The sequence below is a fragment of the Rhineura floridana genome, chromosome 7 (assembly GCF_030035675.1).
Source record: "Rhineura floridana isolate rRhiFlo1 chromosome 7, rRhiFlo1.hap2, whole genome shotgun sequence".
Lineage (NCBI taxonomy): Eukaryota > Metazoa > Chordata > Lepidosauria > Squamata > Rhineuridae > Rhineura > Rhineura floridana.
In genome coordinates this window covers 37,857,779-38,001,957 of record NC_084486.1, presented here as the reverse complement: position 1 = coordinate 38,001,957, position 144,179 = coordinate 37,857,779, and the positions used below count along the sequence as shown (strand labels likewise).

Genomic DNA, 144,179 nt, shown 5'->3' with positions numbered 1-144,179 from the left:
CTAACAATTGTAAATAGGCAAACCATTGAGAACTATATCCTTCCTTTATTAGTTGTTCTCTCTCTTTCATTATATATTCACCATGCACATTTTCTAATAGTTCTTGGTAAGTTAACCATTTCTCTTTTCCAGCCATTTCTCTTCTATAAAATGCTTCTTGACTTGAAACACATAGAGGTATTTTAGAAAAAAACCTTGTTTTGTATTTATTCCATATATTCAACAAAGGACGTCTTATAAAATGATTATTAAAATCCACATTAACTTTTACTTTATCATACCATAGATATCCATGCCATCCCCACTTCAGGTTGTGACCCTCCAAATCCAATAATCTTTTATTCCTCAATAGAATCCATTCCTTTATCCAGACTAAGCAACAAGCAGCAAAATAAAGTCTCAAATTTGGTAATCCCAGCCCTCCTCTTTCTTTGGCATCTTGTAATAATTTAAATTTAACTCTTGGTTTTTTCCCCTGCCAAACAAATTTAGAAATATCTTTTTGCCATTGTTTGAAAGGTAGATCAGAGGATATGACAGGTATTGTTTGAAATAGAAACATCATTCTCGGCAATACATTCATTTTTATTACAGATATTCTACCCATTAATGACAACTGTAATTTGTCCCATCTTAACAAATCTTTCTTAATCTCTGTCCATAGTTTTTCATAATTATTATGAAACAACTTTGAATTTTTATTTGTCATAATAATACCTAAATATTTCACCTTTTCTTCTATTTTAAAATCTATCTTCTCCATTAACTCTTTTTGATCTCTTAAAGATAAATTTTTCACCAGCATCTTTGTTTTTTGATTATTGATCTTAAATCCTGCTAATGGTCCAAATTCTTCTAATTTATCCATCAATACTTTGATTCCTTCAAAGGGATTTTCTAATACAATTATCAAGTCATCAGCAAATGCTCTCAATTTATATTCCTCTTTTTTTATCTTTATTCCCGAAATCCTTTTGTCTTGCCTTATGTCTCTAAGCAGCACTTCTAAAACCAGAATAAATAGAAGGGGGGACAATGGACGTCCCTGTCTTGTACCCTTTTGTATTTCACATGAGTCCATTAAATCCCCATTGACAATTATCTGTGCCTTCTGTGATGTATAAATCGATCTGATCCATTTTATAAAATTATCTCCAAAGTCCATTTGCTCTAGAACCTTAAACATAAATTTCCAATTCAAATTATCAAATGCTTTCTCAGCATCCAAGAAAATCAAAGCAGCTTGTATGTCATTTCGTTGTTCTAGATATTCCAACACATTCAAAACATTCCTGATGTTATCACGTAATTGTCTTTTAGGTAAAAACCCCGCTTGATCTTCCTGAATAAATTGTTGCAATATTATTTTCATTCTTTCAGCCAAAATCATTGTAAAATTTTTATAGTCATTATTCAGTAAAGATATTGGCCGATAATTTTTTGTTTTAGTTAAATCCTGCTCCTCTTTAGGTATTAATGTTATATTGGCATTTTTCCAACTATTCGGTATCTTCCCCTCTTGCAAAATAGAATTCATTGTATACTGTAAAGGTAGTAAAAGTTCCTCCTCCAAGCATTTATAATACATTGCTGATAGTCCATCCGGTCCTGGCGCCTTTCCTAATTTAATTTTACTTATAGCCTCAGATATTTCTCTTGATGTAATAGGGCCATTAATAGCTTGTCTCTGAAGATCTGTAATTTTGGGCAAATTCTGTTTGGATATATACTCTTCTATTTTTTCTGAGGGAATTTCCTGACACTTGTACAAAGTTGAATAATATTGATGGAAAACCCTTTGGATTTTTAAATTGTCTGTCAACATCTCATCTCCTTCTTGTATCTTTAAAATAAGATTTTTTTGTCGTTCTTTTCTTAATTTATATGCTAGCGATTTCCCCGGTTTATTTGCAAATTCAAAAGTCCTTTGTTTAGCAAAATTTAATTTCTTTTCAATTTCTCTAACTGTCAACATTGACACTTGTTTCTGTAACATTTTAATTTGATTTACAGTAGAAGCTTTAGTTGGATTCTTTTTCAATTCTTCCTCTTTTTGTTTTATTTCTTCCAAGATCAATTGCATTTTCTGTTGTTTCTTCTTTTTTAATTCAGAATTACATTTAATAAAATATCCCCTCATAAATGCTTTACTTGTATCCCAAACAATGTTTTCATCTGTTCCTTTATGTAAATTGTGTTCAAAAAACTTTTAATTTCTTCTTACATTCCTGCACTATTTTATCATTCTGTAATAAAGATTCATTTAGTCTCCATCTAAATCCAAGTTTTTTTTTTTTTAAAGTCAGTATCACTGGATTATGATCCGAAAAGGTTTTTGGTAACACATCCATCTTGGAAATATCTTTCACTAAATTTTTAGACATCCAAATCATATCAATCCTCGAAAATGTTTTATGTCTTTCTGAAAAGTAAGTAAATTCCTTTGCATTATCATTTATATATCTCCAAGCATCCACCAATTCTAAATTTTCCATCAATTCGAAACAGATCTTCGGCAATTTGCCCTGTGTCTCTTTAATATTTTTCTCAGAAAGTCTATCCATTTTTGGTGAAATTACCCCATTCCAATCACCCATGACACACCAATGATCATATGCAAACTCAGATAGTTTTTCCATAAGTCCAATATAAAACCTTGTTTTATCTTCATTAGGAGCATAAATGCCCACTATCAACATTTTTGTACCCTGAATGGTGATTTCAACTCCCACAAATCTGCCACTATCATCCAATAATATCAATTTAGGAGAAGATGTGAATTAATATAAAGAACCACACTATTTTTTTTTGAATCCTGCCGAAATAAATTCTTCACCCAAATTTTTACAAATTAAATATTTAGAATCTTTCTTCTTAATATGAGTTTCTTGTAAACAAATTATATCCAATTTTAATTTTTTCAAATAATGAAATACTTTCTCTTCTGCGATGAATTAGCTCCATTTATATTCCAAGTTAGATATTTGTAATCCATTTTTAAGCATGTATTTTAGAAAAGTCTGTGCCTGTTGCTCCCTTTGATCCATCATCATCCTTTTCTTCCTCTACCTGTTTCTGTTGACTTTGTTTCCCAGGAATTATATCCATGTCTTTGAGTTTATCTTCTTCCTGTCTTTTGAAGCTTTTCTCAAGAAATCCCTTGCTTTTTGAACAGTATTTAATCGATACTTCTGTTGTCTAAATGTAAAAATCATTCCCTCTGGAACATCCCATCTAAATTGAATTTTACATTGTTTAAGTTTTTCTGTGAAGAAAGCGTAATCTTTTCTCTTACGTAGAAGCCTAACAGGAATTTCCTTCATCACCTGTATTTCTTTACCGTCAATTTTGAAGACATTGTTAAAATGATGTTGCAAAACCATATCTCTGGTCCTCTTTTTTAAAAAATAAACAAGCACATCTCTTGGGATTTTTTTAATTGTTGCATATCTGGAATTAATTCTATAAACTTTGTCTATTTCAAATTCCATCCGATCTTCGTTCCTGTCGAAGGATTTTGCCAAAACATTAACAATTTTCTCTCTGATATCTTCTCCTGTTTCCTCAGGAATTGCACGGAATCTCAAGCAATGTTCTTTATCTCTAAGTTCCATAACAGCAATATAGTCCAATTTTTTTTCCAATTCCATATTTGTAATATCTATTCTATTCTCTAAGGTTTGCACCTTATCTTTAACATTTTTCACATCCTGTGTTAATTGCCCAATGTTATTTTTAATCTCACCCACTTCTGTTTTAATATGATCTTGTAAATCTTTAAAATCCTTTTCCATATTGCAAAATTCATCTTTAATTTGTTGTCTGTCCTGTTTCATCTCTTGTTTCAACTCTTGTTTAAAATCACTAAATCCCTCCATAATTTTCTGGAACATGTCCATCCCTTCCTGTGCATCAATTGAAACTCTTCGCTCCAAAACTTTGGCTGTTTTCCTAGTTGTCATTCTTGAAAGAAAAAAAAAACCTTTTCTATTATTAGCCAATGTAGAGGCAAACAGTTTCTTTTCTCCCAGCAACAAAAAAGTTAATATTCCAGGCCTGTTTAACCAACACAGTTCTTATCTCCAGCACATTCAAGAATGTAAAACAAATCCAGTTCTCAGCATCCAGCAGTTAGTAAGATACACGAACAGCAGATTCGTTAAAAAAAAAAATTAATCCAAAATAAAAAAAAATATTCTCAGATATATTTCCTTCAAATAATCAAATCATCTTATCTAATAAGTTGCCTCTTATCTGTTTAATCTTTGTAATTCCAGCTTTAAGCCAGCTTTTTGTCATAAAAAATAAAGCAGGTTCTTTGAATTGCTCCCTTCTTCCTTAGCTTTGTATAATACGAAAAAAGTGTGAGTCACCCAAGTTTCTGAGTTGCCGATTCGTAAACAAGTCTCTTTTACGATAGTAATTTAAGTTAGTTGATAAGATTTAGACAGAAGGAGGCTAGCTCGTTAAAAACGTTTTTAAAAGAGAAAGAAAAAAACGTCTCGCTTACTTTCAGCACAGCTTGTTGGAAATCCAGACTCAGTCTTCCGCTGCTAGAAAAGCCTTCTTATCTCAGGGGGATTCCTGATCAAATCTAGCAATCTACAGCTCGACGGAGTTCTGTGGTAAATCTCTTCGGTTCCCCTTTTATCTTGGAGAACATTTACGCCAGTCAAAAATTCCTCTTGACTGGCTTTTAACTGAAATAAGCTTCCTCTGAGATAGAGCTCACTCAGAGACAATCACCAGCCAGCACTCCTTCCGGGAAGTCCCACAAAACTTTTTGTTTTTAAAAAATGATTTAGGGACATTTTTCTCTTAGTTTTTTTTTCCGACATGAGCATCAAATATACCCTTTTCTGCCATCACCCCTTCAGACTGTTTTTATTCTGCTACTGAGCTGGGTTTTCAACATGTGGTTTTAAAAACACCTAATCCATGGGCATGGCTAAGAGACAGTGCTGGAGTGGATCCAAGTAGGGTTTGTGGAATCAGAAGGTGGAACCTCACAGGTTTAGATAGAACCTAAAGGGTCAGGTGGAGTCAAAAGGGGAGAAAAATTAAGATACACAACTTCATTCAAAATACCAAGTTAATTGAACAAAATGCATAACATTGAAGCAGAGGACAAAATGCTAAATAGGCAGGTAAAATATATAGCCAGGGGTGTAGTTGTCTGGGATCTCAGGAGGTCTTAGACCCCTTTTTGGGGAGCAGGGTACTAACAGGGTCCCTATGTCTCTAGCATCTTACCAGCCAATCAGCATGCAAGGGGAGTGTGTTAGCTACTGAGAAGAGGCTTCTAACATGCTTCCTTGTCCTTTCCTTCTGACTGGAGCCAATCAGAGTGAAAGGAGGTGAGTCAGCCACTGAGAAGATTATTATCAATAGCTAACACTCACTCCTTTCATGCTTATTGGCTCCTAGGGATGTCTGTTGTTGCAGGAGAAGGCATTAACAAGGATCTCATTCTCAAGTTCCAGCAGCAAAAAAGGGGGGAGGGTGTGTGGCTGTGACTATGACTATGACTATCATGAAGGGGCCCTGCACTTCTGAATTTGCCATTATAATAATAATAATAATAACAACATTTTATTTTTAGGCCGCCTATCTGGCCGAATGAACGGCCACTCTAGGCGGCGTACATAGATTAAAATAAGATACAACATATAAATACAATTCCAACATCAGTCTTCAAATAATCAACCCACCCACATCTGTACGTTATAAACTAAAATTACCTAGGAATCCTGTATGCCTGCTGAAACAGCCACGTTTTTAATCCTTGGCGAAAACCTACCAGGGAGGGGGCATGGCGAAGATCACATGGGAGAGAGTTCCAGAGGGTGGGGGCCACAATCGAGAATGCCCTCTCTCTGGTCCGCACCAGCCTAGCTGCTTTCACTAGTGGGACCGAGAGAAGGTCTTGTGAGGCTGATCTCATCAGGCGGCATATTTGCTGATGCTGGAGGCGCTCCTTTAGATAGACTGGACCGAAACCGTATAGGGCTTTAAAGGTTAACACCAACACCTTGAATTGGGCTCGGTAGACAACTGGTAACCAGTGTAGTTCTTCTAGCACTGGCGTGATATGATCCCGGCGGCGGCCATTCTTAATCAGCCGTGCCGCCGCATTCTGTACCAGTTGTCATTTCCGAACCATCTTCAAGGGTAGCCCAATGTAGAGCGCATTACAGTAGTCTAAGCGAGAGGAGACCAGGGCATGCACTACCCGTGGGAGCAGATGGACCGGAAGATAGGGTCGCAGCCTCTGTATCAGATGTAATTGATACCAAGCTGCCCGGCTCACTGCTGACACCTGAGCCTCCATGGACAGCTGGGAGTCAAGAATGACCCCGAGGCTGCAAACCTGGTCCTTTAGGGGCAATCTTACCCCATTCAACACCAGGTCAATATCTCCTAATCTTCTCTTGTCTCCCACAAGCAGTACCTCGGTCTTGTCAGGGTTCAGTTTCAGCCTGTTTCCTCCCATCCATTCACTTACGGACTCCAGGCACTTGGAAATAGTATCCACAGCCAACTCCGGTGAGGACTTAAATGAGAGATAGAGATAGAGTGTCATCCGCATATTGGTGGCACTGCAACCCAAATCTCCTGATGATGGCCCCCAGCGGCTTTACATAGATGTTAAATAGCTTGGGAGAGAGGATAGAACCCTGTGGCACACCACAATTAAGAGGCCAAGGGTCTGAATCCTCCTCTCCCGATGCCACCCGTTGGTGCCTGTCAGAGAGATAGGAACGGAACCACCGTAGAACAGTGCCTCCAATTCCCATTCCCTCCAGGCAGCCCAGGAGGATACCGTGGTCGACGGTATCAAAAGCCGCTGAGAGATCTAGGAGGACGAGGAATGAGTGTTCTCCCCTATCCAACGCCCTCCACAAATCATCCACCAGAGCGACCAAGGCTGTTTCAGTTCCATGACCAGTCCTGAAGCCCGATTGGAATGGATCTAAATAATCTGCTTCCTCCAAGTGTGTCTGTAACTGTTTGGCCACCACGTGTTCGATCACCTTGCCCAAAAATGGTAGATTAGAGACTGGGCAAAAGTTGTTCAAATCTTGGGGATCCAAGGAGGGCTTTTTCAAGATGGGCTTTATTACCGCCTCCTTGAGGGCAGATGTCAATGCACCCTCTTCCAAGGAAGCATTTACCACCGCCTTGATCCCATCGCTCAGTCTCTCTTTGCAGCCCACAATGAGCCATGTGGGGCAAGGGTCAAACAAACAGGTGGTCAGTCTCACAGTAGAGAGCACCTTGTCCACTTCCTCAGAGGGAAGAGGCTGAAACCGATCCCACCAGACCGGATAGCAACTGGCCGTCTCTGGCCTGCTTCCTGTATCCACGGTGTACGGAATAGAGCTCTTCAGGTAATCGATTTTATCAGCAAAATGTTTTGCAAATGTGTCACAGGAGGCTTTAGAGTGCTCCATGGGCTCCTGTGCAACTGGACCGACCAGGCTACAGACCACTTGGAACAACCTCCTGGGACAACATTCTGCGGATGCAATAGAGGCAGCAAAAAAATCTCTTTGCTGTCTTTGTTGCCACTTGGTAGGCCGCTATTGCTGCTCTAACCAGTGTCCGATCATCTTCGGAGTGAGATTTCCGCCACCGGCGTTCTAGTCGTCTCACCTCCTGCCTCAGACCCCTCAGACATGGTGTATACCAAGGTGCGGTTTGAGTTCTATTCAGGGGGAGAGGACGCTTCGGAGCCACCCGGTCTATCGCCCTGGTGATCTCCCTATTCCACTCTGTCACCAGGGTTTCGACCGGGCGACCTTCAGACAGCTCCAAATCTCCCAGCACCGTCAGGAATCCTTCTGGCTCCATCAGGCATCTGGGGCGGACCATCCTAATAGGTCCCTGTCCCCTGCGGAGGGTGTGCGGCAATAAGAGGTCCATATTCACCAGATAGTGATCTGACCATGACACGGGGTTCGAAGAAATAGCCCCCATTTTCAGAGCACTGCCTCCCCCTCCCGAGACAAATACAAGGTCGAGAGCATGACCGGCTACATGGGTGGGCCCAAAATTACTAAGGTGCAGTTCCCAGGAAGTCATGGTTTCCATGAAATCCCGAGGGGCTCCTATGAGATCCGTCTCGGCATGCAGGTTAAAGTCCCCCAAAACCAAAAGGTTAGGAGAGAAGACCCGCACGTCCGAGACAACCTCGAGCACCTTGGTCAGGGAGTCAGCTGTGCAGCGGGGTGGGCGGTACACAAGGAGAATCCCTAAACTGCCCTTAGGGCCCAACCTCCAGTACATGCAATCAACAAACTTGGTCTCGTGGAGAGGGGGTCTGGTAAAAATCAAGGACCCACGATAGATAACTGCCACTCCCCCTCCCCGCCTGCCAATCCTCGGCTGCTGTGCATACTGGAAACCGGCTGGACACATGGCCTCAAGCACAGGAGCTGAGGCCTCATCCAGCCAGGTCTCCATAATGCACATCAGGTCTGCATTCTCATCCACGATCATGTCGTGGATGAGGGATGTTTTCTGTACTACAGACCTGGCATTACACAACAGCAGTCGAAGATTGGTTGGAGCTGTACATCCCCCAGTTATCTTCTGGTGGTGGGCAGGCCCGGAACAGGGGATAGATATTATGCATCTATCCCTTTTTCCCCGATACTGGCCTGGCCTGCCTCTCACACCTCTCTGGCATCTGCCGCCTACCCTCTTAATGTCGTGGCTTCCTACCCTCCCTGCATGGACCCTCTCCGCTCTGCACATGTCCCCCTTCCACCTGGGCCTCAACAGAATCCCTCACCCCCCCCAACAATCCACACAAGTTATCAAAATCTGTTATTGACCACCTCCCTGCACGGTCCAGTTCTTCCAAGGCAGTCAGAGCTGGTGTATTAATGGCACTCTTTCCCTTTCCCTTGAGTACAAGCCACAAGGGGGCAGGCAGGCAGCACCCTGATCTATCACTCCACGTTCTTGCTCCACCACCTCAACCACTCCAGGAACACCAACGCCACAGCAACCCGGCGACGGAGAACACTCGCAGCCACCTGGAGGCACAGGCCCGGGTCCCCACCAGGCCCAAAATGCCTCAACGCGATCCCCCTCGTCAACATAGGGCCACGCCCACACCTCGGCCGCTCTCCACGGCGTTCCTTCGTCTCTGCCGGGTCAACTCTCTACACCAAGGCAGGGAGACAGGTCACACCCAACCTCCAGCCACCCTCCACGGCACTCCCCAGCCACCGCTGGTCCGGCTGGTACTGGTATTACTACTGGTAATAGCTCATCAAGGCCCCTTTGATTACATCCATCCATCTCTGTTACACAACTGGCATGCAATATCTCTCTCATTTTATACGCTGTCACGTTCATTTTCAGTGTCAGCCTCATGTCAAGCAACTGGCCTGTATTCAGGTTTACCTATGCAAGTTGACTTCGAAGTAACTGTGCTCAGTAGGCCTTACTCCTAGGTAGGATTTTTAAAAGGAAAATGTACAATTGCCTTGTGGTATGTAATCATAATCTATGTGCAAACCGTGCACAACTGTGCATTTTTCTTGCATGCGCATATATCCTTTCCTGCCTACAACCACACTCCACGGCATATAGGAGCCCACACAGAGCGGGAGAAAATCTTCAGAACTGGAAATGTGACAGCACTAATGCAGGAGAGTGTTATAGTCAAACTCCACTCATGAACTACAGGGAGTATCTTTGGCAGTGGGAGAAGAAATGGGTATGTTCGATCAGGATCTGGGGTTTTAGGGAAGCCTGAAGGAGTTGATTTACTTTTTACACTGTTCTCAGTCCCTTTTTACATCACCTAACATAATATAACTTTTGCATGACTTGAATTCTTGAACTGCCCAAATGTCCTTTTTGAAAGCCCATCCCCCCCCTGCAGCTGCCCAGTTTGAGTCTGGCTGTCCATTAAAAGAGCCCTGGTAGGGTGTGCGCAGGATTACAGTCTTAACCTTTGTCCTTGCTCCTGCCTCTGCTCAAGATATTTAAATTCATGTACACTTTCCCCAGTGATATATTCCCTTTTTCTTAAAAAAACAATGTGGACAGAACATAAAAAATTATGACTATTCTCCAACACTTGTACAACAGACTATATGTCCTAGAATATATTTTTAGTGTCAAACTCCTATAAGACCAGAGAAGTGAACTTGGGCTTTTACCACTATGGAAGAAGGCCAGGATAGAAACATTAATGTAACAGATTGTAAGGCTGCCTTAAGGGGCCTTAGGAACACATGTAGGTAGTGTCCCACCAAAAGAGGGACTTCACCCCTGGATAGCATCTACACCCCCAGAGGTTTGCCATTAGAAAACTCCAGGGACCTAGATGTACCACCAGTAGTGAGGTGGAAGGTGGGGACAGGGACAGCCTTGGATCTACAGGATCCAAAGCCCCCTCATTCCCCCAACATGCCCTAAAGGAAAGTCAGCAGAAACACCAACTGGTGAAGTTAATTTCCCCCCACTGGTGACAACAGGAGGGACAATTTTTAAAATAGGGGAAAGCAAGGAAGAAAGAAAGGGCTGATCCCCGCACCTGCCATCCTGGTTGCAATGAACCAACAGGGCAAAGAAAATGGCAGGGATTCTGTCAGATTCCCACCATCACAACCACCACTACAGAATTGCTCTGTAAATCAGTCTAACAAATTGTTGTCATTATGAAGTGATAGTAACCTGGAAATGATTTTTTAAAAATAGAAATTGAGGATAGGAATGGCAGAAAATTTTGCAGCAGCTACAACATTCTGGGTTGGATATTGATATTCTGTTTTGAGCGGTGCCCTGCCTAAAATAAAGCCATGACTAGTATCCAAAGGGGCTCTGCAGGGTTCAAGTCGTTGCCTTTGCTATGTATGCTCAGAGACCTCTAGCACGTCAAGGGGTTGATGGTGTCATTGATGCCCACATCTTCCGGGAAGCTCAAAGCCCATTGATGTCTAAGGACATGCCCTGAACCTAGGATAGACTGCAGAATCCAGAATTTTATAACTTTTTTTTTTAAAAAAGAGAGTCCTGCATTTTAAATGGACTTTTAACATTAAAAAAATCCACTTGCACTTTTTGTCACAGCACTTACCATATCTTGATGCAGCTAGAAGATGCTGGGGAAGAAAGGCTTGTGCAGAAATGAGCATCCCAGCATACCATTGGACCACTAAGCTGAGCAAACTGGAGCCACAAAGGGTGGCTGAATCTTTTTGGCCTGAGGGCTGCATTCACTCTTGGTCAATCCTTTGGGGGCTGCATGACCGCAGTGGGTGTAGCCGCCCCACACTGTCTTGCACGCACGCACTCACATGCATACACACACAGATATATAGGCAGGCATATAGCCCCCCTTTAGCTGACATATGCAGCTTGGGGGGGGAGGGGTATTATCCCTCCTTGCTCATCAAATGATCAGTCTTATAACCAGGAAGGAAGTGCTTTGCATCCCCAATAGCAAAGGATGGACAAATCTATCAATTTCAGTTTCTCACTTTCTTACTCCTCCAGTCTTAAATTCAGTGCTCTACATTTCGCTATCAGTTTGTGAATTTCTCCTAATATGCCCATATGTATATTCAATATTGCCTAATATCCACATTTTTGTAAAGCAATTTCCCCTAATATAATGCAGTTTAATGTCATTTTCACGAATATATGCATTTTAATGTATACTTTCGTATAGGTATTTTGGCTGCAGAAGTGCATTGCAAAACTCAGAGAAGTGCGAATGTCAAAGGATGGCTATGTTTCAGTTTGCATACTGTTTTGGAAAGTTTGAGAAAGGATTGGCTTGAAATGCTGACTGAATCAAATTTCTTCCTCATGCCTACAAACAGGGTGGAGCATTTTATTTATTTTTGCCACCGTCATCAAAATTGGTGGGGTCTTGGGGGGCCAGAAAAAATGGTTGATATGTTGCAACATGAAGCACTCGTGCAGCTCTATATGTTTTGATAATAATTAACATTTCTAAAGCACCTTATAGTGATCAAAGTGCTACCCCTTATGTCAGTAATGACCCCTGCAAAGGAGACCAATATTTTTATCTCTGTATTACAGATGAATAGCTGAGACTGACAGTGGCTTGCCTACGTTTATGGTGAGTTGAGTGAGTGAGTTACGCTTGGTGAGTTTATGGCCAAGGGGAGAGTTGAATCGGGACTTCCTGGTTCACAGCTCAGTCTCTTAGCCATTAGGCAATGCCAGTAAGTTCCATAGGTATCATATGGTTTTCTGCCTCATGCACCATTACTAATTGAGATGCAAAACTGTTTATAAATATTTATTACTTCAGTTAGGGAGCAACTAATCCTAACTCCTGGCTAGGCAGCAGCATGACTGCAGCGAAGCTACCACTGCTTGTCCTGGCCAGGGTGGAAGGTGAGCTGGGAGCAGTCTTTTTCTTGTTTTTTGCTGTACCATCTCTGGTGCAGCAGAGAGGCCCCCAAAAGACCCCTTTCAAGTTGCTGGATTGGCCCGGCTCCACTCCACCTCCATCCGTCCCCATTTCACCGCCCTTCGGGCCCTTACACCTGTTATTGCTCTACTACCTTCCTCTTTCAACAAGCCTTTTAAGTTGAAATCCCACTCTGCGTCTATGTTGGAATTGCTTTTTAATATGTTTTAAAACCTTTTTTTTAAAAAAAGTTTTTAAACCTCTTTTTAAAAAAATGTTTTTAAAGATGTTTTAATATATTTTAAAGTCTGTTTTATGATGTTTTAAAGTGTTTCTCATGCTTTTGTTTGCCACCCTGGGCTCCTACTGGGAGAAAGGTCAGGATATAAATCAAATAATTAATAAATAATAAACAAATTAAAGACTGCTGTCAAAAACATTGCTGAGCAGTAGCCTGTCAACAGATACAGTGGCCCCAACCGGCCAGGGCAGCTTAGTAGAGCCAGATGGAGAGATACCTCCATTGCATCTTCAAACACACCATGGATTGTGAGTTAGGATTGCTCTCTGCCCATTGCATTTTGGGAAGCAGGGGGAACCCAAATTTGTCCTGAAAGCTAAATCCTGATGTACATGGTTTCCCAATCCATTTGAGTCATTCTTCTCAAGTGAATGATCCTAAGTCCTCCGTTGACTTTGGCAAAGAAACACAAGAAGATGGAGCCTTGCACGGGGATAATTAATACTTGTTAATAATTCATCCCTGTTTATCTGGCTCTTTAGTCAGTGCACAGGTTGCCACAAATCCACTAAATCCAAAACACTAAACAAGGCTTTTAATTAAACCTTTTTGTCTGCAACAGAAGCAGTGTTATAAATACTGACAGAGTTGGATGAGCCTGCAGCAAGCAAGACTGTAGTCATGCCATCAGAGCCCGGCAGAGTAGAGACAGCTCTTGTAGACAAGTTGGAGAGAGCTCTGCAGGCACCTTTGCCACCCAAGCTATCACTTAATCCTGCTGGCTTTGAAATTGCTATTCTTAGCTTGATTATTCAAAATGTCCTCAAGTGAAATTATGCACATGCACACATGCCAATACTATTATTTGAAATCGCAAAGTCACTTTAATTACATTTCTCATAATTAAGCAATCTCGCCTTTCGCTGACATCTCCCTCCGTCCCCCCCTATCCCCTACTAAGGGAGCTCAAAGGATAACTAAAGTACAATCTCTTTGTATCCACAACTACTGTAAAAAAAATTGGGGTGGGGGAGTGGTTGAAAGCTCTCTCAAGGATTACCTCTCCCCCAATCCTGTGATTCTTGTTGAAAAACGTGACTGCTAAAAGAGGTCAAATCTGTTGCAAATGGCCACCACTCAGTGGCAAAGTATCCAAGGTCCCAGGTTCAATCCCCAACATCTCCTGGTCAGAGTGGAAATGACTCCTGTCTGAAACCCTAGAAGTCTGTTGCCAGCCAGTGTACTGAGCTAGAAAAGGCAATAGTGATGATTTTATAACAATTTTATAATGTTCAGCAGTAGCAGATTGCCTTTCTACAATAATATAGTAGGAAATCTAGAACTGAAGATCACAGCAGGATCTTGGTAGGCATGTACACACAGATAACAATTTTGGTTATGATTATAATAAAAGTGTACATGCAGGGTTTTTTAATTACTTGCAAAAAGAGCATATTATACATTTTATCTTTCAAATAATTTTTGAACAGCAATTTGAAAAAGTGTACATGCTGCAGCATATGATGCCATTACAATGTGTTATACTTTTCTAATTATAAGGAGTCAAACAAGTTTAAATTTCCCTGGGATGTTGAAGAGAGCAGTTTACTTAATTCATAGCCTGTTTTGAAAACCTTCCCAATATGAAGGTTTAATCCTGTATTCACTTTTCTGAGAGTAAAGCTGTAATGCTAATCCCACATACCTGGGAGTAAACCTCACTGAATTCAGTAGAACTTATTTTTGAGTAGACATGGTTAGGATTGTGCTGTAAATCAATGGGACTTTTGAGTGCACATAGCAAAGGATTGATTGATTACTTTTATTACAGTCATAGACCAATCCATACAAAATTGTACCACAAGTGTGAAATATAAAAAAGTAAAATAATGCAACTCTTGTACATAATAAAACCAAGCAAACCACAATAGGAGATTTCCTTACGAAGCATAAAAGTATTAAAGATTAAAATTACAAAAATATGCTCTCCGACAAGCTATAGAAGCTGCAAGGAAGCTGGCCACTTTCCTTTTGACTCAGGAGTTCTGGTCAGAGAACAAGTATTCCAGATAAAATAAATCAGATCTGCCAGGAATTTCTGTTAATAGCGGAGTAATAAAAATAGCTCTAAAATCATGATAAAAAGAACAACAGAGTAACACATGGGCAATTGTCTCCACCTCTCCTGAACCACAATGGCACAGATGCTCTCGATAGGGTATTCTCTTATATCTCTCTTCCAGGAAAGCAGAAGGTAGAACACTGAGCTTGGCTAGCATAAAAGCTTTCCTATATTTAGGGATAGTCAGTTTTATTAAATAATTTGTGGGGGCAAATGCTGCCATATTATCCCTAAAGCCTTGGTAAAGTGTGGCCAGCCCTAAGTGTTCTTGGAATTCAATGACCCTAATACGCTGCTTTATAACTGTTTTGGCTTTAGTGTATCCTAAAGCCAATATAGCACCGGGAGAAAAAACCAGCTTTTGTCATTTCAGTGTTAGCGTCTTCCTCCATTTTGATTGGAAGATGTCAATGAGCGTCTATGAGGCTAAACCCACTGGACAAAACAACAACTTCAGCCAGTAATTCATCCTGAGAATCCACACACAGGCCTCTATAGAAATTTCCCCACCTCTAAATGAAGAATTACATTAGGTACGCAGCACGGGACTCTCAGGATAGCTCTCAGGAATTTGGTTTGTATTACTTCAAATGGAGCAAATTTGCTATAAACACATAACTGTGAGCCGTATAACATCTGGGCTATGATCATAGCTACAAACAGCTGAATAGCTGGGGGTACATGTTGACCCCTTCTGGTAAAAAAGGAGAGGAGTGCCTTTGCACTCCTCTGTGCATTCATAATGGCATTATTTATTTGAGCATTCCAGGAGCCTGATGAATGAAAGGTTACTCCCAAGTACCTATAGGATGTAACCTTTTCAATTGTATGTTCATTTATCTGCCATCTGTGCTTAATTACCAGCACCTTGGTCTTAGTATAGTTGATAGACAACAGTTTGTTTCTCCAATAGGAGTCTAAGGCTCTTAAAAGATGCCTCAGCACTATGCACATCAAAGACAGAAGGACCACATCATCTGCATAGAGCAGAATTGACACAGGTCTAGATGCCAATTTAGGGGGGTGAAGATTGACATCTGCTACTTTTTTGACCAAGGAATTAATGTAGAAGTTAAATAGGATAGGGGCCAGGATACAACTCTGTTTAACTCCCTTGAAAGTTGGAATGGGACCAGACAGTCATATTTTACCTGCAAACAAGTGTTTTCGTAGGGAATATGAGTAAGTGTTAGTAGTCACCTATCAATAGTGAAAGCCTCAATTTTTTCCCATAATTTCCCATAATTTCCCCTAATTTTTCCCTTGGGATCAGATCAAGAGCCTATTTAAAATCTATAAAGGCTGCATAAAGGGTTCATCCAGATGATGATGTATATTTTTCAGCCAAATGTTGAAGTGTGAGACTCTGGTTGACTGTAGAACACCCTGCACTAAAGCCAGCCTGTTCATCAAGTATGTTTTCCTGCTCCATCCAATTTAGTAACCTCTCATGAAGATGACTGGCATATAACTTGCAGATGATATTCAGCAAATTAATTGGTCTATAATTGGCAGAGTTTTATTTTTTCCCTTTTTTATATATTGGAATAATTATAGCCATCCCCCAATCCTCAAGGATGCATGCTGAATGGTCGATACAAATGAATAAAGCCACTAACACTGGAGCCCACCATTCTACATTTGACTTCATTTCAGCAGAGATATTATCAGCCCTGGCGGCTTTAACTGATTTAAGTTTGGTAATAATAATAGTAATTTCAGAAATAGAGACAGGAGGCTGTAATATGCTTGGGTTCAATATATAGAGCCAATAGTTAACAAGGTACCCCCTGTAGGATGCACACCTTAATGTGGTGAGGGGGTTTGAGAGTGTTGAAGAAGCTGAGAGCAATGCCGTCAGGAGTCTAGACCAAGAGGCTAGACTTCTAGCAGGGGCACCCAAGGAGGAATGGTCAAAGCTGAAACACCAGACTAACATGCATCCAAACTCAGAGGAAGGCAATGGTAAACCACCTTTGAATATCTCTTACCACGAAAACACTGTGAACAGAGTATCCAAAATGCAACACAAGATAGTGCTGGAACATGAGACCCACAGGTCAGAAGGCACTCACCAAGCTACTGGGGAAGAACAAAGGACAAGTACGAGTAGCGCTGTGACTAATGATGCAGCTGGGTCAAAGCCGAAAGGAAGCCCAGAGGCTGATGCTCACAGATGCGAAAGGAGAGTCCGGAGTTGTACGACGCACACCATAGGAACATGGAATGTGAGAAGCATGGACCAGGGAAAGTTAGAAATTGTCAAGAAAAAAATGGAATGTATCAACATTACAATACTTGGCATGAGTGAATTAAAATTGACAGGAATGAGACATTTTCAATCAGGCAACTACAAAATATTTTATGCAGGAAATGATAAATTAAGAAGAAACGGGGTTACTTTAATAGTGAGAAGTGATGTAGCAAAAGCAATTAGGAGCTACAACGCAAGGTCTGAGTGAGTGATGTCAATGAGATTAAACGGGAAACCTATTAATATAACCATCATCCAAGTCTACGCTCCAACGTCAAACGCAGAAGAAGAGGAATTGGAGAGATTTTACGCAGAAATACAATTGCATTGATTTTACGCAGAAATACAGGAAAAAATTGGAGGGAGAAATATCAATAATTTAAGATATGCAGACGATACCATACTACTAGTAGAAACCAGTAATGATTTAAGACGAATGCTGATGACAGTTAAAGAGGAAAGCACAAAAGCAGGACTACAGCTGAACGTTAAAAAGACTAAAGTAATGACAACAGAAGATTTATGCAACTTTAAAGTTGACAACGAGGACATTGAACTTGTCAAGGATGATCAATACCTTGGCACAGTAATTAACCAAAATCGGGAAAATAGTCAAGAAATCAGAAGAAGGCTAGGACTGGGGCGGGCATCTGTGAGAGAACTAGAAAAGGTCCTCAAGTACAACGATGTATCACTGAACACTAAAGTCAGGATCATTCAGACCATGGTATTTCCAATCTCTATGTATGGATGTGAAAGTTGGACAGTGAAAAAGGCGGATAAGAGAAAAATCAACTCATTTGAAATGTGGTGTTGGAGGAGAGCTCTGCGCATACCATGGACAGCAAAAAAGACAAATAACTGGGTGTTAGAACAAATTAAACCAGAACTATCACTAGAAGCTAAAATGATGAAACTGAGGTTATCATACTTTGGACACATAATGAGAAGACATGATTCATTAGAAAAGATAATAATGCATGAAAAAACAGAAGGGAATAGAAAAAGAGGAAGGCCAAGGAAGCGATGGATTGATTCCATCAAGGAAGCCACAGACCTGAACTTACAAGAACTGAACAGGGTGGTTCACGACAGACGCTGTTGGAAATCGCTGATTCACGGGGTCGCCATAAGCCGTGGTTGACTTGAAGGCACATAACAACAACAGCAAAGTTAACAAGGTAGTTTTCTTAAGTAGTAGTTACAACAACACTGTGTTTTCTCCTCAAGCTCCTTCAGTCAGCCAGGCTCCACCCCCTCACCCCATTCTTCAAGGATCATCTCTAAACTCCCATCCCAATGTTTCTTGTAAGGAAATGTCTCTACATTACTACAATCACTACATCTCCCCTTTTCTCAATGAAAGTAACAAAGACCAACAGAAAAACAAGAATTAATTCTGTAGAGGAGAGGTTACTAGCACATCACTCTAGGGTGAGTCTTTACCACTCACGTTCCTTCTTTATCCCAGGCTTCTCAGCAAATTTCTATAAGTCTGTGGAGCTTTCACCTTCCTTTCTGACCTCATATTCCTTCACCTTATCTTCCATAATGACATTCTGGGAAACAACTTGTTTTTCTTTCTGCCCCTGTGAACATACAAGAGGTGTTGATATAGAGTCTGCCCCATTTCCACCTGCTAGAACATCTGGATCACTCTTTGGGAGTGCTCGGAAATCCCGACAATTATGTCGAAAAGTCTCTCCTTGAGCTGTCTGAACTAAATATGATCGTGGGTGCACTAGCTGTTGGACTGTGCCCCTCTGATCCCAGAGACTGGAGCTGTAATTTCTCAAGCACACTTTGTCACCTGGTTTCAGTCCAGGTAGCTCCTTTGCTCTTTTGTCAAAATACTGCTTTTGTTTTTGCTTCAGAGCTTGTTTATTGTTTCAAACTTCTATATGGTTATATTCCTCCATAAGTAATTCCTCAGTAATGGGTAGTGTAGAGCATATTCTTCTTCCTATGAGTAACTGTGCTGGATATCAGCCATAGTGCATTGGTGTACTGCGGTAAGCCAAGAATGCCTTTCATAAATCTCCTCTACTGTCAGCTGCCTTTTTCATCAGGTTTTTAACTGTTTGGATGGACTTTTCCACAAGGCCATTGGATTGGGGGTAATGGGGACTGGATGTACTGTGACAGAAGTCCCAATCCTTTGCAAACTGCTTAAACTCTGAACTGGAAAACTGAGGTGCATTGTAACTAAAAAGTTCACATGGGATTCCATGCCTTGCAAACACCACCTTCAGGCTGCCTATTACTGAGGCACTGCTTGTACCATTCAGATTGCAGATATCTGGATACAGGGAGTAATAATCAGTAACTATCAAGTATGCTCGTGAATTCCACATAAAGATATCAGTGCTTACCTTCTCTTTTTTTTTTTACAATAATTTTTATTCAAATTTTCATAAAACATACAAAACAAAATCATAAAACATTCAAAGACAAAAAACAAAACAAAACAAAAATGATTAAACAAAAAAAATAAAATATTGACTTCCCATTTGTCACAGATCAAATCAGTTATAGGTCTACAATATATAACAATCCTGTCTCTTAAATCATATTATAAAATCACTTTCCTCCAGTAGTTATCTTAATTAATCATCAAATCTCATAAACATTACTTTATTCTTTCCACAAAAAGTCAAAGAGAGGTTTCAATTCTTTAAGAAATATATCTATCAATTTTTCTCCAAATAAACATGTCGATTAATCCATCTCGTTAATAATTATAATAATCTTATTGTCATAACCATAATCCAAATAAACATTTCGATTAATCCATCTCATCAAAATCTGTTAGGTTCAATAATTTCAATAGCCATTATTCCATTATCCCTATTAGTTCCATCTTCCATCTCCAATAGTCCTGTTAAGTCCAGTAATTTCAGTGTCCAATCTTCCATTATCAGTATTCCATAATAATCTTGCTGTCGTAGCCATAGTCATATAAAAAGAGTCTGATGGGAATTTCCTCTATCCCAAATATTTTCTTGCCATCCATTCTGAATAAGTTGCTGAAATGCTGTTGTAAAGTCATATCTCTGTTCTTCTTTTTTACAAAATGCACTGGCTCATCTCTTGAGAGTTTTTCCATTGTCACATGGCTGCAGTTAATTCCATAGATTTTCACTATATCAAACTCCATCACGTCATTCCAGTCCAGAAGATTATCCAAGCCATTGATAACTTTATCTCTAATATCTTCATTAATTTCTTCAGAGATAACGTTAAATTCCAAACAGTAGATTTTATTTCTAAAATCCATAAACTCCAGATCTTTTTCCAATTCCACATTTGTTCCAATCTCCAGGGCTTGTATCTTCCCTTTATTTTTTCTTTTCTCATCTCTGATCTCATTCTCCTCTCTCACAGGATCCCCTATTTCTTTAAGCTCCTGCGTCATTTTGCTCAGTTCAATTTTCAGCTCCTTACTACCCTGTCGCAGGGTTTGTTTCGTTATCTCAATCTCATCCATTATTTTCTGAAACATAGTTACTTCCAGATTCTCAGCCACTTTCTTGATTGCCATTTTTAAAACCACGAAAACAAAGCAAAACAAAAATAAAGAAGAACCACTTCTTATTTCAGCAACAATTGGGTTAATATTCCAGGCTTGATGACATCACAGTATAAACAGAGCAGCCTGCCTTATCTCTCTATGTTCAAGAATGCAAAACAAATTTAGTTCCCAGCTTCAAAACAGTTAGTGGCGTCGTGAAGAAGCAGATTCGTCAAAATAAAATAGACCAAAAAGAGAATAGTCCCAGACAATATAATATTCCTCGGAATAGAAATCAGGAATAGAAATCCCTCTTCTGTTTATATCTTTAGAATGCACTTCCAGGACAGCTTTTTGCGACAGAAACAGAGATAGGCTGTTAATTTCGTGAATAACAGAGAAGAGTTATAGCTCACCCAGAAGTTGTCCAAAGCCGATCAATCTGACAAATCTCCTTTTGCTGCAACAATTTAGACCAAGTAAAAAAATAATAGAAAGAAGGGTGCTTGCCTGTTAGTCCGTTCTCTCTTTAAAGAAAAGATAAACGTATCACTTAAATAGATAGAGCTTGTTCGGAAGTCCGTCCGGCATTGTTGGCTGGACCTTATCTCATAAATTAATGAAATCCAGTCCTCCCAACAAAAACAGGCTTTTGAGGTTGATCTCTACATTTCTCCCTGCCTGGGAGAAATTTCATCAGTCAAAAAAAAAAGTTCTGACTGATTTATATTTGAATAAGCTTCTTTTGAGGCGGGAGCCCGTCCCAAAAGCAGGCACAAGCGAAGTCACCCTTCCCGGAAGTCAGTGCTTACCTTCTCATATGCTCCCTGTGGTACAGGGTGCGGATACAGAGGTTCCACCTGCTGGGATGGCTGGAACTTTAAACAAGTGAAACAGTTTGCTACTGTGTTAGCAATATCCCGATTGATCCGTGGCCAATATTTTACCTCCCGTGCCCACTTCTTACATTTTTCAATGCCAAGATGACCTTCATGGATCTTTTTGAGCATTTCATGTTGGTCCTTGGAATCACTACTTTGCTGCCTTTGAAAATCAGCCCACCTATCACTGAGAGGCCATGCAGTTCCAGAACTCCCATAGGCTTGGATCACAGCTGCTACAGTCCTGTGGCCATGCTTTAAGTATACTTTTTTCAGGAGGCACATGGCATCATTGTTCTCTGTTTCTGCTAAAATTTGCTGTGGTTTTCTATCAACTATTGGAAGTGACTGTACTATTAGGTCTACATATGCCTGCACCTCCATATCCGAAATATGCTGTTGAAGGTTGTGTGGCCCTGGACAGTGCACCTGCTGTAAACATCAATTTGCCTGGTGTATAGGACCCAAGTCCATTCATTTTTTTGTAATTTGAGCATCATCCTTGGATTCTCAAAGTACAATCATATAATGGCTTTTCAAACAATGGGGGCCCTGTCTCTCTCCAGCTACAAAAGCAGCAACTGCTGAAGGGGCCAGAGACCATCTACCTGTGTGAGTTTCTGCAAGACCTGCTCCCTGCATTTCTGGCTGATTTCCACCTGGCCTGGAAGGGTGGGGCCCTGTCTCTCTCCAGCTACAAAAGCAGCAACTGCTGAAGGGGCCAGAGACCATCTACCTGTGTGAGTTTCTGCAAGACCTGCTCCCTGCATTTCTGGCTAATTTCCACCTGGCCTGGAGGGGTGGGGCCCTGTTCCTCTCCAGCTACAAAAGCAGCAACTGCTGAAGGGGCCAGAGACCATCTACCTGTGTGAGTTTCTGCAAGACCTGCTCCCTGCATTTCTGGCTAATTTCCACCTGGCCTGGAGGGGTGGGGCCCTGTTCCTCTCCAGCTACAAAAGCAGCAACTGCTGAAGGGGCCAAAGACCATCTACCTGTGTGAGTTTCTGCAAGACCTGCTCCATGCATTTCTGGCTAATTTCCACCTGGCCTGGAAGGGTGGGGCCCTGTCTCTCTCCAGCTACAAAAACAGCAACTGCTGAAGGGGCCAGAGACCGTGTGTGTGTGTATGTGCATGTGCGTATGAACCTGCTGCTCGGGATGTCTATAGACTACTGGGGTTAGTTGTTTTTTAGTTGTTTTTGGGGTCAAGATTTAATTTTGGAGATTCATTTTTGCTGTTATTTGGACTACAGCATATTTTTGTTAGACACTGTTGTGAAGTGTGTGGGGATTGCTTAATTGTATATTTATTGAGATGTTTTCATTAGTTTGTTGTTTATTATTATTGTTTGGCTACTTATATACTGTGTATATTTATATTTCTTTGTTGTATTATTTTTCTGTTGTACACCGCCCAGAGAGCTATGCTAGTCGGGCGGTATAGAAATTTAACAAATAATAAATAAATAAAAAATCAGAGGTTTATGGTCAGTTTCTATTTGCACATTTTGTCCATAGATACTGGTGGAATCTCTGGCAAGCAAACAGGATACCTAGCAGCTCTTTTTCAATCTGTGCATACCTGGTTTCTGCCGCCTCAGTCAATACCTTAGATGCATACGCCACTGGTTGCCAGTTACCACCATGGTTCTGCATAATCACTGCACCCAGCCCAGACTCTGAGGCATCCAAAGAAATCTTGAGTGACTTACCAGGATCACAGAACTTTAACACAGGGGCTCTGCTAAGTCCCTTTTTGAAGATGGTCCATTCTTCCTCCTGTGGTGCATCCCAGTACCACTTGTGTTTGCATTCAAGAAGTACCCAGAGGGGTGTTGCTTTAGATGACAAATTCGGTGTAAATTTCCCAAGGTAATTAACCATCCCTAGGAATCATTGCACATCTTTCTTGGATTGGGACCATGGCATCATTTCAATAGCCTCAACCTTTCTCTTGTCAGGTTTTACTCCCTCTGTAGAGATCACATCTCCCAAAAATGTCAGTTCAGTGACCCCAAATACACATTTTTATTTACTTTCAGATTTGCTGCTCTTGTTGCATCTAAGACCTTCTGGAGCCACAGATCATGTTCAGCTTTGGTAGAACCCCATACAATGATATCCATTGAGGTGTCAACTCCATCAATGTGCGCATATATGGTTTTATGGTACACTTTGGGTGCTGAAGCCACACCAAATGAGAGCCGTAGAAAGCGATACCTCCCAAAGGGGGTATTGAATGTGCAGAACTTTGAACTGTCCTCTGTGAGTTTTAACTGCCAAAAGCCAGAAGAGGCATCAAGGTTGCTGAAAAGCCAAGCATTTGCAGGTTGTGCCATGATTTCTTCCCTAGTGGGAAGTTTGAAATGCTTCTTCTTGATAGCTTTGTTAAGGCTTCTGGGATCAAGACAAACCTGTAACTTGCCATTAGGCTTCTCTACAATAACTAGAGAGCTCACCCATTCTGTGGGTTTCTCAATCTTCTCAATGACCTGTAAAGCCTCCATCCTTCTGTGAGTTTGCCACGAAGTGCAAAAGGCACTTTTCTGCATGGATGGATCACTGGGGAAACTGGTTTATTTATTTGGATTGTATGTTCACCTGGCAAACAGCCAAGTCCTTCAAATATATTGTGATAAATCAAAATTAAATGTCTCATATTCCTGTTCCCCTTTGGCTTGCATGGCCAGTACCCATTTAATCAGATGAAGCTTCTCACATGCTGCCAAACCCAGAATTGGAGTCAACTGTTTAGGAACTATAATAAATACCAGGTTGTACACACTGTCTTCGTATCTGATGCTGGCAATAAAGTGTCCCTTTACCGGTATCTTCACTCCAGAATACCCAGTTAGTTGAATACTAGTTGGATGTATTTTTGGCCTGACTTGGAGTCTTCCATAATCCTCTTCGGGCAACACATTAACCTGAGTACCTGTATCAAGCTTAAAGGACACCATTGTTCCTTGCACTTCCACTGGAAGATTCCAGTCCTTCCCCTTCTCTCCGTCTGATTCCACTACATCCACAAAAAACTGCTCCTCTTGCATCTGCTCAACAACATGCTCTTCGGCTTTCAGTACTTGTGACCTGCAACATTTTGCAAAGTGGTTGTGCTTGCCGCAGTTGTGACAGACCTTCCCAAATGCAGCACACTGTTTCTGACCATGCTGCCTGCCACAGTTTCTGGAAGCTTGGCTCAAACTCATTTCCTTTCCCATGAGCTTTGTTAGGTCTGGCTGCTGCACTCTGTGATCTGGCTTCTGCTGTCCCTGTTGTTGCTTGCTTAGTACACACACAGCCTTTTCAGCTGGCCTCAGTTCTTTTGCTTGGACTTTCACTACCTCTGCTGCTCTACATATTTTGAGTTTTTTCTAGTGTGAGATCTCTTCATGCAACAACCTTTCCCTTATTGCATTCTCTCTAATGTCACAAATAATCCTTTCTATGATCAGAGAGTCTGTTAGGCTCTCAAAAGCACAGGTCTTGCTAAGGGTTTTTAGCTGTGTCGCATATTGCTCTATACTTTCATCCATTTTCTGCATGCACGTAAAGAATCTATGCCTTTCAAAGGTTTCATTCTTTCTGGGTATACAATACTCCTCAAATTTTGCCATTACTGCACTGAACTTTCTGTTTCCTCCCTCTGAAAACTGGAAGTTTTTGTAAATCTCCAATGCTTCCTCCCTCACATGTAACAGTATTGATGATTTTATTATTATATCAGGTTTCCCTTCAGCCCCTGTGGCTGCCAGATAAGAGTTCAAATCTTTGCTTGAATTTTCTCCAGTTTTCTGCAATATTCCCAGACATTTTCAGGCTTGATGGAGGTTGTAAAAGTTCCATAATTACCTTTGTGCTGAGAAAGCTAGTGGTTCTTCTGCTGTTAAATTTAGACCAGGCCTCAGGCCTCTGGGTTGGATCCTTCTTTCCTACAGCACTCAGCTGCCCCAAGACAGAAGAAAGCTATACAGTAGGGCCCCGCTTACCGGCGCTTCGCTTCCTGGCATTCCGCTAATGCGGCGGCTTTTGTTTTCTATTTTAAAGCTGATTTTTGCTCTTTTGTGACGTTTTTGCGTCATTTTCGCACGACGGCCCCATTATGGTCTATGGGTTCCACTTTACGGTGATTTCCGCTTTACGGCGGGGGCCTGATCCCTAACCCGCCGTATAAGCGGGGCCCTACTGTACACCACTTCAGAAGCCTTGGAGCCTCGACTTCTGACACCATGTAATATGTTTGGGTTCGATATATAGAGCCAACAGTTAACAAGGTAGTTTTATTAAGTAGTAGATACAGCAACACCGGGTTTTCCCCTCAAACTCCTTCAGTAAGCCAGGCTCCTCACCCCATTCTTCAGGGATCATCTCTAAACTCCCATCCCAATGTTTCTTGTAAGGAAATGTCTCTAAATTACTACAATCACTATAGAGGCCACTCTGGGAAGTTATTTATATTATCCCTTGTGGAATGTTGACAGGTTTGTTTTTGTACATATATGTTAATGAAATATGATTCCCAGATATAAGCATATATAAGCAGATATACAGGCATACCCCGCTTAAAGTTGTCCTGCTTAATGTTGCCTCGCTATAACGTACATGCTCCATTTGTCCCTATACCCCGCTTAACGTTTGCGCACTTTGCAATAATGTATACTTTATTGGCATGACGCCGCTGCCATCTAGTGGTGATTGTGTGCAGACAACTGCTTCACTTAAAGGTTATTTTCACTTAAAGTATACTCTCGGGTCCCATTGCATACGTTAAAGCTGGGTATGCCTGTATAATAATTCAGACTAATGATTGAATTAGGCCAGCCCCTTGAAACCACTCTCCAAAATGTTACTGAGTCATTTGCCCTGGAGGCCTTAATTAGGCTTTGCCATATCTCTCTTTGAGCCTGCTTCTTTTTTTCTTTCATTAGAGTTTTATATCTCCTCTTTAATGTGAACCATTCTGAAGGGAAAGTTGGCAGATTCAGTTCCCTATGTGATCTATATTTTTCAGTTAGGGTGTTTTTCATGGCCAAGTTTCAAACCAATGTTTGGACTTGGATGTCTGGCCATGATCTTATTTTTCAAGAAATTTTGTATGGACATAAACAATATGTGGTATAAATCTAAAACTGATCCAGGAGAAATAGCTGATAGCACAGCATTATAGCAGCCCCGGTGCTCCCCTTCCGTGATTCGCGGCAGGATTGCTGCCACAGATCGCATGGCAAGAGCTTCAGAGCCCCCACCATTCCCTTGTGTCAACCTACCTTTCTTGGCTGTTGTGCGGTTGCATGCGCAGCGTTGCCCTTAGTCAAGATGGTGGCCAAGGTTTCCCTAAGGGGCTGAAGCCTCTGCCGCCATCTTTGCTCGTGTAATACTTGGGTCTCAATGTAACTGAGAAGATTTACATAAACTATGGAACAGTAATGTGGTGAAGAAATACTAATCTCTTCAGCATGGTACAAGTGTCCCAGCATATCTTTACTAACTATATATAGCCTATTCCCATTGCCAAATTCATGTACACACAGAACTCCCATCATATTTCTTTCAACATTAATTTTGATTTGTAAAAGATCTATTTTAGCAAACTGCTGACAAACGGCAGCTGAAGGAAAACATATATTATTGAAAAGTTATCTGACAACATAATGAAGTGCTTTTCTCATTCAGCATTGCTCTTAGAATGATTGCTCTGACCACAAGAACTCAGTCTAATGAACAAAGAATATGTAATAATGTATTAGTTTACAGGCATCTCTATTAGTGAGCAGAAGAAACAGAAATAAAATGTGTACAATCACAACAGCAGCAGCCAAGGAATACCTCCAGTGAGTGCTACAAGAAGTGGTGCCAGTGATTCAGAGTTATGGATCCCCTAGGACTCATATAAGCAAGTGAATATCACTGGAATAAGGGAATTGCTAGATCTGCTATTAACAATCAGGGAGGGGGCACCCTGGAAATCAGGCTAAATATTGTGGTTGTGCCACTTCTGACTCCTGATCTGCACGGTCCGACAGCCATTCCAAAATCTGTCATGCTTTTGATGAATCTGCATCTTATTTATTCTTATAATAGCTGCATTCTTGTGAACTTTCAACCTTCTCATGGCAACCCATCTGCCTTCTTAGATGACTATGTTTTCTGTGCCAGACCTGTGAGTGAAATATGCAGGTATGAAAATGACTTCTCATTGGTATTCTTACTTGAGTCTTATTTCTATTGAAGTGCATACTCAAATACTGCTGACGGACTCAATTCAAACCACACATTATCTTTAACACTGCACTATAAAGAACTGCATGCTTTTAAAGAAAAGCCAGAGAAAGGAACTTGCAGTGCAATTCTAAGAGATGTGTGGGAATCTTAAGGCAGTCCTACCACCTTATCCAACACCCCACTGAGTGGAAGAATGGCAAAGGATCACTTTACATTCCTGTGTCCTTTTTTCATCTTTACATTTATTTCAACAAGCTAAATATCTCCCTAGATTGGGTGTGGGTCAGGGGTTGAGGAGGGCTTTGGATCCTTCTGATCTAAGCCATATCCTGCAACATCCCATTTTTGGTCCTACAGAGTCAGCTTCAAAGTCAGATGGTCCAGAACAGTGGGGAGGGAGGCTTCAACACTGGATCTCCCTTGCAAAGGTCAGAGCTCTGATGTCAAAAGTGTAGATCCGATATATGTTATGGCCCCTAGAACCATAGGATCACATATTTAGTATATACTAACCTTTAAATCTATTCTTGCATTTGTCTCAGTTATCTAACAATGAAAATGGAATCAACTGCTTTACATTTTATACTTTTTTGAAACAAAATTAAAAACAAGCTAGGCAGCAGACTGCCTTCATTTGTAATAACACTTGACAATCTGTAGGAGACCATACAGTATTTCGGGAGCAGTACTTACTCTTTCAGCTCTTAATTTGCAAATGTTTCTGGTGAGTGCAGTTTATGCTTAACAAAATTAAACTACTATAGAAAAGTTAGCCCAACAATGTAAAAAAAGTACACGTTTTTCTGCCCTAGAAAAAATTTATTTTAAAGCTGAAATTGTATACATGATGTATGATAATAAACATGGATTATGCATTCGAAATAAAGTAGTACCTATGCAGTATCCTACAGAATTTTTTTTAAAAAAAGTGTTAATGCAAACAAGTGTTGACTTCCTGAGTTAATTACAAAACCCAACTCAGTTCTTGCAGAAACTTGCAGAAACGGACAAGAGGTTCATTCCACTCTAAAACATAATCAAAACTACTTGAACACATTTCTGGTGAATTATGCATAAGGATGTGATGTCAAATGTTTCTTAAATAACACAAGGTTATGGAAACTGCACCTATCAACCTGGTGAAAGACACAGTAGTAAGTTATTATCAGTTTCATACAAGTTCAAGTTGTATGCAAAGCATCCAAGTTACTTTGGACTTGCTACATTTAAAATTAAAATAGAAAGAAGGCTATTAAACCATTATTCCCAGAATTCACAATAGTGAAAAGTGAGCATGTCCAGCTGAACACATCAAGCCACAAAAGATTCTGTCATAATGGCTGAAAACAATGCATTTCACAAATCTATAGCTCTGTAACACACCTTGTACTTCCTTCAAAGGAAGCACTGATACTAAGCAGGAGGTAATAAATCCTTTTATGTGAAAGGCTCAGTGCAGTACTTAGTGCTATATCAAAATTGCTCAAGACCTGACTGAAAACTGTTTCCACCTTCATTTCTTCAAGCTTTGGAAGAGAAGTTAATGATACCCCCTTTGCCTCAGCTTCACACAGGAATTATAGCTGCTTTCTAAAAGCAAACCGAAGCATGCAGTAGCATCAGAATGCAAGTAAGACCACTCCTCCTAGCCAATACTTTGCCATACCACTCTTATGAAATCCTGTTCTATCTATAAATAGGATAGACAGTAGAACACTGAGAGTGGAGTGTTATACCTGTGGCTAATTTGCCACTTAAGTTGTTTTCAGTGCAGTACCATAAAGGAGTTGGTCATCTGTTGGCTGACAGTCTTCTGCCCCCTTCCTGGGCTTCCCAGGGAGCATGTTATCAGCTTTACCGCTTTTTAAAAACATGCCTTACAGTCAACACTGCACAAACAAAGTAGGTGGCATCCACTACTGTAAGATCATTCTGCACTATTACAATTTAAAAAGATAGCATTAGTGCTCCACATCTTAAAAGTTCTCAACAAATTACAGATCCATAAAAGATAACAACTTTAGGTATCTCTGGACTTCTCAAAATCTGAGCTTGGCCCCTAGGAATTGCAAAGAGCTTCCTAACCGTGCCGAGAGTGGAGTATCTGAAGCCAGAGCAAAGCCTTCACTCCATAATAACCATTTTGCCCTTAAAGCCCTTCCACAGATATGCATGACTCAATAGGGCTTTGAGTGGTACTGTAAAAACATTCCACGGAAAGAGAAAAGTAGCAAGATTGCACCATGGTGGACATCGGGAATGAACAGAATTAAGTACCTTACATCACCTTCCTCCTAACGTATCAGCTTGGGATGTAGCGCAAATTGCCATACAGTGATCTGAAAAACACAAATTTCTCTTCTGTCCTTCCCCTCCTATTCTTATCCGAAGTTTGGGGAGGGGCAGTAATATCCAAACTTTTCCCAGTGGCTCACTATTCAGCACAAACAAAAAGCCAAGCAGGAGAAAGGATGGATAGATTTTGAATACCTGTGTATAAGGCATGGTGGAATGGACCAACAGTGGCCACAAATATGGCCATTCCGTTGAAGACTAGTAGCAGCAGGGAGCAAGTGTGAAGGAATACAGAGCGTCAGTATTAAAAAAACTCGCTAGCTATGAAAACTCACAGATGCATACACATAAACAAAATGGGGAACAGAGCTAATGCTTATAAAAAGAGAGAGACGTGATTAAAAGCAGGTATCAAACTGCTATGTGAACCTGCCTGAGGACCAACTTCCAAATGATATCCTCTTTCCCTACAATTCTTCAGAATACCATCCGGCAGTTGAAAGGCACAAATTACTGCAAAGTCAATGGTGGGCTGGAGATCAATTTGTGTGTGCTTCAGCTGAGTGAGGCGTGTCTGTGCTGTACAGGCAGCCCAAGTAACCATCAGCAATCTCTGAAACTATGCTCCTGTCAGGAACCATTTGTGCCATGCCATAGATAGCACCCTATAAAAGTCAGACAAAAACAGAGATCAGTAAATGTGAACACGCTTTGCTACAAACAAAGGACATTCCACTTGAAAATCAATCCAAAGTACCCGCTTGGAACTCAAGGGTCACCTTACCAGGCCAGTGGTTTTTTCTTGGGGGAGCGTCATGATCTCATGGACACACTCCTTGATATCCTTCACTAGTAGTTCTGCCACCCCAGGCTTTGTTTGCAATTGTGTTATGGAAAAATGAATACTAGGAAAGAGGAGGAGGGAAATAAAACATTAGTTTTGTTCCCAATAGTACCTTTTCTGTTTCAAGGGCATACATACTGTTTCCTTTAGTTCTAGAAAATTGCTGGAAAATCTGAAGAGTATCTTTTTTGTGCACACCTCAAGCCTGCATATGGAGAATGCCCACTGGGTTGGTTTCAAAGACAGACTGGTGCTGACTGTTGATGCAACAGGAAGCCCTGCTTGTCTGGGCTGCCTGTCCCTGACAGTTCATCAAAAGCCACTCCAAGAAACAAGTTACTCGTTATGAGCTTTCCCACCTACCATCATCCATAGAACACCCACACTTTTTTCTCACTCTGCTATTGAAATATAGAAGGCATCTGTATGACACTTTTTCTGTAAAAATCATAGCTTGTGCATCATAGTATCATTTCAGACTTTGGGCAAGCATGTATCCTACATTTCACTTTATTGTTTCTAGCAACAAGTCTCAACGATCTAAAAGCCAATACTGTACTCCACAAGGAATTCTGTTAATACCTACAAGAGGCAGCATAAAATCCGTCAAACAACTTTCTGTGATGTGTCACCCTCTCTTGTCAGAGGCCTTACACGGCAACCTTCATTCTTGTTCCGTTGGCTTGGCCAGAGGCTGCCATTACATGGGAGCCACAACAATGCTTTCTTGTCCCTCTAGCAGTTTTGTGGTTCTGCTTTTTTTTAATGCCCAGACCATGCTGTACCGCAACACTTGGAAAATATTTCCTGCCCGCAGCATTAATAGAAGCAAAGTTGTTTATTGTTATTATATTATATTTATATCCCATCCTTCCTTCCAGTAGGCACCCATACTAATTACCTACAGACTAATACATACACCACAACCTCTTACTGAAAGCTCCTCAAATAGTCTTCTGCAGAAGTTCAGAACCCTGTTCATAAGTTGCATTTTTGAACATCAGTTACAAAATAAATGATCATAAATATCTGCAACCTCAATTAATGCTCATGCATCAGGAATAGTCTTAAAACACTGCTTTTTCTGACTGTAAAACAGTCACTGAATCATGTTGAATTAAGTCATATTGATTCTAGGAGAACTTGTCTTCCTTGTAATGGCTTTTTCTTTATTCCTAAGCAGACTTCTTTTGTACTCTCCCATGTGATACAGCTGGGAGAGATTTCCTAAAGTCTATCCTGACAGCCAGAGAGAAGCAGTGTGGTCTAGAACAAGGATCACCAACTTCTGTACCACATCTCTTGATGTAGTTCAAGAGCAGAAATTAATAGTGCCATACACTCTGACCCCCTCACAGCTAAGTCAGGAGGTATAATAAAGTTGGCATCATTTAGCTATAAGATATAAAATGGCCTGCACATGCTTGGGTCACATGAGGTCACTGACATATGAAGGACTGTGGGCTACTCAAAAAGATGCCTACAGAAGGGGGGTTGGCAACAGTTCTCAGCCTTTCCGTGATGTCCTTCAGATGGCAGCATAAACAGATTTAAATGAGTAATGTACATTCCTTCCCAAAGGATCCATCACGGTAATACTTACTAAATCCCCGAGAGAGAGAAAGGATCAGTGCATTTTCTCTCTTTCAGATAAATCTCTTTTAATTACATGGATAAACTGTAAAGCCTCATCTTCATTCATATTTGATGGGGTTGCTGGAGACCAATTAAAAGTTGCTTGGGGACTGGTTCCAGCTGGCTGTTCCTGATCTAGAGAATTGGTACACATCTTCTGAATGCTTTTCATGACTGACACTCCGGGCTTATCCACACGGAAGCCTAACTTCCTACTAAAGATGCTGCTTTTACCATCATAACAGATTTTCAAGGTCCACACTTCTTGCTCAATGGTAGCTTCCAATCCGCTATTTTTCATTCACACAAGTAGGATCCTCTGGGAAGGATGTTGCTGGTCCTACCCTCTAATTTTACACGTTTACTCCCCCTGGTTGTTCGGGCTTCAAGGCTGAACCAGGCAGAGCACCTCAGCATGCAATTGCCAAGAAACAATGAAACTGACTAGATCCCCCCTCCCCTTCTCCCAATGAAAGCATCCCAGGGAAAAGGCTAGGGGAGAAAGGGGGATTAGATACTCTGGAAATGGAGCCCATTGCTGGTTAAAAGGAGTGAAGGAAGGAAGTCTTACTGGGGGAGAAAGTGGGGAAAGAAAGGGATGTAGCAAACTCCTATGGGGAGGATAGAGCAGTCAGTTGGAAGTCGCTGGTTAAGCCGCCAGAAACAAAATGGAATTAATGGTAGAGTTACAGTGGGCGGAGAAAGGGGAACAGATCAAAGTGATGATTCACCTGCCCACTAAAAAGCATTGAAGCAAAGCACCTACACAGAGGATCACAGCTCAGCTGAGACTGTTTTTTCTTCCCTTTTTGCATTATCAGCAGATTGTGTTAATACGGATTTAAAGGGGAAAACTGCGTGACAGCTTCTGCTTGCCTGCAATGTCATGTGAACCATGCAAATTAAAAGGGGGTGCAAGTAGCTTCAAACACACCCTAAATCACCATGTGGATGAGCCCTCCCTCTTACTGTATACACCTGAAGGCTGCCAAGTTGTAAAGTAGGGATAGAAAATCTGATGTTGTTGAACTCCAACTCAAATCATTCCCAAAGAGCATGGCTAATGGTCAGGGATGATGGAGGTTGTAGTCCAACAATGTCTGGAGGATCACAGGTTCAACATTCCTGTTAAAATAAACTATAGCAAGGTAAGCATAGGAAAGGCATTCCTTGACCACTGCTCATTCTCCTACCTCCCAGAAGCTGATCATCAAAAGAACCCAGAACTCACAGTGAACTCACCTTCGAGGGAACTGCAGAATATTAAGATTCCATCCTCTAGATATTAACAAGTTTGACAATCGATATATATCAAATTTGTCAGACCCAAAAGCCAAGGCAGATACCTCCGGTTTTCCTAAGATGAAGATGTTGTCAATTTTCCGCAACCTTAAAAAGATACAAGTTTTAAAAGTATGTTTCCGATCGTCTTTTGATACAGACACAAAATATGATGTACATACACCCTAATTACACTTAATTTTCATAATAATATTCTTTAAAAGCTAGCATTAGATTTTTATTACATACATGGCTAGCTTCTCTCCCTCCCTAAGTCAGGCACTCTCAATCTTGCCTTCAAAGAACACACAACTAGAGGAAAGGAGGTATACATGGGTGGCAGACTTCTTCCCCTCCAGCATGATCGCAAAGAGGTGTTTCCATTTTTGTTTAAACATGGTTTCAAGTTGTCTCATTTCAAACAAACAATATTAACTACTGCTTGTTGGTTCAAACAAACAAGCTGTGGTTTAGCAAAAATGGGAGCAAAAGCTTCTATCTAGCCTCCTTGCAGCTGCGCTGGAGAAGAAACATGTGAGCCAGAGGCTTGCCTACATCATCCATGTCACATAAACTGTGGTTTATCTCAAAGGTGGGGAACCTCTGGTCAATGGTCAGAGATGACAGGAGCTGTAGTTCATCAATATCTGGAGGATCACGGGTTCCCCACCCCAGGACTGTAGCACCCATCTTCCCTGACCAGTGGGAATTCAGGCTGGGGCTGAGGGGAAGTGGAGTTCAACCACATCAGGAAGACCATACCTTCCCCATCCCTGGTTTAGCATAACATCTAAAGGCAACCAGTGTCTAAGTTTTCATAGAATAAGAGTGGGTGGGAGAGAAGCCTTGTAAGTCTCTCCTTTCAAGGAGCTGCCACCACCTTCTACCCTATCCTAACCACTGTGCTGCTGGTGGTGAGGAGAAATAAGGCCCCTTAGATCAGCCCAAACAGTCGTCTCCAGCAGAGGAGTTTGAATGTTCAGCTGGGCCACTCAAGGGGGACCCACCACTGAGAAAGAACTGAAGCCACCACAAAGCAGTGGGGCTTATTGGCCCCAATCCAGCTAGATTGCCTAGAAGGATACCATGGCTAGTCATTACCTAAAATTGCTAAGAGCTTCAGGAGAATCAACAGGGTTGCAAATCTCCTGTTCATCTCTCCCAGTTTCTCTCCCCAAACCAGGCTGAAAATCAGACTGGAGAGAATCAAAGTAATGTGAAAAGTAATCGATAGAAAAATGACTAAAATAGTCAGAACCTATAGCGCCGACCAGAACTGGCTCGGAAATCATTGTTACACCTAAAGCAGAGTGGATGCCCATCAATTCTACCTGCAGTACAAGAAATACAGTGCATGTGTATTTGCAAGCAAAAGAAAGAAAAAAGTTGTCTCTTGGCCAAGGCACTTATTAGCAGGCCCATTTTGTGAACTGAAATTGGAATCTCAATCACACGTTTGGCAAATCGACTCAGCAGCTCCACTAGGGTGACGCGTTTTTCGAGGCAAGAGACAGGAGGACAAATAATTAAATTGGGAAGGGGGGGGATGGAGGAGAGTGTGCTAAATTCTTACATTTGAGGCAATTTATTGCCTACATGGCTTATATCAATTCTGCATGTGAACAGATGTCATGTTATTCTTTCCAGCAGATCTACAGACTGCTTCACTGCCAGTGCTTGCCGTGAAACAAGCTCCTCGGGCGCCAGACAGGCAGTCACAAGTCACAGAGCTGCAGTCATTTATGAAAGACAGGAGGACAGAGCAGGAAAAATTCATTTGGTGGGGGGGGCAGGAGAGGTCACTTTCTTCTCTTTCCTAGGGGAAATGTACCAGTAGGATCTAGGAGGAGTCAAGTCTAGTGCACAGATTTAGAATGGCTCCATTTGTTCCTAGAGGAATCAAGTTCTTGGGATGGGAACAATGGTGTTTTGTCAAATTCTGAAGTCATGCTGTTCTAGTGTGCACTGCAGCACATGTGCAACCCTGCTCAAAGGTGTGGTCTTATCTCTAGCCTACTGAGTTGGGGAGCCGGCAGCAGGTCAAGCCAGGTGTGACGCATAGTCCTGCTGCTCTTGCCATTTCTGACCCCTCTGCTGCAGGCTATACATGTCCTAATTGCTTATGGTGGGGAAGCAGCTGCAATTCTGACTAGGCTGTTGTCTCTGAATCTTCACTTTGGAGACCTTCGGTCTATACTGTTCTGGATAATAAGCACCTAGGCCCAAAGGGGAAGGTGGGTGGGAGAAAGCATTAGTCCAGGAGGAGCTACTCACCATGTAACTCACAGTGGTCCAGCTGAGGAGACCTCATTCCACCCCCAAATGGCACCACAGGGCTACTGAAGAACCATCTTGCTCTAAAGGGAGGTGGCTACACCCCTTCTCATTGGTACTCCCAACCCAAATCTGTGAAATGCTCTCTCTAGGGAAATGTGCCTAGCACCATCATTATTGGTTTTTAGGCACCAGGTTAAAACCTTTTCATTCCCTTAGGCCTTTGGTAACTAAAGCTGGCCTCTATGGCAGTTCTCATCTTCTAGAGAGATGGCTAGGACTTGTCCTTATTATGTTATTAGATGGGCATTTTAGGCATTTTGTATTATACATTGGGTTGTATTCACCTAACGCCTATTCAGAGTAAACCCACTGAATTTAATTCCTCTTAAGTTAGTCATGTCTATTAACTTCAGTGTGTCTACTCTGAGTAGAACTAGCACTGAATACCACCCATTGTTTTAATATTTGCTGGTTTTAGTTGTTTTTACCTGTTGTATTTTATCTTGTTAGGCCACGTTCAGAGTTGTTTTTGCAAAAAGCAAGTAACTAATAAACAATAATACACAAACACACACAGAGCCATGAAGTTCATTGGGTGACTTTGGGACTGTGTCTCAGACTAAACTCACTCTCAAGGCTATTGTGAGAATAAAATGGGGAGGGGGAGATGTGTGTGCACCACCCTGAACTCCTTGGAGGAAAGGTGGAATGTAAAATGTAATAACGAATAAAAACAACTTCAGTCACACACACACTCACACACCGGTTTCATTTTTTAAAAAATATAGCTTGCTCTGAGGTTCACCTGAGCAGCTTATTTGACAATTGAAAAGGGGAGAGGTAAACCTTTTCAGACCTGCGGCCCACCTTTGGCCTGAACATTTTTTTTACCATATATTTGTGTGGTGGGAGTGCTGCTGCTGTGAGCCACCTTGAATGAGGTCAGGGGTTGCCTACCTGTTGTGCAGAGTCATTCAGAGGCACTTTGAGGAGCTAGCCCAGAATCTGAGCTTTCATTAAAAAAGGTGGAAAGTCTCTAGCCCTCCTAGAAAGAATGTTATGAAGCAAAATGTGCAGGTACCCTTCGAAGCCATTTCTGTTAAATGAGCCAGCCTGGCTGCTTCTGCCTCTCAGCATTATTAGCCAACAAGCAACATCAGAGCTGTAATTGGTAAGTGAGTTGTTTGGACACCAAGCAATAGGAATCCTAGGATCCTAAAGAGTGGCTGTTTTGCCCTCCCTTTTAGTGCACTTTTCCTGTTTCTGTCTTTTTCCTCATCCTTTGAATCTCCATAGGTTGCCTTTCCTTTTTCACTAGCAACGTTCCTGCGCTGGGTTCACCTGAGATCAGGTAATGCCTAGAAATTATTTCCTGTGAATACTTCTGCCCAATAATTGTTTGGGAATGTTAAAAAATCCCCATCCCCCCAAAAAGGCAAATGTGAAAACTTTGCAGAGAGGTATAGGTATGTCACTTGCTCTGCAAGAGCTAAAGACCAAGGACTCCTTAAAAATTCACTGTAAGGTTAACCTACAGTACAGTTATATACATGTCTACTCATAAGTAAGTCTCTTTGCATTTAATAGAACTTATTTCCAGTTAAGTGATTACAGGATGAAGGCCTTGGCTTTGGTTTAAGGTTGGTTTCGGGGGGAAACTAGGATTTTTGTACCTTTAACAGCTGTATGGCAGGCAGAAAGTAAACAGGTCAAGCCTTTTCTAGTATACAAATACATCAATGGAAAAAGCTTCACCATGACTACTCTCTAATTCTGTGTTATGCCCCATGCCCAATAGCAGCCACTTTGTGTTGTGCCATGTCCCCAAGGGATTCATTTTGTGACTGCTGCCTCTAACATACTCTCAAAAGTTGACATCTGCCCTCTTTTCCGAAAAGGTTGGTGACCCCTGGATTATGCCATGACCCAGTAGCAGGTCCTGACTCACCAGCTGAAGACCAATGATCTAAAACAACTAAAGGAGGCTATTAAAGGGACACAATTAAAACCACCCTCGTACTCTGATTCAACGAAGCGTGCAGTTGAAATTATCTTCCTTGTGGCCTCCACATAACCATCTTCTCCTAAGTGTACCATCGTTGCCCAGCAACCTGCAATGAGGCCACCCGGCCTGGAACCAGCCATGGTGGGGGAGGCATAGATCCCGCCCTGCCAGTCAGGAGCAACAAAAAACTGCCATTTCCGATATTCTTCATTTCTGTACATTATCAGAGAGGAGCCCTTTGGTGCATAGCCATACTGTAAAGGAGAAGATAGGAGTTTGAGTTGCAAAATAAAAGAAAGAGTTTACACAAATTCCACTACACATGAAGACTGAATTCTACTTACAGGTTCAATGTTCTTCTACTGAGAGCCACAGGGTAGAACAAATTCATAACAGTCAAATTCATAATTTCATGTAGACTTAAGTACTAGAATGTTGTATGGGTTTGTTTTGTTTTTATAAAATCTTCCTGCTGCTGACAAGTCTTATTAAGTGGTAGGAGCCCTACTAGATCAGGCTAAACTACTAGATCTAGTTCAGCATCCTGCTCTCACATTGTGCAACCAGATGCCTATGGGAAACCCGCAAGCTTTTTAGTTTTTTTTCTTTCAAGGAGAGGCTGTATCAAAGAGGCAGATGCCAGCTTGCTAAAAAGATGGAGGTCTCATTTGAACCCACTTCCAAACATTCTGAAGATGAATACATTGACAGTTCTATTCATTTCCATTCATTTCCTGTTGTGTGGAAATTCTACTGCTGTGTGCATATCTGCCTTTGTGCTTTTGAACCCTGAGTCTAAATATATTGATTCAGAAGTACAATGAAATTTTCTTCCAAGTACCTAGGTTTAGGATTGTAGTTTTAGTCAAATTCCAATGGCATAGCTAACAGCATAATTATGAAATCTTTCCATACAAAAGATCTCATTTGGAAGCAGGATTAGAGGAAACATATCTAATCCAGTTGAGAGAGCAGATAATTAACGGAAGTTAGAATCCCAAATAGACCTGCTTTCACTTGCCTTGTGGGTATCTGCAGAAATGCTGGTGACGCCATTCACTCGGAAATCAAAAAGATGTTGCAGCGGGAACCCTGCCTTCTCCATAAAGACAATGAGAAAGCCTCCTAGACAAGCATCCACGTGCAAGGGAATCTTGTATTTCACTGCAAGCTGTGCCAAATAAATAAACTGGCTTAGTTTCTTCAACCAAACCAAAGCAATAGTTGTAAACATCGTGCAAAGTTTGAATCGGAGAATTCAAATATATTTTGGACTTCATATTTGGAATAAAGACTAAGCATCAGCCCTTCCCTTAAGGTACAGCCCAACTCGTATGCCCACCCCCAAGGCAGGACTTATCTGGGATTTGAACCATAAATGGGATGTATAAATTTGCACATCGAAATGTACATCTACACTGTATGGTGTGTGTTCTAATCAACAGCCATAACCAATACGCATACCACAATATCCAGCACTCTTTCTCCTGTATTGAGCATATACAGGTATCCACTCAAGTGATTCAAATGTTGTGCTGTGGCTGGTGACACTTGGTGAAAACTTGACGCAGCAAAAATGAGCAGCTGCAATGCACAAGCCCACAACACTTGCAACTGTTTTCCAAAGATGTGGAGTAGCATTCAGCTTCATCAAGATCTGCCACCACAGCACTCTTGGTTTGCAGTTGCTTGCATGTCCTCATTAATGCCAAATATTTTGTATTTATAGGAACATGCTGCACATATAGGAGACCAGATCTACACATGCACCTGGGTTTTCCTTTCATCAGCTATGGAGAAGGGAGGAAATTTTGTGTGATTAAAAGATTTGTCTCTTCTGTAGCAAGCAATGGAGATCTCAAGTGAATATAATAATCAGGATTGCAAGCACTCTGTTTATGCTTTCTTTTCAGTGAAGAGCTACAGCAACTTAGTGTGAAAGTCATACAAAGAAAGTTACCTCTGCTACCTCCTCAATGGGGTCTATGCACCCATGAGGAAACTGGGGTGCAGAGCAGACCAACATGGCTGTATTCTTGGAAATAGCTCTCTTCATTGCCTGAAAAATTAAGAGGAAATGATTAGGTAGTCAAAATACTCTACTATATACCAATGTTCAAAATGCCAAGGAATTAAATGGCACACCACTCAAAAGCTTAATTCCAAATTTATTTTTTAAAGCACTTCTTTCCTTATTTCAAAAATGATGTTCATTATTTTATCTGGTCACTATCAACTATTGACAGAGGTCTGAGAACATCAGAGCAATACCTTAACATCCACTTGCATCATCTTGGTCACCGGAATGTGCACAATCTTCATCCCAAAATAATGAGCTGCTTTATCAAACGCTGCATGAGCACTCTTCGGAACCAGCCTGGGAAAAAAAAGAGAGCAATATGTTTCAGAAAATGCCTGTAGCTGCCCACAATTCATGCCTTTCTTGTAACACCCCTTTCTTGCATGCACAAAATAAAATACATGAAGCAGAGAATGGGGAGGGGGACCTAAAGAGATATGTTCACCCAATGGACCATCTGATGCTGGTTTATTGTTTATTGAGACAAGATGAACGATCCCTTTCCACCCTTCCTTTAACAGAAACAACTAAGGCCACAGTTTGGAAAACTACACAACTCACTCTAGCTGCCCAGCAGAGATTTTAACTTGCCCCATACAACAGTCACCACCCTTTGCATGTCAAGTAGCTTTTGAAATGGAGGGGCTGCTGTTCATGGAACAATAAACTAACTCCGAGGCATTTCTGGATATGCAGATGTCTTTGAGTGCATTTAGAAGAAGTTTCTAAAGTGCTTTTTAAATCCTTGCCACTTTTGCAATGATTTTGAATTGAGGGGGGGGGGAATCCACAAAATTAGGATGATTTGCAAAGGGAAATTTTCATTCTGCATTAGAAAATTTTCTGATGCTCTAAAGAGTGATCTAATGTAGCACCTTTATTTTATTTGTAGTTAGTAAACAACGCTAAACACTTTGAAGCCTGCCCAATGTTGTATTTTCATTGTTACTAATGTTCTTATGAAACAGAAAACTTTCTACCCCACATCACCTCCACTCTGTATTGATTTGTTAGAAATATATTATCAGCTTTGTTACAGTCAACAGACCAAAATAAGCATGCAAAACTACACCCAAAATGATAAATCTCCTTAAAAACTAGGGAGCAAAAGAAATACGCAATTAAATAAAACTCTTTATAAATATAAAAAAGAAATACATGCAGCTATAAAATAGTACAAAATACAACACTTAAAACAGATAATAGCAGAGAATTCAGAAATGCTTCAAGTTGTCATACCAAGACAAGCAAAGAGAAAATCCTCCAGCCCACCAACTTTTTCCTAGTTCTCTGCTAATGCTAAAAATTTGCAACAGGCAAAGAGATTTGTCGGCTGTTATCCATAAGGATATATCTCATGTAATAACTGATTTAACAGGTCAGGAAGTCAGCAGGGGCTAATTATATGTTTGTGATTTGCTTAAAAGACACGGAGGAAAATCTGCCACAATGACTGAAACAACCAAAAATAAAAAACAAGCAATGCCACCTCAAATTTACCACTGATCTGTGTCTCTTTTCAATTTTTTTTTTAAAAAACAGTAATAGATAACATGTAACTTATAAAATAACCAATAGATGGCAGTGGCTGAAGTCTAATTCAAACATACTATTTTTCATAAGTGCTTTGTGTCTCTAAGCAAAACAGTGTTAAAAATATTAGAAGAGCCAGCATTCTTAAAACATTTGCAACAAAATCTTCCTAGATCAATGCTTCTCCTTTTAGCAATGTATCAATGAAAAGTGTATGTTTCCTACATTAAGTATACACATACATTAATTATACACAGCATAATGAAAACCAATAGGTGCGAGACCTACCGTTGCTACATATCAGTGGCTGCTAGTCATGAGGGCAATGTTCTGCCTCCATTGTTGGAGACAGTAGACACAAAAATACCAGTTGCTGGAAATCACAAGTGGAGAGAGTGATGTTTCACTCAGATCCTGCTTGCAGGCTTCCCATAGGCATCTGGCTGGCCAATGTGAGAACAGGATGCTGGACTAGATACAGCTTTGGCCTGCTGGGCTGCTCTTATGTGTGTTAGATGTAAAACCTACCATTGCTATTTTACTGAGATTACGAAACTAAGAATAAGACTTGCTGGTGGGTGGAAGAGGTGTCACCAGCTTCTTACCATTCACTTGAGAAAATCCAACCCTGTGCAGAGCACAAGAGTGTCCACAGTTTCTCTTTAGGAAAGGACAGAAACTAACACAGCCTGGGTATATTATAGGCTATTTTCGGTAAGATCAATGGTAACAGAAAGTGAGGCATACAACATGGGTAAAATAGTACCTACAGGATTTAAGACTTCAAGCCTCGCAAGCCAATACTTCAAGGTACACGCGAAACAGGAGTGAAAGGGTGCTCCATGATGCACTAATTGCAATTCATTTGAATGGATTTTATATAGTGTGTTCACTGAAGGAGGACTTTCAAGTCCATATAACCCTCTCCCCCATGCCCTTCTTCAAAATCTGCTCCAGTGGGCTGGGGGACCTTTTGGAACAGCATGAGAGGTGGCACATGAGAGGTGGCCTCACTCCTTGTTATGCTGTTGGAAGCCTCCGTTGGATCCAAATCTCTTTCATCAGCAGATAGACACCACTGGATGCAAAGCTTGTTTTTTTTTATCATTAATTTTTATTCAAATTTTCAAAGACAAAAAACAAAACAAAACAAAAACAATTAAACAATAAAATAAAATGTTGACTTCCGATTTGTCGCAGATCAGTTATAGGTCTACAATATATAACAATCCTGTCTCTAAAATTATATTATAAAATCACTTTCCTCCAGTAGTTATCTTAATTAATCATCAAATCTCATAAACATTACTTTATTCTTTCCACAAAAAGTCAAAGAGAGGTTTCAATTCCTTGAGAGATATATCTTTCAATTTTTCTCCAAATAAACATGTCGCTTAATCCATCTGATTCAAATCTGTTAGGCCCAATAATTTCAATAGCCATTCTTCCATTATCTGTATTAATTCCATCTTCCATCTTCAATAATCCTGTTAAGTCCAGTAATTTCAGTAGCCATTCTTCCATTATCAGTATCCCATAATAATCTTGTTGTCATAGCCATAGTCCAAATAAACATATTGATTAATCCATCTCGTCAAATCTGTTAGGTCCAATAATTTCCATAACCATTCTTCCATTATCAATATTAATTCCATCTTCCATCTTCAATAGTCCTGTTAAATCCAGTGGTTTCAGTATCCATTCATCCATTATCAGTATCCCATGATGATCTTGCTGTCATAGCCATAGTCATATAACAAGAGTCTGATGGGAATTTCCCCCATCACAAATATGTCCTTGCCATCAATTCTGAATATGTTGCTGAAATATTGTTGTAAAGTCACATCTCTGCTCTTCTTTTTTACAAAATGCACCGGCTCATCTCTTAAAAGTTTTCCCATTGTCACATATTTGTAGTTAATTCCATAATTTTTTTCTATGTCAAGCCCCATCACATCATTCCAGTCAAGAATTCTGAATATGTTGCTGAAATATTGCTGCAAAGTCATATCTCTGTTCTTCTTTTTTACAAAATGCACTGGCTCATCTCTTAAGAGTTTCTCCACTGTCACATATCTGTAGCCAACTCCATAGATTTTTTCTATGTCAAGCTCCATCACATCATTCCAGTCCAGAAAATTATCCATTGATAACTTTACCACCAAAATCTTCATTAATTTCTTCAGAGACAATGTTGAATTCCAAACAGTAAACTTTATTTCTAACATCCATAAACTCCAAATCTTTTTCCAATTTCACATTTGTTCCAATCTCCAGGGCTTGTAGCTTCCCTTTAATTTTTCTTTTCTCATCTCTAATCTCATCAAACACCTCTCTCACAGAATCTCCTATTTCTTTAAGCTCCTGCGTCATTTTGTTAAATTCAATTTTCATCTCCTGTCTACCCTGTCTCAGGGTTTGTTTCGTTATCTCAATCTCACCCATTATTTTCTGAAACATAATTTCTTCCATGGTCTCAATCACTTTCCTGGTTGTCATTCTTAAAACCACAGAAACAAAAATTATTTCAGCCACAATTGGGTTAATATTACAGGCTTGCTGACATCAGTGTAGACAATACAGCCTGCCTTATCTTTTATGTGTTCAGGAATACAAAACAAACTTAGTTCCCAACATCAAAACAATTAGTGGCGTCATGAACAAGCAGATTCGTCAAAATGAAATAGACTCAAAAAATAATAATTTTTTTTCCCCCTCCTCGAAATAGAAATCCCTCTTCCGTTGGTATCTTTAGAATGCACCTCCAGGACAGCTTTTTGCAATAAAAACAAATATAAGCTTTTTCGATTTCTTTCCTCCTTAATTTCGTGAGTGAAAGAGAAAAGCCATAACTCACCCAGAAGTTCTTCACAGCTGATTCATTGACAAATCTCTTTTTTGCTGCAACAATTTAAACCAAGTGAAAAAGGAAAATAGAAAGAAGGATGCTTATCTGCCTGTTAGAGTCCGTTTTTCTTTGAAGAAAAGATAAACGTGTCGCTGTAATCAGCTAGAGCTTGATGAAAGTCCGTCCGGCATTGCAGTTTGAACCTTCTCTCATAAATAAATGAAATCCAGTCCTCCCCACAAAAACAGGCTTTGTGGTTAATCTCTACGTTTCTCCCTGTCCGGGAGAAAATCTTTACCAGTCAAAAAGAACGTTTTGACTGATTTTAAAGCTGAAAAAGCTTCTTCTGAGACGAGAGCTTGACTCAGAGGCAGCACAGGCAAAGCAACCCTTCCCGGAAGTCTCGATGCAAAGCTTGTTTTAACAATTTCTTTATAGCAGGGTTACCCAACGTGGTGCTCTTCAGTTGTTGCTGGACTATAACCAGGGCTGTGGAGTCGGTACGCCAAACCTTCGACTCCGACTTCTCTATTTTTCTACTGTCCGACTCCACCCAAAATTGCTTCCAACTCCACAGCCCTGGAAAGGGCTGTAAATGTCTTTTTAAATAAGCTCTCATAGGAGCATTTTTATCACTGCCTGAATATGCGCTGATCTTGGCATCACAGCATTTGTCTTCATCTGGGTCCTGTGTCGTACACTGACACACAAAATGATTTCCATCTTGAGTTATGGTGAAATGCTCAACTACAGCTGACCTCATGAGAAGCTTCTTTGACATTTTGAATTTATATTTTAAAAAATTTGTCAATCAAAATTTATTTTGAAGCTGGAGTCGGTACATTTCTACCGACTCTGACTCCACCCAAAATTGCTTCTGACTCCAACTCCACAGCCCTGACTATAACCCCATCATCCCTGACCAACTGGATATGCTTCCTAGGGCTAGGGGGAGTCCAAGTCCCAATAACATCTGGAGGGCACCTGCCATATCATTTTTGATCCTGTTTCCTTCAGTATAAAAACGTTAGTCAGGATCTGAAAAGCTAAAGTAGAGGCTGGACAAAAAAGATGACTGACAAAAGTAATTTGCCCCATATTAGGAGTGTTATTAATTACTTTTTTGAGGGGGGAAGTAAACACAGCCACCTACCTATACACATACACATTCATACAGGAAATGAGGGAGAGAAAGAGCTACTTACATTTCTGGGTTTTTGATTCCTTTTTTATAAGCCAAATCTCTGTACGCTTTACAGGCCATGAGGATGCTCTCAGTCCCACCAGAGGTCATCTGTTCAGAAGGAATTAAAAAACAATTGAATGACCACATACAAATGGAAGTATAACACTTGTGATTCCCAGCAACTGGCATTCCAAGTGCAATCTTATACTAGAAAGAGTTTTATTTCCTAGTTCTGAGATATCTCTGAGAACTACATACATGTACACAGATACACACCCAAGTCAGGGGAGATATTCCTGAGTTGAAGTGCAACAGCAATCCCAAAATAAATCTAGGGAGATGCCATGTCCTGTCCTAACACAGGAAGAGTTCCACTACAGATTTAGGCCACGCATGTGCCACACTACAGAATGAAAGGCCTCTCCACTGGACCATCATCACGTAACTATAAAACCTCCTGTAATCGCCAGCTTTTTCAGACTATTGATAGCATACAGTTTTGCGACAACAAAAAATCTTTCTAGTAAAGAAAGATGGTACACAGAAACACAAAGGCACATATTGAAGTAAACTGAGAGAGACCAGGGTAAATATTTCTTTAGATAGTTGAATGAGAAATTTCCTTAAATACTTTTTTTTTGGTGGTGCTGTGAGATCTATCTTCCAAGTCACTGTTTTTTTCTTTGTGCAAAAATGATTCCAAACATTCCAGCTACCTGGTTTAGATCTAAAGAGCACTGCAGGAAAGGGCAGCGTTATGCATTTTGAAGATGTGACCTCTCGTCTTGAGACAGCCCAAAAATGGTTAAGTGGCAGAAAAGTATTTGTGAGTCTACGTAAAAATGATCCCATTTAAGATGTCCCCCTACAAGTGCTACTTTTTGGGCCAGGTCAATTGCTGGGTGATGTTGTGAGCACAGTTTTGAACAAAGCAAACTGCAGAACTGCCACGTCTGAATTCAATCTCTTTCTAACCTCTTCTTAAAAGCGCTGAGCACAACTTTAGCTTATATAGCACTGGTTGGCTACCTTCTAGTAGAGACTATTATCTCCTTGAGACTGTATGAATCACTGTCACAGGACATTTCCTGTAGTTTTTGCGGTATATTGGGCAGCTTGCCAACGCCAGTTGACTCAGCAACAGCTGATGGCCTTTTCAGACATGTATGTCTGTTCCCTTCAACTAATACAAGAGGGAAGCTCAGAATGTGATAAGCAAAAAACAGACAGGCACCGTTTGGGGATATCATTCTAATGCTGTGTGCCAAGGAAAAGCTGAATGTATTTTAAGGAAAAAGAAGTGAGATATGGGTTATCTGTTATAAAGAAAAAATGCTAGAGCTCAAGACGCTTCCTTACCAGGCTTCCGGTTGCACTGTACATTTTTAGCAGAAGAAGCCTGACAGCTGTGAAAACACTGACAGGGAACCCTATGTTGCTTAGCAAAACTCTTATCTCAATGCTGATGTTCTCCCAAGTGGAATTTGAGTAAAGCACTGACTATTTTCAGCAGTGCATGTGCCTGGAAAGAAAAGGCTGGGTTTATTTGTGGGGGGAGGGAACAAGGTGTCCCCCACCCAAGACAAGTTTAGCATTTCCTATGTAGTAAACTCTTTTTCTGTCCTGTTCCATGTAAGGAAACTACTTGATAGGAAACCTTTATATCAGCCTTCCAGATGTTTTGGACGACAACTTCCATCAGGCCCTGCCTGCACAGCTGTGTTGGCTGGAGATTATGGGAGCTGTAGTCCAAAACATCTGGAGAACGCCAGGTTGGGGAAGATTGCTTTATACCAAACCAGAGGTGGGGGTGGGGAGAGAAGAGTTTTGCTCCCAGTACAGATTAGTTAGTCTATATCAGGTTATTAAAGCTCAGGAACAGCTTAGCAAAAAAACTGGCCTTATTCATTTTTTATCCCACATTGTTCCTTGCTGAAATTATTCTGAATTTTGTCTGCTTGAGAAGATTCTTAGCTGGGAACAGCTGGTGGCTTTTATGGTGTGCATTTCTGAAGTCTGCACAAGACAGAGAGGGCGTGTGAAAGAGAAAGAGGAGAGTAAGTTGGTTCTGGGAGAAGAGATGGTGGATATTTTCTCTGTAAACTGGAAGCAAACTAGAAGTGGCAAGTTATAATGAAAGACAGCAGCCAGAAAGCAAGCCGCCATGTTTCACAATGCACAACAAGCAGAGACACTGACCAGTATAGTAAATATGGCATAAGATTTCTTGGCCATGCAATAATAATATTGTGATGGTTCTCAAGCCGGGACATTTAATGTATTTGTTTGGCTAACAAGCTAAAGACGTTTCTTCAGTAGGTAATAATAGATGCTTGGCTCAATGGCTTTTGACAACTGGTGGATACCAGCTAGATTCTTTTCCATGCACATGGCAAGACAACACAGATTTGCAAGATTAGTTTCAGGAAATTAATTTCAAGGGATTGGGATCATCGTGCAGTTCTGTTCTTTAAACTCTTGTGCCGACACCCTCTTAAGATCATCCCATGCTAAAATTTGTGGCGTGCCTTATCTCTTTAGATGGAGAGAATCAGGAGCAAGTGCAGCTCTGAGTGTAAGCTGTTTTGGTGGAACTGATGTAGGTTTCGCACATCCCAAGGAGGGATATTAGTCAAAGGTTGTTATGTAAACTTGCTGTAAAATGAAACTATGTGGGCTTTAAACGTTTCTGAAGCGTCCACAGAGGAAGTGGCAAGCAGGTTGCACCACATACATCAAAAGGAGGATCTGAGTTAATTGCATTCTAGCTCCAATATTATATTTTCATGCATCAGGCATAGTTATTAAGCCTCAGAATACACCTATACCATGCCCAACTATTGAGAGGCACTGCCTTGAAACTAATTAATTCTATATTGTGAAAAACTAAAGCAACTCATTCCAAAAAAGAAAATAAAAAGGTAGCTCTACCTCCATGTATCATTGGTCTACTTTTATCTAAACAAAACAAGAGGACACTCAGAATTTCAAATGGATGTTTTAGCTGCAAGAAATGTACAGCAAGAATAAAGTAGGAGGAAGACATATTGATAGGGATGGAAATGTTCAATTCACAAATACTGTAACCATTTAAAAAATAATTGTAATGGTGCGTAAGCCTTCGCCGCACCCCCCACTCCCTGTACAAAAGGATCCAGGCTGCCATTCTACATTGCCAAAAGTCAAACAGAATAACTCAGCATTGTTGAACTCAGCAAGTAAAGGCTGCACATATTCAGTTAAATTTTAAGTTTGTGCAAAATGGAATTGTCGCTCTGAAGAGCTAATGAGACAGTGGTTAAGAGAATGAGCTGTGATGTGATGTGCCCAGCAGGTTGCCTCACCACTGCCCCTCCCAAAAAATATGAAATATAGAGATGAGACTGGTCTGCCTTATAGAATATATGTGAAGTACTTTAAACTTTGAGGGGAAATATTAATTGCTAACTACCAACAAAGATGTGGCTATTCAGATCACTGGAGAAGTTATCTTACGCCACAAAGACAGACTGCTCAAAGCACAGCCTGTCACATTTTCTACTCAAAGTCTGTTAACCTCTAGCCATACCTCCAAGTCCTTTTAACTGTTATTCACTAATAGGCAAAAAACTTTGCAGTTTAAGAATGTACCTATAGCCTACAGATATTTCTATCAAACTTTAAAAAGCAGGGAAATTGGGCAGCTATAGTGAATGCACCAGGGGAGCAGGAGACCTGACCTCCTCTCTGAGATATTGGACTGCCCTACAAATTTGTCAAAATACAAACACAATTTGGCTTGGTCTTTCACAGTCCAATCCACTTCCTGTGTAGCTTGGAAGAATTTGGTAACATGTGCCTCTGAGCATATGGCGAGTGGTGGCAACACCTGCAATCAGCCCAAATAATAGAAACAAAACATATGCTGCGCTGATCTTGTTTTAGCAAGGAGGAAGCAACATTATTAAGACAGTTGACAGTTCAGATAGTCTCTTTAAAGGGAGGGGAGAGGGGAGCAGAAGGAGGGGGAGGGGCAAAGTTGTGCTGGAGCAACAGAAGCTGGCGGAAAGTTCCACCGCATCCAACTCCTATTCAGGAGCCTCTGGACTGGTTGAATGCCAGCTTAGCCGGGAGCCGTGCACAGGGACCAGAAAGTAAAAGCCTGCTCTCCCAAATACCCCTACTGGGCAGTAAACCTTCTCCATTGACTTCTACTGCAATTATTTTCTTAGACCAACCTTTTTCCTGGTGTAACCTTTGCCTGGATTGGGACCTGCATGAGTGCTCTGAACACAAGTTGGATGCGGCCTAAGTCCCCTCACCTCAGCCCCTCCCCTGACACACTCCCAACACACCCCTTTTTTGGGCCTTACACAGGCTTACGCCAGCTCCACTTGTGCTGGTTTTGGCTGAGCTGGGTTGGCCCAGCTGAGCTCCGGGCTTACACTGGTGTAGCCCGGTTGAGCCAGGGCCCAGCTGGCTCAGCTAGAGATCCATCACATTCAACTCCTCTCAACCTGGCATAAATGCAAGTTGGACTGCGCTCTAAGTCTGTAGCACAGATAAACATCTAGTGCTCTACTCTCAGGATGCTGATTTACTGGAACACAGTGGAAGCTAAACAATTTATAGGAGGAGGATTTTAAAAAAATTCTTGGTAATTTTTCTGATATAAGAGGAGCTATTGAAGTTTTACTTTATTTGGACAGAGTTAGCAGACTAGCATCTCCTGTATAATTAATGATAAGGTGTGCTGAAATCAAAAATCTAACTCAGCAACATTACATCTTGCAAGTTTATGTACTCTAAGCCTACAAAAATTTGAACAATGTCAAGAAACTGGCAATTTTACCCTAGATAATAGTTTGGAGAATATAAACTTTGGAAGATTAACAGAGATTTCTCTCTCTCTTTCTCTTGGTACAAGCTTATCAATATAGTCCATTTAAAGAGTATTACAGACCAGTCGCCAAAAGATTGGCTAGTTAGTTCAAGGCAATAGACGATATTCATTCCCTCCTCCCCATCACCCTCCTGGCATATGCAAGACCCACTTTATCCCAGCTTTGAAAGCCAGGGTTTCCAGATCCTGGCCCAGATACAATGCTTCTTGCATATAACAGATTGCCATGATGCATGAATCTTCCTGTTGGAGAATGAAGCACTGCATCACTGGGGTCAAAAACTGAGCTAACTGTGACACAGAGTTAAAATTAATAGGCATGCCTAATTCTTTATTAGGTTTAAGTCCCTCTTCCCACATCTTGCTGATCCCAAACTGTTCAAGCAACAGGCGCTGTCCAAAGTAAATATCCACTCTCCTTGTTGGTAACAGCATACAGAAGATGTTGCACTGTGGGTTGCTGAAATACCAACAACAATTCTATGAAGTCCTCCAGGAGCCCAACACACTTATCACATAACACAAAGAGAAAAAACACCATTCCATTTTATTTTTGTCACATTTTTTTTAAAAAAAACTGGACAACCACTGTTCTTTATGTTTGTTTATTTAGAAATGGCAGGCAGGGATTATAAGGCTGCATTTGCAAGCAACGCCATTGAATACACAGTTCTACAATCAGCTCTATTTAAGCTAACTAGTTAAGCAGCTTGAAGATTAATACATTTACCTGTGTAACTACTGTCACTAAGCCACCTGTGTGTCTTGTTGGTAATTTCTTAATTACCTTTGGTGGGAGGTTGTATAAAAAGGAGTTCACTGTGCAACAAGTTTGCCAGCACAGCTGTAACTGGCAGGGTAGTTTTTCCCCACATTAGCCAATGGCAGACACCCCTGCAGCCCAAGTACACGGCACACCCATTAACTCAGACAGCCCTCGTGTATACTTGTGCTTAGGAACTTCATGCCTATTGACATAAAGCAGGAACTCCCACTATATTGTTTTACACGCCTACTGAAAACTTTGTTGTTTTGGCAAGCCTATCCAGACGTATAATTTAGTTATCTATATTTATTTTTAAAGTTTTACTGACTTAACTGTGTTTTGTAATGATGAAGGTTTTACTCCTATTTGTTTTTTAATGGTTTGGTGGCTTTTAACTGTTTTATCTACAACTATTTGTACACCACTTAGACTTCTCTTTCAGTAAGCAAGTTCTAAATCCCCTAAGTAATAATAAATCAAATAATAAATAATTCAAATTCAGTTGATCAAACCCACAGCAAATCCAGCTTGCTTTGGAAACAGGGCAAGACAGATGTGCAAATTGTCTGTAATGGATCTTTAATATTTACACAACAAGTCATAATCGACTTGAAGGCACATAACAACAACAAACACTAAACAGCTAGGTAAAAATAAAAATCAACACTGGGAAAGCATGTTATGTTACTTACTGTTCCACAAGATTTTGGTCCACCATGAAAGAGCGTGCAGGCCATTCTCACTATCTCTGCTTCCATCTTCCTCAGACCTGGGAATACATCTGGGTGAAGTGGATTACTCCACACAAACTCCTCAAAAACCTTTAGAAAGAAGGTAAGCACAGCTGAGTTAGTTCCTGCAAAATAAAGCCCCAAAAGTATCAGTCCACACAGATTTTATATACAGAAGAAAGTCTACTCATTTCCTCTCCATCGAGTCAGACTGATTTTAGTGAAATCACATAAGGACATCCCAGAATTCTCTTCCACAAAGTCTGTCCCAGAATGCTTTACATGCCCTCACTGATTATATCATTCATACACTGAATGCTATTGCCAGAGAAGCCCTGTATAGGAGTTATGCCTCACGCAATGGTAACTCTGTGAGATGATAAATGGGGCTATGCTTGCCAGCCCCAGTCCCAGCCCCACCTTCCCTGCCAGTCCCAGCCCCACCTCCCCTGCCAGCCCCACGCCCTCTCTATCCACACTTTGGATGAAAGGTCTGAAGCAAGGCCCTTGATCTCTGTGTTGGAAACCTACACACACACAATGGACTTCCCACTTCAGACGTTCCCTTACTCAATGCGTGGAGTGTGGCAGGGTTAGGAAGGCCATTTGGCCTGGACCTCATACTCTAAGGGGTCTCAGATTTAAACATTCGTGAATCTTTTGGCATTTGATAAGTTTCAGAACTGGCTTCTATGCACATTGGATCAAAATGTGACACTCGCTCTCAGCTTAGAAGCCGAACCAAATAAGAAATGTGATTATGCCTCTTTTTGGTTAACAGATATAGATTTTTCTCAAATCAGAAGAGTTGAAACTGTTCATAAATAAGAATTTTAAAAAACCAGTTCTGATGGCACAAGATTAGACCGTGATGAACTCCATTCAGCTGATTTATAAGCAAACCATTACTAGTTGGTGGTGTTGGATCAAGTATGAGTTGAAAGATAGAGAACTGTTACATTTTAGTATCTCACGCTTTTAGAAGGGGGGTTATTTTGTTTTCATCTGACATCATTTTTTATTATGGATAGGGGCCTCCAAAGCTGGCAGTGGCCCAGGCCTCTCTGGACCCATGAGAGGACCTGCAGAGAAGTGGGGCAGTAAGCCCCGCTCTTCTCCTCACGCAATTTGAATCACTTGGAGCTAGGATGCCTGTATAGGGCTAAAGTGTCATTTCTTACATAGAATATTTTCTCTGACAGAAAGGGTACCAAAAAAAAGTACTGTTTGGGGTGGGGGGTCAAATTACCTACTGAAGACTTTCTATTGTCAGCAAGCCTTTTAATTGAAGATTTTACATCCCAGCCCGTTCTGGATTTTAAATTCTTCTTAGGTACATTTTTATTGTTAAATTGCTTTGGGATGTTTCACAGGAAGTGATCCATAAAATGAATGAACAGAAGAAAGATTCTTGTAAACTGACTGAGGCAGAAGCCGGTATCTTTCCAGGCCTCTCCTTCTTTCTCCCTAAATTCTCCTCTCCATAAAAGCAGCAGCAGCAGCTTAATTAAATTAATGGTTTGAAGGCTCAGCATGTGGTAACGAAACCGTACCTTACAATTATGAAGCTCAAGTAATAAAACACAAAATACATTTGCACTGACTCACAGTGCAGAAATTCAGGAGATGGGCAGCAGGGTGTTAAGACTGTTCCACATCCAACTGAAGAGTTAGTGACGTGTTCTAAGCACACACCTACGTCTGCATTTTGTTTAGTGCATGTTCCTTCTCCCTTCAGAATAGTATACCTCATGAAACAAGTACAATGAGTTCTTCAGAATTATATATGTTACAAGCTAATGTGAAAAGGAAAGCAAAAACCTCCAAGTCTATCAAGAAGTTGCTGCATGCATCTGCATATAACATCTAGTTCAGTCTTGAGCCTTAATGCAATTACCATGTATGCTTATATCATCAGGATCCATCTGTCACAATTACACCCTCTGCCATTTCCTATTTTAGACCCCCCACAGCAGTTCAAGTTATATAATTCTAGATTATATAGGGATGTTAGTATGTTTGCTTTTAGCTATCCTACATATTTGGGGTCATAACTGATCTTGAAGAAAGATAAATGTATATAAAGGGTTTCCCTTCACCTTTGCCACTTTATACTCCATGTATATTCCTACAGAAAAAGGAGTCAATTGTTTTCTGGCATTTCATCCCCCATCCCACCCCTTTTTTGTTTGCTTCTTTTTTAAAACATCAGGTTTTCACTCAAAAGGCACACAAAAGGTCAGTTTTGACCCCAATTAAAGTCAACTGGGGGAGTAGTCTATGCCCAGATTGGAAGGTCTGAATGATCTCAATAACACAATAGGATACACAACAGGATGCTGGACTATATGGACCACTGGCCTGATCTTGCAGGCTCTTCTTATGTTCTTAAGAGACAATTTACATTGATGTAACAGTTGAGATATGTCGGTGTTAATCATTCAGCATTGCTATTTCATTCATTACTATACGAGATTCTGAGAAACGAAATGAACAAAATAGCAATCAGCAATTTAGAACTCATAGGAATTAACCTGGTGGCCATTACAGACCCTGGATACCATCCCTATGCGTTATTGATTTATTTATTCATTTGATTTCTTGCTCGCCCTTCACCATAACGTCCCACAGTAGGTTACAACGATGTAAAGACACCATACTAAAATCAATTAAGACAATTTACAATCAGAAGAATAGGGTATAGGGAATAGGAATAAAAAATCTCTCTTAGGTGTCAAAAGCAAGGGAAAAGAGATGCATTGTCAACATATGAGGAGACCTATATAATAAAGGAGTCAGATTCACTTCTGTAGGGAGGGAATTCCATAGCTTAGAGGCTACCACAAAGAAAGCCCTTTCCTGGGCTGCCATGCCCCAAACTTCTGAGGGAAGTGGAACTACCAAGATGGCCTCCTCTGCTGATCTTAACACCCAAGATGGTCTGGAGGGAAGGAACCCATCTTTCAGATATTTGGGGCCTAAGTCCGCCCTGGCTCCTACTGGGAAGAAGGGCAGGATATAAATTTAATTTAATCTCTAATTTACCATTCTTGGGCAAGGTGATTGAGAGGGTGGTGGCTGCGCAGTTACAGACACACTTGGAGGAAACGGATTATTTAGATCCATACCAATCGGGTTTTAGGACTGGTCATGGAACGGAAACAGCCTTGGTCGCTCTGGTAGATGATATGAGGGCATTGGATAGGGGTGAATACACCTTCCTTGTCCTCCTGGACCTCTCAGCGGCCTTTGATACCGTTGACCACGGTATCCTTTTAAATCACCTAGAGGGATTACGAATAGGAGGCACTGTCTTGCAGTGGTTCCGTTCCTATCTCTCGGATAGGCAGCAACGGGTGGCATTGGGAGATGAGGTTTCAGACCCTTGGCCTCTTCACTGTGGAGTGTCACAGGGTTCTATCCTCTCTCCCATGCTATTCAACATCTATGTGAAACCGCTGGGAGCAATCATCAGGAGTTTTGGGTTGCAGTGCCATCAGTACGCAGATGACACTCAGCTCTATCTCTCCTTTAAATCCTCACCGGAGTTGGCTGTGAACACCATGTCCAAGTGCCTGAAATCTGTAAGTGGATGGATGGGAGAGAATAGGCTGAGGCTGAACCCCGACAAGACTGAGGTATCACTTGTGGGAGATAAAAGGAAATTAGGAATTACTGACCTGATGCTTGATGGGGTAAGTTTACCCCTGAAGGACCAGGTCCGCAGTCTTGGGGTCATACTTGACTCCCAGCTGTCCATGGAGGCTCAGATTACAGCAGTGAGTCGGGCAGCTTGGTATCAATTACATCTGATACGGAGACTGCGTCCCTATCTTCCTGTTCACCTGCTCCCTCAGGTGATACATGCCCTGGTCTCCTCTCGCTTAGACTACTGCAATGCGCTCCACGTGGGGTTACCCTTGAAAACGGTCCGGAAATTACAGATGGTACAGAATGCGGCGGCACGCTTGATTACGCATAGCCGTTGCTGGGATCATATCACCCCAGTATTATTAGATCTTCACTGGCTACCAGTTGTCTACCGGGCCCAATTCAAGGTGTTGGTGTTGACCTTTAAAACCCTATATGGTTTCGGCCCAGTATATCTGAAGGAACGCCTCCAGAATAACCGATTGTGCCGCCTGATGAGATCAGCCTCGCAAGACCTTCTCTCGGTCCCACCGGTGAGAACAGCTAGGCTGGTACGGACCAGAGAGAGGGCATTCTCTGTTGTGGCCCCCACCCTCTGGAACTCTCTCCCTTTCGATCTCAGACATGCTCCCTCCCTGTCCAGCTATCGCCGAGCCTTGAAGACCTGGCTGTTCAGGCAGGCCTACAAGATTGGGACAGATTAATTTTATGTTATAACTGAATTAACGGATGGTTTTTTAGCTTAAAATTTGATTATGTTGATATGTATATGTATTGCTTTTATTCTTGTTGTTCGTCGCCTAGAGTGTCCCTAACCCGGACAGATAGGCGGCTGAAAAATAAATTTTTTTATTATTATTATTATTTTATTATTATTAATAAATAATAATGTCATGGCACCCCTGTACTATTAACACACCTTAATACAATAGCATGTTGTTTTAACATTCAACTGAAACAACCATCCAATACTTCACTTTTTCAAAATAAGTAAGGACTTAAGCAGGGGTCTATTTAACATTAACCTCAGAATAGTAAAGAATCTCTAACAGAGAGTGAAACAACAAAAGGTCGTGGGTGCTTGCATATTTCATGAGAAAACACAGAACGGTAGTTTGCAGAGTACAGGGACTTTTAACGGAACATGGAATATCCTTTACAAGCACAGTGGGTATTCTTGCAAGTAAAATTTAGCTACCAAAAGAATGTATGAAAATGTAAAAAATGGTGCAGAGTGTCACTGCAGATGAAGGTAGAAAAAAGGTCTGAAAAACAGGAGTAAACCTTTTATGTATTGCCCATTACATTAATAATTATAAAATGTTTTCTACTCAAAGGAAAGGTGGAGGGAGGATGTTTTGAAGCTCTTCCAACCTAAACAGCCAAACATACCACTGTAGTGTTTAGGATTATACTAAGAAGAGGAACAAGAAGAGTTTTGTCTTTTCCAGCTGCCATAGATTGAGATCCAGTGGAGTATTTTGGTTACAATGGAGCTAGATTGGAGCAATCTGGGTTCAAATCCCCATGAGTCATGAAGTTCACTGGGTGGTATCTGTCAGCCCAACCTTACCCTCACAGGGTTGCTGTGAACGTAAAATAGGACACACACACCTTGTACGCCCTCCTGACTTTCTTGGAGGAAGGGCAGGATGATGATAGATTTAGCTCATAAACTAAATGGGAAGCAGAAGCCATACGTGAGCCTCCTAATAATGGAACAGTTAAGCCAGGATTTTGACCAAATTATGCACTTTGGGTTAAAAGCATCAAACTTCCCATGGACATGTGGCAATAATGCTTAGACATTTCCTGATATAAATCCACCCTCACATCTACTCCTGTTTTGGAAAAAAAAAGTTTTAATTTTTACATTGTTTGCTTGTAAACAAATATTGACTGTGTCAAGAGAATGTCTCCACTAGTGATGGTACATCCCAAATGAATTAGAATGCAAATATAAAATGGATGCTTCTAAACAATAAACACAAAGCAAGGGGTGCATATTCATAATGTAATATGGCATCATTTTAAATAAATATACATAAAAGACGTTCAGGAGAAAATGTCATTAAGCAGTGCAAAAATGCTTAGCATGAATGAGCAAACATGCGGGCTCTTGGAGCTAAGATTTTGTCCACTGTGCTCCTTCCCTAGTCCTGTTGCTGTCACCCTACCAGGAGCTAAGCCATCATTTGGCTTAGCAGTACATCCAAACTTAGGCTTGTCTGAAGGAGACAAACCACAAGCAGTAAAACAAGGAAAAACCAAGAACACAGGCTATTGATAGGAGGGAATTGGTGTTCTTTACCAGGCTGGAGGCTGCAATGTGAAGGTAACAGTGGTCTCCACAGCCTGGGAGGATCATTGTAGGCTCCTTGACCACAAAGCAGATACAAAACTTAAAGACAGAATTTGAACTCTCCTGCTCCCCCCCCCATACATTGCTTATTGGGATCCATATCAAAAGCTATTTAGTGTGGACCAATAGATATATATATATATGTGCCAGGCTTCGTACTTTAAACCCCACAGTGCAAGGTTTCAGACTTAACCACTCCGCTATACATAAACTCAAGACCAGTGCAGAAATTTTGCTGCAGTGTACAGTTGAACGGCTTCTCATAACAATCTAATCAAATGTGATGCACAGAGCAAAATGCTTCACGTTATCAGCTTCAAATGCAGTAAATCCCCCCAAAGTCACAGTCAGTATAGCCATTCCTTTATAGCATGCTATTTGATTAACAAGAAATATTTTATCTTTTCCTCAACTTCTACAGCAATATCCTGCCAGTCGCCTGTTCTGGAAATCTATTTTACTTCTCAGTTGTTTCACCAAAGCCTTTTTCTTTCTCCAAATGTTTGCATTCATATGCTTGGTGTGTACCATCTTTCAGGAAAAAAAACTTGAGCCATTTAAAAAAAATACAAACATGCACTTAACAAACCTAAGTATAAACATATAGCTATTATCACACTGCATTACCTTCACAATCAGATCAGACAGTTTCCAATCCCCACTGTACACTGTCCCAGACACTCGGCCACCTTCCCAGTTTTCTTTACCTGAAAGCATGGAGACAAAAAAAAAAATGTCCAGCATGCCCATATTTAAGCCTGCTGAGTCTATCAAGCGGCTGCCTTGGTCTCATCTTCTTTTAACTCTTGCACGCTCTGTCTTCAGAGAGGTGAGGTGGCCGCAGGGTCTGACTTTTTTTGAGTAATATTTGTCTGTAATATATGAAGTATTTCATTGGGGATGTTGGGTTAGAATGGTAAGGTGTAGGAGCTGAAGAACAAGTGAGGGTAATTTCATAGTGAGAACTGAGGCCTTTTCCACTTGTGTGCTCATAGTCCTCTACCTTGTCATGTATAGCGATGCTGTAGCTTTTAACTTTGTCCCCATTTCTGCAGATAAACAGATAATGGCTGTAGTTCTTCATATTCTAAACTAGTTAGGGTCAAGCTAGATATGGTGGGACAGCTGTATATATACGTCTGCTCCATTCACCCAGGATGTGGGGATAGAGTGGGACGTGTATGTTTCTTTTCATATGAAAGCAAACATTCAGACAAAGCAAACAAAATTTGCCTCTCCCTTGATGCATTCTGTTCAAATTGTGTTTTCTTCTCAGCCTGTTTGCCTGAAGCAAAGGAGCACAAAGGAGGAGGTAAGATTTTGCTCCATTCACCCATGTACTCTAATTCATGTAACTCCTCCAACCCTCCCCATCATCACACACCATGTGTGGGAAGAAGCATGAAGGCATATGGCTGCTGTATCACATCTGGTTTGGTTTTTGCATACTCTGCTTTTGGATCTAACAGGATACCACAGGTTGCATGTTTGTGACATGTTTGTACGTAATGACTGCAATCCAGCAAAACACTGAATATTTCACACACCACAGCATTCCCAGCCTCTGTTGTGGAAAGTAGAATTACCTCATACTCACAAGACTTTGCCTTTTTGTCCCATGGTCCTTCTGGATGGTGATATATTTAGAACTTTATACAATACAAAAATTTCCCTTCAGGAGAAAAATGCTCAAAACCAAATTAAGCAGTTGGCATTATCTAATCTATTGCACATAATATGTGAATGTGTGTTTTAGGCTTGTCAGCTACTCAGATGTTGTGTTTGGCTTCATACCATGTGCTGTTCTTCTCCAGCAAGTCATTCCTTCCCATCAGAGGAACTAGGAACACATAGCTATTACTTTCCCAGATGATTAGCATTAAGATTTTGCACTGTTCTGCATCCTGATGATGCGGGAGGCAGCTTGAACTCTGCAAATGCAACTAGGTTGATCCCTGGATTACAAACCAGCATCTCTGACAAAAGGTCAAAGCCGCTTACTTTGCACAGCTAATCAAGGAGAGAGCTATTGAACCAGACACGCTTTAGGTGATATAACAATGGCTCTCATCAATGATGGATTTTGCTTTCAGCTATGTACTTAGCTGTGCAATCTCTGAAGAAATTCTTATAGTGCAGTCTGACTGGAGCAAAGGGGTTTTTTTTAGTCCAAACTCCAAGAGAAGGAAATTCTATGTGTTACATCATGATTGGTAAATCCATGCTGTTATAAGCTTTTTACTGGGTGGCTGAGCAATGTATTTCGATGGAACAAGGATGCCTAGCTTTGCATTATCCAGTGTGTAGTCTTTGCACTTGTATGCACAGGATGACCTATACTTCTGCACTAAAACGCCAAATGCTGCAGTCAATACTTGCTTTCTAAATTTTGCTGAATTTTCTTGGTTACAAAATGGTTTGAGCATATAGAGAATAATAATATATGGTAGAGTGCGTAGGGGTAAGACAGCGAGTAATACGTGCTCAGAATCCACATACATTAAAGGAGGACACCGTGCACAATAGACAAATACCTTGCCTACAATGTATATGGTTGCCCTCAATAGCTAATGCTCTAAATTTGCTAATCTACGGTCAGCAATCACTTAGCTGAATGGTTTAAGAAAGCAGTGTATTGGTTGGTTGGAGTTGCAAGCTTCTCAGGGTCACTGACCATTGGATAAGCTCTTGAGTGAAGCAAACAACGAGGTACAATATAGTGCAGGATGGATGATTGACTGCATACAATGACAAGTGTTGCCAATATCCACAAGACTGTTCAAGGGAAACAAAAACTTACTTCCTGTTCCTAAAGCCATATATATGGAAGAAAGTCTCCTTGATGTCAAGTGTGCTTAGTACGACAGCAGTGGCGGTGAACCTCTGGCCTGCCAGGCGGGCCCCAGTGAGCACTGCACAGCTCCCAATCATTATGTCATTTAAGATATTTATCACTACAACAACTTTAGGCAATTTGTAAACCTCAGCAACATTGTAACATAATTGCTGCAGCAGATTGATGCTGCATTCTGCCTGTTCCCAATGGCTGGTTCAAGGCACTATTTGAATTTGGCACCATTATCAGCTGTTAGGAATGGTGTGCAATGGAAACTGCCTTTGCAGCTCATTGGGACCTTTCTGAGTATCCCTCTGACAGGGGCACTACACTCCTAGATGCTTTTGGAAACTAGGAGCAAAACTGCAACTTTGTGTGTCTGCTCAGCCATATCTGTGATGCGGGCTGCATCCGTTTTGGGGATCAGACCTATGCTGTAATGGGAATGCCATTTGTCTGCATCTGTGTTGGAATTGCTTTTTTAAGGTGTTTTGTTTTAATATATTTTAAAGTCTGTTTTTAAAATGTTTTAGAGTGTTTTAAATGTTTTGTTTTACACCCTGGGCTCCTACTGGGAGAAAAGGTGGGATGGATGGATGGATGGGTGGATGGATGGACGCACTTTGGCAATCAACATGGACTGTTCACGCTGGCCACAGTTTGGACACAACACTTAAACCATGGTGTAGTACAGGGGTGGGAAACCTCTGCCCCACATGCCTAATTAGGACTGGCAGGGCTCCCCATTTGACCTGTGATTACATGTTGGTCAGGTAAAGACATGGCAAAGTGGGGTTTGCAGGCACCAACCATCAGCTGTGCTTGCAAAGCCCTGCCTCCTTCCAAGCACCAACAATCAGCTGATTGCCATTCCTTGTAAAACCCTTGCCTGACAGCATGCCTTTAAAGAAGCTTGCTGTAACTGCCACTCAGCTGACTGGCAGTTGCAGTGAGCTCCTTAGAAACTGTGCTGTCAGACAAGGTCTGTATAAGCACTGGCAATCAGGTGTGGTTTGAATACAATCTGTGCCTGAAAATGGAGAGGAAAAATGTCTGTTTGCAGGCATGGCTGGGATTCAAACGGGCATTTTCCCTCTCTGTTTTCAGGTGTATTTAAATCCAAACTGTGCCTGCAAACAGACTTCAAAAGGATCTTTGAAGGTGTGCTTTCAGCACCAGTGAGATTTGAAGTTGGCACCTGATGTCATAATGATGTCAGGGAATTGACAAGTGGGTGGCCCTGCCCACCTGTGAAAGTTGCCCCATTAGGAGGATGTAGGAAATAAAGGTCTGGCCTGCCAGGTGGATCCTATTCCCCACCCATGGTCTATTGGTGTATGTCCTAACCTAGCTTCTTCCCAGCTTGTGTGCTCTCCCCCTTCACCCTACTTGCTTTTTCTCCCATGTGACTGGAAGGCCTTCAGGAGCATTCATTCACACTTTTAGTTAGCCCCACTTGTAATTTAACAGAGAGTGTGGTGTAGTGCTCAGAGCAGCTTTTCCCAACCAGTGTGCCTCCAGATGTTGTTGGACCACAATTCCCATCTTTCCTGACAATTGGCAATGCTGGCTGAGGCTGATGGGAGTTGTGGTCCAACAACATCTGGAGGCACACTGGTTGGGAAAGGCTGGCTTAGAGTGTCGGATTAGAACCTGGGAGACCAACATTCAAATCCCTGGTCAGCCATGAAGCTCACTGGGTGACCCTGGGCCGCTCACTCTCTCAGCCTAACCTACCACACAGGTCTGTTGTGAGGATAAAATGGAGAGGGTGGATATTTATACACCGCCTGGACCTCTTTGGAGGAAAGGCAAGATAGAAATGTATAAATAAATCTCACCCAAACTGGGAATTGCCTGTTTCTAAACAAACCAACTTCAAGCCAAGGCTTAGGAAGCTAGTTTGCTGAAATTAACCATAGCTTGTGTTAAACAATACCTGGTTTAGACAAAACAAGTCGCAATTAACTAAAAGTAAAGATTCCAAACATCTTCTCCCAGCCATGTAGGAGGGGGAAAAGAAGTGTGCAAGTTATATCCTGCTTGGCAATGACAGGACAGCTTTCACTTTTGCCACTTTCCAAGTGCATCATAGTCTGTTACAATAAATTCAATAGAAGAAAATTTGCAGCATTAAATAGCCAGACCAAAAGGACAACAGATTAAGCTTTTACACATTCTAGAAAGGCATTTTCAAAGATGCTGCAAATTAAGGTAATGCAAAGCTCATTATCTTATCAGACAGATGCAAACATTAGATAGTCCTGATTTCCTAACGATAGTTAAATGCTTAACCATGGATGTAGCAAGTGGCAGTAATTCATGCTCCAAAACGGAGGGATGGTGGGAAGCAAATGTTTCTATAGCCCACTTCTGATTGCTTAATTATGAGTAAGCAACCAGCAGAGTCACATCACCACTGATGCCAACACTTGTGAAAACTATGTGGCATGGAGAAAATCATGAAAAAATAATAAGCTTTTACACCCAGAAGCCCTCCAAACAAATTTTAAATTGTAATTTTCACAATGTATCACTTAGGTGCTAAACTCACACCAAACTTTTCTAAAGCAACTTATGATTTCCTTGTACTTATGTAATTGATTACATTACTCCATTAATATAAGACAATGGCAGGACGTTCTATTTATTTTCTTCTCCTAGGTCAATGTTTTTCAAGTGGTGGGGTATGCTAACCAGGAGGGCGTATGAAGATCTCAGGGGACAATATAAGTAAAAGAAATTCAATTATTAAAATATAAAAGTATGAAATGTTATGTTCAGAGGGTGAGGAGATTGTACACAGCTTATTATGTGATTTGTATATCATCACATAAATCTGAATAAATATGTTTTTAAAAAATTATAAGCATTCAGGCCCAGCGTCAGTGGGCGGCCAGGCCAGGCACTGGCCAAGGGCCCCCTGTGGCCCAGAAGAGCCCTTGAGGAGCCCCTCAGGCTGGGAGGATGGAGCTCCCGCTCCATGATCTGCAGCAGCATCGGGTCACAGGGCCCCACAACCCGGTGCTGCTGCGGATTGTGGAGTGGGATCCACCCTCCCAGGAAACACCTCCCATGCAGCCAGCACAGGCTTAACTAAGCGCACCCAGTCCACCTACCTCCCATGTCGCCACATTAGTGTACTAGCACACGCATGCCTGCCATCACCCAAGATAGTGGCAGAGCATTCCTAAGGAGTTGACGCTCCAGCCCCATCTTGGGTGATGGCAGGTGTGTATGTGGAAAGTGCTAGAGCACTGACAGGGCAATGTGGGAAGTAGGTGGGATGGGCAGGCTTATCTAAGCCCTCATTGTCTGCATTGGGAGGGGGTGTTGGGGAGTGTGTTGCCATGGGCCCAGGGTAGTCTGGTGCCTAAGGGCCCAGTCATGCCAGGAGCTGGCCCTGTTTTTATTATTAAGCCCAATATTTTATTTATAATTAAAATTCATGATTTTTCAATCCTTTTGAAAATTCAAAAAAAAAAGTATTAGGTGCACCAGGTTTAAAGGGAGGGGCTGTGGGAATTTTATGTTATCTAAAAGGGGGCATAGGTTGAAAAAGGGTTAGAAATACTGACCTGGGTCTATCATCCTGTCTTTGGAACCAAGGCAGGAGGGGTCCCAGAGTGTTAAACATTTTATGAATTTAGTATGAAGGCTGTGTATTTGTAACATACAATCATTTGTTGCTACTTAGTATCATCACTGTCCCTGCATACTTAAAACCAACAGACAGACCAACAGACTGCCAAAACTATTTACATCTGCCAGTATACATTCAAAGCCATACCCAGTCTGCATCTGTATTAAGAATTGCTTTTAGATGTTTAATCATTTGTGTGCTTGCTGTCCTGGGCTCCTTTGGATACAAGTTTAATTAATAAGAATAAGAATACCCATAGAACTGTATTCTTTCATCTTCTTTAGCACTTCTGGTTGGCTCCACCCTTTTGCTGGCAGGGTTTTGATGTAACTCTTTGTCTCTTGCAAGAAGAATAGGTTGGCAGTCATATCGTCCAAAGTCTTTTTCATCTGTTTCTGTATCTATTAGAACAGAACAGCATATCATCAATATCATCATCATCTTCCCCAGTAGACCCTATGATCAGCAGATGAGGACTTGGTGGTGGTGCCATGGCCAAAGGCTGTCTGGTTGGCACTGATCCATGACAGAGGCTTTGCAGTGGTGGCTCCCCATTTGTGGAATGCCCTCCCCAGTGAGGTGCATCTGTCTCCAACATTATTGACTTTTAGGAAAAAATTGAAAATATTCCTGTTTACCAGGGATTTGATAGCTGAAGGATACTGTTCCTGCCAATCTGGAGATCACTGGATGGATGTTTTATCTGCAACTATTTGTAGTTTAAAACCTTTTAAGAAGGTTTTTATCTGCCAGTTTTTTAGAATGGTTTAACTATAACTATTCTTAGAATGTTTCCAATTGATTTTGGAATACTTTTGTTGTTGTTGTTGTTGTTTCTAAATTGTTTTGTTTGCTGCCCTGGGCTCCTTCAGGAGGAAAGGCGGGATATAAATTTAATAAATAATAACAACAATAACATTGAATGAAATGAAAAATAGGTTCACATGAACAATGTTTAAGGCTTGGAAGAAAAAGGTAATGGTTTTACTCCCTACAACATCTCCTCTAATACACTTGGCATACTACCCTATAGTTTTCAATAAAAATCATATGTATGATGTTAAGGGCTGGTGTACCAAGGGATTATATCATCTCCGTGATTTTTATCAGAATGGAATGCCCAATGGAGAAGATAAGCTAAACAATCAACTGCAGAAAATTCCATTCCCATGGTTATTATGGAAACAAATCATTTTTTTTACTAATCCGGAAATAAAAGAAGCTGTAACATGCAGATTTACCAGATTTGAAAAATGAATGTTAGCATATTCGGAGAGTTCAAAGGGCCTGACATCCAATACATATAAAAACTTGGTTGATTACATAGCAGGAGATACATCAGAATTCAAATTTGTAGTGGAAAAGGGAACTTGGAATTGAAATAGATAGGAAAGAGTGGTTGAGTGGCAATGGGATAAGCCACCACATTGTACAATAGCAGCCAAACACAGAGAATCATCTCTGCAAATCATATATCAGTGGTATCTGACACCTAGAAAAACAGCATTGATGAATCCAGGAACATCTTCAGTGTGCTGGGGGGCTGGAGGGGGTGTCAAAGAATCCGTACATATATACATATGTGGTAGGAATGTCAAAAAATTCACAGATTTTGGGCATCTGTGATTAAGAGATTGAACAGATAACTCAACAAAAAATCACACTGACACCACAATTCTGAATGAAGATCTTGATATTAAAAATAAGAAGTTGATAAGTTTTTTGTTAGTAGAAGCGAGGATTACTATTGTACGATTTTGGAAAGACCTTAAAGGAGCAAATATAGATTCTTAGTATAAAACAGTTTGGGATATAGCTCTAATCCAAAAACTAACAGATAATTTAAAGAGAGCAAAAGGACAAAGTAAAGGGACTAATTTCATTTCACTATGGTATGATTTTATCAATTATATAAATCTATATTAAATGGTCCAATAAATGGAAGGATTGGAACGATATTCAACAACTTTCCTCTTCCAACAAGCCTTTTAAGTTGAGACCTATCCCAGTCTGCATCTGTATTAGAATTGCTTTTAATATCTTTTAATATCTTTAACCCTTTTTTAAAAAGATTTTAAAACCATCTTTTAAATCAAGTGTTTTTTTAAAGTTTTTAACGTTGTTTGTTTTAATTGTATTTTAAGGTCTTTTTATGATGTTTTAAAGTGTTTTTAATATTTCTGTTTGCCGCCATGGGCTCCTGCTGGAAGGAAGAAAGGGTTATAAATAAAATAATAAATAAATAAAATAAACAATCTTGCAGGAAAGGAAAAGAAAGGGAACAGTATTAATGTATGGATTAAAATTGTGTTAATAATTCACTATGGATAATCAAAATGTAATCGTTACAAGCAATATGATTATGATCTACATAGTGTAACATTTTGGGTTTATTTTGTTGATTATGTTTATATTTTGTTTATTTTGAAAATAAAAAATGTAAAATTAAAAAAAAAATAACATTCTAATCATAAGGATCACTTAATTGCAGATTCCCTGCAAAAATAGCTCAAGCCTCAATATTGATACAGAAACCCTAATGCATTTAATAATTTTATAAGGTTTGAAACCTGGACTTTCATGTTTGGGGGGGGGGGTTCTTGTTGTTTCTTTGTTTTCTGTATACTGCAGTGCAACCATTTCAGTAATTTCCCTCAAGGAACAAATTCATAGCTGAAAAAACTGGCAAGCTTGTTTTAGTTCATGGAAACCTCCCATTTCCCCCCTGCTTAAAAGGGAAGGGGCAAGAGAGAAGGGATAGGAGGGAGGAGGATGGGAGTGCAAGTTTGATCATTTGCATGCTTTCCAAGTTCATTGGGACTTACTCTCATGCTTAGGACTGGTGAAACTGTCCTGGAAAAGGGGCAAGGAGGAGTAGGGGGAGGGAGGGAAGGAGACTGGGTGGGCAGGCACTGGGCAGAGGAAAGCCCCTTTCCTTTCTAGAAGGAAAACACTGTGAACAATATCATTCTTTTCCATAGCTTCCCCCATCTTACATTCTACAGCAGGCATATACAGTATACCACCCAAATTTAAACCACAGCTGTCACTGGCCACATCTACACTTTACCTTTATTTCACTTTAAACAGTCATGGCTTCCCCCAAATAATCCTGGGAAGTGTAGTCTGTGAAGGGTGCTGAGAGTTGCTATGTGACATCCTATTCCGCTCAGAGCTACAATCTCCAGAAGAGTGGCTGAATACTGTGGCGACCCAGGTGGGAAGAGGAGGCTTCGATGCACCAGACTGATGTTGAGGACTGGGAGGATGAGCAGGGGGAGGAGACAAGCAGCAGCAAAAGTTTTCAGAGTATGCAAATCCCAGTCATTGACACCTCGCCTCCCCCTGCTGAAGCGCAACCAGAACTGTTGGAGACGGCCCCTTTGGAGACTGTTCTGTTGGATACACCCCCAGCTCCTGCACCCACAGCTGAGGCGCCACCTGCTTCACCTGATATTTCCCAGTCGGGAGCCCCGCAGGTTCCCACGGTCGAGCAAGCTGACTGCCCACAATTCTCAGAGGAAGAAGCCAAGCGCCAGCCCCTTTGCCTTGTGCGTGCCAGCAGCAGCAAAGAGAAATTCGACTGACATTAAAGAGGAGCCAACAGATTCACACAAAAACCCAGACTTCTTAAGGGGGCGCAGAGGAGGGATTTCTTTGCTGAGTCAACATTGTAGTGCTGCAGAGTCATGCTTAGTCAGAGTTTGTCAGGGAAAAGTTCCCAGAAAGCATAATTAGGTTAATTTATTTATTTATTTATTATTTTATTTATATCGCACCCTTCCTCCCGGCAGGAGCCTGGGAGTATTGCTTTTGATTTTATTTATTTATTTATTTATTTATTTATTTATGAGATTTGTAAGATGCCCATCTGGCAGAGGTTAATCTGCTACTCTGGGCGACTTACAACCAAGCACAAGTACATTTCATATAAACATAATCAAAATCCTAAAAATTAGAAATTAAAAATTAAAAGCTTAAGCATTTAAACCCCCAAAGAACTGCAATCTGCCAGCCTAATCCCCTTCCCACGCCTGGGTAAAGAGCCAGGTCTTCAAGGTCCGCCGAAAGCATAGCTGTAATAAAAAGGGGAAAAAATCACAGCCGCATCTGAGTCTGGATCTCCCACCTTCGGACAGGTCAGTGTGACTCAGCCCCTTACTTCTCCACCCAATGATACCATGACTGAGATGGAAGCAAGCAACAAGCAAGGAAAAGGTCTCCAGGACGCATTCCAGAACGTGTTATCTGAGCTCCAACAGCTTTGTGCTGAGAACCAGACCTTGCATCAGCAAATGACCCAGCTCGCTACCCAGATGGCTAACCTGCAACCAGGGGCAGTGGCCGCCTTGCCCATTCCTGCACCTCGAGCCAAGTGTCCAGTGGGTTTTCCTCCTCATTTCAATGGGAATAAGGAGTTGTTCATGACATTCATAGCACAGTGCGAGTTGTATATCCGTGTCAGACAGTCGGACTTTCTTATGATGCCTTGAAAGTGGCTTTTGTCATCAGTTTTCTAGAGGGAGAGGCTGCCCAATGGGTGACTCTCCTGCTGCTTCGAAACAACCCCATGCTAAACCAGTTTGACAATTTCATAAGAGAGATGGCAGAGATCTTCAGAGACCCTCAGAGGAAAGCCACCATGTCACGTCGGATAGGGAAGCTGCAGCAAGGCAAGGACTCTGTAACCACTTATACCAATCCCTTTCGAATCTTGGCTCAGGAGTTGGACTGGAACGACTCAGCCCTGATGTATCGCTACCAAGCAGGTCTTAGTGGAGAGGTTCTGGACAAGCTGTCACCAGAGCCACCAAGCCCCTGAAAGTGGAATTATCGGGACACATGGAAAGGATGTCGTTTTACCTGGCAGCAGTGCCCCGCTTCCCTGTGGTGTTGGCATGACTTGGCTGGCTCAGCATGATCCTATCATCTCTTGGAAGGAGGCCACAGTGACATTTCAATCAGACTACTGTGAGCAGCACTGCCAGCCTGAGAATCCTGAACCTGTTGCATTGGTGGCTACCTCCATGCCAGTGGAGTTGCGGGTGCCTGAAAAGTATCAAGACTATAAAGACACGTTCAACAAAAAGGAAGCTGACCAGTTGCCCCCACACCACCCTTACTACTGTGCAATAGACTTGTTGCTGGGGGCAAGCATTCCTTCGAGGCACATCTATTCCCCGTCAGAGCCAGAGTGGGAGGCACTTCTTGGACACCAACTTACAGCAAGAGTTCATATGGCTATCCAAGTCCCCTGCCGATGCCCTGCTGCTGTTTGTCAAGAAAAAGAATGTCGAGTTACATCCTTGCCAGATTACAGGGAGCTGAACAAGATTACTGTACCCAACAGGGACCCCCTGTCTCTTATCAGCGAGATGTTAAGAGTGCTTACAGTCGGCTAAATTTTACACCAAGCTGGATTTACGCGGAGCTTACAATTTGGTCAGGATAAAGGAAGGGGATGAGTTGAAAACCACCTTCAAGACCTGCTATGGACACTTTGAGTACTTGGTCATGCCGTTGGGATTGTCAAATGCTCCAGCTGTCTTCCAAAATCTCATGAATGGCATCTTCAAGGACTACAGTAATTGGACCACTTCATGATTTTGCTAACTGCTACCGCCGCTTCATTGTAGCCTTCTCAAATTTCATTGCCCCTCTTACTGATTACCTAAAAGGTTCTGGACCACTTCACTGGTCTGAGACACTCGGCCTACCACGCAATTACATCACATCATAACCCTAGAAAAGATCATCACCACCAGTTGCCCTGACCCGCGGTTCCAGGACCTGCGCAGAGCCCAAGAACAAGACCCATATGCTCAGGAGCAGCTGTGGAAACTGGGGCAATCCCAGCAGGACTGTGTGCCAGGATTCTCCCATCACACTGGGTTGCTTCACCACTATGAGACTTTGCATGTGCCACCAGGAGAGCTAAGGTGCTCCGACAGTGTCATGATACCCCCACTGCTGGACATTTTGGTGTTTTTAAAATGTTACAGGCTGTCATGCAAGATTTTTGGTGGCCAAAGGTGAAACATGATGTAGAGAGGTATGTTCAATCCAGTCCCACATGCACAAGAGCAAAGCACCCCCTGGGAAGATCCGCACGGTTATTGGAGCCTCTCCCTATGCCCAAGGGACCCCGGCAAATGGTGACTTTGGACTTCATCACAGACTTGCCTGCTTCCCAGGGGAAGACGACTATTTCAGTGGTCGTGGATGCTTTTAGCAAAATGGTTCACTTCATCCCCTGTGCTGGGTTGCCAACCGCCTGAGAAACTGCCCAGCTGTTTGTAGAGCACATTTTTTGTCTCCATGGTCTCCCCACCAGTTTGATATCAGACTGGGGAGACCAATTTACAGTGTGTTTCTGGTGCGCTTTGTGGCAATTGCTTCCCAGTGAATTAAAGTTGTCATCTGCACATCACCCCCAGACAGATGGACAGACAGAAAGAGTGCAAGCTACTTTGGAACAATAACTCTACTGCTATGTAAACTATCAGCAAGACAACTGGGTGTCATTATTGCCCTGGCTGAGTTTCCCTATAATAACTCGGTGCACATGTCTACTCAGCAGACACTGTTCTTTGCCAACTTTGAATTCCACATTCATACTTTTGACACCCGCGGCTCTATCCCAGCTGTCCCAGCGGCAACAGAGTTCGTGCAAGAATTGCAGGCAATGCAGCAGTTACTACAGGAGCAACTTTCATGAGCGAAAGCCAACTACAAGCGGGTGGTGGATCAACATCACCAGCCTGGCCCAGAGATACAGGTTGGAGACAAGGTATGGCTTTCCGCACATTATTTGTTCACACGAGTTCCCAGCCATCAACTAGAGGCTCAAAGACTGGGACCCTTTGAAGTGGAGGTTCAGATCAGTCCAGTGGCATTTCTTCTACGTCTGCCTGCTTCTCTCAAGAAACATCCCGTCTTTCATCGCTCCTTGTTAATGCCAGAGAAACTGCTAGACCCCCACCGAGCGCCCGAGACCTCACTTCCCCCCGTTTTGGTCAATGGTCAGGAGTTTGAAGTGGAGCAAATCCTTGACTCTCATCGGCACCAGGGAAAGCTGCAATACCTGATCCATTGGACGGGGTTTGGTCCAGAGGAAAGATCTTGGGAGGCAGCAATCCAGGCTATGGTCTGAAGGCACATAAGGACAGCTCCCTGCCGAAGCTAAGCAGGGTCAGGTCTGGTCAGTTGCCTGGATGGGAGACCGCCTGGGAATCATATGTAAGCTGCCTTGGATTTCATGAAAAAAGAAAGGGGGGGTATAAATGTAATAAATAAATAAACATTCACATGCCAGATTTGGTTACAGAGTTTCATGGTGCTTACCCTGACAAGCCAAAGCCACTGGGGTGGGGGATGATGTAACTGTAACTTTAATAAAAAGAGAAAAAATCACAGCCATGTCTTAGTCTGGATCTCCCGACTTTAGGCAGGACACTTATAACCTATTCTCAGTGATCTGATTAGAAAGCTCCTTTCTCCTCTCTCAACTGTTGCTTTTTCCCTTCTATTTTCTCCCCATTTTTTATTTTCTCTCTCTATTTCTTGGCATCTTCTCACCCTTTTTTCCCTCGTTTATAAATTATAATTCTGATTAAACAGGTTGATTAACAACTGGTTTAGTCTGTTCCATAGAATCATAGAGTTGGAAGGGGCCTTGTAGGCCATCGAGTCCAACCCCCTGCTCACAGCAGGAAATCCACAGCTAGAGCATCTCCCGCAGATAGCTGTCCAGCCTCTGCTTGAAGACATACAGTGAAGGGGATCCCACCACCTCCCTAGGCAGTCGGTTCCATTGCCGAACCGCCCTTACTGTCAAGAAGTTCCTTCTAATATCCAATCTGAATCTACGCTCCTGCAACTTATTTATTTATTTATTTCAATTTATATACCGCCCTTAGCAGAATAGCTCTCAGGGCGGTGAACAAACAAGATAAAATACAATATATCATAATAAAAATCATAAAAACATATACAAACAAACAACAAAAAACACTACAAAAACACAATACGACAAAAATTAAAAATACGGATTAAAAGATTAAAATGGTTAAGAAAATTAAAATGCCTGGGAGCATAAAAAGGTCTTTACCTGGCGCCGAAAAGATAGAAGTGTAGGCGCCAGGCGTACCTCTTCGGGGAGGCTGTTCCACAACTCAGGGGCCACCACAGAAAAGGCCCTAGATCTAGTAACCACCCTCCGGGCTTCCCAATGGGTTGGTACCCGGAGGAGGGCCTTAGATTCTGAACGAAGTGAACGGGTAGGTTCGTATCAAGAGAGGCGTTCCACAAGGTATTGAGGTCCCACGCCGTGTAAGGCTTTATAGGTAAGAACCAGCACCTTGAATCTCGCCCGGAAGCAAATAGGAAGCCAGTGCAGACGCGCCAAGACAGGTGTTATATGCGAAGACCGACTGGTCCTCATCAGTAGTCTGGCAGCTGCGTTCTGCACCAGCTGAAGCTTCCGAATTGTCTTCAAGGGCAGCCCTACGTAGAGCGCATTACAGTAATCCAATCTTGAAGTTACCAGAGCGTGGACAACAGAGGCGAGGTCGTCCCTGTCCAGATAGGGGCGTAGTTGGGCTACCAGACGAAGATGGTAAAACGCATTCCGTGCCACCAAGGCCACTTGGGCCTCGAGAGACAGGGAAGAGTCGAGAAGAACCCCCAAACTACGTACCTGTTCCTTCAAGGGGAGTGTAACCCCATCCAGAACAGGGTTAACATCCACCATCTGAGCAGGGAAGGCATTCACCAACAATGTCTCGGTCTTGTCTGGATTGAGTCTCAGTTTATTAGCTCTCATCCAGTCCATTATCACAGTCAGGCAACGGTTCAGCACATCAACAGACTCACCTGAAGAAGATGAAAAGGAGAAATAGAGCTGCGTGTCATCAGCATACTGATGGCAACGCACTCCAAAACTCCTGATGACTGCACCCAGCGGCTGCATGTAGATGTTGAAAAGCATGGGGGACAAAACCGACCCCTGAGGGACTCCGCAATGGAGAGTCCATGGTGTCGAGTGATGTTCCCCAAGCACTACCTTCTGGTGACGATCCGCGAAGTAGGAGCGGAACCACTGCCAAGCAGTGCCCCTGACACCCAACTCTGCGAGTCTCCTCAGAAGGATACCATGGTCGATGGTATCAAACGCCGCTGAGAGATCAAGGAGAATCAACACAGTCACACTCCCTCTGTCCCTCTCCCGACACAGGTCATCATACAGGGCGACCAAGGCTGTTTCGGTGCCAAAACCGGGCCTGAAACCGGATTGAAACGGATCTAGATAATCGGTTTCATCCAAGAGCGCCTGGAGTTGGCTGGCAACCACCCGCTCCAAAACCTTGCCCAAAAAAGGGACATTCGCCACCGGTCTATAGTTGTTTAAATTATCTGGGTCCAAGGAGGGTTTCTTTAAAAGAGGTCTCACTACTGCCTCCTTGAGGCTACCAGGGACCACTCCCTCCCTCAAGGAGGCATTAACCACCTCCTTGGCCCAACCGGTGGTTCCAGCCCTGCCAGCTTTCACTAGCCAAGATGGGCAAGGACCAGAACAGACGTGGTCGCCCGAACCATTCCAAGCACCTTGTCCACTTCCTTGAGCTGCACCAACTGAAACTCATTCAATAAAGAAAGACAAGGCCGTGCTCCGGACACTTCAATGGATTCATCTGTCACAACATCTTAAAACCATTAGACCTAGTCCTACCCTCTGGGGCAGCAGAGAACAAATCTGTACCCTCCTCCATGTGACAGCCCTTCAGGTACTTAAAGAGTGCAATCATATCACCCCTCAGCCTTCTCTTCACCAGACTGAACATGCCAAGTTCCTTCAACCTTTCCTCATAAGACTTGTTCTCCATACCAGCTATCATCCTTGTCGCGCTCTTCTGAACCCGCTCTAACTTGTCTATATCTTTCTTAAAATGAGGCGCCCAGAACTGAACGCAGTATTCCAGATGAGGCCTGACCCATGCAGAATATAGTGGGACTATTACTTCCCTTGACCTGGAAACTATAGCTCTGTTTATGCAGCCCAAAACCGCGTTTGCCTTTTTTGCCGCAGCATCACACTGCTGGGTCATGTTCAACTTGCGATCCACTACAATTCCAAGGTCCTTCTCACACACACTACTGCTAAGCCGGGTATTTCCCATCCTGTACCCGTGCATTTTGTTTTTGTGGCCTAAATGCAGAATCTTGCATTTGTCTTTACTGAATTTCATTTTATTAATTTCAGCCCAATTTTCTAGTCTATCCAGGTCCCTTTGGATTTTATTCCTGTCTTCCATTGTGTTAGCTATCCCTCCCAGTTTCGTATCATCCGCAAACTTCATAAGTCATTGATAAAAATGTTGAAGAGTATCGGCCCCAGGACAGAACCCCGTGGCACTCCACCCGAGACCTCCTTCCAGTCCGAAGCAGAGCCACCGACGACCACTCTTTGAGTACGGTTTTCTAACCAGTTGTGAATCCACCTGACAGTATTTCCATGTAGTCTGCATTTGACTAGTTTGCTAATCAAAAGGTCGTGGGGGACTTTGTCAAACGCCTTGCTGAAATCTAGATAGATGACATCTACAGCATTTCCACCATCTACTAAGCTAGTGACCCGATCAAAAAAAGAGATGAGATTAGTTTGACAGGATTTGTTCTTGACAAACCCATGGTGGCTCCTTCTAATAACAGCATTGTCATCTAGATAGTTGCCAATGGACTCTTTTATTATCCGTTCTAATATCTTTCCCAGTATTAATATCTTTCCATTTAATCTATTTAATCACCTTCGGTTCTTTTTCCTTCCATTTATTTTTGAGTTTAGGAAATAGGCATGCCTAAAAGGGGGGGGGGAAACAATGATGAGATAACACTGAACTGTTTGACTTATCTGATGATATAGTAAAATTCTCAGCGCTTCAGAAGAAAAACAAAAGACTGAAAGGACTGCATGCATGGGGAAAAGCCTTGTTTACATCTCAGATATAAGCTTCCAAACCAGCCAAGGTGACAAAATCTATGTTCAATTGTAATTACATATATTCCTCTTGCTGCTTGCACCCATGTCCTCCAAATGTAGATACTGCAATTAATCACTGAGTCGCTTTGAATGTATTTATGCAAGACTAGGACCTGCCTTACTTTTGTAGATGAATGGTTATTTGTGCAGTTCCTCATCAGAATGAGTTTCCTTAGACAGTGCACTGTAAACTGACAATTTACTCTTACCTACTCAAAATGGATTGTACAAAAATCATATTTTTAAAAAGAAGACCAATCACAAATGGAAATTGTAATATAAAGGGAAAACATTCTGTGTATCTTCACAGATGCCCTCATGGATGGTTTCCATATGAATTTCCTCAGATGATGGAACTGGCTGAGGATGTCTTGCCTTCTTTTGCCTTCATCTGCAAGGGTGTGGAGCATTCTCAGTGGTCACCTCTACCCTTTGAACTACTTTCTCCCCTTTGAGGGGAGACTCTGTGTCTGCCATCAGGGGGTGGCCATTTCCCACCTGCCTTGCCCCACCCTCCAGCCCGAGGAGCCTTCATAAGGGAGCTGCTTCCAGAAGACTTTCTTGCCTTTTGGGTTGAGGAAGAAGGTGCGGGGAGATAGAAGAGATTGTTATATCAGCTTTGGGGGTTGCTTTTGGGTATTTTGTCTTGAGCTTTATTGTTGAGCTTTATGCTTGTTTACATTTTGATGTATATTATATGATTTTTTTTAGTGTTGTAATGATTAGTTCTTTTTATTATGTATTATTATGCTACAGCAATTGGGTTGTTTGCTTACGCAAACTGCTTTGAGCACAATTTGTGGAAAATGCAGTATATAAATAGAGTCCTGACTATCACCGAAGGAAGAGCACCAGGCCCCTTACGCTTGTCAGTACAGTGACTGGGTAACAAGCATTTTATACATGTTCTTACAAACACAGAAAGCAAAGTAGATGCTGTACCACTGAGCCTGGGAAGGGCCATAGCTCAATGGTAGAGCCTCTGCTTTACATGCAGAAATCCCAGGTTCAGTCCCCAGCATCCCCAGGTACAGTTGGTAAAGACCCGCATCTGAAAACCTAGAGAGGCGCCACCAGTCAGTATGGACAATATTGAACATGATGGCCCAATGGCCTGACTCAGTATAAGGCAGCTTGTTTCCCATGTGTGTATATATGTATGTATGTAGGAATCTTTTGCAGGCTATTGCCAAGGCAGAGAAGAATCACTGGTGCATTGAGTTTCCTTTTTTGTACAGTATGTGTATGTTTTTAACACTGTTTCATTCATTCTCCCGATATGAACCCGCCTGTACACTACGGTCTACTACGAAGGCCCTCCTCCGGGTCCTGACTCATAGGGAGGCCCGGAGGGTGCTGACAAGATCTAGGGCCTTCTCAGTGGTGGCCCCCGAATTATGGAATAGTCTCCCCGAGGAGGTGCGCTTGGCGCCGACACTACCATCTTTTCGGCGCCAAGTTAAGACCTTTCTCTTCTCTCAGGCATTTTAATGTAATTTAATTTAATTTTAAATTGTTGTAATCTGATTTTATATTGTACAGTTTTTATATACTTGTTCTATTAGATTGTGTAATTTTATTGTATTTTTGATGTTCACCGCCCAGAGAGCTATCGCTAGTCGGGCGGTATATAAATTTAATAAATAAATAAATAAATTTGAGCATCAATAGGCAGAAATGCAACTGACAAAGAACAATACATATGTGTTTTTCTGCTACCAAATTAACTAGATAAGTATCTCAATGCTTAAAAACTTACCAAAGCACCAATGATAGGCAGTTTCCGTACAACTCTGAAGAACCACTTTTTAGATCGCAACGTTAAACCTAGGAAGAAAGGACTTTTAAATGCACATACACACATATACATACACACACAAAAAACACACCCCATAGCTTCCAAATGTAAGATTTAATGCCTTTTGAAGCATCACAGATCTCCAGAAAAAAGAATGGTGAAGAAGACACTTACCAAGACTTCATTTTATATACTCCACACATTTCATTAAACAAAACCCACAAGGGAACAGCTGCAAGTTCTCTGACATGAGATCTCCTCAGAGCTTCTATAAACTCATCTTGCACACCATATAAGCCACACTCACATCCCCTACTCTGTAAGCCCCCATATCATGTTCATAATGATAAACAAACTCTCCTTCACATCCTGCAAGAAAAGGATAAACATTTAAAATACAAAACGCCAGGCACTATAGCCCTATGTAGGCATTCAAAAGCGTGTCAAGTAAATGCACAAGGGTCATTCCAGTAGATTTCACCGGATTTAAATGTTAAGTGGTTGCTGCACCATTTTTTTTAAAAAAATCCATATACAGGCATACCCTGCTCAACGTCACCTCACTTAACGTTGCCTCGCTATAACGTACATGCTCCGTATGCCTGTATTTCTCCAGAAACGCAGTGCAGCAGCAGAGGCTTTAGCATGTGGGGGTGGAAATAGACGCGATCACGCCACCGCAAATCAGCTGGGAGGCGCAATCGCAATCAGCTGGGAGGCGTGGCAGCGCAGCAGCAGAGGCTTTAGCGCGGAGCTTTGAGGCTCCGCATGAAGGAGAGGTAAAAAAAGTTTTAAAAGGTAGTGCTTCGCTTTAAGGACATTTTCGGTTTATGTACTCGCTCTGGTCCCATTGAGTATGTTAATGCGAGGTATTACTGTATATTAGGGTTGCCAGATCTCTGGTTTTTGCTGAGAGACCCTGGTTTTTGGCAGTCCTGTCCAGGTCTCCGGGTGAGTCACCCTTAATCTCCAGACTCTAAGTTTTCATTAAAAAAAAAAAAGTTTCTAGGTGGTCTGGTTCAAAAGATATAAACCAAAATGTCAGCCGACCCCCCACAACATCTGATAATATCGGCTGCTCTAATCCCCGCCCTTTCAGGTTTTTAGACAATAAGTGAAGTCAGGGTTGTGATTGACAAGATTTGTTGACACACCCCCAGGCAATACCTAAACCCCATTTCATGTTCTGAGAACAGTTTCCTTTTCCTGCTTGTCTCACATCAGGAATTCAGTAAATATGTACTTTTCAGCAGCATAAAGAGTACTTTCTCTTTATAGGATTGGGACTTGCTTCTGAGTAAACATGTATAGGATTGCACTACAACAGAAGATCACAGCAGGATCTTGGTAGGCATACACAGTAAACAATTTTAGTTATAATTATAATAAAAATGTACGTGCATTTTTTAAATTACTTGCAAAAAATCGCATATTATATATTTTATGTTTCAAATAATTTTTGAACAGAAGTTTTAGAAAGTGTACATGCTGCAGTGTTATACTTTTCTAATTATGGAGTTAAGCAAATTTAAATTTTACTGGACAGTTGAAGAGGGCAATTAATTTTATTCATAACCTGTTTTGAAAACCTTCCCAACATGAAGCTTTTCTGGGAGTAAAGCTGCAATGCTAATTCCACAAACCTGGTAGTTAACACCACTGAATTCTGTAGGAGTTACTTATGAGTAGACATGGTTAGGATTGTGCTGAACATCAGTGGGACTTTTCAGTGAACACAGAAAGGGATTGTGTTGAAAATCTTTATCTTCCCCTCCAACCCTTTTTTAAAAAAAGCAGCTAGGCAAGGCTTACTTAGGTGTCACTGCTTTTATTTGGCAGGAAACTAATACTTAAAAAAAAAAAAAAGTTCTGCAATGGTCAACTGGTTTTGACAATAAACTATTATATAGGATGTATGTATTTTTACATCTCCAGTGTGCGCGTATAAGGAATATTTCCAACAACACTGTGAGGTAGAGTTGGAAACAAAGGCAGCTCACAACAAGAAATTTGTTGTCATGTGCCTTCAAGTTGATTACGACTTATGGAGACACTGTGAATCAGCGACCTCTAATAGCATCTGTTGTAAACCACCCTGTTCAGATCTTGTAAGTTCAGAGCTGTGGCTTCCTTTAGGGAATCTATCCATCTCTTGTTTGGCCTTCCTCTTTTTCTACTCCCTTCTCTTTTTCCCAGCATTATTCTCTTTTCTAGTGAATCATGTCTTCTCATTATCTGTCCAAAGTATGACAACCTCAGTTTCATCATTTTAGCTTCTAGTGATAGTTCTGGTTTAATTTGTTCTAACACCCAATTATTTGTCTTTTTCGCAGACGATGGTATCTGCAAAGCTCTCCTCCAACACCACATTTTAAATGAATTGATTTCTCTTATCTGCTTTTTTCACTGTCCAACTTTCACATCCATACATAGAGATCAGGAATACCATGGTCTGAATGATCCTGACTTTAGTGTTCAGTGAGACATCTTTGTATTTGAGGGCCTTTTCTAGTTCTCTCATATCTGCACTCCCCACTCCTAGCCTTTTTCTGATTTCTTCACTATTGTCTCCATTTTGGTTAATGACTGTACCAAGGTATTGACAAGTTCAATGTCTTTGTTGACAACTTTAAAGTTACATAAATCTTCTGTTGTCATTACTTTAGTCTTCTTGACGTTCAAATTGCAGTCCTATTTTTGTGCAATCCCGCTTTCCGTATATGTTCTGCCTATAGATTAAACAAACAGGGTGATAAAATACACCCCTATCTCACACCCTTTCGGATTGGGAACCAATCGGTTTCTCCATATTCTGTTCTTACAGTAGCCTTCAATCTCTCGAAAAGACTATTTCCTGGAATCCTGGAGAGCCAATGTTCATCCATGTCATCAGTACTGAACTAGATAGTATGAAATGGCCTGACTTGGTATAAAGCACATTCTTTTCTGCCTAAAAGAGGAAAGAGACCCAAGGGCCACAGTGACTCCAAAATTTATTTATGTATTTTATTTACATTTATATACCACTTTATTATAAAAAAAACCTCAGAGCAGTTTATAGAAAGAATTAAAACAATCCTAACAATATATATTCACAAGTAAGTCTTGTTGTGTTCTATGGGGCTTAGTCCCTTAGTAAGTGTGTTCAGAACTGCAGCCTTCAGGGGCATCCATCTTTACTCCTGAGTGCTCCCATCTAACATCTCCACAACACTAGACTTTCCTCCTACAATGGCCTTCTGGTGACTGGTATGGCAGCACTTAAAACCCTTCTTGCCAGAAGCAGGTAGGCTACATTAAATGTTTCTTACCCAGGCTCTCTAAGCAGGTGAGAAGGAATGATCCTGTCACTTCAGCTGGACCTGGAAACACCCTCATTTAGCTATGATTTCTATCTTAATTTCCAATCAGAGAATTGTTCTGTTTGAGTGATATGCTCCAAGCAACTGTGGTTGATTTTTAATGACATCACGCTTAATGACATCACTACGTCCCATCCCCTGACACCACTAGGGCCCACCCCTATGACATCACTAAGGCCCACCCCTGAAATCCCAGGGTTTGGGATGCTTCTGACCTGGCAACCCTTATATATATATATATAAATATAAAAGGGTTGCCAGGTCTGCGGGTGTGGGTGTATACACCCACATACATATACATATGTATCCTACCATCTTGAGACACCAAAAACACAGTTAGGAAAATTTTATGTGGCACCTCTGATTTACATGGGGGTCAAACAGGGGGAGGGTCAACTAAAAATTGGCATTGCAAGGGTTCGCATTACCTTTAATTTTTCTGCTTCTATAAATATAGATATATCTTCAACCAAAAAAAGGTTTTATTCACCATATTCTAGATGCCATTTTTATATAGTTGTTAACTACACGAAATACAGGGTGAGCAGAAAGCAAAGACAGAAAAAACAATTGAGGTTTTTGCTAAATTTGACCCCCCCCCCCCAATAAGGCCCTTTATTTCACTATCACCAGTGCCATTATTTTTTTTTTTTACCATTTCCCTATCCAAAGGAGAGAAAGATAAACCTCACGGAGTTTAATTTAAGTATCCTTTTCTGAGGAGGAAAAATCCTAAAGTTGGCTGTTTTGGATAATTGTCAGTGACTTGATTCCTCATATCCCAAAAGAAGGTTAATTTAAAAATCTGACATGCTGCTTACAGAAAGCCTGTCAGTGCAAGCATCACCACCAATTTTCATCATGGTGTTTTGCTCAGTTTTTAATATTTTTTTTTTACATTTTTGCCACATTTGCCATTGCAACTGGTTTGTACCATAATCAATGTTACTGAAAAAAATCTTGCATCAAATGCCAGTGAATTTTGTGTTACCCTGATAGATAATGAATTTACTTCAAGAAGAAGGTACTTGACAATGTACAGTACTTTTCTTTTCAATAAATATATTTCTTTATAATACTGTAGCCTGTAAAGGTTTACAGTGCAGCCATAGAATTTTATAGGCAACTTAGGGATGTACAGTGATAGCAAGTGCTATAAATAGCCTAACTATAAACTTAAATTACCACTACTTAATGTTCAGTTTAAAAAATAATTGTGAAACCTGAAATACTAAATATATAAACCAATTGGTCATAAGACTAAAAGTCTGTAGGCACATGGTATTCTGCTTCATAAGGTTGCCTTCCACAATTTAGAAGGCACCTAGAATAGTGATGCGGGGGAGAGAGAGAGGTTGTGCTTGCCCCCAGAACCCCCCTCTATTTACTTAACATTCCCCTCACATCTTTACCTGCATACCATATAAGCTCCCCCTAGGTTTTACCTGCAGAATTCTCTATTTTCCAATTCTATATGTTTGCTGCTACATTTTTCCAAGCACCTCTTTCCTGCCATGAAGGTTATTGAAACGAAAATGGATGTCCTGTTTAAAAAGCACAGGCAGAACAGCACGATGCTACCCAAAGGTATCATACAATGCCCAGTTTCTCACCTCAGCCATACATGACACTTACTTTCTGGTTGGAAGAGGAACATGTATAACCACACACCCAGAAGGGTCGCCGCAACTGTTGATGTTATCAATTGCCATGGTTCAATCCCGGCACACTTTCCATTCACAGCATTTCTTGTTTCATTTAAATACTTCAGAAATATTTCTTTGTAAGGAATAATTGCATCCTAGAAAAGAGAACAACGCATGAGACAGAGAGCAAGGCCAAGGCTGAATGTATGAATGTTACTTGCAAGTTTGATTTATTTATTTAACTACTTAGTTTTTACAAGTTAACACCAACAATAAAATGAAATGAAATAAATAATAATATAAAATCAAGAAAAAAAGAGGCAGCAGTTAAACACATCAATTAAGATGTCAGGGAGATTACATTTTAAAGCTGGTATGGACAGGCAAAATGCTTACAGGAAAAGAAACAATGTTACAGGAGTGTGGTAGGACATCAGAGAGCAATCAGATGGGCTTCTCTCAACAGGGAGTTCCAAAGGCAAGGCAAGGCCATGACAAAGGCTCTCTCCTGAGCCCCAACCAAGCACAACTCAAATGTTGGGAAGACACAAAGGAGAACCTCCATGGAAGATCTCAGTGGGGACGTGGGCTCATGTGGGAGCTCTGAAGGTAACCTGGTCCCAAACCATTTAGGTTAAGGATGGGGAACTTGTGGCATTCCAGATGTTGCCAGACTTCCATCATCCCTGACCACTGGCTATATTGGCTGAGGCTGATGGGACATGGAGTCCAACAACATCTGGAGGGCCACAGGTTCCCCATCCATGTTTAAGGCTTTAAAGATCAGAAGCCAGCACTATGAAGTGGGCATGAAAATCAAACTGAAGCCAGTGAAACTGATCTTTAAAAAAAACCCCTACGTATTCAACTGTTCCCAAGGATATCAAGTACTTGTTGAAAAAAGGATCTTGCATAATTGAATTCTACAAAGGAGGGCACCGAATTTAACTTGCTAGAACAAACTCATATCTTTAAGTAGTCAGATGAAGTATGACACAGCTATCTCTAGGATCTCTACGTTACCAAAACCGTAGTCTAGTGCACGTGTAGTGCTATTCCACATAAAGCATGGTTTGCAAATCAGGAGCCAGCTTTGAGGGCATGCACTCTTTCCCCTTCCTTCCTCTAACACAAATCAGCAGCTCCCTTTCACTGACAGCCTTAAAGATCAGAATTTATTTTGCACTGGCAATTTAATTTGCACTGGCAATAACCACAATTAACGCTAACCAGTTGCTAGCTTAACCAAGTACTGAAGTTCAATTGATAAAAACCTAAACAATATGTGACTATGACATCTGAATGACAGTATCCTTCAGCATGGGCTGCCCATTAATTCCAATCACCATTGGAGACCCTGCTCAGTATTCCACTGCCAAGGGAGGTGTGGCTAGCAGTAACACAAGATAGGGCTTTCTCAATGGCAACACCCAGTGGTGGAATGCCCTCCCAAAACAAGTTCAACGGGTACCTTCATTGATGGGTAGGTAGTCACATTTTTATTCCTCAGGCTTTTAATGTATTAAACATATGCTCACTTGGCTGGTTGTGCTTTTATTATACTTGTTTATACAATGGTTCTACTTTTCTCAATTTTATTGAATCTGGATTGTTTTATTGTTGTACATCACCTGCCCAGCTTAGGAGCCCTCATGGAGAATGAGGGGGGTATTTTCAATTTAACATTACGGAATGTGAACAATTCATGCTGGCTCTAGTATACAGACACATTTGTGGCTGTATAATAAAGTAAGCAAGCAGCTGAGGGCAACAATGTGAAACTGCTAAATTACAATTAATCAAGGGCTTCAGTGCTGTCCCTTCTGGACTGAATTGACACTATGGGTTTTTATTACATGAGTTAATTCGCTTACCAATGCTAGAATGTCTGTGGTATCAACATACCTGTTGTTTGTGAATGGCCACTGTTAATGCAATTGTCACTGTCTGCAGTGTTCTGCATTTTCCTTCTGAGGACACCGATTACAACCCTCCCCAACTGTGTGTGTATATACATACATACACATCCCTGCAACATTTCAGGTCTTTGAAAATTTGGCTTTAGTTCTTGATTTCTTATGCCATCAAAAAAATTAGTCTTTAAGGGGCCACAAGACTCTTTGAGGGTTTCCCCCCCATTTTGTTACCGACTCACAAGTGTAGCCCAGAAAAAACATTAAGCAAGCTAAGGCACTACACGTTCTCGAGGAGGGAGTATAAGAGGGCTATCCAAAAAAAGTGTTTGCCATCAAAAGATAAATGTGTATTTAAACAAAACAAACTTATTTAGGAGAGGCTAACTAAAACAAGAAATAATTCTGCTGAATTGCAATATAGTCATTTGCACAGTCTGCAGTAATTTTCTTCAAATGGTAAAAATTGCCCTTGGAGATACTAGTGTTACATTGCTATTTACAGAACACTACAGGTTGCTGCCAGATATCCTTTTAATTGAGCATTCATCCTGAGTTGTTTGCACAAAATTTGCAGGGAGGTTAGACAGTGCCAGCTATGTATTAAGCCTTCATTCTGATTTGTTATGGGGAGGTTATACAATGCTGTGCCAAGAAAGTATTATCCCATACTTTCCAGTGCATTTTCTCATCACTTTCTTTATTGCAAAAAGTCGAATCATTTGGGAAGTAAGTTTGCTATGCAAGAGCACCAAATCAACTTTAATTGCACAGCCCGAATTGGCCAATATGCGATTGAGAGAATGCAATTTGTCAGCACCCTAGATTTCTTCAGGGGAAACTGGCTAATTCTCTCTGTGTAAATATAAAATTATAGCTCAACAGCAACAGATCATCTTTCATCAGTTAGCCCCCCCCTTCATTTTTACAGTATCATATTGCACAGTGACTTTTAACGTGAATGGCATCAGTAAACAATGCAATATCTGTCTTAGTTGCTTGAAGACCCAGAACTTCAGCTCAACAAAGGACAGCACTGGAAAGTGTAGCTATTTAAATACAAGCTTGCTTTATTTCCTAGCACAGTAGTAAAACTGCGAACACTGCTGTAACAATCGGGCTAAAGAAACAATCTTTGTTGTTTGTTTCAAAGCTTTCTGAGTGTTGCCTCCTACCATTTCCCCTGTTTTTCCCTGTGTAACCTTTAACCCATACTTAAAGAAATCAATGCTTAATATTTCAAAATCACAGTTGAGGTCCAGGATCTCCCTTTGTCAACCAAGTCTATTCTGCCCAACTCCCACTGAAACTGCACTACAGAAACACAAATTTGAACTGCTGCCCCTCCGCTCCTCAGATCTGTTCTTCAGCTTCCAACCTTCTCAAACTCATTCTAAGCAAGGTCCCTGCAAAAGTGTGGCAATTTTGCCTTAACTGAAATTTTGCAATAGCAATATACTATGGCATTCAACAAGCAACCTCATGTCCTGCTTGCAGGCTTTGCGTAGGCAGCTGGTTGGCCACTATGAAAACAGAATGCTGGACTGGAGAGGCATTTGGTCCAACTCAGAGGAGCTCTTCTCAAGTGTTTTTTAGTGCCATTTGCATCATGGAAACACCACTCCTGAATGCTATTAACACTCGCACCCTCGGAAGTGGGAGTTAGACAAGAAGTATGCAGTAACACCTTAAAGACTGAAAGCCAACGCCTCAAGACTGTCAGTTTACAAGGAGCCATAGGATGTTTTGTGAAAACTGATCCAGAGATAAAAATCATATTAGTCATCGAAGAAATACCCAGTAATGGGCAAGTAATACTAGACACAGAGAAAAACTCTCTTCTCTGTAGCACCAATTGTTATTATAACCAGATATACTTTTTTCTATCACCCTCTTATTTACAAGGAAGGGTAAAAATACTGTTGCTCCTTCCTAAATATTTACACCTGGATTAACAAATGTAGTTGTACTGAAGTTTAAACTTGCTTCTAAGAGAGGGAGCAGCTTGCAAGACACAGAGAGTAAAAAGGATTTTAAAGTTATCAATAGTGTCAAAAATATCCATTATTAATTAGAACCAAAATTAAATTTTGCAATGTTTGTGGCACATCCATTCCCTTGATCCAAGCCAAGGTTTCAGAATGCCCTAGTTTAATCCCAGACCGCCTCTTACTAGATCGACAGGGAAAGAGAGATTTTGAAAGGAAAACTGTGAGTCTGTCTGTGTCTATTTGCAAAGAAAGAATTATAAAATGAAAGTCCACTTCTTTATGCTTAGTTTGAATCCATAAACTCATTCCTAGGGCTCCCAAATTTAAGAACACAACAGTACTAATTTGAAATTCTGCAAAAATCTCATTTCAACCCTTTTAAAATGTTGCTTTTTAAACTCACCTTTGAAAGTGATCACTTTTTTAAAAAAACAAGACAGATCTTGCGCTGAGTTTTTGTCCAAAATAGATCTCTTTATTAATCCTCTGAAAAGGATTGTATTATTATTAATACACGTGCATATTAGAAATTTCTTTTTCTCATAGGTTCCTAGCGGATTTTGTCCGTTATTTTAATGATAAAATAAAGCTATAATAGCGTGTGGTTTTTTTTGTTAAATACTATTTTTATTGACACTGTAATAGCTTTTATTAATAATGTTTGGGGAAGCACCATAGGCCAGCTGTAGAACACATGCTTTGGATGAAGAAAGTCCCATGTTTTATCCTTGGCATCTCCCAAGTAGGAAAATACTGCTGTCCAAAGCATTGGAGAGTTGCTGCCAGTCAATGAATACCAGAGTCAGGGAACCTGTGGCCCTCCAGATGTTCCTGGACTCCAACTCCCATCAGCCTCACCAGCATTGCCAATGGACAGGGATGATGGGAGTTGTATTCCAACACCTGGAGTCTCACATCTTCTCCAGCTATGGTGTAGACAATGCTGAGCAAGGTGGCTCTATGGTCTGACTCAGGATAAGGCAGGTTCCTATGTTGCTAATGGGTCAACATGTTTCACAACTCCTCCCACCCTACTCCATGGATTGTCACCCTGGCATCCATGAAGGCCTCCAGTGGCACCCCCCAGCAGGTTGCCCAGAATCTGAACTTGCATTTAAAAAAAAAAAAGCAAGTCTCTATCCCTCCTAAAAAAAACCAATATATGGAGCAAATGTGCAGGTACCCTTCTAAGTGATTTATGTGAAATGAGCCAGCCTGGTTGCTGCTGTCTTCTAGCATTATTAGCCAATGAGTGAAGTCAGAGCAGTGATTTATAAGAGAGTTCTTTGGAGACCAGGCAATAGGACTCCCTGGAGTTCTATAGAGCTGCTTTTTTTGCCCTCCTTTTTAGTGCACTTTATCTGCTTCTGTCTTCTTTTCTTGGAATTTTTATGGTTTACCTTCTTTTTGCCCTAGAAACCATAATGCATCTTTCCTGTGCTGGGTTTACTTGAGATCAGGTAGTGCCTATAAATTATTTTCTGTGAATAGTACTACACAATAAGTGTGGGTGAATGTTAAAAGAATTCTTCTCCCTGCAAAAAGCAAATGTGAAAACTTTGCAAAGAGCCTTAGGAATGTCTCCTGCTTTACAGGAGCTAAAGAGCAGGGACTCATTAAGAATTCACTGTATAGATAACTACAATGGTATACATGTATACTCAGAAGCAAGTCTCATTATGTTTAATGGAGCTTATTTCCACATAAGTGAGTACAGGATGGCAGCCTAGCCTTTAGTTTAGGGTTGGCACTGGGGAAAAGCAGGATTCTTGTGCCTTGAACAGCTGTATGGCAGTCAGAAATTCAACAGGTCAAGCCTTTTCTAGTATGTAAATACATTGATGGGAAAAGTTTCACCATGACTACCCTCTAATTTTGTTATGCCATGCCTCTGTGGCAGCCATGTTGTGTTTGACACACACACCACAGCCATTTTGTGACAAATAAGCCCCCTACGTACGTTTACCCACAGGTGCATATTTGACCCGAGTTATGTGTACTTCCTTTTTTCTAATAATGCATATTACTAGAAATTTGCCCATTTTAGGCAGGAGCGAATAAGTCGCATACATTTTTCATTCCCCAGGGCCTGCTTTCAATGGAGGAACAAAGAAAGCCAGCCAACAAATCCCTTTTTGTCTTATACATATATGTTTTTAATCTGAGAAAGTCACGTTCCCCCCTTTTTTTTTTTACAGAGGTTCAAAGTTCAGCATGAACTATTCAATCTCCTGTTTATCACGATGATTATGCAGATCTAAAGATTAAAATATGCTAAGTCTGTATCTTCTACCAGAATACAAGAAATAACCACCCTCTATTTTGCAATCTGGTTCCTTGATAGGTCCTGTATATTTTATTGCTCCTTCTCCTTACAGCAGAATTGCACAATGAAACTGCTGATCACATGCATAAAGAAAGAAACAAGGCACTTCCACCTATTCATACACAGCCTCCAAAACCACCTCCCTAGGTATTCCAGCTAGCAATCAAAACCCTTTTTAACATTTACACGAAACTGCTGGGAGAGGCTATTCAGGGTCTTAAGAGTGATGTATAGTCAGAATGCTGATAACACTAAGCTTCCGCTACCCTCTTTTTCAGTGGATTCATGTAAGGGAGTGGGAGTGTTGAACCACTTATCTGGAATCAAGAATGGGCTGGATGATACAACAGGGGTTCGATGGAAAGGTGGTCTATTTGAGCAGAGAAGATGATGTTCATCCTCTTCTGAATGGGGTTGCATACCGCTGAAAAGATCAGTTTTGTAATCTGCGGGTACTCCTTGATTTCATCAGTTTATCAAGTTTATTAGATAGGCGCCATCTGTTATGTTTTCAGCGCTTATTGAAGACTTTCCTCTTTCAACAAGTCTATTAAGTTGAGACCTATCCCAGTCTGCATCTGTGTTGGAATTGCTTTTTAATATGTTCTTAAACTTTCTTTTTAAAAATGTTTTTAATCTTAGAAGAAGTTTTGATAACTTTTTTAAGTAACTTTTTGAAGATGTTTTGATGTGTTTTAAAGTTTGTTTTTATGATGTTTTAATGTTTTTAGTGCTTTTGTTTGCCGCCCTGGGCTCCTGCTGGGAGGAAGGGTGGCATATAAATCAAATAATTATAATAATGGTGGTGCTGATGATGCTGTGGCATCATCATTGACCACTGGACTGTATGTGGGGTTGCCTTTGAAGACTATTCTGGCACTTCAGTTAGTTCAAAATACAGCTGCTAGGCTGTTGATGAGATCTGTAAGTGGGAACACATCTTGCCAGTACTGAAAGAACTTAACTGGTTCCACTGTTCTTGCTGTCACAAAGTCACCTAATCTTCAATCAAAATCTACACTCCTATAACTTAAAGCCACTAGATCAATTCCTATCCTCGTTTAATGTGATTTTTCCTGGTATAGTAATTATAATGATTGCATTTCGTCTTTTAAACTATGGTTTGGAGTTCTGTAAACAAGTCTCCGTTTCATAGGTCATAGAATGGTAGAGTTGGAAGGGGCCTACAAGAGCATCGAATTTAACCCCCTGCTCGATGTAGAAATCCTACTTAAAGCATAACCAGCTGCCTCTTGCATGCCTCCAGTATTGGACAGTCCACTACCTCCCTAGGTAACTGGTGCCATTCACCAGAGCTTGGAAGATTACTTTTAAAAAGTAATAAATTACAGTTACAATTACATGGCCCACAAAAGTAGCAGTTGCCGTTACAATTGCAATTGCTCTGAAAGTAACTTAAGTAAGTAAGTAAGTAACTTTATTAACGATCACAAGGATCCATACAAAATATAAAAACATTTATAACATTTCAGTTTACAATTCCGAATCTAATCGTATTTTAATTTAAAAGTATTATATCGTATCCTCATAATATTAAAAATTAAAACTCTATAAAGACTCTTTCCTTTTTAATATTGCTATTACAGCAAATTTTGCTACCTCCCATGTAATTTCTTTCTTATGGTCAGACAGTAAATAATCTATTCGTGCAACATCAGAATTTAAAATTTGGTTGTCTAAAAGCAGTGTAATAAGGTGCGATCTGGGTTGATCATATAGAGGACAGTATAATAAAACATGGACATTCGTTTCAATTTCTCTTCTTTCACAGGGGCAAAGGCGATCAATATATGGAGTCTTATTATATCGACCCTCCAGTACCGCTGAAGGCCCCCCAGTGGGTGTGTGGGTGTGTGCACATGCGGGTACATGTGCGCGCGTGCCCCCCCATGTGCCCCCCATGCCCCCCCTACCTGTCTAGTCTTTACCATTGCCCTTAATGAAGATAGCGGCCATGGTTTCCCTAAGGTGAATGAAGCCTCTGTTGCCATCTTTGTTGATGGCACACATGCGTGCTACGCGCACACATCTCTGCTGTCAACTAAGATGGCAGCAGCGGCTTCAGTACCTTAGGGAAGCTGTGGCCGCCATCTTCATTAAGGGCAATGCTAAAAATCCAGCTGACAGATAAGTGGGGGGCATGGGGGGGCACGGATCGCGGAAGGGGAGCGGAGGGCCCCTGTAGCTCCGGGGCCCTTGGGCCAGTGCCCAACCTGCCCCCCCTTTAGAACCGGCCCTGACAGGCACTCTGTGAACATGGCTGATTTTTAATTAATTTTAACAGATTATGAGAACTCAGACAGAAAAAAGTCCAAAAAGGGTCTGCTTTTTCTCTCTCTTTTTACACTTTTAACTCTCGATTCTGTCTGACTGTTTTGTGTATTGCTATGAAAATTTAGAGGGTTGTTAAGCAAGCATTTCTGAGTTCAGGACTATAAGATTTGTAAGGTTTTGTTCTGAAATGAGCTCATGGGAAGCATCAGGATGGCATGGGGGGTATTTTCAATTTAACACTGCGGAATGCGAAAAATCCATGCTGTGGCTGTATAATATTCAATGACACAAGCCTCAACTTACAATCTAAAGTAATACAGCCCCATATACAGGTTTGCTTTCTTAGTGACAACTAGATCACTGCATATAAAATTCTAGAATTCATTCCTGTATACCCTAAGTTACTTTACTGCCTTCTTGACCTACCACAGGAAAAATCAGCCCAGACTGGTGGAGTCTGCGGTAAAAGAATGTTGCAGCTGTATAATTTTAAAAAACAAACCAAATATGATATATAGGCAGTCAAACTGAAGACACAGAATTCTGCGTACATTATGTGTGCTTGTTGATTTAAACTGTATACTTCAATATTCCTGAATAGATGAAGGTGCTATACAAACTAACAAGTGGGAGAGTTTAAAAGAAAGGCTGTCTAACTAAAAAAAACCCACATAAAAGATAAGTTATACATTTGCATTAGCATACACTACAAATGAAAAGAACTACAGATGAGGGCTAATTAGAGAGTAGATCACAGAAATGTATTCCTAGATTTGGGCCCATCCTAAACTTACTTGCTTGGATAAGACCTACCGATTTACAAAGTTTTTTGTAAGTGTGTGTAACCCCCTTAGTACTGAACATTTGGGTATTCTGGCGTGATCCCAAAAGGGAGTTCTGTACACAGAAGTAGGTATCTGCACATGCAGCTGACCCAGATACACATCTGGATTCATACCACAATGTTCATCCATGTCCCAATAAATTGGCTGGATGTGTATTTTGATACAGATGTGCTTTCCCTAGCCACTAGTTGCTGTGTGTGCATTGGTGTGCATGACTACGGCTGGACCTACGCCTGTATGCTTAAACATCATTCTTCATTTATAGTTTAGAAAAATTAGAATGCTCAAATATAACTTTTCCTCATCCAGGATGTTGAAGGGCTCACTTGTATTTGTGGTTCACCCTGAACGGGATCATTTAGATCAGTGATGTAGGTTTTCCAGAAAAAAAATGAATTGGGGTAATTTGCATCAGGAATGTTCTAACGCCCTAGCAAGTGAACAAATTTAGCATTTTTTCTTGTATTTAGCAAACAAAGCTAAAAACTTTGAAACTGCCAAGCTTGCCTAATGTTGTATTTGCAAGTAGTAGCCATTTATTGTTACTAATAAACTTATGAAACAGAAAAATTTCCACAGAAAAATAAAGCACTGGAATTAATTTCCTGCGGGAAATGTTCCAACCCACATCACAGAAGCAGATTTCCCCACAATCCTAAACTTTTTGGCACTGTCAAAAATGGACGATGAGCATGATCAACATGGATTTATACAACAGATGAGCAAAATTTGGATATTCAGTGAAGTGATGGCACACAACGGCTAAATTTTTGGCATGAACTGAGGCTCTCACACCTCCTCTAGACCACCCTTTGCTGTAACATGTCATATCGCATTTTTTAAAAAGTGGAATTTGTGCATACAGTGAAGCAAGGCTCATTTCACTACATGCCTAAATTGAGTCCATATTTGAAAACTGCTTTACATGTGGTCATTTTCCTACATGGATATCACACCTGTGTACATGCTCACATGTAACAAATGGATATACAGGAATACCCCGCTACACGGACCTTCACTTTATAGACACTCGCGAGTACGGACATATTTACAGTAGCACCATTCCCATTCATGTACACTCGCTTCGCAAGAATGGACACTTAACGGCATGACGCCACTGCCTGATCAGTTTCCAACTACAAACTTGCGTACTGTACAGTGCAGTATATGCATCGATAAGTGAAAAAAGGTAGTGCTTCACTTTAAGTACATTTTCGGTTTACGTACTCGCTCTGGACCCATTGCGTACGTTAATGCAGGGTATTCCTGTATACATTTTCCCCACATACATGTAGTGAGAAGCCAAAACTGTCAACACAAATACCCAAGAGGATTTAGGATTGAGGTTTATTCTCTATGGCAGGGGCAAGCAACCCATGAGGCTACATGTGACCCTTGGCTTAGTTTCAAAAGCCCTCTCTAAGCAATCAGTTCAGATCTCCTGGCAAGAGCTATCAATCCCTCCACTGTCAGCCCACTGAGCAGAGAGGAAGAGAGACAGAAGGGAGGCAAGAGAGACAGAGAGAGAGAGAGAGAAGTAGGTGGTCCTGCCCACTTTTAGTTCTGGCTCCACCCAACTTCAGCCCTGCTCACTGGCAGTATGTGGCGCTGCCAGATTACCCCCAAAGGAATGCGACCCTTGACACAGAAAGTTTGCCCAACCCTGCTCTAGGCAAACATCCCTGGGCACTCACAGAACTTGATCACCCGGGGAAACAGTAGTGTTGCGTAAAGCAGCAGTACATAGGTAGACTCTGCAGTGATTATTGGAGTGGAGGGAGGTGACAGGAATCCCCAAAAGTGCAGCTGTATGCTACAAGTTCACACAAGTTTTACTATACCATTATGCAGAAAACCAACGAAAAAGGAATGTGGAAATCAGTATTTTCCACCAAATGCCAGCTGGGCACAATAGATTGTTTTTTGCCCATGCAAAGACCAATTTCAGTAATCAGTCCATCAGTCTTTTCAGGACAATCTCTGCCTTTCTACAGAGCTTTTAGAATGTAGCAGTTGTGAGTTAAATCAAAATATTCTCCGAAGGGCTTTCTTGAAAAGGATGCATTGAAAAGATTACATTTTTAAAAGGATGTTGTGCAGGGCACTTTTCTCTGCCCCTCACCTCACTTCCCTGTTTTGTAAACTCTCTACTGAGAAAATAATCTCATTGTCCCTAGCTTTTGTATATTACCATGCAGGGTGCCCTGTCTAGTTACTTTCCTATTTGCCATTAGGTAAGGGGGGCGGGGAGAGAGAGAGTGAGAGAGGGTGTTGCAAAGAAAACAAGAAAGAGGAACAGGGAAGTTATCCAGAGACTAACACAACAAAGCACAAAAGCATTCAGGGAAAGGGGGAATGAGAAATAGAACCTAACTCAGAGATCATCTAAAAACAAGGAGATAAATAAGACCCACAGAAAAGGCAAGCATATAAAGGGTAGGGTAATAGTTCTCACATGAGCCAGTGTGGTATAGTGGTTAAGGTATTGGACTATTCGAATCCCCACATAGCCATGAAGCTCACTGGGTGACCTTGGGCCAGTCACTGCCTCTCAGCCTCATGAAAACACTATTCATAGGGTCGCCATAAGTCAAAATCGACTTGAAGGCATTATATTTTAATGGTTCTCACACTGTGGGATAGCTGTAAAATTTATAGGGATGGGGACAGGATTCTGAGACAGCTTGCATCTTGCTCCCACCATCAGCCAATCAATAGTTGGCCTGAATAATCCCACTAGAAACTCTGTATTGGTTGCCCCCCCCATTCGATGTGGGGAGGGGCGACTACTTGTCCCATCATCCCAACCTGATCTGAGAAGAGCTCCTGTCCGGCTTTAAATTACCCCCCCCCGTGTGTTGTTTAAGGACAGGTCAGAAATGCCTTGTTTTATTCCTCTGTTCCAGTCTTGCCTCCGCGCCCCAACCTCACAGTTCCTCGCATGCAATCGTAGGCTATCCGACAACGCGCAAGGATCCGCCGTATCTGCTTACATTCACCTACAGATTACAGAATAGATGATCCGTGCCGGCGTCGAGGAGGAGAGGGAAAGGTAAGGAGAGCAGAAGGTAAACTTTACTTTGCCGCGATTGAGGAGAAGAAGTGGGGACGTTATGCTAAAGTTTTGAGAAACTGGAGTAGGGACTTCGCAGGGGAGGGAGATGACCCCCCTCGCACCTCCGCTGCCTCTGCTCCCTCGTTTGATGGGTCCTCAAAGAAATGAAAGAAAAGAAAGGGTGGGGTAATCCTCTCACCATGACTTTCCACAGCCTCTGAGCAGCGTCGACTCTCTTGTTGTGTTCCTCAAGGAACCAGCGAGCGGCCGAAGCTTTCCGCGCGGGTTCTTGCTTTGCTCCACCAGAGGCAGTGGGAGGAGGCGGCCGCCACTAAGGAATCCACCCCCGGCTCTCTTCTGCGTGACTGGACAGAAAGAGGGCGGACAGGAAGGGAGGAGAAAGCCGCCGCGGTCCCTTATCTCTCTCTCTCTTTTTTTCTAGCCTGGCTGAGATTACAAGCAAGCACAGCTGTCTTCTCCCGATGCTGGCCCGGAAACAGGCCCAGGCGCCCTTTCAGCCTTTCTCTCGAGTACCTCGGAAGGCCTCCTCAGGCCAATCTACACTCACAGCGCCCTCTGCCGCAAACCCGCTAGGCCAAAAGGCATGCTCACCCGGCTCTCGTCCCCCGCGTCTTTAACCGAGACATGGGCAAAAGGAACAGCGGCAATCGGTGCTACTGCAAATGAAACTTTCCCCATCAGGCGAATGTAGAGATGAAACACTATTCCCTGGAACATAAAGCCAAGAAAAGCCGTGCCGAATCAGGCCAATGGCCCATCTGGTCCAGCATCCTCATAGTGGCCAAACAGATGCCTGTGGGAAGTCCAAAAGCAAGACCTTTATACAAGAGCACTCTCCCCACTTGTGGTTCTCAGCAACTACTATACAGAGGAGTACTGCCTCCGATGCTAGAGGTAGTACATGGCATAGCCTTAAGCTCTATGAATTTGTCGATTTTTCTGCCTGTTTGTAGGGTGCAGGAGTAATAACCCTAAGTACTGAAGACCACTCCATGTATCTGACAATATGGACTCTGCCTCTGACTGGGGAAGTAATATGCTCAAATAAATGTGTTGGCGTTTAAGGTGCCACCAGATTCTATTAGTTTTGCTCCCACCAGCTGGCATGGCTACCATAATGAAATTTTTCTTTAGGTACCACAGAGACTCCAAAATTATCACTACAGTCTTTTTACACCCTTCAAGTTTAACTAGTTGCTGTCTCTCTTTATATAGCATTTTTCAAATATACCACCGTTTCCCTCATTCAAAAAGAAAAGAGAAAAATCCTTATCACCTTCTAATTAAAAAAAAAACTTGTTACTTCCAAACACTTCCTGGAACATGCCAATTATTCCTTGCTATCTTAACTTTATCCTCTTGACCTGTTGCAATCTGTGTTCCACCCTCTGCACTCCACAGAAATTGCCCAGCTAACAATCTCCTCACTGTCAGCTCCTTCTTTTTTTTAGGAGTCTCTTTGTGCCCTAAGGATGCTCTGGCTTCCCCAGCTGGTTCTCTTCCTACCTGTTTTAACAGCTCATTCAATGATTCCGCAACAAGAAGCTCTTTTTATAGTTTCACCCTTTCCATTAGGGGCTCATCCAGACGACTGCAAAATGTGTGACACGCCTGCTATGTGTGTTCATTATTTTTCGGTCGTCCAAATGACGTCTCGCGCTGTTACACATTTTCGCGGGTTAAATCCGCTCCTTGCAATACTGGCAAAAATGCGATTTGCTGTTTAATATCGGGAATCATCCGCTGTGCCTTCAGGAGTTAGGATGCAATACCGTGGACTTTACAGCTGATGGGCGTTTTTTGGGCGTTTCCCCTTGCCCCTTCTCATTCCAGCCAATCACGTATCTGCACTTTTGCACATGTGCGAGAATAAGCCCGGGAAAATTGAACCAATCATTGCAATGGTGGGGTGTTGGGGGGGGATCTGCAACTACTGCGCAGATGCATTTTATTTTTTGCCAGCCTGCAAACTGGGCGGCCGCTCTGGGTGAGATCTGCAATGCACAGCCAGTGAGAAAGGGGGTGGTGGTCGGTTTCAGCCTGCCTCCGGAAAGCTTTGTCAGTTTCATTGTACTTGCTGGGGGTTTTGCTTCAAATCAGAAAAGCATACATTTGTTTAAGTGTAATATCGCAAATGCAAACAAGAAAAGGGCTTCTGGTCTGTTTCAAGCCTGCTCCTGAAAGCTTTGTCAATTTCATTCTCCATGAGAAGGAAAGGGAGAAGGAGGGTGTGTGACAGTTTCTTGCTTTTTTGGAGAAATAAGTGCAATTGCCAGTGTGTGTATCTCCTTAAATATCAATAAAGGCAGAAAAGCATACATTCGTTTAATTGTAATATCGCAAATGCAAACGAGAAAAGGGCTTCTGGTCGGTTTCAAGCCTGCTCAGGAAAGCTTTGTCAGTTTCATTCTCTGTGGGAAGGAAAGGGAGAATACAAACAAGGCAGGCGTGAAACCGACCAGCAGCCTTTCCTTCCAGGTGAGAACTCCTTTACAGCCATATTGTGCTTTGTTGCAAAGGGGGAGAAGAGCATACTTAATTTTTTTGCTGACCAATTGGTTGATGGGGGAAGTTTTAGAGGCGGAGCTTGGAAAAAGCAAAAAGAATGTAGGGGTCTTACCGCTGCGTGTGGGGGTGCAAAAAAGTGTTTTTTTTATTGGGAAACAGCGAACTAAAAGGCAAAGTGAGGACTATCAGATGACAAACCGAATATGGAAACCGTGGATTATCCCGCTCTGTTTGGATAATCAGGATCTGTTCCTGGTCCTCTACTATTATCTCTCTACATACTATCCCTGGGGGACCTCATCAGATTTCCATGGCTTTCCATACCACCTAAATTCTGATCTTTCTTGTATCCCAGCACTTTCCATCAAATTTCAAATCCCTATCTGTGTTTGATATTCCATGTTTGGATGTTTCATTGACATCTCAAAAGTAATATGTCTGTGACCAAACTTTTCCTCCTAAGCCTTTCTCTCTTCAGATATTTTCTATTCATCAAAGACATCACCACTGCCCTGTTGATCAAATGCAAAACTTTGGATTTATCATTGAGACTTCCTTTCCCCCCCATATTATATTCATTGACACAAGGAGAAGATTTCACACCATGACAACAAATGTATGTTGAAACATACCAGAGGTTCTATAGAATATTTGTTGCATGCTTACTCTTTGACTGGTGGGGGGGGTATTGGGAAGGCTTTATTAGAAGTGTAAGCAATATTAGTGTAGAAGTACATGCTGCAGAATATTAGAGGAAATATTTTATTTTTATTTATTTATAGTTTTAATACAACTGATGTTTCAGGAACTAGGTTTCCTTTGTCCACTGTTTCCATCCAAGCTAGTCTAGTTTCAGATTTGCATGCATTCAGTATAAATCAGTAGGTGGCATGGCACGTATGCAAAAGTCATTTTCTCTTGTGGAAAACAAAGATGAAGGAGGTCCCACAGAGTTAAGCTAGCCTGTCAGAAATGCTACAGGCTCTGCAGGGCTAAATATAATCATGCCTGCATTTTGCTTAAACCAAACAATTCAAAAGCAAGAAAGATAAAAACTAGAATTTCTAGTCCTGCAATGTTTAGTTGATTAACTGGTTAGATCAATCAATGTAAAATATTTTGAATATCTACACAGCTGCCCTTGATAAACTGGAAAATAGATTTTATCTTTAAATTACTATTATTATTAATACAAGGAGTTATAAAAACTGCTGATGGCAAGCACCGTCTTCAAAGCAAGTACATCTCTCTCACTCTTTTTGTGTGAGAGAATAAGGAATTCCTCTTCTAAGCTGGTATCTGCTGTAGGAGATGAGTACATCATCGAAAAACAAAGTTACCTTTTCTTAGAATTGTTTTTCAAATCTGCATATTTATGCAGATAGGCAGAGTAATTCTCATTCACACTTATGCTTGGGAGGGGGGAGAGAGGTGCTGCTGCAGAGTGCCACATCCATTGCCCTGCAGTTATGCTGTGATCAAGATTTTACGGACAGCTTTTTCTTCTTCTCTCCAGTTGACTACAATAGGAGGGATTTGGCAGAGCTTGGAAAAGTTGCTTTTTTAAACTACAACTCCCATCAGCCCCAGCCAACATGGCCACTGGATTGGGCTGATGGGAGATGTAGTTCAAAAAAGTAACTTTTCCAAGCTCTGGGATTTGGTACACCAGCCGCAGGATTGTTATAAACTGTGCTATTTCTGTGAGCATGTTGGGAAGGCAGAGGGGCTTTGGATGTGGTGTACTGATACCTATCCTCAGCATGCCCCATATTCTCTTGCTCCGCTGGCAAGACATTGGCAACAAACACCCACACCAGAGGAACTTTCCAGAGGACTTCCAATGGCATAAGTGCAATGTACCTTCATTTCAGCCACCAGAGCAGCACTTAATGCTGCTTCCTAAAGCTCCTCAGTTGGCTTATGGTCAGGTTAGTATTGTTCCTTTAAATGATCTATTAATTGATGCAAAATCCATGTGACTAATTAATTTTTATTTCTTTAACCGGGTGGTAGTCTTAATGCTTTCAATTTAGTGCCAAAGTACCAAACAAAGGTAGCAGACAACTGACACATGGACATACATTGATGGCATAGCCTTTCCTGCAAAGTTTTATTTCTGATACAAGTTTCACTCTCACAGCTTTCTCAAAGGAATTCCAGGAACTGTAGCTTGGTGTGAGCTTGCTGAGAGTTCTCAGTTAGACATTCCTGTTCCCTGGAGAGAAAGAATTATTATTAAACTAGTTTTAAGTGCAAACAAGCCCATAGTCCATGTAATACATTCCAGCAGTAACTTCATTTACAGCTAGAGTGCTGGCCTTCAAACCTGCATGCTGTGAATATAAATAATACCTGTAGTACATAATGCATCTCAAAAGTCTTCCTAGGAGCTCAAGTAATATTATGCCATGCCATAGGAAGTGATATGATGCTGCTTACAAAGACATAACTGATGTCAGCATGGAAGCTAAAAATGCAGGCATGTGAATATATCTAATCATGCAACAGCTTGATGAGATACATGTTCTCTAATTACTTCTTGTCCACAAGATGATCATCTGCTGTAATCAATCATAGTAGAGACATACACTGATTGAATCTATTGGCACTTTCTTCCAAATAGGTCTGTATATTTGGTTCATGCTGTATGATGAAAAGGGGTTTGCTTTTTATACTAAACAAAATCATTTCTAACTACTGTAGTTGTACTCATACTGCTACATGAACCTTGATCTCTGAGTGGTGAGATCTCTCAAAGGTTCTGGCTCATACCCAGGTTGGTTCCCTTGGAATGAAGGTCTCCAAAGACTGATGGCATTTCTATGCTATATGGTTTCATTTATACACATGTACAGGCTGAGCATAGGATGGGAGGTTCATAGCATTAACACTCCGTTAGGTTATTAGGGGGCCTTCTAATGCCATAACACTGGATTCATCACAGAGAGTGAGCCAAGCCTCTGTGTTTCTTTCAAGCCCAGTTTGAAGACTTTCAGTCTTTTGTCCTTTTATACACAGACACCTTGATGACATCATTTCCTGCCAGGAGAGTGAGGAACAGAGATACTTCCCCTGCCAAAAAAATCTCCAGCTATTTAAATTATGTGGCAATCTGTTGCCCTAGCTTAGATTATTTAACAGACCTGGTTTGGGCTATTTACTTAACAAAGGATTTGACCATTTAGCAGCCCCCTTTTTCTGCAAATTCCCAACTTAAAGCAATTACTGTATATGATAACAGAATTGGAAGAAAATCCAACTGCAATATCATTACAATTATTAAATCCTTCTGCTGTCTCAGTTGTTTTCTCAATTCAGACAAAGATATCCTGGCTATAGTTAATGCACATGTGGAATACACCTTACCATAAGAATCAGTCAGTTTCTGCTTGAGAAACACTATTGTGCACCTTGGAGGCTCCATATGCACAGTAGAAATGCTGGTTTGGAATGCCTCAGTGCACATGATTTGAAATAAGTTCCATAGATTTCAATAGATATTACTCAAGCAAGTCCCTGTATGTATGTTTTTTTTAATGTATTTTATTTTAATGTTTTTGTGATTTTACGGCTTACAAATTTATTATGTACATGTCTGGTTTTATTTTTGTAAGCCGCCCTGAGTGCCCTAGGGTAGAGGGTGGGATAGAAATATTTTAAATAAATAAATAAATAAAATAAAGTCTTGCTCAAATCTCATTCCTAAAACAATGAGGCATAGCTTCTAAATCTGGGTGAGGAATCTCCAGTCCATGGGTCTAATTAAGCCTGGAACAGATCCCAGTGTAGCCCACAAAGCTGTTTCCCTCAAGCTACATCCACCTTCCTCACAACTGACCATATGTGATGGCAGCTGGGGAACAGGTAGAGATGCTGCTGCCAATGCACAATCAGGAGCTTAATGTGCACTCTTGATTGGGCATTGGTAAGGAATACTTATTGTAACTGCTGTCAGTTTATTGGTGGTGAGAGCAAGGTGGCTGGGAACTCAGCCAGCATAGCCAGTCCCAACAGAAAGCAAAGCTTGAAGCTGACATCAAACTGACTGGGATCAGCTATGCTACTGAGTTCCCCCATGGGAACTCTAACTAAATTGCCCCTTGCAGAAAGTGGTGCTTGAGGTCAGTTCTGATCAACTGATTGGCAGTAACATGAAGCCCTATTGCCTAGGCTTTGATTTTCCTTTCTAGCACAGCTTTCCACTCTGCAAAGGAAAAATGGGTCACCTCATATCGTAGTGATATCAGGTGACTGACAGGTGAACGTACTCCATTCACCTATCAAAATAGCCCACCGAGGGCAGGGGAACCAAGCTGGATCCAGTTCCCCACCCCTGTTCTAAATAGATGAATATAGTATATGCCAGCCTTCGCTTATCAGGTTATTTATAGAACAGAAATATTTAAAAAGAAGCAAGTTCACTTGTTATTTGTAAGCATGTGATTTCATTAATTGTTTCAAGGTTTTATACTTACATTACTGTATGTTCTGTACACTAAAGCCCTATCTGGGTTACCCACCCTAATATTCCTACACTAGCTCCACCCTCTCACCATCTATATTCAATATAACAAAACACTGCTGACCCTACACTCTCTACCATAAACCATTCCATACAGTCCCCATCAATCCAACAGGCAAACTGCTGCACACTCAAATATAAACCTCTCACTCCCAGTCACTCAGCTAATCGCCATATAGCACATTCCAGCATTCTACTCACTCCTCACTCCCAACTAGGGTTGCCAGATCTCCGGTTTTCTGCCGGAGTCTCTGGCAAAAGGGGGCCGTCTCCGGCCTCCGGCAATAGTTTCATTAAACAGGTGGATCTCCAGCTTTTAACTGGCCCCCTCAGCCACGCATGCGTGATTAACACACGCATACGTTGGGCTGTGGCTGCACGCCTTCCCGCCCTTTCTCAGTGAGGCAGGGACTGCACTGCAGAGACAGGAGGACCGCCATAGTTGTTTCTGTGCTATACCCAGGTGAGGGTGCTGGACGTGGAGCCCGCAGCCACCTGGCCCGCATCTGCCACGACATGGGCGCCTTCGTCCAGCTGCCGCCCCTTCAGGGACCCCCCCAGCAGCAGCCCCCGTGGGAGCGGTTGCTAGAAGATGGCATCTGAGTGGCCTGGCAGCCTCAGCAGGAGCTGTGAAGAGGTGGTGGCAGCGAGGCTGGGCCAGCTCCTTCTTAGGCCTGGAGCCTGCTCCGGAAAGGATGGCCGGCTGCTTCACCCCTCATGCTGTGGGCACCACTGGGTGGGAGCGGCCGCGATTGGGCTCAGCAGTCTCTGGCTGGGGGGGCCCATCGCAGCCACTGCCGCCCAGCGGCGCCCACAGCATGAGGGGTGAAGCAGCCGGCCGTCCTTTCCGGAGCAGGGGAACCGGCTCCGGGCCTAAGAAGGAGCCGGCCCTTGCCGGCCTCCACTCCTGCTGAGGCTGGCAGGCCGCTCAGACGCCGTCTCCTAGCAACTGCTGCCAAGACGGGGCCCACGCGGCCTGGCAGCCTCAGCAGGAGGCGTGGAGAGGCGGTGGCAGTGGAGGCCAGGCTGGGCCGGCTCCTTCTTAGCCCCGGAGCCGGTTCCCCTCCTCCGGAAAGGATGCCCGCTTCACCCCTCATGCTGTGGGCGCTGCTGGGCGGGAGTGGCCGCGATGGAGCTCGGCAGTGGCGGCAGCGGCTGCAGCGTCTCTGGCTCGGGGGGCCATCATGGCCGCTGCCGCCCAGTGGCGCCCACAGCAGGAGGGGTGAAGCGGCCAGGTGTCCTTGGGGCTAAGAAGGAGCTGGCCCCGTCTGGCATCCACTGCTGCTGTGGGTGGCAGGCTGGAGAGAGAGAGAGAAAGAGAGAGAGGCTGGAGAGAAAGAGAGAGGCTGGAGAGAAAGAGAGAAAGAGAGAGGCTGGAGAGAGAGAGAAAGAGAGAGAGGCTGGAGAGAAAGAGAGGCTGGAGAGAGAGAGAGAAAGAGAGAGGCTGGAGAGAAAGAGAGAGGCTGGAGAGAGAGAGAAAGAGAGAGGCTGGAGAGAGAGAGAGAAAGAGAGAGGCTGGAGAGAAAGAGAGAGGCTGGAGAGAAAGAGAGAGGCTGGAGAGAAAGAGAGAGGCTGGAGAGAGAGAGAAAGAGAGGCTGGAGAGAGAGAGAAAGAGAGAGGCTGGAGAGAGAGAGAGAAAGAGAGAGGCTGGAGAGAGAGAGAAAGAGAGAGGCTGGAGAGAAAGAGAGGCTGGAGAGAAAGAGAGGCTGGAGAGAGGCTGGAGAGAGAGAGAAAGAGAGAGAGGCTGGAGAGAGAGAGAGAAAGAGAGAGGCTGGAGAGAGAGAGAAAGAGAGAGGCTGGAGAGATAGAGAAAGAAAGGCTGGAGAGAGAGAGAAAGAGAGAGGCTGGAGAGAGAGAGAAAGAGAGAGAAAGAGAGAGGCTGGAGAGAAAGAGAGAGAGGCTGGAGAGAGAGAGAAAGAGAGAGGCTGGAGAGAGAGAGAATGAGAGGCTGGAGAGAGAGAGAGAAAGAGAGAGAGGCTGGAGAGAGAGAAAGAGAGAGGCTGGAGAGAGAGAGAGAAAGAGAGAGAGGCTGGAGAGAGAGAGAGAGAGAGGCTGGAGAGAGAGAGAAAGAGAGAGAGAAGATGGGTCTTGAAAGTATGTGCATATGCTGTGTTGCACAGCAGACTATTCTTGTTTCCACTTCCTGGATCTTATTTTGGAAAGCTGGTACACTTTACCAGGTAAATGAAATGTAATCCTTTTGCTTCCATGGATTGCATTACAAGATGAGTTTACAGATATTCCTTCCCTTGTGCACTGTGGATGTCGTGTGTGGTAGAATGAGCCAAGATGCTGTCTGGAAGTGCAGTGGAGAGCAGTCATGTTAGAACTGGGACCCATAAGCAACAAAATGTAGGTCAGTTTTTTCTTACACTATCCCAAATGACCATAACCAGCCAGCATTTTGGAATTAACACCAGATGACTAGTATTCACTCTCCTCTCTTTTTTTGTTTCCAATAATCTCCAGTTTTTATTGCTAGTTCATATACCCTTTTGTAGTGTGGTTTCAAAAATGGCAGGAATTTTATATTGGTGTTGATAAATCCTCTTAAACCAGCATAATTTTAACCCTTATACATTATCTGTAAACCATGAATGTACATGGGGGTGCAGCAGAGTTTGACTGTCTCCCAACATATGTGCATTCGGTATACAGTCTGAAAAGAACCTTCCTACACATACCAACACACAACTCTATACGTTAGAGATCTGCACATGCAGGAACCCTGGAAAAGTAGGGACCCCAAATGTGCAGAGAAGAGATCTCTAGGCATATATGTGGCTGTCTTCTCAGACAGTGCTATCTATGGGTTGTATTCAGTGCTGCTGTTCCACTCGCACAACAGACTTGCACATGCACAATGAAACTTCCCTCTCCTTTCCGCTACATCCTTTCCTCCTGCACATCCTCAAAATCTACTCCAGAGGGGAGCAAATTTGGGGGGTATGCAGGGAGAGGAGAGCAAAGGGAAGTTTCACTGCACAAATGAAACTTGTGCAGCATTACATAAAACCCTACGAATATATGTCACCTTCATTACATGCATCTTCACTGTACACATGGATAAACTTGTGGCAAAGTTAAACCTAACTGACACAATAATTAACTTTGGTTTTAGAAGGAGGAGGAAGGTGAACTGTATAATGGTCATGATGAAGAGGGGAACCTTTGAAATGGATTACCTATGGCTTTCTTACTCAAATAACTATATCCAGTCATATCCAACAAGTTTGAGTTTTTTATTTGGGATATTAGAAAATACTTTAAATGTTAAGGTGAAATTTCTCATTTTGAAAAAGGATTTTGAAGGCCTGGGCCCAGCCCACAAACACAGACAATTCAGCCATTGCCCCAGACACTAACCCTGGAAGGTGCATCTCCCTGCCAGTGTTGCCAGACCTGTGCCACACAGTTTTCTCTGTTTATTACAAATCATTGCAATAAATTGTTATTGTTTGATGCTTTCAAAATATGTATCTAACTGTAATCAATGCTACATTTTATCATCTGTGTTGCATTAGGTAACACTTGCCCTTATCCTCTACATATGTTTTCACTTGTTTCTTTGTCAAACAATTCAGACAATGATAATTTATTGTAGTGTATTCTATGGCAATGTGAGCCAGTGTAGTCTAGTGGTTAGGTGAGAGTGTTGAACTGTGACCTGGGAGACCAGGGTTCGAATCCCCACCCAGCCATGAAACTCACTGGGTGACCTTGGGCCAGTCACTGCCTCTCAGACTCAGAGGAAGGCAATAGTAAACCACCCCTGTCTGAATACTGCTTACCATGAAGACCCTATCTGGGATCAACTTGAAGGCAGGCCATTTCCATTTTGCATCACCCTAAGCTTGTGAGAAAGAATGACCTTGTCACTTCAGATGGACCTAGGAACACCCTATTTTAGGTAAGATTTCTATTTTAATCTCCAGAGAATTTTTTTGAATGGTATGCTCCAAGCAACTGTGGTTGATAAAATGTATCATGTTTAATGATGTCACTAGGGCCCGCCCTATGATGTCACTAGGACCCACCCCATGACATCACTAGGGCCCACCCCGTGACATCACTAGGGCCCGCCCCCATTTTCTCAGGTTTTTGGATGGTTCCGACCTGGCAACCCTAGTCCCTGCACAAACATGTATTTTCCTAAATGTTGTGTTCATACATCATATACACATAAAACATTTTAGGTGGACTTGTTAAAATATGATATGTGAAGTGGCCCTCAAATTCTTAATATATGGGTCTCTGTGTCAGAGGCCTACAAGTTTTGTACCCACTGTGCTAAATGCAGCACATCAGTGTACACTTGGCCTACACAGGTCTCAGTCTTCCTGACCTGGCTGCCTGCCTGAGGCTGCAAAATTGGGGTGATGGTGATCAAGCACCTGTTAGGCTACAACACTCAGCTGATGGGCTATATGCGGCTTATCGGATCACAAGTTGTTCAGACCAACTCTACCATTTATGGACATGTTTCAGTTTCCTTTGTCTACCACTAGGGGTCAGGGAACAGCTACTGGAGAATATATTATACTGGATTTGTATGAAGTCAGAGAAGAGAGAGAGATTTAGAAGATCAGCTATATTACTGACAGACAAGATTAACTAGGAATCTGAAGTGAAATAATACTTGAAAAACATATTGTCCAATGACAATAGCTGACCTTTGTTTTTACTATATTTTTAATGGTGCATACTGTATTTTTATTATTTGTTGTAAACCACTTTGATGTTTTTTTAAAAATGAAATAGCGGTATATAATTTTTTTTAAAAATCCCTTTCTACAGTTCAGGCTTTCTGTCAATGATTATCCTGTGTGCGTGTGTGTGTGTGTGTGTGTGTGTGAGAGAGAGAGAGAGAGAGATTAAAAGCTCTCATCATCACTTGTGGAGACAAGAAACTTCACAACTGAAAGAATCCGAATCACTTTTCTCTGAGTGCAAATCTCATTTCCAAGTGTTTTTGCTGTGTGGAGTGCAGAAACAGAGGTTTGATCCAGAGATTATATCAAAGGTGCCTTTTGAAAATGTCAAACTATCTTAAGTGGGACAAATGAGTCTCCTTGTGGTTATTTAAAATAATATATGGGGATATGATATCTGTACCGTTGCCTCCAACATGCACCCTTCCAGCTAAAACACTGGATTTGATGACTGGCAGAAATTATTGGCAAAGTAGAGAGATGTGTGTGTGTGAGTAGAGTCATGATCCCTTGATTCTCTGCCCAGTAGATAAGAATAGGCTGTATGATGCTCTAATTTGCTCAGCAGACAAAGTCTCAAAGGCTCTATCTGCATGCTGTGAATAGCCAGGAAACATCCTGTTCTGACTGTTACATCATATAACTCCTGCAGTGCAGATGGTACGGGCTGGATGGTTTTAAGCAATGCTATGTGCAATGGATATTCTAGCAAAAATTGTAGCAGGCTCAATGTTCCTCACTGGGCTAAATTTGCAGCTCTGGCATTGTATACACATTTTCAGTTCCTTCATGCAAGATGGCAGCAATGGGGGATTTTTTTTTTCATGTGCAAAAGGCACAGGGGAGAGAGAAAAGCTTCCAATTGTTTACTGCTGTTCACTGATCTTACAGATTGCAGTCAGACACTCTCATTGGATTTAATTTTGGACTAGGATTGGAAGGATCTGTCAGTCTTGTTTCTCTCGGTTCCTCATTTTTCTAAAATCAGTTTTTCACATTTCTGCAGCAATTTGCGATTTTTAAAAAATCCTCATGGAAATTCTCCAACATATTAGTATGAATATCTCCTAATAAAAACGTTTTAGTTGCAGTTTTGTCTAATATACACATTTTGCAAAGTATTTTTGTTTGTTATTTTCACTAATATGTTCCTTTTTATGCACACTTTCCCTAATATATGCATTTTTGTAAACAATTGTTTGGCTGGAGAACTAACTGCATCCCAAAATTCTAATAAATGTGAATTTTGAAGAATGGGTGTGTTTCAGTTATCATATTGTTTCAGAAAGTGCAAATTTGAAAAACTTGGGTTTAAACTGAATTTAATTTCTCCACCCAGCAGCGTCACTAGTGGGGTGTGGGGGGTGCGGACCACACCCGGGTGACACCATGAGGGGGGCAACACCCAATAACATCCCAGAGTTCCACTGTCAGCCTGGAGCGCGTGGTCAGCATCTCCTGCTGAGTGTGCACGTGCATGCATGTGCATGAGGCCAGCCACCCCTGTCCATGCCCCTGGGAGGGCGCGTGCCGGAGGTCCACACCTCCCCGCACTCCTGCTAGTGATTCCGCTGTCTCCACCATACCTATTTTGGACACAATCCTACTCTAGCCTGCTAGATAGTAGTTAATGGGGCAAGCTAGATGTGATGCAGGAATTCTGTGATTAGGATTCCTCCAGGTTTTTTTTTTAATTGGCCTTAAGAGGCCTCCCACCTGACAGGGCCAAAGGTGCTAGGGGATAGGTAGTTAACTCTGCTTCCCTGTGCCCACTTCTTGATGAACTATTGTTCCCAGGGCAAAATACAGAGCAGTGATGAGGAACCTGTGGCCCTCTAGATGCTGCTGGACTCCAGCTCCCATCATCCATTACCATTGGCCATGGTGTTCGGGGATGATGGGAGATGGAGTCCAGCAGCAGGTGAAGGGCCATAGGTTACTCACCCTGTGACACTGGGGTACCCATATGATACCTGTATGTGTTGCTCCACAGAGGTAAAAATAGCAGCTTCAGGGTTGTAATTTTAATTAGGGAAAATAGCATGGGAGAAGGGTTAACTGCCCTACCAGAATCACAGACCTGTTCTGATCCCTGCCCCCCATCATAAACCTGGTCCCATTTGCTCACCTCCCCACCAACCAACAACCACATGGGAGATCACAGTTATGGAACTCTTGTAGCATGTCAGCTTTGTCTCTAACTGAGCTGCAGCATGAATGAATCAGGCAATCCCTCGTTCTAACCCTTGTGAATTCATTAGGCATGATCGGACAATCCTATACATGGCTACTCAGAAGTAAGTCCTATTGAATTCAATGGGGCTTACTCCCAGGTATGTGTGCATAGGGACTACAGCCTTAGGCAAGCTATGTTTTCCAAGCTATATCTGAAATAGTGGGATAATACTGGTACGGAGAGGGGGCTGTTGTAAGCAAGCATTGCTAAGATAATGTAGGTGAAGCTCCTTGAACACTTGAAAGCACTTTACAAGATGCTAAACATTGTTATAATCTCACTGAAGCAAACAATGCATGACGACACACATCCGTGAATGGGAAGCTTCACAACAAGTAGGTGTGTTGTTAAATAACATAATCCAAAGCATCCAAAGGATCATATAGGAAAGAAACATTCAAATTTCTAATATCAAATGTTGCACCCTGCTTTGAGAATCTTTCAGATTGAAAGGTGGGCTACATATGGCCTTAACAACAACAACAATATAAAGGCTTGTGTAAATGCTGAGGATGCTCTGAAAACACATGAGACCCCCACCTGATCTGGTGAGTGCCTGGATTGGAGACCTCCTGGATACCACATATATGCCACCTTGGGATCCATGCTGGAAGAAAGGTGGGATATAAAGGTAAGAATGATACCTTCATCAGAACATGAGCCCTGTTGGATTAGGTCAAAGGCCCATCCAGCTCAGCATCCTGTTTTCACAATAGCCAACCAGATGCCTATGCGAAGCCCACAAGCACGACCTGAGCACAAGAGCACTCTCTCCCACTTGTGATTCCCAGGCATGCCGCCTCTGACGATGGAGGAGAACACAGCCATCCTCCTCCTTCTCCTTGCATTACAAGATCCATCTGTTGAAATAATTCTCCCTGTGTTACTACTAAATGTACAAAAGTTCTGCTCTGCCTTGCAACAGGTAACCAATTCTGCATCTCATCCACTAGGGTGGGGGGAAGGGATGAAAATAGCAACTGATTGGGACAGTTGTGGTGATATCAAAATATGCCCTGAATTCTCCACCCTACAGGAAAAGCAGAGCCAAACAATACGTTGAAAGCAGCTATAGTACGTGGTGTTCATTAATTGCTCAGACAGAAAAAACAGTGCAAAAATGGCTTAGGAAATAAGCAGTCAAAGGAAATCAAAGAACGAACTGTCGGGGAGAATGATTTGTGCAGTGTTTATAACTGTTATCATTCTGCTTTGTCCTCAGGTTATTTTATGTTTATAAAAAATTAAGACATTTGCTGTTCTAGGGCAACAGTGTTTCTGTTGAAAATTGGTTATGTACCTGTGGAGCAGCATCCAGTGGGTTGGTTGTGGAAAATGAAAATCTGGTTGAATAAACAGGTCCCCCACCATGCTGAGCAAATAATTTAGACCTCTCCTTTTGTCAGCATCAAAAGGTAAGTATAAGTAAGTGAAATACGAAAGGCTTTTATATTCCTCTGCCATGTCTTGGTAAAAGTGGAAGATTGAATCTAATTTCCTCCTCAACACTAGCATGCTCATTTCTAAGATTTTCTCATCCTTTAAGATTCCTTACAAGTAACATGGCAGGAGTGATCCTGAGCTGCGGGCAAAGGGGAGAGCTCATCTTTCTTTGCTCCATATTATTGTCCTTTATATTGATATTTTAGAGGCGGATTTTTTAAAGAAAAATCAATTTTTGAAAATATCCATAGAAAATCACTACATAAAAATCTGATCTACAACTATAGAGAATAAGCAAATTAATGGAAAATTCTGTACTAAATCTGAATTGGGCAGAATTCTAGCACATTCCGACGGAAGACTACATCTACTTTTGAGTAAGAGGACTAAGACAGACAACTACATGAAGTCACATTTTATGGCCCGCTAGATAAGGCCAAAGATGAGAGAAAGCTCCAGGTACATCTTGCCTTTGGAACAGGCCAGAAACTGGTCTACTGCAGGTATATCTACATTGATGTCATCTCTCTATTATCCAGGTCAAGGGGCAGCTGTTCAAGAAGTAGTTGGGGAACTGATACGCGATGCTACTGTCACTGCCTTAAGGCCCTCTCATGTCTCCATTTCACTTATGGCAGGGGAACTGTGGCCTTCCACATGTGTCTTGGATTCCAGCTCTCCTCAGCCCCACACCGCTGCTCTGCACCATCCTCACAGGCTTTTGTCTGGCTGGAACATGTCCTTAAATTGGGACAATGTCTCTTGCTTGCCTGGATGGAGTGGTCTCTCCGTGTGTGTGTGTGCAAACCCCTGATCATTGCATGTCGCTCACCATACATAGGCCTAGCATTTGGGAAACCAAGAGGGAAATCTCAGTTTTCACTATTTCAATAGGCTTAAGCATACCTAACCTTGTACAAGACCAGGCTTTAAAGTCAGGGGTGGGGAACCTGTGGCCTGCCAGATGATGATGGAGTCCAGTTTTCATCAGCCCCAGTCAGCATGGCCAATGGTCAAGGATGGTGGGAGTTGTAGTCCAGCAACATCTGAAGGGCCACGGCTTCCCCACCCCTGCGTTAAATTATTAAATTCAAAACAAACTTTAGAAGCAGGCCAGTGTGAAGGAGTCTGGGACTTGCCATCTCTTAAAGCAGTAAAGTTGTTCTCCCTGAGGGCAATACCAGTCGCTGGGAAGTGCAAGTGGGGAAAGGGCTATTGGGTGCTTGTCCTGCTTGTGGCCTTCTCCATAGGCATCTGGTTGGCTGCTGTGAGGACAGGCTGATGGACTAGATGGGTCTTTGGGCTGATCCAGCGGGGTATTCTTACATTCTCATGGAAACAACGGTAAGATAAAGAAGCAAACTTGTGGTTCTACCATCTACTAGGTCATGCTTCCAGCTTACCTCCCTTGATGACAATAATCAGTTCCATGAATGTTCATCTTTTAATTCAGATTAATCATAATATTGCACTTTAAAGTAGACCATTTTCAGAATACCTCACAAGCATTTTTTGGATCCAGGCCTAGGGATTCAGTCCAGGGCACACTTCAACATATTTAGATCCCAGTAAAATCAATAGGCTTTGGGCTGGGCTGCAGACCATGGAAATTGCCAGAGAAAAACTGTGCCTCATTGAGGAATTATCCAGATCTTGTTCTGAAAAACATATCTCCTCTCCCTCTCATGTTTCTCATCAAATCATAGAATGTTAGAGTTGGAAGGTTCCTTAGAGGTCATCTAGTCCAACCCCCTACTCAGTGTAGCATTTACAATACAGGATGCAGTCACAGCATTCCCAACAGATGGCTGTCCACCAGCTTCTGCTTAAAAACCTCCAGTGAAGGAGAGCCCATCACCTTCCAAGGCAGTCTGTTATTTTTCATCTGTGAAGCAAAGTTTGTGGAAAGACTCACCTGAGTCAACAGACCTCCCACACAGTTGGGTCTGCATTCATCACACAGACTTTTAGGCACCCTCGTGTCTCTCCTAGCTCTTTTAGTCAAGTGCTGAACGATATGGATTTTCAGATCCAAGGCCAAAGTTAATTGCAGAGAAGACAGCAATTTATCTTGGCCACATCCCCTAAATTGGAGGTCACAGAGATGCTTGCTGGTGGTGAGGCTCACCTGCTGTTGCCATTGTTGCTGTTGCTGAAGGTGAGTTGCAAAGCTATGCTGTTTTAGAGTCATCTTTTACACATAGGCTACCAAACTTGATTGGATCGCTATTATTAGTAGCTGATATGTTATAAGGGCTCCTCTCCTTACTTCCTTTGTTAATTAATCAACCTTCCTAGTGACAGCGCTTGACCATTAAATAACTTTCATTAGCATCAAGAGGCCAACAGTGTGGATGGGCTCATCTGTCTTCATTAACTCTCAGATTCCAAAAGTAGACAAGGACTGGCTGATGACAATTGGGTAGAGTCATACCTAGGCTCCGCCCCCTTTTCCTCTGCTGCCCATGGATAACTTTTTTTTCAACATAGTTTGTCACTTTCAGATGAATTATTACCAAATTATCCCCCAATCTCCCTTTCCATCAGGTCCTTGAGCTGCACGCGTGTGGTAGCTGGTTTCAGGTTTGGACTTGTGTTGTTCTTTCATATGAGAAGAAAAGAAGAATTATGGGGAGAAACAGAATGAAGATGACTAGTCTGACTTTTAAAAAGGGAAGGCTGTAGCTCAGTAGTAGATCAAGTGCTTGTATACAGAAGGCCCCAGGTTCAATTCCTGGCATCCCCAGGTGTTTCTGGAGAGACCTCTGTTTGAAATCCTGAAGAGCTGTTGCCGGTCAGCATGTAGAAAATACTGATGGACTAATAGGATATTTTGGTATAAGGCAGCTTCCTATGTTAGTGTGTTAGGGATGGAAAGATCTGGCTGTTTCGGCTGTCTCAGTTTCTCATTGTCCCAGAGTTAAATCCAGTTTACATTCCTACAGTGAGCTGCAATTTTTTTAAAAAAATATGCTCATGAAAATTCTTCACCATTTTAGTACGAATTTCTCAAAATAAACACATTTTTGTAGGCAGTTTTGACAACGGTCCACATTTTTGCAAGCCATTTATCATCATTTCATGCCTTTTTGACTGTTATTTTCACTCATGTATTCATTGTTATACACACTTTCCCCTAATATATGCATTTTTGTAAATGTTATTTAGTTGGTGAACTACATCCCTAAATTCTAATATATAGGTACACTCTCTCTCTCACACACAATTGTGATTAACAAAACAGAGGTTTTTATTGTATTACCAAAACATTTCGGATTCCGCCTTCATCAGCTGCTAACATAGAAATGCTGCTTCCAAGGTGGCAGTTATAGAGCTTTGAGGATGGAATGCTCAGAAGGGCTTCATTTGCAGAAGCTAAGTAATGTTTGTACTGTCCCCCAGGTTCAGGCCATGTGGTGCCAATGAGTCCAGAGAGTATATCCAAAAGTTCTCCCTTTTAGTCAGTGCTGCTGGATCTGTTGGCATCTCTATTGCTGTTATAGAAAAGTCCAACAGCCTGTGACCCTCAGTGTTGAAATGTTTTGCAACTGGTTGCTCCACTTTTTTTGTTAAGATTGCTGATTTGTGGTTTCTGGAGCGTGTGTGTAGGTCAGTTGTGGTTTTCCCTACGTATTGGATATGACATCCTGGTCTTTTGCATTCGATGACATAAATTATAGGTATATAATTTATATTAATATAAATTATATAAATTATATATATAATCTATTTAACAGCATTTATAAACCACTTAATATTTAAATCTCTAAGCAGCATGCAGCATTAAAACTCTACACAAGATCATGTTTGTTTGTTTTTCTTTGAAAAGGGGGAGACAATAAGAATAATTTGACTTCTGTCATCTCCATTACTCCTTCTGGCCAGATTTCTGTTTGAGGAACAGAATGGACAATAAACCTTCTAAGAAGTGGATAAATAATGTATAGTTTCCCCCATTTTGTAAGTAATCTGAGAATCCCTTTCTTGGTCAAGAAGGAAGATCAATATTCATTGATATCTGAATTACTATTCTCCCAGACTAAAAATTGACTTCCCCACTTGCTTAGAAAAACCCACTTGGGAAATAATCCCACAGACCTCAGGAGTCATGCGCAGCAAGTGCTGTCGGCCCAGAGTAGGAGCCATTGCATTTCATGCACATGCTTGTTGGCTGCCCCCCCCCACAGTCACAGTGAAATAGGTTCTCATTTGAGAATGACAGAAATAATTCCCCCCTCCCACTTGAAGTTTCACCCAGTTCACTGAAAGCAGTGCTGTCTTTTTGACCAAACACTAATCTTCATGCCATCATGTCTCCACAGCTAGAAGGCTAAAGAGAATCGTAGGTGTGCCACATGCTGCAGTGGCATAGGATGTCCTCTTCTCATGTGTTTTGAGGAATAAGAGTGGGGTACAATCCCAGAGAGTCTTAAGAAAGTGACTTTGAAACATGAGGATGTTTTGTTTCTGGCTGTGAACAGCGGTAAGAAACACAAGCAAGCAACTCCTAGAGATCCTTGCAGTGGAAGAGGTTTTTCTGGTTGCAACAAACATTCATTTGCTGTCTCTTTGTACAAGAAAACACAATCCCTGATTTCCAAGTATAATTGTTCCTAAGGCTGTGCACCAGATCCAGCCAAGTCCTAGTCCTGAACCGAATTGGGCTGATTTGAGTGGGGTCAGGGATCTCAGCGTTGCTCGATTCGGGTTCAGACAGCCCTGGATTGCTGCAAGTCATGTTGGTTGGCCCAGAGCAATACGGGGCTATCAGGGGGCAGGGCATGAGGCAAGATGGTGAGGCAGGCACCAGGCAGGAAGAAAGAGAAACCATGAAAAGGGCCTACCTGACCAGCTGCATCTTTCTAGGAGAAAGTAGGGGTAGGGGGTGGATGCCTTGGTTGCAGGGTGCAGGGTGTTCCTTTTCAAGTGATTCTCCTGCCTAATCTTCCTGCCAAATGCCCATCTCTCTGCGCTAAGGATTCAATGAAACATTAGACCCGCTCAAGTTGATCCAGGACTGGGTTGGTGATCCCTGGGTCAGCCAGAGGTGGGGTGTGTGTGCACAGCTCTAATTGATTTTATGTTTAACTGTAAAGGTTGCCATCTCTTTTCTGGTGACCATTAACAGCAGCAGTACAGGCAGAAACCTATTGAATTTCTGCTAGACATCCAAGTGGCTAAAAGCGGAGGGGGGAGGAAAAAGGATGGCGGCCTTGTTAGGCATTTTGCTATTGGAAACAAAGGAACTAAATGAGAAACTAGCCAGGGAGGGAACAGAGTTCGGAGGAAGAGGAAACACCTTACCTTCAGATAATCCCAGAATGGCAGAAAAGTTGTTTACGATTTATAGAGTGCTTTTAGAGAATCTGTAGTACATATAGGCCACATCCGCACCAGGCATTTATTCCACTATTATTCCACTTTCAACTGCCATGGCTACCCCAATGGCCAGAGTGGTTTAACAGGCAGCCCCTCTTCCCTGAGAATTCTGGGAATTGCAGCACTGTGAGGGAATAACTGTCTCCTAACAAGTCTCAGTACCCTTCACAAAAGACACTTCCTAGGATTCTTTGGGGGAAGCCATGACTGTTTAAAGTGGAATAAATGCCTGGTGTGGATGTGACCATAGACACATTATCTTGGTGTCATCCTTACAACACCCCTGTAAGGTTGGTCAGTATGATTATCCCTATTTTGCAGTTGAAGGGTGAGGTCAAGAGGGGTGTGTGTGCTTGTCTGAGGTCACAAAGTGAGCGCATGGCAGAGCCAAGATTCGAACTAAGGATTTCCTGATTCATAATTTACAGTGCAAGCTTTTCCTTGGTTCAGGGGGATTCAATCAGAAGCGGCTTGCCAAGTGGGGTGGAGCCGCTATGCTAGTTTCCCAGCAGATAGGTCACTATTGCTTACCAGCAGAGGAGGAGCAAGGGGGCCAGGGGGTCAGCACGCCTTCCCCTCATCTTCCTGGTAAGCAACTGCAAGCCACCTGTCAGGAAGCTAGTGTAGCAGCTGTGCCCCATCCTGTGAGCTGCTTCTGGGTTCAGTGAGCTCTAATCATGAATAGCTCCATGGGACTGAATGGGGCTTACTCCTAGGAAAGTGTGTAGCTGGCTCCCAGGAGTAAGCTTCATTGAACACAGTGGAATATGCTTCTGAGTAAGCATGCTTAGGGTGATGATGATGATGATTTTTACCCAGCTCTTCCTTCCAAAGGTGCTGCAGGTGGCAAACAGCAAACAATAAAAACAATACATTTTAAAAAACATGCATACACATTTTAGAACAAACCAAATATCCTCATAACTAACACTTTCAAAGTTGCCAGAAACAATATCTTTCATCCCTCAAATGCTTGGGTGAATACGAATGTTTTAAAATTCTGCTTACACATTAATAAGGGGGGGGCAGATGCACCTGCTCAGGGAGGGCATTCCAAGAGCAGGGAACCACCACCAAGAAGACCCTGTCATTTGTCAGCACCAGCCAAGCAGCTCCTAGTGGTGAGGTGACACTAGGGTCACCTCTGGAGATTGTAAGGCCCAAGATGGTTGGTACTGGGGGAGGCAATCCTTGAGGTACTTGGGTCCCAGGCTGTTTAGGACTTTGTATACTAGTGCTATCATCTTGAATTGGATGGGCAGCCAATGCAGCCCTATTGGAACCAGTGACACATGGTCACATTGGGCTGCTCCACTCACCAACCTGGCAGCTGCATTTTGCACTAGCTGTGACTTCTGGACCATCATCAAGGGCAGCCCCACACAGAGTGCATTGCATTAATCCAGACTGGAGGTCACTAAAACATGGATTGTGCTGATAGTCTTTGAGCCACTGTATTATACCAGTTGCACTTCGTACCAGTATGTTGTAAAATGTACTGTTTTTCATTTTTAAAATGTGTGTTTTCCTCTCGCTATGGAAACCTGTCTGTTGATTATTTTGTTCTAGGAGCTACAGCGGCCCTCACTGAGAGCCAAGGAATCAATAATACCTTCCCAACATTTCACAGATGAAAACAGGGACAAACCTGTAATACGCTGGTTCTAATATCAAGGATCATTGCCCAAGCCCTATGTCCCAACATTACACAAAATATGGAGAAGATAAAAGACACACTTTGCATGCAAAAGGTCCCTGGTATCTTCAGGTAGGGTTAAGAAAGATTCCTGCCTGAAGCTCTGGAGAGCTGCTGCTGATCAGTATAGACAATACTGAACTAGATGGACCAGTGGTCTGACTTGGTATAAGGTAGCTTCCTCTGTTCTTTCATTAACAAAGGCATCATGGAATGCCCAAAATAGGGACTGTTTCTGGTAAACAGGTACAACTGGCATATATGTCGATATATCTAATATACTGAGATATATTAGACAGTGTGATGCAGTGGTTAGAGTGCCAGACTAGAACATGGCAGATCTGGGTTCAAATCCACACTCAGCCATGAAGTTCACTGGGTGACCCTGGGCCAGTCAATTTCTCTCAGTCTAACCTACCTCAGAGGGTTGTTTGGGGGGAAATGTGGAGGGAGAAAACCTGAATGCAAAGCCATTAGCAATTTCTTTCTTGAGCCTAGCATAATAATATTGTGAATTTCTCCCACTCTGTATGTATTTATTTATTTTCCTATTTTGCCGCAAAATGTTTACCTAATGTGTGAAGAGCCTGGCTGAAAAATGTCCCTTAAGACTTACTGGTACACATTATTGATAGGGCTTAGATAGAGATTCAGGCTCTTAATGCAAACTTGTAAATCACACATCCTGATACAGCTATCGGTCACAAACGATAAAGTTTCATTGGGCAGTATACATCACTTACTGTCTTTCTTAATGCTTGTGTATGTTTAATTTCCCACAGACTTTCCCCTGCTGTTATTTCCTTCTGATTAAATAGTAAATCTAGGAGATTTCTGAAGACATTTTGCCTGGATGGTATAAGTGAAATTGTTTTTAAAGTGACCTGCCTGAGGTAAAAATCCATACATTAAAACAACAACAACAACAAAAGCTGTGTTACTAACAATTTGTATTATTCAGTAGAAAGAATTGGGGAAATTAGGTGGGGAACTGTGCTTCTAAACTATGCTTCTTAAGGTTTTGTGGTTGTACCTTGAAAAGAGGGCATTTCAAGTGCATTTAACTTTTTGGTTCTCTGGCGTTAGCACAGGGTTTTTGCAAATGTGTCTGGCATGATCCATTTCCTCCTCATCAACAGGGTCAAACAGAGTGTGTGTTAGTGTGTGTGTGTACGTGTACAGGAGGGCCATTTTGCCTGGGTCTCAAACTCAAAGAGGGCCCCACATTTAGGCATTTGTTAATTTTTTGGCATTTGACCCGTTTTGCAGCTAATTGTTATTCACATCAGAGCAAAATGGTTCAGTGTGTTGAAGCAGGTAAAGAACTGTCACTGTTCAACTACAGAACAAGAACACTTGCTTAATATGAACTGTGAAAGTGCATGACATTTTTTTCTCTATAATTATATTCTTTCCACAGAAAAAAGGTTAGAAAAGCATTAAATTTAAAAAAGTCAAATTATCTCTCATTCTTTTTTATTATTATTGGTACCTTAAATTTGTTTTTGTGGGTCATCATTTTCAGTTTTCATTATGGCTGGGAACCTCAAAAGCTGGAATTGGCCTGGGCCTCTCTAGACCTCTGAGAAGCCCTGTTCATCAGGATCCCAGTGTGTAGGCTATTCTCACAAGGAGCATGCTTCATGATGAGGATGGGGACTCTAGGTACTGTAACTGTGGACACTTCAAAACTGTTGCCATTTTCAGGTGGGATTCAATCACGTCCTGGGAAATTTAGGTTTCACAATTATTATTGATTGTGAGGTCTTGCACAACAGACTCGCTTTGTCCCCAAACTGGATTTTTTGTGATAAGGAAACTGATGGGAAAATGCAGTAGAAGTGTGGGATAATATTTACTTGACATAACATCATGTAACCTCCCCACAAACAAATCAGAATGAATGCTCAATAAACAACCAACCTCATCTAACTTCCCCCACAAACTTTGTGCCAATGAGGATGGATTTATTTTAATTATTTTATTATTTAAATATTTGTAAACCATACTTTCACAGGAAATATAGTATGGTAGCGTCTATCATTAAAACCTGATGCAACAATATTAACATTGGTGAAAACATAAGTAACATGTCAATAAAAACTGGTTGGTAAAACATTCCCAATTCCAAAGGTCTGTCTGAACAATGCTGTTTTTAAGAGATGGCTAAAAGAAAGCAGGAATCACTCCTGCTGGATGTCTATTGATAAGGAGTTCCACAGGGCACAGCCTGCCACTCTATAGGCTCAGTCCCCCTGGTAAAGGCCGACTGAATCTCTGCAGCATGGAGATCACCAAAAGGGCCACATCAAAAGATCTCTTAGGGCTGGTTCACATGGAGGTTTAGTGTGAGTCTAGTGCTACTTGAATCCGCTTTAAATTTGCATGGTTCACATGACGTTGCAGGCAAAGAGAAGGTAGGACGCATGCAGTTTTCCCTCTTAAATCTGCATTAAACCAATCTGGGGATAGTGCAAAAAGTGAAGGAAAAACAGTCTCCGCTTCGCTGTGTTCCTGCATGTTCTCGCTTTGACGTTTTTTGCTGGGTGGGTGGATCCTAGCTTTCAGATACTGCCCTTTCTTCACCCACTAAACTCTCCACGAGTTCCATTTTGCTTCTGGCAGCTTAACCAGCCAGTTCCAAGTTCACTCTGTCCTCCCGCATTAGCTATAGCCTTCCTTCTCCCCCTTTCCGCCATTAGGTTCTTTCCCTCCCCTCGCTCCTTGAAACCAAGGATGCGCTCCATTTCCCAATATCGTTGTATCCCCCAATTATAAACGATGTGGTAGAAGGCAGTCACACCCTGCCCTCCCCCTTCCCTTCATTAGACCCCCGTTTGTTCCACAGTGATTTGCCAAGAGGGAGTGGCTGGCTGGCTGGGAATCACCTCAGCCTCTGCATCTGGGAAGAAAGGATAGAAAGGAAGAGAAACAAGGGAGGAAGTGTCACATACTCCCCTCGCCCTGCCATTGTCTTGAGGGGGGAGACTTTCTCACACAAATGACAGGGAACTACACACACAAAGTTAAAGGGTGGAAGAATGCCTCATTCTTTCAAAGAGGGAGAAGGAAAAAGGAGGCTGTGATAGAGGAAGTCAATGTGCCACTTCGGGGCAAAAGAGAGGAGGGGAGTGCCAGTCCTCCCTCTCTGTCCCTCACATACACACACATGAAAAAGAGAAGGACTTTGAAGGGGAAGGGATGCCCCCTCAATCCCTATTACCAAGAAAGTGGAGAGGAGAGACCTAGTCTCGGTCGCTCAAGCCTTTCTTCCTCCCATTAAGTTCCTTCCCTCGCTCCTTGAAACCAGCAATGTGCTCCATTGCCAGGTTAATTAACATTAATCCCTGCAGGATGGTCAATGTACCCCTCCAATTATTGTATTGCCGAATTGCCGGCAATGTGATAGCACACACACACTAAAAATTGCATTTCATATGTACTTAATAAAAAAGGGGGTTTACTATAAATATGTCAGGAGGAAATGAATCTGACAGAACAAGTTTTTCATGTCAATTGCACCCCCCACGCTTTCCCAGCTTCAGTGTGCAATTAACAAGAAACAATTAAACAAAACCTCCTCCATTAGCAATACTCTGGATGGAGTAAACATGTAAATTTGGGGGCAGGGCCACAAGGAACTAAACCTTTCCAGAGGAACGGCAACGATGTGAATGGAAAACAGCAGATTAGAAGGTAGGAAGTGTGAACCTCAAAATTCCATTCCAACGGCAAAAGCTGCATCTTTAATCCAAACTTTAGCTCCCGTGTGAATGGGGCCTTAGTGACTGAGGTAGAGCATAAGGGATCAGGTAGTGCTGAAGGTACTTTGGGCCCAAGTTGCTTTGTGGATTAACACAAAAAGCTTTAACCTGGCCAGGTAACAAATTGATAACCAGTGCTTTTACCTCAGCAAAGGAGTAACATGTTGCCAGGAAACTGCTCTCTGAGCAGGCTTGCTGTTATATTCTACACTAGTTGCAGCTTCTAGACCAGATACAATGGCAGCCACACATAAAACACATCATAGTAATTAAGTCTTAAGGTTAGCAATACACCATGGTCAGGCTGTTCTAGTCCAGGAATAGTCACAGCTGCCGTACCAGCTAAAGCTGGTAGAAGGCACTCTTAGCCTTATAGATTGCTGCATTCAAATTACAGATAGTAGAAATACTAAAAACCCAAGTTATTTTTCAGAACCCTTTTATACTTATACTATACACTTCCTTCCTTCTTTTTTTTGTCTTGTAAAGAAAGTTCAGAGCAACCTAAATGGAATTCCCAACGGTCATAAGAACATAAGAAAACCTCTGCTGAATCAGGCCAATGGCATCCTGCCCAGCATCTTATTCTCACAGTGGCCAACCAGATGCCGAAGGGAAGCCCACAACTGGCATCTGAGTTACAACCACACAGTCTTCTTAGTTGTGATTCCCAGCAACTGGTATACAGAGGCATACCTCCTCTGATACTGGAGGTAGAACATAGCCATCGTGGGCCAGTAGCCATTGATAGCCTTATCCTCCATGAGTTTGTCTAATCCTCTTAGAAGTGTCTCATCAAGTGGTGTCTCCTCCAGGCACCAATCAGATGCAACACCATGCTTACAATACTGAATGCTCCAAGAACATTCATAGAGATGGCCACATCAGCCTATTTCCAGTCCATACCTCTTTCACGTGTGTTCACCCACAAATCTGTTCTATTCCATTTCCTCATTAATCTGCATTTTTTTGGAAAAAAACCTCACACATAAATGTGCATTGAAATGTGTATTTAAAATATTTTCCCTCTATACATGTTGCAAAACAACATTTTGTTCAAAATACACATTTTAATACATATTTTATATGCTTTTTAAATACAAGATTTGTATCCGAAAATTCAGGAAGTATAAAATCTGGCAGATTGCTATGCTCTGATTCACACATTAGTCTGAGAGGTGCAGACAGGGTCAGTTTGTATCGAAAATCTACAAAGACCAAATTCCTCAAATATTTGTAAATGATCATGGATTTTCCCAAAGGAAGCTGGGAATTGCAGTTGTGTGAAGGTGGAGACAGTTCCTAATTGAAATCCTCATGGTCCCCATGCAATCGCAGTTGCCTTCTTTCCTTGATGGGAAGCTATGAGAGAGAGAGAGAGAGGGTTTAAATTCATTGTGTAGACTACAACAACTCGGTGGCAATTGAGAAAGGAATCCCTCTCCCAAAACCTTTAAATCAAGGATGGGGAAACCTCTGACCCTCTAGATGTTGTTTATCTATAACTGCCATCATCCCTGACCATTGACTATACCTGCTGGAATTGATGGGAGTTGGAGTCTGCCCCCCATCCCTGCTTCAAAGTGTCACGAGCCCAGCAGAACGAGGTGGAGCAGCAAGACTGCAGAGGAGGAGGAGGACTTTGAATGGGATGATGGATCCAATGTTGGGCCGACTGGTGCGCAGAACTCTGAGAACTCTCTCACCCTGGGCAGTGACATCTCCTCCCCTATAGCTCCAGTTACCCAAGAGGAGGCCCAACCCAGCCAGACAGTTGCCACCCTGCCCGACAATCCTCCTCTTCCCACTCCTGCTTCGCCCTTGTCCCAGCGCAGCCCTTTCCCTCTGATGGGGAGGATACTGCTGATACAGAGCAGCCACCCTCACCTCGCACACAGAGGTGGTTGTGCTATCAAGATCAACGTGCCCCCACAGCCCCTCTGAGGTGGAGCACTCAGGTGTGCTTACGTTCACTACAGTGACACTCAGTTCACACAAGTAGGGTGCCCACCCATCCTTACCCATCCTGAGGGGGTTTGTCTAGTTGCTGTGACAATGTCTTAGTGCAGTAAAGTCATGGTCTAGTCTCTCCTAGTAATGATGCTGAATTCTGAGTAACCATTCTGCACGAGCTGCAATTTCCGAACCGTCTTCAAAGGCAGCCCCACATACAGCGCATTGCAGTAATCTAATTTCAAGGTTACCAGCGCATGAACTACTGAAGCGAGGTTCTCTCTGTCCAGATAGGGATGTAGCTGGGCCACCAGCCGAAGTTGGTAAAAAGCACCCCGTGCCACCGAGGCTATCTGAGCCTCCAGCAACAGGGATGGATCTAAAAGAACTCCCAAGCTACAAATCTGAGCATTCAGGGGGAGTGCAACCCCATCCAGAACAGGTCGAACATCCACCATCTGGTCAGGAGAACCACTCACCAGCAGCATCTCAGTCTTGTCTGGATTAAGCCTCAGTTTGTTAGCTCTCATCCAGTCCATTGTTGCAGCCAGACATCGATTCAGCACGTCGACAGCCTCACCTGAAAAAGATGAAAAGGAGAAATAGAGTTGCGTGTCATCAGCATACTGATGGCAACGCACTCCAAAACTCCTGATGACCGCACCCAGTGGCTTCATGTAGATATTAAAAAGCATAGGGGACAGAACTGACCCCTGCGGAGCCCCATATTGGAGGTCCCAGGGTGCCGAGCAATGTTCCCCAAGCACTACCCTCTGGAGACGGCCCGCCAAGTAGGAGCGGAACCACTGCCACACAGTACCGCCCACTCCCAAATCAGTGAGTTGTCCCAGAAGGATACCATGGTTGATGGTATCAAAAGCCACTGAGAGATCAAGGAGAATCAGCAGGGTCACACTCCCCCTGTCTGTCTCCCGACAAAGGTCATCATACAGGGCGACCAAGGCTGTCTCTGTGCCAAAATCGGGCCTAAAGCCCGACTGAAATCGATCCAGATAATCGGTTTCATCCAAGAGTGTCTGGAGCTGGTTGGCAACCACTCGTTGCAGGACCTTGCCCAGGAATGGGACATTAGCTACTGGCCTATAGTTGTTAAAATTTTCTGGGTCCAGGGACGGTTTCTTCAGGAGTGGTCTTACTGTCGCCTCTTTCAAGAGGCCAGGGACCACTCCCTCCCGCAAAGAAGCGTTAATCACCGCCCTGGCCCAGCCGGCTGTTCCAGTCCTGCTAGCTTTTATTAGCCAAGAAGGGCAAGGATCCAACCTAGAAGTGGTCGCACGCACCAGTCCAAGCACCTTGTCAACGTCCTCAAGCTGTACCAACTGAAACTCATCCAAAAAATCAGGACGAGACTGTGCGCTGGACACCTCAATCAATTCAACTGCTATAACATTGGAGTCCAAGTCCTGGCGGATGCATGAGATTTTATCCTGGAAGTGCCTAGCAAATTCGTTACAGCGCATCTGAGATGACTGCACCATGTCCGTAGGGCCAGAATGTAATAGCCCTCGGACAATTTTAAAGAGCTCCGCTGGACGGCAGATAGATGATTTAATAGTGGCAGCAAAATGTTGCTTTTTTGCTGCCCTCACTGCCCCTAAGTACAGCTTAGTATAGGCACTTACCAGTGCATAATTGCATCCATCAGGAGTTCGCCTCCATCTGCACTCAAGCCGTCTCCTATGCTGTTTCATCGCTCTCAGCTCCGAAGTATACCATGGAGCTGCATGAGCTCTACACCGGAGAGGGCGCACAGGAGCGATCATGTCAACTGCCCGGGTCATTTCTGCATTCCACAGTTCCACCAGGGCTTCGACAGGAGCACCAGCCCTATCAGCCGGAAAACTCCCCAGAGCCCTTTGAAAACCATCCGGATTCATTAGTCTCTGGGGGCGGACCATCTTAATAGGTCCCCCACCCTTGCAGAGGGGAAAAGTCACTGTAAGTCTAAACCTCAGCAGGCGGTGATCTGTCCATGACAAAGGGACTGATGTAAAGCCCCCTATTTGCAGATCACCATCTCCCTGTCCAGTGGCGAAAATTAAATCCAGAGTGTGTCCTGCTATGTGTGTTGGGCCAACAACATGTTGTGACAGCCCCATGGTTGCCATGGAAACCATGAAGTCCTGAGCCGTCCCAGATAAGGTGGCCTCGGCATGGATGTTGACATCCCCCAGTACCAGCAGTCTAGGGGATCTCAGCAGCACATCCGAGACCACCTCTGTCAGCTCAGTTAGGGAGTCCGTTGGGCAGCTGGGTGGGCGGTACACCAACAGAATCCCCAATCTGTCACATTGACCCAACATCAAATGCAAACACTCTAGACCAGTAACCACATGGACAGGGTGCTTGGAGAGGGAGATGGAACTCCTATAGACCACAGCCACCCCCCCTCCCCGACCCTCAGATCTACCCTGATGCTGAACCAAATACCCCAGTGGGCACAGCTGGGAGAGACTAACTCTGCCCTGCTCACCCACCCAGGTCTCAGTAATACACATCAGATCAGCTCTCTCATCCACAATTAAATCGTGGATGAGGGAGATCTTATTTTGTACCGATCTGGCATTCAGGAGCAGCATCCGGAGATCTGAGAGCTGGCTGATAGGACAACCAAAAGACCTGTGGATGTGAGGAAGACCGGAACGAGGCACAGTCGTTAGCTGCCTGGGCCGAGTTCCCCTCACCTGGCAAGTCTTCCTCACAACGCCGTATCTCCCTCTGCCCGTCACCACACCAATTGTGGCCCCCTCAAAGCTCCCCACTCGACTCTGGAACCTCTCACCCAGGCACATGACGTAGATAAAAAAAAACTCACGCACAATTCACATACACACACACTCTCACCACACACCAACTACACTCTCACAGAAAAAAGCTGCAACTACGTGCTAACAGAATAATATTCGCAGCTCTTTCCCCAAAAATAAACTTGAGGCGATGGTAACAGCCTGAGAATGACAACGATGGCAACCAGCAACAATCGCGACTCTCCCTCCTCGAGTAGCAGTGATGTTCTTCCCGACCGGCAGGTGGAAAGGATTAATCGCAGCTGGCGGGCATCCAGGTCACGGTCCTGCAAAGCACCACACCAGCCGACTACAGCAGTCCAACCAGGAAAAATTATTGATGGTAAACAATATCAAAAAGAACAGCAGCACAGCCACAGATGATCACAGCAGCTTTATCCTCCAGCAGACAACAGCGGCGGCGTCCTGGGATCTTCCCCCCAACACGCTTCCAGTAAACCAGAGAAGTGGAGCAGGCAAAAAACGCACAAACAGCAACCGTAAAAGAGGTACGGGGAGGCAATGAGGCACGCACGGCCACCCTCTCCCCGCCACCCACAAGATGACAACAACAGCAGCGGCAAGCTGGATGGTAAACCAACCAAGCGTCGGAGTCCAAGTAGAAGAATGGCAGCTGCAGCTGCGAAGGGAGCGAGGGGAGTGAGGGGAGCAGGGTGCAACACAGCCTGATGAACTGGCGGTAAGCTCAGCTACCTGCCCACTTTCTTGGTCTCAGACAAGTCTGATAAGTTCGATAAGTCAACCCTCGTCCTCACCCTCACCCTCGTCCTGAGCTGGAATATCAATGCTGTAGTATTGTTCCACACCGTTCCCTCGGGAGTAGATAAAAAGTAGAAAGCCAAGATATTCCCATTAATTGTTTAACGGAGGAGAGGATAAAACAACGCTCCTCTCCCCCGTGGCGGCCATCTTTTTTTTTTTTTTTTGTCGTAAGAGCTTCAGCTTGCGCAGTGTCCGACAGCAGTTTGTCTGAACAGCAGGCTAAGGTTGGAGCTCCCACCCAAGACTTCTTGGAGATTGGGAGACATCAGGAAAATAAATGGGAGTTCAACAGTGGGTTGTTGTATAATATTTCTTAAAACATTTATTCTCTATACATTCATTTCTTATTTATACTAATTACACATGAGTCTAGGCTAAGCCAATAGATCAGAATAATATAAGTCAGGATCAAAGTCCTAATGGGTTACCAGTACATAAGTGCATACATAATGCTTACAGTGGCCTTAGCCAATAAGTCTCTTATTTGTTATAGCTCAGGATTACATATACTGTTAACATATCTTAAAGCATAATATCCTATTTATTCATATTTTTACATTACACAAATTACATTGCAACATTTGTGAAGCTGTATTGCAAGGAATCAACATCGAACAAGTTAGATTTTCCTGTTAGTATATTCCTATTTCTTATCCATAATGAAATGGAACCATCTCATCCTTGTGGGAGGCAGACCTCTGGCTATCGGCAGCAGCAAGCATAGCAGCATCGTGTCTTTGGCCAAGTCTCCAGGGAGGCTGGCTCCTGGCTGGGTACAATCTTCTCCTTATATAGAAGTTTATCAAGGTTGTGACCTGCTGAACAGCTGTGTGTTCTGAGCTGTATCATTTACAGTCCAACACTGATGGCAGATACTGATAAGATAGTCACGGTCCAACTAGTTGGTAAAATAGTTCAAGGCAGGTGTTGTCCACACCATATAAGGAGCTTCCTCCTGTGGCACAGCTCATAGAAGCAGTTGTCTCCTTTCTTTATACAAGTAAGAGTATGTTGGCTAATTGCCCAGAAATAGATGGAGGAGGGGGAACAAAAAACTTTTTCTAGTTTAAACTTTTTAAAGGCTTGACTGTATACTGTATGAAGAGATCTGCATACCTGGACGTGTAATATTCTATACATTAGGATTAATACATATATCTTAAAGACTCTTTGAGGGGAAAGTTACATACATTAAACATGGGCCAGCTGATACCAATATAAAAGCCAAAGTAGCCAAAAGAGAATGGAAAGGAGAACTATAACATTGAGACAATTCAAAATGGATATGCACACACACCAATGGCAGCTGGTGGCTCCATGTCAGTGGGGCAGTGGAATCTGCTCCCCATTTGAGTCCGAACTTTCCTTGAAAATTTGGACTAAAACCCACAGCAGATTCCACTGCCCCACTGACATGAAGCCACCAGCTGCCACCGACACATACTGCACATTGTTCTGGTTTGCGCTATATGGCAAACTATGGTTTAAAAGACCACATAAACATGCTGGCTCCCAGAGGGGAGCTTGCTTCTGCTTTGGCCCTCCCTGGTGCTTTTTACTGTTGCACAGAGCTAAGACTTAGTGTGTCATCAAAACTCACGGTTCAGCTCTGTCTTCACAAATCAGTGATTATGAGCTGTAGTACTCACAGCTCACTATCTTAATCTACACCATCTACTATGGGTGATATCCAATTTAGCCATTCTTAGAGTAGACCGATTGAAACCAAGGGACTTAACTAACTGAAGTCCATTGATTTTCATTGGCTACAACCCTGTAATTATACTTTACATACAATATCTGTTTAAGTCTTGGGAGACTTTTATCTCTTGAGACAAATATAAGAATATCCCAACTCCAGGCTCTCTTGGATGAGACCGATTATCTGGATCCATTTCAATCGGGTTTCAGGCCCGGTTTTGGCATGGAGACGGCCTTGGTCGCCCTGTACGATGACCTTTGTCAGGAGAAAGACAGAGGGAGTGTAACTCTGTTGATTCTCCTTGATCTCTCAGCGGCTTTTGATACCATCAACCATGGTATACTTCTGGGGAGGCTTGCGGATTTGGGAGTTGGAGGTACTGCTTGGCGGTGGTTCCGCTCCTATCTTGCAGGCCGTCTCCAGAAAGTGGTGCTTGGGGAGCACTACTCGATGCCCTGGGCGCTTCAATATGGAGTTCCACAGGGATCAGTTCTGTCCCCCATGCTCTTTAACATCTATATGAAGCTGTTGGGTGCGGTCATTAGGAGTTTTGGAGTGCGTCCTCATCAGTATGCTGATGATACGCAGCTCTACTTCTCCTTTTCATCTTCCTCAGGTGAGGCCGTCAAGGTGCTAAACCGATGCCTGGCCGCGATAATGGACTGGATGAGAGCGAACAAATTGAAACTCAATCCAGACAAGACTGAGATGCTGTTAGTAAATGGATCCCCTGACCAGATGGATGTTCGACCTGTTCTGGATGAGGTTACACTCCCCCTGAAGGATCAAGTGCACAGCTTGGGAGTCCTTTTGGACCCGTCCTTGTCACTTGAGGCGCAGGTGGCCTCGGTGGCACAGAGTGCTTTTTACCAACTTAGGCTGGTGGCCCAGCTACGCCCATATCTGGACAGGGAACATCTTACTTCAGTTGTTCATGCTCTGGTAACCTCGAAATTGGACTACTGCAATGCACTCTACGTGGGGCTGCCCTTGAAGACGGTTTGGAAACTGCAGCTTGTGCAGAATGCAGCGGCCAGATTAATAATTGGAACCAAGTGGTCGGAGCTTATAACACCAATTCTGGCCCGCTTGCACTGGCTGCCCATATGTTTCCGGCCCAATTCAAGGTGCTGGTTTTAACCTATAAACTATTATTATTATTATTATTTATTACACTTATATACCGCCCGACTAGCAAAAGCTCTCTGGGCGGTGAACAACAGAGAATATAGTAAAATACACATATAATACAATAAAACATATAACATATAACAGTAAATGATCAAAAATCAGTTACAACAAAAAGAAATCAATAACTTAAGTTAAAAATGCATTGGGAAAGAGGAAGGTTTTAACCTGGCGCCGAAAAGACAACAGTGTCGGCACCAGGCGCACCTCCTTGGGAAGACTGTTCCACAGTTCGGGGGCCACCACTGAGAAGGCCCTAGATTTTGTCATCACCCTCCAGGCCTCCCTATGAGTCGGAACCTGGAGGAGGGCCTTCGTAGCAGAACATAGTGAATGGGCGGGTTCGTAGCAGGAGAGGCGTTCTGACAGATAGCGTGGTCCCGTGCCGTATAAGGCTTTATAGGTTAATACCAACACTTTGAATCTGGCCCGGAAGCATATTGGTAGCCAGTGCAAGCATGCCAGAACAGGTGTTATATGCTTGGACCGCTTGGTCCTTGTCAGCAATCTGGCCGCCGCATTTTGCACTAGCTGCAGCTTCCGAACTGTCTTCAAAGGCAGCCCAACGTAGAGCGCATTGCAGTAATCCAAACACGAGGTTACCAGAGCATGTACCACCGATGTAAGGTCCTCCTGACTCAGATAGGGACGTAGCTGGGCTACCAACCGAAGTTGGTAGAACGTATTCCGTGCCACCGAGGCTACTTGAGCCTCAAGTGATAGGGAAGAGTCTAAGACGACTCCCAAGCTCTGAACCTGGTCCTTTAGGGGGAGTGTAACCCCATCCAGGATAGGGTATGTATCCACCATCTGATCAGAGAAACCATCCACCAGCAGCATCTCAGTCTTGTCAGGATTGAGCCCAGAGCTTGGAAAAGTTACTTTTTTGAACTACAACTCCCATCAGCCCTAGGCAACATGGCCACTGGATTAGGCTGATGGGAGCTGTAGTTCAAAAAAGTAACTTTTCCAAGCTCTGATTGAGCCTCAGTTTATTAGCTCTCATCCAGTCCATTGTCGCGGCCAGGCAACGGCACATCGATAGCCTCACCTGAAGAAGATGAAAAGGAGAAGTAGAGCTGCGTGTCATCAGTGTACTGATGACAACGCACTCCAAAACTCCTGATGACCGCACCCAACGGCTTCATGTAGATGTTAAAAAGCATGGGAGACAGAACCGACCCCTGCGGAACTCCACATTGGAGAGCCCACGGAGTTGAGCAATGTTCCCCAAGCACTACCTTCTGGAGACAACCCGCCAAGTAGGAGCAGAACCACAGCCAAGCAGTACTCCAACTCCCAATTCCGCGAGCCTCCCCAGAAGGATACCATGGTCGATGGTATCAAAAGCCTCTGAGAGATCAAGGAGAATCAATAGAGTTACACTCCCTCTGTCCCTCTCCAGCAATACCTGATGAAACGTCTCTCCTGATATAACCTACCCGTACACTGCACTCAACATTGAAGGCCCTCCTCCGGGTGCCTACTCAAAGAGGGCCTTCTCGGTGGTGGCCCCCGAACTATGGAACACCCTTCCTGACGAGGTTCGCCTGGCGCCTACATTACTATCCTTTCGGCGCCTGGTGAAAACCTTCCTCTTTGCCCAGGCATTTTAATGTTTTAATGTTTAATATTTGTAACACTCAATATATTAATATTTTAGTATTTGTATTTGATGTTTTACCAGACAGTGATATGATACATCCTTTTGTAACTTGATGACCAGTTGGTTTTTAAATTATATGTGAAGTGTTTTTATTTGATGTACACCGCCCAGAGAGCCTTGCTATGGGCGGTATAAAAGTCAAATTAAATAAATAAATAAATAAATAAATAAACATAAGAAGAGCCCTGCTGGATCAGGCCCAGTGGCCCATCTAGTCCAGCATCCTGTTCTCACAGTGGCCAACCAGATGCCTGTAGGAAGCACACAACCAGGATGTGAGTGTAACAGCATTCTCCCCTCCTGTAGTTTCCAGCAACTGGTATTTTTGTGCTTATACTTCTTCCGACAGTGGAGGTAGAACACAGCCATCATGGTTAGCAGCCTAGCCACTGAGAGAGAGAAAGAGAAATATTCATTATTCAGTTCATAGTTCTTACATCCTTTTCTAAGAACTAAGAACTGAACAATGGATAACACTGAATCTCTTAATTCCTATGTACTTCACTGGGTCTTAATTCCTCTTCCCATACAATCATCCATCAGTGGCTACAAAGAAACCCCACAAAACAAATGCTTACTATTTGGTCATATCCATATTACACTGTTGTTTCATATATTTAATGAATGGGTTCCAGTATTGCTCAGATTTCGCTCCTTTTTGTCTTCCTCCTCAGAATGTCAGTGTCCATAGAAGCTAAATACCATATTATTCACTTATTCCTTTTGTGTTGGTATTGTGGACATTCTCCATGTAGTGGCAATGCTGTTCTTTTGGTTTTGCCTGTTAACAGAAACCCATCTGAATTCACTAAGGCAAAAAACCATACAGTTTAAGAATGTACCTATAGCCCACAGATATTTCTATCAAACTTTGAAAAGCAGAGAAATTGGGCAGCTATACTGAATGCACCAGGGGAGCAGGAGACCTGACCTCTGAGATATTAATATCCCTGCCCCAGCTCCTGATAACCCCTCTGCTTATCAAACCCAATTCCACTGGGTTCCATCTTTGTTCCATTAAGCATCCACTGGGGAACCTTGAGGGCTCTTCCATGTGTTAGGCTGGGTGTGGGGAACCTTTAGTGCTGCACGTATTGCTGAACTACACCTCCCATCATTTTTGGCCATTGCTCATGCTTGCTGGGGCTGATGGGAGTTGTAGTTCAGTGACACCTACAGGGCCAAAGGCTTCCCACACCTGCATTAGGCCATCTATGGCTGGAAAGATTATAGACTTTTTCAGCATGATACAGGTGTGAGAGTTGCGCTGGGGCCTGCTGGGCCTACGGTCATCCCACGGTTGCCTCTGGAAAGCATATTTTTAAACCTGTTTGACAAAGGACTACAGCAGACTGGAAGAAACATGAGTGTACCACAGTGCCTTCAGATATCACCCCTTGACACCCCCAAAGCCATGTACCCCTCACAATTTTTTTTTAAAATGAGCTTGTTTGACATTGTTTGATTAAGAGGGTTGTCTGCTTCTTTAAAAAAATCTGTATTCTATTTGTTTGGTGTGTGTGTTGTTTGGTGTGTGTGTTGTTTGGTGGAGGGGTTCTGCACTGCCAAGTTTCCTTCAGGGAAATGGGTATTTGGTGGTACCCACAACAGTTTCTTAGATTTTAAAACATGCTCCTGGCATAATACAAAATGCCTGCCACATCTAAAAAAGCAGGCCAAATGCCACCCCTGCAATGGGAAAAAGCCACTTGCTTCAGTCACCGGCATGCTCAGTCACAGAGAAAAACTCTTTGCACCTTTCCTCTTTTCAGAAGACATGGGAGGGTGGGCATTAGATCCTGGCATCCCATGAAATGTGGGGATGTTCAAAGGAACATGCTCAATATAGGAAAGGCTGAGCCAGTGCAAACGGGAATGGAGCAGGAAGAGCAAACAATGTCTTGTGGAGTGGATATTTACTGAGACTCTTCATGGGCACCATAGGAGGTACTGGCCCATACACTAGCACCCACGGGCACCATGTTGGCAAGCCTGACCTGATATAAGGTAAATTTGTAACTCCCAGAGAGCTTGAAATAGGATGAGGATATTTCACTGGTTGTAGTTCAGCAAGTTTTGTTTTCACTTGGCTGAATCCTACACAGGGATAGCTGTTAAGTAACAATGCACTATTGTAAGATGGGATTCTATCTATCTATCTATCTATCTATCTATCTATCTATCTATCTATCTATCTATCTATCTATCTATCTATCTATCTATCTATCTATCTATCTATCTATCTATCTATCTATCTATCTATCTATCTATCCGTCTATCCGTCTATCCGTCTGTCTGTCTGTCTAATCTTCATTATTTTCATCTTTTCAACATCTCTGCCACCGACTGACTGTGGGCCGCAGCTCAGCTCCCTCTGTTTTTCTTTCTCAAACCTTTGTGGAGAGGATGTGAAAGGAAGTAAATTTGCCAACAGGAACAAATGTGAGCTTCTGCTTTCTTCCACCTAGCCAGGGCAATAAAGGAAGGTGAAGTACAGGCCCCTTCCATCATAGCACTAGAGTAGCAAGAGAAATGGCACGAGCCAAAACTCTCCTGTTTGCTGTTGAGAGAACTGTGATTCTTTTCTATGGTTTCTTGGCATTGATCTTATATTTCTTTAGTGTAGCGGATAGCACAGGGGCAGGGAACCCTTTTCAGCCGCATAGAGAGCCTTCCAGGGGCCATGTGCCAGTGGTGGGCATGGCCAGAGACAAAAGTGGGTATAGCAATGGATGTGACTCTTAAATTAGCATAGCAGTCTCCAGTGTAGCCATGCAAAAACCAGAAGTTTGCACTGTGATGTTCCTATATTAATATATATATGGTAAGTGTTGTTGTTTTAGAAGATACATGGTAAGTGGAGTGAAAGAGGAGGGGGAGTGAATGGGCAGTAGAATGCGAGATGATTGGCTGAGTGTTGAAAATGGCTGAATGTATAAAAGGAAGAGTGAGAGTGGAATCAGGGGGAGAAGAGAAAGAGTGGATTGCTTGGTGGGGTTTGAGAGAGTTGTTTGCCAGGAGAGAGTGGAGAAGGAGGGAGGTGGAGTTCGGATTAGTATTGAGTAAAACCATATGCTTATGTGCCTTAAGAAGAAATATTGTTAATCTTGTTAGCTTTGTTATCTGTAATAAATACTTAATTTGGTTTACCAAAGGCCTGATCCTTGGCTGGGGTTTCACAGACCAGAAGGGAGGGTAAGGTAATGACCAAGGCTGAAGGGGAACTGTAACAAATGGTGGCAGCGGTGAAGAGAGTAACAATACCAGTATTCAGAGTCTCTGGGAATACTAGTATTGGGACGTTACTGGTGGTTGCCTAGCAGGGGGATCTGTTGAGATCTGTGCTAGAGCGGGGATAGGTAAACCATAAGAGAGAGCGGTCCGGACTGGTGGAGTCCCTGGTGGTGCCTAGAGACAGGCAGTAGCCACGCGCAGGTAGGAACCTGACAGGGAGAGCCAGGGAAGGACGCATCACATGCACACACACACCAGAGACATTATTACAGTTTAAGAACACATTCTAATTAAAAGCACTCAAGTACGGAGTGGAGCGGGGCTGATGGGTGTGGCCCGGGGACAGTTCCAGGGGCCAGACAGAGGTTTCTGGAGGGCCACATTTGACACCCAGGTCAATGGTTCCCTATCTCCTGTGTTAAAAGCTGGAGGCTGCTGGGTCGAAACTGGTTCCCAGAGAGACGGTCAACCCAGAGGTAACAGAGAGATATAGAAAGATCACAGTGGGGGCTGTTGCTGCTTTCCAGCCTTGCTGGCATCTAGGGTTGCCAGGTTCATGACCTGAGACTGATCCTGTATCTCTACGAGAAGAGAAAGTCAGCCAAGTGCGGGTGTTCTTGCAACACTGTAATGGGAAAAGCCACAAGGTGGAATTCTCCCTTCCCCCTGCACAACTTTTAAAGATACAGAAGACCTCTTGGTTGCCAGATCTGGTCTCCAAGAGGTCTTCTGTATCTTTAAAAGTTGTGCAGGGGGAAGGGAGAATTCCACCTTGTGGTTTTTCCCATTACAGAGTTGCAAGAACACCTGTACTTGGCTGACTTTCTCTTAAAGATACAGGATCATTCTCAGGCCCTGAGCCTGGCAACCCTACTGGCATCTGTGGCAGAACCATGGATGCAAGCAGAGCTGTATGCGTTGTCAGAATGTAACTAGGGCCCATTAAATTGCAGAAGCTTCACGTCCATTCCAAAAATGCCAGAGGCGGTGTGAAGTACCACCAGGGACTGCCCCACTGCCCCCTTGGTTTCAGTCCTGTGTGGATGCATAATCAGGTCCCCAGTCAACTGGACTGGCTGTGGAAGAAGGGCTGGGAGACAAGCCAGTTGAGGAACAGCTGGGGAGAAACTCAGCTGTTGGTAGGGAGCCTTCAGAAGCCCATATAAGAGAAAGCTTGAATGAAGCTGGGGAGGGTCTTCAGCTTGAGAGGTAGGAGGGACTGCCAGAGACCTTTAGGGCCTGGAAGGCTACAGGGCAAGGGGTGAGGCCTCAGCCTAGGGACTGGGACAATCAGGACAGGACAGGACCTTCTCTGGGGAAGTGTGGAGTGATGTAACTGCCTGTCCCCAATAAAGTACAAGAAGCCAAGCTGTCCTTATGATTTCTTTCCACTGCAAGAGGGAGACCCAGGCCATGGAAGCTGGGCCTTTTGATGTTCCCCGATTCATGGATGCCCAACAGGTGACCTCTTCTGCGGTGCCATGTGAAGTGTGCTTAGTGTGGCTGATCTCCCCACACAGCATCCTGCTTCACATGCTTTGAGGCTTCCAATGCAGTGATACAGCAGTGGTTTTGCCACTCCCTTGCTCTGTTGGAAGGTTTCAGGCATGCACAAAGAAACCTACCCTCCCATGCTCTAAGGCAGGGTGGAGACAGTGTTTCCAGAATACGCAAAGAGAGCAATGCCTAGTCATACTAGATGTCATGGCACATGCCAGTCTGGCTTCTGCAGTCCACTCAGGAGCTTGGGTAGAGCACATTGGAAAGTTCTAACCATCCCTGCCTATAGTGGCTGGAGCTGAAGAGGAAATGCCAGTGATTGGTCTGTAAGGGTCATAGAGCAAGCTTTGGAGGCTATTGCTGGGAAGCACCAATCAAGGGGGTTACATGCAATCTGCATAGCACAGAACGCAGTATTGCCTGTGAATTTGTTGGCTGTAATTCATCCTCATTCCCTTCCCTTGTTTCACAATGATAGAAGGCAATCGATCTTCCGGCTGCACACCCCTATTACTGAACAGGTAGTGTTTGGGCACAGTAAATCACAGCACTGAATCATGCATTCATAAAATGATTTATGTACCCATACATCAATATTTCAACATGCAAACATAGGCATGTTTAATTATGCTTCCAAATTCCCAGGGAGCTGGGTTGCTCAAATCTTTCAGGTTGTCCAGGATATTTCACAAAGTTCCCCTTTTCTAAAAAGATTTCTGTGAGATTATACATCCAGAAGAGTGGCCGTATACTATAGTCAGCGTGGATTTTTCGCATTCGCAATGTTAAATTGAAAATAACTCCCATGCCATTTTGATGCTTCCCATAAGCTCATTTCAAAACAAAACCTTACAAAACTTATACTCCTGAACTCAGAAACGCTTGCTTAACAACCCTCTAAATTTTCACGGCAATACACAAAATAGGCAGAGAGAATTGAGAGTTGAAAGTGTAAAAAGAGAGAGAGAGAGAAAAACCCCAGACCGCTTTTGGACTTTTTTCTCTGAGTTCTCATAATCTGTTTAAATTCATTAAAAATCAGCCATGTTCACAGAGTACCTGTAATCCTATTACTGATCTTGCCCCATACTCTGACCTTCATCTTTTGAAGTTTAAAAGTTAAAAAAATCCCTGGCGGATTTTTAATTTATTTAAGAAATTTAGCATTGAACTCAATGATAACATTGGGCATGCTCAGTAAGAACCAACTGTCAGTGTTCTAAAAGCCAGACTCACAGCTTCTTAGCTTTCCTAAACAGGGGGCCATACCCACACCAGACCTTGATTTCACTTTAGACAGTCATGGCTCCCCTCAGAGAATCCTGGGAAGTGTAGTTTGTGAAGTGCTGAGAGGGGACTCTTATTCCCCTGACAAAGCTCCAGTAGCCAAAATGGTTCAACAGTCAGCTCCTCTGATTGTAGCTCTGTGAGGGGAATAGAGCGTCTCCTACCAACTCTCAGCACTCTTCACTAACTACACTTCCCAGGATTCTTTGGGAGAAACCATGACTGTGTAAAGTGAAATAACAGTCTGATGTGGATGTGGCCAGGGACAGCTTTGGTTTAAATTTGGGTGGGAGGCTACATGTGCCTGCTGTAGAATAAAAAGGTGGGGGAAACGCTGAAAAAGAATGATACTGTTTGCAATGTTTTACTTTTGGAAAGGAAAGGGGCTTCCCTTCTGCCCAGTGCCCACCCATCCTGTCTCCTCCTCTCCCACTCCCCTCCCCTTCCCCCTTCCCCTTCCCCTTCCCCCTCCCCCTCCCATTCTCCTCCTCCCTTCCCTGCCCCTCCCCCAGGTCAGTTTCACTTATCCTAAGCATGATTGCACAGGAGTAAATACCACTGAACCCAAAAAGCCTGCAAATGATCAAACCTGCCCTCCCCTCTCCTCCCTCCTATTCCCTCCCTCTTGCTCCTTCCCTCCCCCTTCCTTCACCCCTCCCCTCCCTTCCCCTCCCCAACCCCCTTCCAATCCCCTCCTCCCCTCCCCTTCCTTCCCCTACCCTCCACCCTCCGCCCTCCCCACCCCCTCGCTCATGGTCACTTTTACCTATCCTAAGCATGATTGCACAGGAGTAAATCTGATTGAACTCAATAAGGATGCAAGTGATCAAACCTGCCCTCCCCTCCTCCTCCCTCCCATCACCTCCCTTTTGCCCCTTACCTCCCCTTTCCTTCTCCGCTTCCCCCACCCCTTCCTTCCTCCTCTTTCCCCTTCCCCTTCTTCTGCTCCCCTCTCCCCCTTCCTCCTTCCCTCTATGCTCCCCACCCCCTTCTCCTCCCTCTTGGCCATTTTTACATATCCTAGCTATGATTGCACAGGAGTAAATTCCACTGAACTCAATAAGCATGCAGATGATCAAAGCTGCCCTCCTCCTCCAATTCCTGCCTGCTCCCCTCCCCCTGCTCCCCATCCCATTTCTTGTGGTCAGTTTCACCTATCCTAAGCATGATTGCATGGGAGTAAATCCCACTCAACTCAATAAGCATGAAAATGATAAATTCATTCTCAGCAAACTTGCACAGGATCCCATTTCTTACCTCCCGGATTAAAAAGCAGAGAAATTCACTAATAGGCAAAAAACCTTGCAGTTTAAGAACGTACCTATAGCCAACAAATATTTCTATCCAACTTTAAAAAGCAGGGAAATTGGGCAGCTATAGTGAATGCACCAGGGGAGCAGGAAGCCTGTCCTCCTCTCTGAGATATTGTACTGCCCTACACATTTATAAAAATGCAAACACAATTTGGGTTGGTCTTTCACCGTTCAATCCACTTCCTGTGTAGCTTGGAAGAATTTGGTAACATGTGCCTCTGAGCATATGGTGAGTGGTTGCAACACCTGCCATCTCCAAAGATGGAGAATGACATTTTTGTATGTTTGTTGGTGTTCTTACTTTGCTTCTTTTCTGTGTTACTAATGTTTCTACAGAGAATCTAATCTAGAAAATTTTATTTCCCTCATTATGCATCTTAGAAATCTGTGTCAAATTTATTTTTATTAATTCCAAACCTTTTTATTGCTCAGGGTCATATGATGGTGAAGACAGCCTTTTGTGTTTCAAACTGGAGGTTATGCTCTATTTCTATTTTTGGCACATTAACAGTTAAATCTGAAACTGCAGTTTTATGTAAAATCAGACGGATTACAATATGTTGCTACTTATGCAATGATTCTAGCTGTTGGAAAAAACAAACTTGGCCTGCCGAAGATGCATGTTTTCAGCCTTCTATGTTTAAACCACTCCACTTAAGGAAAGGTGGGCATGGTCAATTAAAAACATAGAGCATGTCTAGAATTTTGCTAGAATATATTTCACCTCCCACTGTTTTATCTTGTGCAAACTGAGATACTCCTGATGTCCATTGGAAACTATTCTGCAGAAGTCAGTGCCATTATTCCACCGTTGTTTTTGGAGCTTTTTTTTTTAGGGTTGTAAAGTGTTGCTGTACACATATTCACAGAAACAGAAGCAAAAGAAAATGAATTACTATAGGAAACTTCACTAAAATTGGAAAGGAAATCAAACATATTTAAAGTGACTATCTGAACGATATCGACTGTTTTAATACAGTTGCTTCCTCCTTGCTAAAACAAGATCAGCACATCACATGTCTTGTTTCTGTTATTTGGGCTGATTGCAGGTGTTGCCACCACTCACCATAGGCCCGTTTGCCTATTAGTGAATATTATCTTCTGTGGCATTTGGGGGCCTTTCCAAATGATGGCATATTTATAGTATAGCCATGTGCAGCTTTTACCAATTTGTTCATTCTATGGTTTTTAACTTTGCATCATTTCTGCTCATATCTCAGTGTTTTGTTTGAGTCTCCACATCACATTAACCTTTATTTGCTTCAAAAAAAACTTTTTATTTCTCTCTCCGCCTCCACCTTGGATTTATTTAACCAGCTGGAATTCACAACATATAGAGTACTTAGGATTAGCTTGCCTATCCCAAATCAGGCAGTGAAAACTGATTTTTTAAAAGACTTTTGGAAGAATTTTAACTGCTTTACACATAGATATAACACAACTTAGATGTGGACAGTAACAACATATGCATAAAATAAACCAGAAGCAAGATCTATACACACACAATAAAACCAATGTCATACATGTGAATAAAGCTGGCTGCTTATAAAGCAGCAGCTCGGCTCCATCTGGCTGACTGGGTCCACTCCAGGGATGGAAAGATCTGTCAGTTTCAGTTCTCCGTTTTTCATTTTTCCAATCTTAAATTCAGTTCTCCACATTTCTGCAGGAATTCACAATTTTTTAAAAGAAAAAATGAAAATTCTTCAGCATTTTAGTGTGAATTTCTCCTACTAAACAAATTTTTGTAGACAGTTTTGACTAATGTAGACATTTTTGCAATCCATTTCTCCTAATATAAAGCATGTTGCATGTTATTTTCATTAATATATTCATTTTATGCACATTTTCTGCTAACATGCATTTTTTCAAACACTGGTTGGTTGGTGAACTGCATTGCAAAATTTGAATAAGTGTGCATTTTGAAGGATGGCTGTGTTTCGATTCTCATTGTTTCAGAAAGTACGAATTTGATAAATTCTTCTTTAAATGCAGACTGAATATATCAGCAGAGAGGGAAAGGACTTTGATGTTGTGCAAAGTGTGCTATTTGGAGCATCTTCCTCTGCAATGAGACCTTCTGCTAAATGAGAGGCTGAAATTACAAGGCTTTCATGTTCATACATAGTTTTGTATTTTGAGGAGCAATGATGCTGATCTGTTGAGAACTCTGGCATACTCAATAAATGGACCCAGGTGAATAGACAGGTCCCTGGTTTAGCTTTGCACATCCTCACTTTAATATGTGCCACCGTTACACTATACTAGGTCTCATTTAGTGTTGATTATCTTGTCTGATGTAGTATTGAGTAAAAAAAACCTGATGTTTTTTCATGATCATTTTGGTAGGGTCAAAAAGTGGGGATTTGTGTGTGTGTGTGATTGCTTTGATTTTTATTGTTGTTGCCTGTTCTAGAAGCATTATCCTCACTGTCCACTGATATCAATTGCTTTCAGGGACATCAGCAGGCAGCCCAATTTTATTGGCTACCTAATGTTGTAACATCATCTGGTGTAGTATATGGAGACTCTGTGATCATCTAGGTGGCTGAAAACGCAATCCTATATGTGTCTACTTAGAAGTCCCATTCTGTTCAGTGGCTCTTCAGTGTATATAGGATTGGAGCCTGATCCAGGAAGCATTCTGGATTGACTTCATTTGCCCTCAATTATTTTGTCACATAGCCCGATCCATTTGGCTATGTAGCACCATGATGTGACATTTGGCCAACAACTGGCTGAGATTGAAATGTGATTAACTGAGAAAGAAAATTTGCATTAATTAAAGGGAATATAATACAGCAATTAAAAGGAGGAGGGCAAATTGCACAGATATTATTTATTTATTTATTTATTTATTATTTGATTTGTATCCCCTCTTCCTCCCTGTAGGAGCCCAGGGTGGCAGGCTATAGAGAAAAATGCAGGATATAGCATAGACATAGCAGGATATAGGGGGAAATGATGGTAGCAAGCACTGGCAACAAAGGGGATAGAGAAAAGCTGAACATTCCCACAAGTGTTCCCCCTCCCTTTAATAATTCTGTCTCCTACACAACTTTCAATCCAAAGAGGAGAACATTGGGTGAAGCCCTAGCTGGATGATGTTTTTGATGTTATAAATTATGCTTTAATTTGTTTTAAACTATGACATTGTTAAACTCTAGACTGTAAGCTACCATGAGCATATTTAGTTTTATGGACAGGCAATGGAGACATTAGACAAACAGACAGACAGACAGGATGGATGGAAGGAAGGAAATATATTCACTCACACAGATGTCTTTTCCATTTGTGAGGCATACTGAATTCAAAGGTTATTCTAAATTTTGCAAGGAAGTCATTTGTCTAAAGGGCATGGCTGCTGCAGCATGGTCCAAACTTGCCCACACTACCACATTTGGCAGCACATATCACATTTCATTACATTGACGAGGCTGAGCAAATTCTTCCAGTTGTGTTAATTTTGCCAACAAGTCAGTTTGTGTCACATTTACAAGAAGATTGTGACATTTCCTAGCCTTTGTCGTCCCTCCAGGTTTTGTGGTCCACTGCAGTGCATTTCTAAAGTGGAAGAGGAGTCATTGTAAAGGAGACTGAGGCTCTCCATCACATCACAGTCCGGCAGGGCATCCCCTGCAGTCATCAGGGAAGTCAGATGTGCCCAACACCAGAGTGCGCAAGAAGTAGACTAGCACATAACAAGTTTGTTTTTCCTCTCTGGGTTGAGAGAGATGAGTGGTACATTTCTAATTCCTGACATAGAAGGTCACACAGCTCATAAGAACCCTTTCGGAATGGAGGAGTAAGGGAAACTGAAGGGTGAGTCTTTGAATGACATTGATTTCCCCCATCAGACAACTGGTTGGAATACAATGGAAACAAAAACTTTGTTCCATAGTAGCAAACCACTCAATCCATGTTGCTCATAGTTAATATGCTTGGGCAATTTCCATTAATATTGTTTTATGGATATGATTGTTTATTTTATACCTTTAAAGGGTCTCCTTGTTGCTCCTTGTTATACAGCATGCATTGTTCATTCTATATGTGCTCATGACACAGATTCTTCTTGTCAAACCTAAGAGATTGGCATTGACCTGGTTCACATGAAATGCTAAGTTATGGTTTGTTAGGCCAAACTGTGGTTGGTTTGAATGTGTAAACTTAGCCCAATAGACTAACAATGATTTGTTTTCTGTCAATAAACAAAGGTTTGGTTTATCACAGCTTCTTTTTACTATGGTTTTGCTTTATGTTTGAACCCAACAGCCTTGCTTTAACCATGGTTTGTATGGCCATCCCAGACACTCACCAAACTGTAAAGGCATGAGGAAAGAGCAGCTGGAAAACAAGTCATGATTTGGAGAAACAAAACATAGTTTGTTTACTCCTCCATGAGATGACATGAACAAATCAAGGTTACATGGCTTGTATAAACCATGGTTTAGATAACTCAAACAAGCCATGGGTAAAACAACATGTGGCTTAGATGACTCAAATAAACCATGGCTTATTGTTGTGTGCTAATACAGCTTATGCCAAGCAGTGTTACCCAATTAAACTGTTACTCAGTTAAATATTCCCTTCTGCTCCCCTTCCTCTCATCTTTTAATTTAGTGTGCAAGCCTACAAAAGACACCAAAAGCAGATCAAATCAATGAAAAAGGAGAGGCAGTCATGGCATCAGGATTACAAGCTACACAAGACACCAAAGGAAAGAGGAGTGGAAGGAAAAGGTAAAGGAGGGAGGTCAGTTCTCCAAGGAGCTCATGGTGGTGTACATGGTTTTCCTCCTACCCATTTCATCCTCTCAACAACCCTAAGAGGTATGTTAGGCTGGGAGACTGTGACTGGCCCAAGGTCATGGCTGAGTGGGGATTTGAATCCTGGTCTCCCAGGTCCAAGTCCAAGACCATAACCACTCTGCCACACTGGCATAGTGTGGCTTTGACCTAAATAATGTAATGCTTCAGCTACTCTTCCATTTGCTTCTCTTCCAGCTGTAGTAAAAACATTCTACTGGATAAACCAAAAATGCCCCTCAAGGCCGGTGTCATCACTAGACAGTTTGGCATATCTGGGGATTGCTGTTACTACAAGTATACGCTGTCTGAGATCTCTGCACCCCCACACTTCTCCCAAAAAGGGAATCATGTTTAAATTGGTGGTGTGAAGATGCCCTCTATCTCATTTATTATTTTGTTTTGATTCCATTTCCTGGAGAAACTTTCCTTTCTTTTTCATCAAATGGGCCATTCCTTCTTCTACAAGATTTGCAGTTTAGCTGTTTTTCAGCTCACCACAAAGTCTTTCTGCCGGCATGATGAGTTGTGCTTAGGGTAGATTTTGGTTAAATAAGTAGATAGATACAGCTTTGCTTAAAACAAATGAAGTTGATTTAATGGACCTATAGAGCAGCCAGGCACCAGTGTTATTTAAGAATATTGGCTCTCTGGAGTCGAGGCAGTAAAAACACTTCATTTTCATTTCGACTCTTAACTGAAAATCAGTTGCTTCAAGCTGTTCGTTTACTAATTCTTCTCTTTCCCTAACCATCTTTTCCTCCTCCCACTCACCCTTAGCTGTTAAGCCAGCGCTCATAGTATAAAATGCCCCATGCTTGTGGTTTATGGATTTAATGAAGTTTTGCTAATATTTTCAAAGTGCAGTAGACCTTTATAAGAACAGAAGAACC

General features: G+C 42.4%; 1 protein-coding gene across 2 annotated transcripts; it reads right to left on the bottom strand.

The window, feature by feature from the left end:
- Positions 1-28,422: 28,422 nt before the first annotated feature.
- On the bottom strand, positions 28,423-95,321 carry SGPL1 (sphingosine-1-phosphate lyase 1). 2 transcript variants are annotated; one of them, XM_061635255.1, is made up of 15 exons: positions 94,964-95,321; positions 82,329-82,494; positions 77,293-77,360; positions 71,840-71,884; positions 64,749-64,896; positions 58,644-58,723; positions 51,965-52,093; positions 45,644-45,732; positions 40,249-40,354; positions 39,938-40,036; positions 38,999-39,148; positions 37,993-38,231; positions 33,657-33,803; positions 30,720-30,840; positions 28,423-30,600 (listed from the first exon to the last, which is right to left on the bottom strand). In XM_061635255.1, the coding sequence occupies exons 1-15, from the start codon at positions 94,964-94,966 to the stop codon at positions 30,475-30,477; spliced, it is 1,716 nt and encodes a 571-aa protein (XP_061491239.1). In that variant the 5' UTR covers positions 94,967-95,321; the 3' UTR covers positions 28,423-30,474. The 2 variants fall into 2 exon arrangements, with proteins under 2 accessions (XP_061491239.1, XP_061491240.1); XM_061635256.1 differs by lacking the exons at positions 77,293-77,360; positions 82,329-82,494; positions 94,964-95,321 and adding an exon at positions 67,566-71,743 and having other exon boundaries at positions 28,424-30,600; positions 71,840-71,881.
- Positions 95,322-144,179: the final 48,858 nt, after the last annotated feature.

Coding starts and splice junctions, on each gene's coding strand:
- SGPL1 (XM_061635255.1), bottom strand. Junction 58,724..64,748: donor GAAAGAATACAGTTCTATGG/GTATTCTTATTC, acceptor CCATGCTTTCAG/GTAAAGAAAACTGGGAAGGT. Junction 40,355..45,643: donor GGAATCAAAAACCCAGAAAT/GTAAGTAGCTCT, acceptor TTTTTTTCCCAG/GCTGGTTCCGAAGAGTGCTC.